This window comes from Gopherus flavomarginatus, chromosome 19 (assembly GCF_025201925.1).
Source record: "Gopherus flavomarginatus isolate rGopFla2 chromosome 19, rGopFla2.mat.asm, whole genome shotgun sequence".
In the NCBI taxonomy this organism is placed as follows: domain Eukaryota; kingdom Metazoa; phylum Chordata; order Testudines; family Testudinidae; genus Gopherus; species Gopherus flavomarginatus.
Genome location: NC_066635.1, coordinates 7,530,124 through 7,652,019, shown reverse-complemented (window position 1 = coordinate 7,652,019; position 121,896 = coordinate 7,530,124). Strand labels below are relative to the sequence as shown.

At 43.6% G+C, this 121,896-nt stretch overlaps 2 protein-coding genes across 3 annotated transcripts; one reads left to right on the top strand and one right to left on the bottom strand.

Annotated features, from left to right (window-relative positions):
* Positions 1–5,605: 5,605 nt before the first annotated feature.
* LOC127037669 (3 beta-hydroxysteroid dehydrogenase type 7-like) lies at positions 5,606–75,677 on the top strand. Its single transcript, XM_050929684.1, has 8 exons — positions 5,606–5,753; positions 9,459–9,614; positions 13,371–13,479; positions 17,403–17,502; positions 19,144–19,306; positions 20,570–20,685; positions 22,844–23,083; positions 75,438–75,677. Exons 1-8 carry the CDS (start codon positions 5,606–5,608, stop codon positions 75,675–75,677), a joined length of 1,272 nt encoding a protein of 423 aa, XP_050785641.1.
* Positions 75,678–88,345: 12,668 nt separating this feature from the next.
* Positions 88,346–114,556, bottom strand: MYL10 (myosin light chain 10). 2 transcript variants are annotated; one of them, XM_050929136.1, is made up of 8 exons: positions 114,478–114,556; positions 108,059–108,069; positions 106,959–107,036; positions 101,479–101,554; positions 99,755–99,859; positions 95,993–96,071; positions 90,713–90,761; positions 88,346–88,929 (listed from the first exon to the last, which is right to left on the bottom strand). In XM_050929136.1, exons 1-8 carry the CDS (start codon positions 114,527–114,529, stop codon positions 88,831–88,833), a joined length of 549 nt encoding a protein of 182 aa, XP_050785093.1. In that variant the 5' UTR covers positions 114,530–114,556; the 3' UTR covers positions 88,346–88,830. The 2 variants fall into 2 exon arrangements, with proteins under 2 accessions (XP_050785093.1, XP_050785092.1); XM_050929135.1 differs by lacking the exon at positions 108,059–108,069 and having other exon boundaries at positions 106,959–107,048.
* Between the last annotated feature and the right edge of the window lie 7,340 nt (positions 114,557–121,896).

Below are 121,896 nucleotides of genomic sequence, written 5' to 3'. Positions count from 1 at the left end.
GCTGTTGCATGTAATTTGGGAAGGGGGAGAGATATTATGCAGTGTTGGTCCAATTAGTAGTTCCTTGAGATTTTGGAGTCCCCCAAATGAGTTAAAGGGGACAGTTTTTGTTCCCACAACTTAGTATTTGGGAATTAAAAAACAATTGCATTCGCTTGATGAGTAATCCCTTTAGTTGGTTTGCATTTGACTAGTGTGCTGGGTTTTAATTAAATTATTCAGAACAACTTAGCAGTAAAATGAAAAAAAGTTAATTGAAATGGTGTGCAATTAATCCTAGCAGATTGATTGTCAGAAGGCAGGTTTAGGTTCAGATTGCAACATCATTTTAATTACCAACTTTCACAGATTTCTGTGAAGACCTATGTAATTCTTTGCTCCCAACACTCCTTGTTTTGCTAAGGACTTGTCTACGTTACCCGCCGCATCGGCGGGCAGTGATCGATCTGGGGGGGGGTTCGATTTATCGTGTCTAGTCTAGATGCGATAAGTCATCTCCCGAGTGCTCTCCTGTCCACTCCTGTACTCCAGCACCGTGAGAGGCTCAGGCAGAGTTGAAGGGGGAGCAGCAGCAGTCAACTCACCGCAGTGAAGACACCGCGGTCCTGTCCCCCCGCTCCCCCCCAGTGAAGACCAGGCTTTAAGCCACATCTATCTCTTAATGTGGTACTGTATCTTTAATCTGGGTAACGATAGGACCATATAGTGTGGACATTGTCACTGGACTAGAGTTTCATTCCTCACTAGTAAGTCAGTTAGACCACATTGTGTTGCAGTCTTAGTTAAAAAAAAAAAAAGAAAGTTATAAAGGTGAACATAACCTCATGTGTTGACATTAATGGTATTTGTGTCTAAATAAACCACTCCAACCACATTTTCCATCTTAGACCGGATACTAAGATTCATTTTAGCCTGGGCATATGCATTTTACCATCTCTGTGTAATTTAGGGGGTAGACATATTTCAAATGCGTGCTCATTTAGAAGTATACTTTAATTGAAATGTTAGTGCTTTATCTTACATACATACTGTGCAATACCATAGTGTGTTCTTTTGCCTTTGTTAAGAATTCTTTGGGATTTTTAAAGTACTTCTCTAAACGCCAATACTTTTCAACTTGGATTGGTTCTGTTAGTAGAAAAACAATTTTCCTTGCCTTGAGCTAACCAAAAGCAATGGCTGCATATTGCACAGTATAATACGTTATAGTTTATGCACCCCAACTTTCACTAGTGCTCTGGTATCCTCCTGAGAAATAGAGAATGTTTCACTCCAGAGTATCCAATATGCATTGGTTCTAAAGACTTGACAGCAATGCAGAAAAATAGGAATAAGTTAGAGATAAGGGTCATATCCTGCTTCCACTGATGTCCACAGGGCTCTTGACATTAATGGGAGCAAGAATAGACCACATGCTCAGATCCAGATCTTCAGTTAGTGTAAACTGGGACAGGTCCAGTGAAACTATCACTATTTACACTAGATCTGGCTCACAAACTTTGGCACTGAACCAAAATCCCAGATCCAATCTATAGAATAAACTTTATTAAAGCAGAAACCAATCCACCACACCTATGGCTTCAGGAAGACAGACAGACAAACTAATTCTATGATTACATGAAGGTAGGTTCTTGATTGACTAATTGGAAATCCCCTTTAGTCCACAATTATGACCTCTGTATTACTCAAGATTACATTCCATTCTGCTCCAGCACTGTGGGGGGCGGGGGGGAATTAAACTACTTATTCTGAAATCAAGTGAATCAAAGGTGCTATAAATGTCCATGAAACACATTCCCAATCATAGAAGAAAATGTTAACTTTTTTCACATTTTACACAGTATTTTTTTTTATTTATAGCCGTGTGTTGTGTGTGCATAAGGGGTCCCAGCTTCCCTAATTGTAATAAGTTCTACAATCATTTTATCTTTTAGAGTGAAGTTAGATACAGTATCTTGTAATTGTGTGTAATTTTTTAACAGAACAATAACAAATCTCCTCTGACATGATGAACTCATTCCTGACAGGCTCCAACATTTGTCATCAGACTTCACTAAAGGACAAAATAAAAAAAACCCCCAACCTGTTAGCTCCAGATCTTGCATGATTACGTCTCTGTCTTCATATTGCTATATTCTTGTTCATGGTATCTATTTCTCTGTATTTGGAATGTTTTGTATTCAGCATTTTTTTTTCTAAACAGAGCAGAGTGGGAACAGTATTCAAGAGCCCACAAATACCAAAGACCTTTCATGTAATGCACTGAGAAATAAACATACTGTAAGTGAACATGGCATGTTGTAGCCTGTATTTCGAGGTCTTTGGCTGATTCAGACAGATTCTCTTCCCGAAGGCCTAAATCTCTCTCTCTTGCCGCCTTCACTTTCTTTCACTGCCTTTAGTAGTATTGTACAAGGTTATAAGAACCTCTGTCTCCTTGTAACAGGGACATGAATGAGGGACTCAGCCCAGTTCTCAGTTTGACTGGGATCAAGATGACAAATTTGCAGATTCCACGTGTCACCTTTAGTAGCAGTGTCACAGTGTGGTTTTCATGGAGGCCCTTGGTAACTAAAGGCAGGTTGGAGTGATTTCTTTGCCTCAGACGCAGTTAACCCCCTCTCTGGATGATGCTAAATCATTCCAGTCAGATACAACATCCCTAGGGCTTGTACAAATAATGTTGGAGAGCAAAATGTTCTGTCTCCGGAAGGGAGCAGATTATGCCCATATCACAGCTATTGCAAAAAGAAAAAGTATTCTCACTCTCCCCTCTCTATTTGCAGCTCTGCTAACTGAACAGGGCTATGCTCTATTGTGTACTTCTCCAGCCAAGTCATTCATATAGACAGCACCCACTTCACCTGTGTAAACTTGACTTGCCCAAATCCCCTATTGACTATGGGCGCAAAGCAGCCCTAACCCCAGCACAGCCAGTGACCAGAGCACCCCGGTGTAGCAGAATCCTCCCGTGGTGTACAGGTGACACAGCTATTCCGACACCTCTTGCCCTCCCTGCTGCTGAAATACAGAGTGTGGCCAAGGGAAGCCACACAAACCCCACTGCTTCCTGGCTACGATATCAGCCTGTTGGAGACCTTGTGCCCAAGTGGCACTAGCACCCAGCTGACACCGGGATTTGGAGAGTGTAAAATTCTCCACGGTCTCTCTCCCTCTTGCTCTGCACTCTGTGGACTTTGGCTAGAGTGAAGTTCTGGGTCATTGATTTCAGTGGAGTTACTCCTCATTTATGCTAGTGGGAGCGGGGCTGGCCGTGTTTACATCTTGTTGTCCAGACACGGCTGCCAGTTTTGGTTGGCCGTATTCCTGGAGGATTCATCACATGACAATCTTTAATTCCTGGAGACTCCAGGACAATCCTGGAGGCTTGTCATCCCTCTCTCCAGACCATTCACCCACATTCAAAACAGCAAATCGGAGGGTTTCCTGGCCTCAGGCCGGCATGATTACGTTGCAGCTTTCGAGAGCCCTGTCCCGCAGCTAAGGCCGAGCACATCATGTAAACAAAGGAAAATGTCAAATGAACCCAAACTCAAGGCCTCCACCTCATCACATTCTTCATTGCAACACCAATAAGGACATGTTCAAGGCTGCCTGATGTAACAGCCCCTGCTCATGCAGCACTTATGTGGCTGTCTCACTTACTGTAGTAGCTAGTGTCACCAGGGTATGTCTACACTGCAATGTAACACAGCTGGCCTGGGTCAGCTGACTTGGGCTTGTGGGACTATCAAATTGCAGTGTAGACATTTGAGCTTGATCTGGAGCCTGGACTCTGGGACCCTCCTGCCTCACTGGGTGTTTTAATGCAGTGTAGACATATCCTTAGACTATTAATCCTTGCGACAGGCCTGTGAGGCAGCACAGTGCTATTATCATAGAATATCAGGGTTGGAAGGGACCTCAGGAGATCATCTAGTCCAACCCCCTGCTCAAAGCAGGACCAATCCCCAACTAAATCATCCCAGCCAGGGCTTTGTCAAGCCTGACCTTAAAAACCTCTAAGGATGGAGATTCCACCACCTCCCTAGGTAACCCATTCCAGTGCTTCACCACCCTCCTAGTGAAAAAGTTTTTCCCAATATCTAACCTAAACCTCCCCCACTGCAATTTGAGACCATTGTGCCTTGTTCTGTTATCTGCCACCACTGAGAACAGCGGAGCTCCATCCTTTTGTTACATGTTATCCCCATGTTACAGATGAGGAAGAGAAAGACTAAGGGTGATACTCACAAGAGGGACTTAGGCATTGCAATTCTCAGAATCTACCATCAGGTAGAGGGTCTCCTGCATCCTGGGTAAGTGCTGTAGCTCATAGACTCATAGACTCTAGGACTGGAAGGGACCTCGAGAGATCATCGAGTCCAGTCCCCTGCCATCATGGCAGGACCAAATACTGTCTAGACCATCCCTAATAGACATTTATCTAACCTACTCTTAAATATCTCCAGAGATGGAGATTCCACAACTTCCCTAGGCAATCTATTCCAGTGTTTAACTGCCCTGACAGTTAGGAACTTTTTCCTAATGTCCAACCTAAATCTCCCTTGCTGCAGTTTAAGCCCATTGCTTCTTGTTCTATCATTGGAGGCTAAGGTGAACAAGTTTTCTCCCTCCTCCTGATGACACCCTTTTAGATACCTGAAAACTGCTATCATGTCCCCTCTCAGTCTTCTCTTTTCCAAACTAAACAAACCCAATTCCTTCAGCCTTCCTTCATAGGTCATGTTCTCAAGACCTTTAATCATTCTTGTTGCTCTTCTCTGGACCCTCTCTAGTTTCTCCACATCTTTCTTGAAATGCGATGCCCAGAACTGGACACAATACTCCAGTTGAGGCCTAACCAGTGCAGAGTAAAGCGGAAGAATGACTTAGCTGCTGGGCTAAGAGTGATAAAGAGGTCCACTGGCACCACCATCATCTCCATTTTGTGCTAGGCCTGATCCAGTAGGTGTTCTATGAGCAGGCCAGATAAGCAAGGGAATGCCTAGTTTAAGGATCCCACTGGGACTTCACACATGTCCAGTGTGGCAGAAATTTAGGCACCTACAGGGTTAGGTGGCAGCTGGGGGAGGGGAGGCAGGGGAAGTTGAGGATCTAAAATTTTGGATTTAGGTGACTAATGTGGTAGTTACATGTTTAATTCCCTTTGTGGATCTAGTCCAAAGTGACTCAGAATCAGGCCTACAGGGCAGATCTGCCTCCAATGGAAAAGCCCGTGAAAGTGTTTAGAATTTAAGATCTTTCTGTGTGCAGAAAACCTGTTTCCTTCTGACACAAAGTGGGGAGACAGCACAGGAGCATATCTTGGGGTATCCCCATGAGAGGAACAGGCTGAGCCCTATGGCCCAGTGCTTGACTGGACACAATATTGCAGCATTTGGGCGGGGGGGCTCAGTGACTCTGTGCTGTAGTTCAAATTTTCATCTGCACACAACTTTGAGGTTAATGTTCAGCCCGACTCTAGATAATGATTAAACCTTAGACTTGTTCTCTAAAGCAAATTTGCCAAGAGGGAGAGCCCAGTCAGTGTTTGAGAGGATCCTGGAAGCACCTCTCTACCACAACCACTCCTCTCTCCAAGATGGGTGAAGCGCTGGTATACCTGGTGACAGGAGGATGTGGTTTCATTGGGGAGCACATTGTGGAGCTGCTGTGCAAGCAGGACTATGTCAGTGAAGTCCGAGTCTTTGACTCAGTGGCAGGCGAGGAAGTGAAGAAGTTTGCCACAGGTAAGGAAATATCACGTACGAGCAATAGCCTCTCCCTTTCAAGGAAGCAGTTGCTCCACTTATGCTGGACATAGCTTGGTGGTGGGCACAGTATAAGATACCATACCATAGTGACAGGCATGGTGTAAGAACCTGAACAGAATAGATTACAAATAGTAACTTCCCGCTAAGAAAAGGCTAGCACGGGACTGAAACTATACACAGAGAGGAACTGTATTGACTTATCTACTAGACATGCTGCCAGGGGACCAATAAAGTCCAGGATCAAGCATCAGTTATGATGATAAGTACGATTGCACTTCCTGAGCCCAGCCACCAGCTGGAGGACACAGCGCACTGGTTACCAGCTGGATCGCACAACGGCGAGACAAATCCAGCCTGTCAAACAGCTCCATCCCAAACAAGGTTCTATCCCAAGTATAAAAAATGGACAGGACTACAAATGAGAGCTCAGTTTCTGGTATGCAGAACGAAATAATTGGAAGGAACCTTCTATTAGGGTCCTGAGCTTTGCCTGAGGAACTAGAGATGTCTTTTAGTGAACAGGTGTATAATTAAACTAATCCACCCCGAGCATTGTTGCATAGCTGCCTTTTCTCTTTAACCAGAGTTTATTACCGTATGACGCATTGGAAAAACAGCACCTTTTACTGGAGTCATAAACATACATCCATGCAGAATAATATGCCCAGCAACCAGTGCTCTGTATCAGTCTGTATTGGGCGTAACCCTGGGAGTTTCTGAGCTCCACTCACTTTTTTCGGGGAGGGAGGAAAGTAGTCTTGTCATTTCATCTGGTTGACAGAATGAATGCTCAGAACAAGAGGAAATTCCAGGGGTTACTCAAGGGAAGGACTCCCATGCATGGCTTATGGGTGCTGGAGTATGAGTTTGTTAGTACCACATGGGCATTTGCTGGCTGACATGACTGCCGTGAAGCAGGGTTACTGGGACTACAGTGCAAATCCCCATGGAAGTAGGAGTCGATGGCCTGTCTACACTTAATATTTAGGTCGACATAGCTGTGGTGCTCAGAGGTGGGAAAAATCATCTGCCGATCTAACTCTGGGTGTAGATGCACGTAGGTCTATGGAAGAATGTTTCCAAGGACCTAGCTACCATCATTCAGGGAAGCAGAGTTCCTACAGCAAAAGAAAAATCCCTTCCGGTGCTGTGCACTATGGGATTACAACAGCGTAGCTATGCATCGTAGCTGTACTGCTGCAGTGGCTAGACTGTAGGCCTGGCCTAAGGCCATTAGACAACAGGAATCCAGGGAGTTGCATCTTGGTCTGAATTTGACTCCTTTTGTTTCAGACCAGATTTTCAGCTGTCACTAGTATGGTAACCAAAGTTGCTGACGGTGTCAGAGATCCCTTCCAGGCACTGAGTCCTGGTTCAGGGGATTCCTACGCTGCGTGAGAGATCTGACCAAAATAGACCAGAGAGAAGTAAGAGGGTTAGAAGTCATTCTGGAGCACTGAGAAAAATAAATCCCAAGAGCCCAGGCTTTCTAGCACAGCTGATTCCTTGACCCAACCTTTTAGAATTGCCTTACTTGGGGCCTGATCCTGACAGGGGTGAGCACCTACAATTCTGGTTGAGTCACTGGAGTTGTGGGTGTTCTGGACCTCTAAGGAGTGGGGCATTAGCGTCACAATCCGCTTATTTCTCCTGCAGCACTTGCCAACGCAAACACACATGTACATACGTACGTGTTTGCAGTGATAAGTGAAAGAATATAGTGGAGCTCTGCAGGCTTTAAAGACCACACTCCTCAGGCTGTACTAAATAGAGAGAAAAAAAGGTCCCTCCATTGGTGCAACGTAAGAGATTTGATCTCACTCCAGGGGGCCACTGAGATGGTAAGAGACACTAGCCACCTGGGCATTTCTGTGTCTCTCCTGCCCTGTTTGATTCTCAAACTCTTTGGCTGCTGCATTTGCAGGGAGATTGGCTTTCCTGTCCCTTGTTTGATTGCTGAAATATTCATTTTGATTAAGTAGGTCACAGCTGAGTCAGTGGGACTCCATAAAGCCTTGGAATTGGATCAAAACCATGGAGGACGGCAGTACCTAAACTCTTTCTTAGGGTGATCCATGTCTTAATAGAGGGAACATCTCAGGGTATTCCAACCGTGTGGTCCACCTACCCTCCCAGTCTCCTAACACCTTTGTGGCAAATACAGCATGTAACCCACTGGTGAGTGCGTCTGACAGGTCCCCTCTGCCCTTGACACACCCTCATCAGTGGGCTGTAATTGCTAACTGAGAAAAATGAGGGGAGGATTCAATGTTTTCCTAGCTTCCTTTAGTGCAAGTTAACTGCTTGAAACTAGTGGCGTGCCACCTTTCTAGGGGCATGTAGCAAGTGCCATGGGGAGCACCAGCAATCCACAGATTATAGCTTGGGAATGGCAGATGTAGAAGAACGCTGGTCTCCTCCTGGCTGAGTTTTACTGAAGGGACATTTATGGTGGTGTAGGAGTACAGTCCATAGGAGTAGCCTGTAACTGCAGGCCCTGAACTCTGCCCAGAGGCCAGGCCTAATCCAGATAGGAGCAGAGGCACTCGCCCACCAACTGTAATGGCCAGAAAGCTGTGGTCTTGGCCACCATTCTGTAGAGGCAGCCATTCCGCACTCTTGTCGTACCCTCTAAGCCCCATATCCCCGAGCTAAGGAGACAGCACTGCTCCATGCCAAACCAACCTGTATCACCTTTCACTCACATTAGAGAAAGTCCAGGAAATACAGTAAGCCAACCTCTAGCCAGGTATTCTGAACTACAGCGCAGGAGAATGGGCTAAATCCACCACAACACCCTGGTGAAGTAAGGAAATAACTAGTAATAGCTGCAGAAGTAGGGAGGTAGAGCGTAGCTGGGCCAACGAGAAGGGAGAGCCCAGAAGCAGGCCCTGGCCTGGTGGAAAAAAAAACCTTACGAAGGCAAGGAGAACTTCCCTAGCCATTTTTAAACCAACCTATAGTTCTCTATTTTATTGTGTGTGTTTTTAAGGAATTTGCAAAGAACCCTGTTTAATTTCTGCTGGACTCTCGCGGTTTCATCCCTGCTAAATTCTATAGGGCTTCTTCTGTAGTGAAGTTCTGCTCCCCCATCACCAGCAACTGGGCCAATTCTCTGCTCACTTGCATCTCTGTGGCCCTGTTGGCTTCAATTAATTAGTTCAGGTTTGCTCAGTACTATACTGCATATGAGTGCTAGGCATTTTTAATGACCGACCCTTGCCCCAATCCACAGCATGTCAGCCAGCATAGTTCCACTGGAGTGAAGGACGTACACCAGCTGAGGACCCAGGTCTCTGGGTGTAAAAGATACTGGGTCATAATCTGCCTTAATGCAATGGATTCAGTGGAGTGGTAAAGTAATACTGACAGACCCCGGTTGTCGGTTGGCGGGATTGAACCTGGGACCTCTGAAGCTAAATGAATGAGCCTCCACTGCATGAGCTAAAAGCCACATAGCCGTTAGCTAAGGCTGTAGAGCAGACTCATTAATCTCTCTCTAAGTGGTCTCGGTGCCACTAGATGGGACAGAACACCACACCCAGGAGATGTGTGGGTTACAGTGGCAAATTGCATTGGGTTTGAATTTGTCCCATGCAGAACAGGGTTTTATGTGCAGGATTCTCCTTCTGCAGGAAGAGGTTTTTATTTCTGCATCTGGTTTTAAACATTTTTTTCCAGCTACCACTTGTGTGACAGTGATGAAAGGAGACATCCGAGACTACGATCTGCTCCTCTCTGCCGTGCGGGGAGTCCATGTGGTTATTCACACAGCTGCTATTGTGGATTACACAGATACTGTACCCTTTCGGGAAATGAAGGCTGTCAATGTTGCTGGTAAGCACTTTAAAGCAAGGAATTAAGTACAGACTAATAGTCACACCTCATCTGTGTGTGGAGTTGTGTAAGAGAACATGACCCATATCCGCTTTGATGTCGTGCTTTTCTACTTCCTGTAGTTCAGAAGCACCACTCAGATGGTGGATTAGAAAAGTGACCTTTTCTTCATTAGCAAGAAAGTTTCTCTCTCGGCCCCCTGACCCTACTTGAGACCAGGCAATGACATTTGCTGCCAGTTCTACAAAGCTTTTATATGTGCAATGCCAAGTTACATGGAGAGATAGCAAAATACAGCCCTGGCAAAAAAAGGCCTGAGCTACACACAGATTTTGCACTGGGATAATTATGTTGGTTAGGGGAGAGATTTGCTTTATCAATATAGTTATAGGGGTATAAACCTCAGGTGCAGATGTAATTATACTCTCATGCATTATGATTTATTAGTTATACTGCAATAGCATCTAGAAGCCCACTCATCGACCAAGACAACATAGTGCTAGGTCCTGTACAAACACAGAACAAAAAGATGGTCCCTGCTCCAAGTAGCTTACAATTACAAGAATTAAGATGACAAGGGAATAAAGCTAATGCAATCCTTGGATGCATGACCAGGGGACTCTCAAAGAGAAGTAGAGAAGTTATTTTGCCTCTGTATTTGGCACTGTGCAACCCACTGCTGGAATACTGTGTCCAGTTCTGCTTTCCACAATTCAAGGATGACATTGATAAATTGGAGAGGGTTCAGAGAAGAGTCATGAGAATGATTAAAGGATTAGAAAACCTGCCTGATAGCGATAGATTCAAAGAGCTCAAACTATTTAGTTCAACAAAGAGAAGGTTAAGGGTGACTTGATCACAGTCCGTAAGTACCTACCTCTGGAATATACAGGGGTGTCTCTATCTTTTTTGCCAACTCAAGCATGGCAGTCAGGCTGCCTTCGGCGGCACACCTGCGGGCGGTCCTCTGGTCACGCAGATTTGGCATCGGTTCTGCGGGTGATCTGCCAGTCCCGCACCTTTGGCGTACCTGCTGCAGAATTACCGCCAAAGCCGCAGGACCGGCGGACCTCCCGCAGAAACGCCGCCGAAGGCTGCCTGACTGCCACCCTCACAGTGACCAGCAGCCTGGCCCCGCAGCTTGCCACCCCAGGCACGTGCTTGCTGCGATGGTGCCTGGAGCCGCCCCTGGGAGTATATATATTTCATAATGGACTCCTCAATCTAGCGGAGAAAGGTATAATACAATCCAATGGCTGGAAATTGAAGGTGGACAAATTCAGATTTTAAAAAATTATACCTTGTTTCCAAACAGTAATTAACCATTGGAACAAACTGTCCTGGAGGATTCTTCATCACTGACCATTTTTAAATCAAGACTGGATGTTTGTCTAACAGATCTGTTCTAGGTAGGAATTATTTTCGGGCAGTTCTTTGGCCTGTGTCATACATGAGGATCACAATGTCCCCTTCTGGCCTTGGAATGGATCGGGGGAAAAAAAGAAAGCTATACTGATAAGTACATTTATGCCAGTATAAGTGCATCCACACTGGTACCCCTTTAATTATACCAATCTAGTTAAAGCCATACCACTGTGTGTATGTAGACAAGGCCTTACATACATGCGAGGTTGTCCTCAGTGTTTTCTCCCTGTCACTACCTACACAGATTTCCTTTCCATCTTAGTTACAAATCTGCTTAAATAAAACTGGTTCATAAATCCAGTGAACGAGCACAGTTATAAAAAAAAATGAAATCCCCATTACAGCAAGAATTTCTAATGCACATTAGGCCACTGGCTGATATAATAGTTAACTGCAATGATGATCTTTATATTTTTCTTCCTACTTGGTTAATGCTTAAGGCACCTGCGAATTACTGGTGCATTCAAGGCCAACATCCATTTCTCTATTTTTCTTGTTTTCAAGACTGATGCTTAAAAAAAAAAAAAAGTGGCTATATTTTGTGAGTGCAGGTAATGTTCAGAGAGACCCCTCAGGGCTCTGTTTTCTAATGGCTTTGTGAGATCCTCTCTTCATTGTCTGTTTGAAATCAGCAGTTTATTAGAAAGGGACTTACAGATCTCTGTGAACTTGGAGGGCTTTCCAGTTGAACAGGGAGAGCCTCTGAAACTAGCCCAAAGAATTAGGTCTGGGCCAACATTTTCAGAAGTGACTTGTGATTGTGACTCTCTCTGCTTTTTGGGGAGTTCAATTTTCGATTTTTAAAACGTTCCTCATTTTCATAGGGTTGCTGCTCAGCACCTCTGAAAATCAGGCTCTGGTTAGATGAATACCAACTGAAGCCAAAGAATGCTCATCCCAAGCAAACAAACATATATAAAAATTAAATGCAACATGCATCCAAGCAGGATCTGCAAATTCAAGAGCAGAAGCTGAATATCAAGGTATTACAGATATTTTAGGGACCCAGACTTATGAGATGCTGAATTCCTTCAGCTTCCATTGACTTCGGTAGGAAGTCACTCCAGTTCTGGTATAGCCATACACATTTTCCTAGAAGAGCTCAAACTGAAGACCACCACAGTGAATGCAACTATCCTATCCAGAAGTGCCACAGAATCATAACAAATGCCACATCTTCAAAACTTGGTCAGAGCTGACATAGTACTGTCCACAGACAGCCCTGCCACAATAGTGGCTTAATTTAACCCACTATCTGTCCCAGGAAGATTGTAAGCAGTGCCTGTCACAGACTCCATAGGAGTCAACAGAAATGGAGCAATCCCCATTTTAATTATGGTTTGGGCCCTTTGTTGGTGATTTTGTGACAAATGAAAACCAATTGCTGTTCCCAGGGGCTGATAAAGACCTTTTTCTTTCTGTTCACCCTTTCTGAAAGCAGACTCCAGGCCTCGTCCGAATCACTACAAACTGACTACAAGGCCAGGTCTGACCATCCTTGCTCATGCTGCATCATCCCTTAACTCCATTGTGTAGGGTTACCCCTGGAACAGGGCAATGCTCAGTGCGAGATAAGGTGGCAAAATTTGGCCTTGTGCTTTGACCATTGGAATAAAATATTACTGTTGTGAGTTTTTTCTAATGCAAATAGCTCAGGACTCTTTGCATCAGGGCTAGAACCATGTGTGGAATTGCCACCTCTGAGCTATATAACTGCCCCCATGAGATCCAGAATGATCCTAAACCCATCAAACATGACAGCTGGCAGGGTGTACTGAGCATCATTACAGATTTCCTGGGACAGCTACCTCAAAAAAAGGATGACCTTGGGAAAACCTGAACAGGTGGCAATCCTAACCACCTGGGTATTTTTTTTTTTACCTGCACTGCCAGTGTACACAAAGTCAACCATAGTTTTTATTCAGTGTTGGCTTGCAAACTACTAAGGTGGTGGACACAAAATTTGAAAAACACAGTGTCTAATGAGAAGGTTTTTTGCTCTGTCTAGATATCTGCAAACCACCTGAGGCTGCTGTTTGAAGGTAAATTTTGAGCTTCTGAATAGTAGTCATGCGAGTCAAGTCGCATTAAATTTTCAAGGGTAACCACCAGTCCCATATCTGGTGAGCCACTGAGACTGAGCGATCTTGCCTAAACATCTGAACATGGTGAACCCAGACCTTGCTGTGGCTTTGCAATGAAATCTACCTGTGGGAAAACAGTCTTAGTTCAAATCCAAACCTTGACTCTGCAAATCTCTTTTTGCGAATACATCAGGAACCAAACCAATGAAGGTTATTAATCATTTTTCATTCCTGACATACTCCTCAGGTACTGACAATGTGCTGAAGGCCTGCTGCACCCTGAGCGTCCCATATGTTGTCTATACAAGCTCCATTGCTGCCGTGGGACCCAACACTCGACAAGAACCCATGCTGAGGTGAGCCCAAGCGGATCCGTTGCATCGGTCTGGTTTGTCTGATGATTGAAAGAAGAGCTTTGGAGCTGAAGCCAGCTTGGGGGGTTTTGCTTGGAGATGAGGGAAAGGCGTTTTTCCCTCCATAGTGATTCCCTTTTGTGCTGGTCCTTCCTTGCTACCATTCTCCTTGAGCAATTACAACCTCAAACATGGACTAAATGTGAACGCGCTAGTGGATAAAACTCCAGGATAAAAAGTTTACCAAGTGGCATATGACCCAGCTGCATATGACCTATGTATCAGTCAGATTATCAGCCCTTCCCATTGGCCACCTACCCCTGGCCTCAAGGCCCCGTTCACCTAGATCCCCTGACCATCCTGAGCAGGTGCTAAGGGCTTGATTCTGCTTCCATTGAAATCAACAGTCGTTTTGGATCAGAACCAAAGGGTAAAATGTTCAAATGTGCCAAAGTTACTGAAGAGCCTACGCCCCATTTTCAGCAGTGACCGGCACGTAGGTTCCTAAGTTCCACAGACTTTCAATGACATGAGCTAACAAGTTTCAAAAGTGCCCAAGTGACTTAGGAGCTCAAGTCCCATTCATTGACTTTCAGTAGGACTTGAGCGCTTTTGCAAATGTTACCCCAAATCTCCTCTAAGGGGAGTGGCCTAGTGGCATGTAACTATGCCCCAAATGGAACATAGCAACAGTCGATCTAGTCTGGTCTCCTGAGCGCTTGAAACAGTATTTGCCTCAAAATAAACACAGACTAAACACACAACCCAAAACAGGGTGGAAAAAGATCCCAGCAGCCAGAGACCCTAATTAATTTAACTTCATACCTGCTAGCTTGTGCACCAGGCAGTTAGGGCAAATAGGAAATTCTTTTGAAACCAGAGACCCGATTCCCCTGTATCTGGTTGAAATCCAGAGTAAGTCAATGGAAGCAAGGTGGTGTAAAGTGAGACAAGAACGAGGCCCATGATCTGAAAAATGCACCAATTGCCTCTTAATGCAGCCCAGCTGGGAGGACTGGCAAACTGCACAATATGGCCATGGTCACTACACTGAAAATACATGCAATGCAGATTCCCCCTGCTCTGTGCTTCTCTCTTACAGCTCCTGCGCCAGCTCTTCTTTCCTCTCCTCTGCCCTCCTCTCCCCATCATTCATTGTGTAATTATATTCAACTCACTTTTACATCCTGGTGAACTGACATAGACAAAGACTGATTAGTCTTTGGACAGGGTGATGGGTGCTGGGATAATGCTAACACCTCAGCATCCGACAATAATAGAAAATGCCTCTGTCAGTCTCAATCCCTCTGAGAGAACTACCGCTGAGATACCTTCTGACAATGCCGCTCCAGTCTCATTAGTGTTCAGTTATCTGTGATCATTTTGAAAAGCAAGAGCATTACGCTGAGCTCTTTGTTACGGGCAAGTTTTAAAGGGGGAGGATGAGAACTCCCAACAGCGCACTGCAGTCCAAGAATCACATGCATGTTAGTTACCCTTGGTGGAGCAGTTTCGTTTAAAGAGAAAAAGATCTGAAGATACAGAAAGAAAGTAATTAAAACTAGAACTTCTAGATAAATCTCCTAATTGTCTTGAGCCTCCAGAGGCTTCTAAGGGTGGAATGAACCATGGCCAACAAATCTTTTGTTCCATGTGTTTTCTAGTTTGTCTTATGCGTCATCCATGGGGAGTGGGGAGAATGGCCTTGTAATAAAAGCACAGGGCAGAGCAGAAGGAGAGTTCAGCTTTTAATTCCTGACTCTTACTATTTATTTGTATTACTGCAGCGTCGAGCGGTCCCCGTTTAAATTGGGGGCCCATTGCGCTAGTCAAAGGGTGGGAGAGAGGAAGTATTACTACTCCATTTTACAGGTGGAGATCTGAGGCACAAAAAGATCAAGTAACTTGCCCCAGGTCACACAGGGCATCTGTGGCCAAGCCACAAACTGAACCCAGCTCTCCTGAGGCCCAATCCAATGCCTTAATCAGATCATCCTTCCTATGGCCAGATATTTAGTGAGAGAACTTGTGGCAAGTCCTTAACCTCTTGGCCTCAATTTTCCCATCTGTGAATGGGGGACAATAATACTGTACCACAGAGGAATGTGATGACACTTCACTCATTATTAGGCTAATGTCCTCTAGTAGCTCATGCTTTTTGTTCTGGGCATCCCTAATTCAATCCCCACTGTTGTGGGCAAAATGGTGGCTGCCACCCATGAATAGGGTGACCAGATGTCCTGATTTTATAGGGACAGTCTCAATATTTGAGGCCTTTTCTTATATAGGCTCCTATTACCCTCCCAACACACACACACACCTCCTGTCCCGACTTTTCACATTTGCTATCTGGTCACTCTACCCGTAAACTTCAATATCTGCTTAACCTCCACTGGCTCAGAGAATGTTCATGCCAGCAAACTCATCCGCTAGAGTATCCATGGAGGGTGGAATTCACTGCTGTGCACAAGGGCAGTGCAAGACTTAAGGCCTTTAGAGGACTCAAAGTCCCCTGGAGCCACACATGGGTCTTCTGCTGGCAGGAGAGGGAAGGGGCGACTTTCACTCAGAGAGCAAAGCACAAAAGGGAAGTCATTTAAAACATGCAGGAAGTTACACTGACATTTTTTGCAGCATTTGCACACTGCTAAAGGGGATACAGACACACAGCAGGTAGGAAGATTGGAAGAACCAGAGCCTAGCTTCCTGGGAATTACAGGAAGTACAGTGTGTGTCCATATACACTTGATCCTAATGGATGATCCCTGCTTAGTGCTCCAGAGGAAAGCAGATTTTCCCTGCTCCCCCATCTCTCAAGATCTCTCCCCCTGCTGAAATTCCTTCCAGATTCCACACTGAGCTAGAACCCACATTGTTAGCATCTATGGTTTATTCACTAACCAAGCCAGGTAATTGTGGACAAAATTCCAGGGTACTGTCAAGAGGCAACCCTCTGTTATGCTTGCTCTGTCCTCCCTTTCTGTAGCTGATTATTGCAGGAGTCTGTGCTGCTGATTATTCTATAGCTCTTCCATCCCCCCATGCTGTGGGCCTCCCACTCCTTCACTCAGGAGTAAGTTAAGATCCACAGCTAGACTGGGGCATGGGCTGCTCCTTTTAGAACAGCAGCAAAGCGCTCCCCAGACTGCATCCATCTGGGCCTGCTCCCTGCAACTACAGAAAAGGTCCTTGCAATAGCCAGACAAGTGGAACTTCTTTGCCTGCCTCCCAAGAACAGGATTTGACCATGGCATGGCAAGTCAAAATATATAATATAATATAATATAATATAATATAATATAATATAATATAATATAATATAATATAATATAATATAATATAAACTAAACCAGCTGGTATTAACACTTCCATGCGATCACCTAATACTGTATACAGCCCTTTTATGTGTCTACTATGCTTGCAAATGCCTTATAGTCATTAGAATTGGAAAATTAAACAGCAACTGCTCCTTCTAATTTATGCCAGGTAATGGGCCTGTCTCTCTCTTTTAGCTGTGAGTGTTTTTATTCTTTCTACCCTTTATCTTCCTGGGCCACATTCAGCCATTTGTGGGTTGCTAGAAAAGCCGAGTCTATTGTTTTCAGAGGTGCCTACTTCTTTTGAAATATTATTTGCTTCAGTCATTGTATGTCGTGTGACAGTGAGTTACACAGGTTAATTAGATATAGGCAAAGCTCACCTAAACAAAAACGAGAACAAACCAGAAATAATACAGCCCAGTGACTATGTTTTGTTCATACTCTGGGCTGTTGAGACCTCAGACTCCCCCAGTAAGTATCAGGGCCTCGTTCTCCCGCATTCCCAAGACATGGAATTCGTAGGCAAAGGTGAGATGTTGCCTAGCAGCTTTGTGGAAGTCTCTTGTAGTACCTTGATCACTTACTGCTTCTTTTCATTTATCTCAGAGGAACAGAAGACACCAAGTACAGTGGGGAAGTGGAACTGCCTTACGGGAAGACTAAGGCCATGGCAGAAAAATTGGTACTTGAAGCCAATGGAAAAGAGGTACAAAAGTCAGACAGCAGCCTCAGTACCATAACATAAAATTTACAGAAGGCGAGAGCCCATGATTCTCTTAATACAATCCCGCCACTCAAAACTGATCAACTACAAACAGCTGCAGTTTTAATTTCACATAGAAAAGCCTTAAACTGATTTATGCTGGGTGTTCCCACGGCATCATAAAGCAAACCGTAACGCTCCAAGGCCCGGATTTGGCAAAGCGCTTTAAGCACATGCTTAAATTCCATTGTAGTGAATGCCACTTATGACTCTCAAAAACTTACACTTGGTCTGTGTTAAATTATGGCTGTGAAACATGGACATTCAAGCAATCAATTATAAAGAAACTACAACCCTTCGAATTCTGGTGTGTTAGAAGAATTCTGAAAATATCATGGATAGACCACGTATCCAGTGAAACTCAGAAAATGCTAGTTAAAGATCTTATGAAAAGAAAGATTTGATTTATAAGGTATATTTTAAGAGGTTTAGTGGGTATGTTTGTGGGCACTGGAAGGGAAAGTTGATGGCAGAAGAACACCAGAGAAAAAGATCTTGAATGGACAATGTGGTACCCTGGATGGATCAGCAGAACTATTTATTCACAAAGAAATAAGCAGAGGAGTGTATAGAATGGCCTACCAGGTTTGCAAACCTCCAGGAATGGAGATGCCCCATAGGAATAGAATATTACTTAAGCATGGGCTTAAGTGCTTTGCTGAATCACGGCCCAAGAGACCACATTTACCTTAATATCCCATGTAAGTGGATATTCAAAAGTGCCTAAGTGAAATAGGAGTCTAAGTCCCAATTTCAAAAGGGATGTCCACAGAGCATAGTACCCCCGAGCTCTGACTCAGGTTCAGGCTCAAGTCCCTCTTCTGTCCACGCAAATCAGTCTCACTCACGTCAGCAAGTACTCAGAGCCCAGGTTCTCAGACCCCACTAGGAGAGTTGGGTCAGAGCCAGAGTCCCACTGTGACTGGGGTCCAAGCCTTGTCATTTTGCAGTCTGGATGCAGCTCAAGTCACAGACCCAAGTCAGAAGGTTTTCCCAGTGCAGTATGGATGCACAGAATGGCTGAGAGGCCCAGGTGCAGCAATTGTAAATCCAGGTTTACAATGCATTGTGGACGCTCGAGCACAGGCTTGAAAACACTGAGTCCACAAGCCCAAGTGCCCTAGAACTGGGCTTAGTGTGCTGTGCAGACATTCCTTAGGCACTTGGGTTCCTAAGTCTAATTGATTTTCAAAGAGACTTGGGCATTTCAATGGGAGTCAGGTGCCTTGGCACTTTTGAAAATCCCACTAGGATGCAACCTTAGGCACCTGCATATCTTTGAAAATCTGGCCCCAAGTGCCTAAATCATTTCTGAAAACGGGACTTCACAGTGTTTTTTCAGAAGTGCCTAAGCAGTTTAGTAGTCTCTATTTCCACATCACATGCTTCTTATTTAACAAAACACCAAAATACTATGGAAGATCTCATCCCTGAATCCATAGCCTGCTAACATTCTGTGTGACCTGAAGAACAACCCTGTGTAAGCATGAAAGCTTGTCTCTCTCAGCAACAAAAGTTGGTCCAATAGAAGAAGATATTACCTCACCCACCTTGTCTGTCAAACATTCGGTTTTGATTTTACAGCTAAGCAATGGTGGCAAACTTGCAACATGCATCATCTGTCCAAACACAGTTTACGGGGAGAAGTATCTGGTTCTAAAGAACTTGCATACCTCAGCCAAAGCCAAAGGGGGTGTGCTGAACTACCTGGAACCCGAAAACACAGAACGTAATTACACGTACGTAGGTGAGTATGTTGCTTTGATTCCTTTACATGTTTTTACCAGATTATTTTTTAAAGGGTCAGTCTGCTTTTTGGCCAGGAGACTGTAATACACCCTGGATAATGTTCTGACAGTGAGTAAGGAGTGTAAAGAATGAACACAGCAATAATTTTATAAACTCTAAATAGGGCTGGCTGGAAAAAAAAATTAAAGGTTTTCAGGGGAAAAAAATTAAAAAACAAGATTTTGTTCTAATTTTTTGTATGGAATTTTACTCTTTTTTTAAAAAAATGAAAAATCTTTTAGAACATGGAAAAAAACTTGCAAGAGAAAAAAAAAGGTGTGTGTTGGGGGGGATGGTGGCAGAAATCTATTTTTTCTTCCAGGGATGTGGGGGGAGGGGAGGTGGGGAATATTCCGGGAAGGGAAAAAAGCAAACCCGACAGAATTTGAAAAAGTACTGGTTTTCAAAACAAAAATTTTCATCTCCTAGAAACAAAATATTTCAAACCAAATGAAATTTTTAATTTTGCTTGAAAAGTCCCGCCTCTTCTTTTTAAATCCTGCTGTTAGATTAGGGGTGGGGTGGGGACATGAAGGCGGAAAGAGACCAACCAGTTCCATTTGTAAAGTTTAGAAAATATTCCTTGAGGAAAGAAGAGAGCGACTGAATTTAATAGGGATTAAAGCAACAGGATTCTATGGAAACTTAAGATGATTCTGTACAAAAACCTATAGAATTTAACACAGAAGAGATCCTTTTATCGGTATGATGAACCGTACTGTAGCAGGGATAGAATTATTCAGTAAGTCTTCCAGATTTAAGAATAGAGAAATCTTTATGGAACCCTCTCACATACCTATAGGAATTTCCCGCCCCCCCATAAGGATGGAATTACTGGGGTTTGAAACACTGTTAGAGGAGAGTCAGGCCAAATAGGTTAAGTAACTTGTCCAAAGACATGCAGCAGAGCCAGGAATAAAACCATTGAGTCTAATCTGTCTCTGACTACGAAATATTGCCCCTTCATTTCCCATGAACCAAAGTCACAATGGACACTTCTGGGCCATCTCAAAAGGGGAACTATAGATTGAATGGACCTTGGATATTTTGGGTCCCTCCAGAATGAGGTTGGGTGACAAAGGTGACACAAGATGGAAAAAGATTCTCTACCTATGAAACATGCAGATGTGGGGCATGCATTCAATCTAGCGTAGAAAGCTCTTGTAATACATGGACCAAGCTGGCTCCTCCTCCATTCCTACTCTCCCTTCTCCTTCTCCAGGGAATGTTGCATGGATGCATGTACTTGCAGCCCGGAACCTGCAGCTGAAACCAGACATACTTGCTGGGCAGGTGTATTACTCCTACGATGACACCCCAACAAGGAAAGGCTTCCTAGTGAGATATCAGCTGTTGTCAGGGATGGACCCCTCAATCAGGCTGGGCTCACGCATACCTTACTGGAAGCTATGGTTACAAATATACTTTTATAGGATAATCAGGATCCTTTTGTACCCCTTTTGGAAACCACAGCCCTTCCTAAACTTGCCTCTGCTGAACACAGTAACCACTACCTTCTCTTATGAGACAGACAAAGCCTTCAGACATTTCGGGTACACTCCCCTCTACAGCTGGGGAGAGAGTAAACGTCGAACAACAGAGTGGTTAAAGGCAGCTACAGAGAACTCGAGATCCCATCAGCCCAACAGGAAGGAGACCTAGATGGCACTTTTAACACAAAGACGGTTTATTCCCTTCAGTGAATTCCATCCGAATTTGGTCATGTGCATAACTTTCCCACTAGGAACCAGGCAGAGATCATCAACTCATTACACCTAGACTAACCCAGAGCAATAACTTCCAGCTACTATTATGTATCACTTCTCCACTCCCCAGGAGCCATAAACTTAATATGCATTTTCCATGTGACAGCAGCAGACATACGGGAGGCCACGTCCCACAGCCATTACTCACTTCAGTAGCCCCATTGGCTTCGTGGCATTTCGTCGGAGCAAGGAATGCAGGGTCAGACCTGTGATTTGTGAGGCTGACTTGAATCTTTGTACAAAATTATTTTTGGTAACTAATTTAATTCCACATCCTGAATAAGCTACATCCTTTTCCAACAGCAGGACTGGCACTTTTAAAGTGATCTCAAATAGCCATTTTTTAGTTAGTGGACTGTCTTTATTTCACTCATAGACGCAAGAGGTCTTTAATAGATAATTCTTAGGGGGATGAGGAGAACTCAGGAAATCCCCTCTCAATTTTAGGGTTTTAGATATATATAGCTATAGGCTTTCACCACTATCCTTAGAAGCAGCTTTCACATCTACCTTTTTCCAAAATCCTTTCTGCCACTCAGCTTGTACAACATTTTACCTTTTAAAAAAAAAAACACAACCCCAGAACCTAACACTGTAACAAACAAAAATTACATTACAATATCTCTTGAGGTGACAACTTGTCAGTTTAGTTACATTCTTATTTATATGGTTTGATAATTGATGTCAGAGCTTACACACTGTGTTGGATGCATTTTGCAACTTGAATAAAAATTATACTGGATCTGATTCTCATTTGCACAGAGGTTATTTTTCACTGCTCTGGCAGCACAACACAACCTTCAAGTGGGTGCAAATGTCATTTAGTCCCACATTAAGCCAGAGTGGTGTAAAGGAGCCTTGGAGTAAGTGAGAATCAGGCCCTAAGGGTCTGCTTTACATTAAACAAAGCCCTTACAGTCTGAGCTTGGAGCGGGAGGGGGTCATTTTAACCCATCTCTCTGTGCTTGGCTATGCAGTACATATAGTAAAACAACACGAGGCACAACTTGGAAAATTTAGCAATAACTAGGGCACAAATGGGGCAGGCAGTCATATGAAATTTAGAGTTGAAACTGAACCTCTGTTCTGCTGTATGTTGGCTTACCAAACCCTCACCATATTTTGTGCATTACCTGAGTGAACAGCAGAAGTTTTTCCACCAATATTAAAGTACAAATTAATTTCTACTAGAATTAATCTACTTCACAACACTTCCGTGGGCTGCGAACTTTCAAGCTTTACTTTAGTGCAAGCATTCATAGAAGGCTAATTTTATTTTCAATCGCTCAAATATTCACAAAAAGCAAATTTTGTTGGTGCGGTATATTTGATCAGACTAGTGGTCAGTTACATCAATCATCCAGTCAGGAAACAGAAGCAATACTACGTGACTGACTTACATCAAGTTAGCAGGAATTTCCTCAATCACCTCTTTGCACAATGATCCGCCTAAGCAGAATTGTTTGCTAACGAAATATGTAAAGAATTTCACACAACAAATAGGTCTGGAAAAATTTGCAATCTGTTCACACAATATGCAAAGGTGAAATTCATTGAATAAATTATCAGTTGCAGATTTTTTTTCCTCACTCAGCTCTGCTGTGTCTTTAGCTTCTTTCATTTCATTATGTTACCCTTTTTACAGATATTGGGGTTTTTAACTCAGCAGCAGATGGCAGCTTGCTAGGATTTTCACAAATAAAAAATATACATTCTCGGAACATCTCTAGGTTCTAGCAAATATTATCCAGCAGTGGTTTTTAAAGCTTTGGAAATGCTTTAAAAAGATCATCCTCGTCGATGTGACGATCCCGTTCGAGAACAGGACCCTGGCCTTCCGCGAAGCCCGAGCCCGCAAACTTGAGAAATACGCTCCCTTGGCAGACACCCTGCGGACAAAGGGCTATGAGGTCTACACCGACGCTCTGATCGTTGGGGCCCTGGGTGCCTGGGACCCCTGTAATGAACGTGTACTTCGCACCTGTGGGGTGGGCCGTCGCTACGCGCGGCTCATGACACCCCTAATGGTCTCGGACACTATTCGATGGTCTAGAGACATTTACACAGAGCACATCACCGGCCACCGCCAATACCAAGTGTGAGCCGGCGTGACTTTGTGAATCCACGAGGGGGAGGAAACTTGTGGACCTCCCCTGCTGGACTTTATCCCCTGAGCCCTGAACCCACCCACCATGTGAGGGTCATCCTATGCTCATTACCCAGCCCGCTTATCTTTACCCAGGACTGTCTGTAACCTGTATGTATGAGCAATGTACCCCCACTGCTTCCTGACTGTATCTTGATCTCACCCACCGTACACCCCGCATCGGGAACATGGCAGACTGTATATGCTATGTGCCGTTCAATACCAAACTACTAGCATCCCTCTATACTCTGCATGCTACCCCCGATGATCAATAACTGACTTTTCAAACTCTCTGTATCGTTTATTTTTAAACATTTTCTAATAAACTTTTAATTCTGTTGCCACTGGGTGGAGCTACAAGTCCAGTTGTAAGGCACTTTTCCTTCTGATTTAAATGTGTGGTAACAACTTTTGCTTTAACTGGCTTCTAAAGGCAAAGTCTTTCCTTGCTGGTCAGGCGAATTGGTTTATGCTCCATCCAGGTTTTTAAGAGTCTTCAGCCCCTGGCATTCTGAATTTTTTTTTAAATCAATAAATTAACTAAGTGTTTCTATAGACTGCCTGGAGAATAAGGCACAATAAGTTCTCATTGACTTATAGTGATTTACTCAAAGCCACCTAAAGAGAGATTTTGAAACCCAAATTCCTATAAGAGAGTGGGAATTGGGTATTCAAATCCCATTGACAGCTTTGAAGATCTCAGCCTGGGTGCATATGCTAATGATTTCAGATGTGCCAAGCAGCCCTTGATACAGCTCACTGGGGGATTTTGAGCCATGTGAAGATACTAGTTGGGTGAAATGACATTGCTCTTGTCAGGCCACATGCAGAGCATGATTGATGCTGGGCAATTGTTTATCTGCTCTCTGATTTCCCTTGTGCAAAGATCCACTTGGTGATTTTCTGGCTCTCCTCCTGCTCAACATGCATGCAAGGCCACTGGGGAGATAGTGAGAGGATATGGGCTGCCATCAGCATGCAGATGATACGCAGCACCACGGACCAAGTTTTCAAAGGTATTTAGCTGCCTAAAGATGCAGATGGGGGACGAGTAGCGTTTTCTAAAGTTTCTCAACAGGGTAGGCGCCCAACTGCAGAAGAGTCACTAATTCAGAGTGATCCAGATGGCCTGATAATCTGATATCAAACAAACAATGTGTGTTCCTGTATGGCTACATGTAAATGTACACATCTAGGAACAAAGAATATAGGCCATATCTACATGATGGGGGGTGGGAGGGGCCCTATCCTAGGAAGCAGTAACTGAAAGAGATTTGATGGATAATCAGCTGAACACGAGCTCCCAATGTGATGCTATGGCCAAAAGAGCAAATATGATCCTGGGATGCATAAACAGGGGACTCTCGAGTAGGAGGAGAGAAGTTATTTTACTCTGTGTTTGGCAGGGGTGCGACTATTGTTGGAATCCTGTGTTCAGCTCTGGTGCCGACAATTCAAGAAGGATGAATTGGAGAGGGTTCAGAGAAGAGCCATGAGAATGATTAGAGGATTAGAAAACCTGCCTTATAGCGATAGACCCAAAGAGCTCATTTGATTTAGCTTAACAAAGAGAAGGAGAAGTGGTGACTTGATTACAGTTGGTCTCTACGTGGGGAACAATTATTTAATAATGGGCTCTTCTAACAAAGAAAGCTACAACATGATCCAATGGCTGGAAGTTGAAGCTAGACAAATTCAGAGCAGAAATAAGATGTACACTTTTGACTGTGAGAGAATTAACCATTGGAGTAGTTCATGGTGGTCTCTCCATCACTGACCATTTTTAAACTGAGATTGAATGTTTCCACTAAAAGCTCTGCTCTAGGATTTATTTTGGGCAAGTTCTCTGGCCTGTTGTACAGGAAGTCAGACTAGATGACCACAATGGTCCCTCCTGGCCTTGGAATCTATGCAGTTTACCTCCCCTCCTTGTACCTTTCCAGCTTTGACAAAAGGAAGGAGAGGATTCCCTTTCGCTGATCATGATATGGGAAAAAAAACACTCAGCAAAGTCTCATTGCTGTTTTCCAAAGGGATGAGTAAGCTTCCTTTGGCTGTGCTGCAAGCGATTTGCATTTTGGCTCCTCTGAGTCAATGCTACTGCAGATTTCCTGTTAGATATTTCATTTATCAGATTATAACTTGTTTTCTCTTGGCAATCCTTTAATTCCTTCCCTGCATTGGGCTTCATTCTCTTCTCCTTCCAGGGTCCCAACCCTATTATGTAACACACATTAAAAAAATGTCTGTTTCTCCTTCTGGAGAAGAGCCTTTGTGTGTAATTATTCATCCAAAAGATTCAGCAGGTATAACTGCTTCCCCTGGGGGCTCCATTGTATAATTGGATTTCATCCATACAAATTAAATCCGATCTTTACCCCTTAGTTAAGCCAAGCAGTAAGTATTTAATGCTAATATCCCTGACAACTATTGCAGAAAGAAAAGAAGAAGAAATATAGAAAGGAATACAAAGTGTTCTCCGCCAGAAAAATAAATGGCACAGTAAAAAGATATGCTGGCACAGGGAGAGTCGCCGTCTTTTTGCCATGGCAGCTGTCAAAGCTACCAATAAAAGCCTTTGGGGTATATTTGAGGAGTTAATTTATCTCCGGTCTTGATGTCCCATTCATTTCATTCTCTCTCTCTCTCCCCCATACTGTCACTTACACACTGAATACACTTCCCTGAGCTACCCTCATGCCTGCCCTCATTCAAGTTCCCATGGAAGACAGTCATCTTCAGCAATGCCTAAGAGAAGTGATCTAACCACATTAGTTATTCCCTCTTCTGCGTTTCCCAGTGCATTCTGTCTTTACTAGGTGGGCCTTTCTAGACAGGAAGCCCTCTGGGCAGGGACCATCTCCCTTTGCATCCTGTACATCAATCCCATTGTTATTGCATAATAATTAATAATAAAATATAAAAGCTCATCACCACATGACTGGAGTTAAACTGGCAAAGTTTGGAACAGTCTCATATTGACACTATTTAAGCCAGGATATACCGGAAAAGTATGGCATGAATCTGGTCCCCAGCCAACACAGATACCGGAGAAGCGCTTTATATACCTGGCTACACTACTCTTCTCAGCCACATCTATGGTCTATTTGACACTTTGCTTCACAAAAGGATTAGCCATCACCACAAAATTATTGAGAAGAATGATGCCTCCTCATTTTCCAGTCGTTTTTGTATTTCTCCCTGCTCCCCCGGGAATTCAGGAGTGAGGGTCTCATTGATTTTCAATAGGACGTGCACCCCTCAATCCTTCAGATGCTTTTGAAAGCCTCCCCTTAAAGCAGAGTGGTATCCAAGATGCAAATCTGAATCCCGATGCAGACTTCAAAGTCTACGTGTGTTCAGAGCTGGAGCAATGATTTATTCCATTAGAGAGAGAACCTATAGCCACAACGCTGTCATTTGGTGAGCACTTCAGCGGTTCCATTGCACTCAACGTGAACACTCTGCTCATAAATGCGACAAAGGTTTGCACCCTAGTCTAACTCGAAAGCATTTAACAAAGACAATAACTGGAGGGAAAGCACTTCCATATTAAATATCTATCTTAAAAGAATACAAGAAAGAGATGTAGGAAGAGATACTATAGTATAGCAGTGGTTATTTATATGGGGCAAATGCACCGAAATACCCATGTTCTGGAAGACAGTCATTGGAAGTTTTATATTGATTTCCTGCTGTTTTAGCAATTAATTGCCATTAACCAATTGAATGTGGAATGCTTCATTATAATTCATAAGTTTTGTGTATTATATAAATACAATTGCACATATGTTTTTGTGATTTTTCATTTAATTGAATTCAAAGGAGATTCATCTCCAATGTTATTAATATATCTTAAATGGCCTATAATACGCAATTGATACTTAATTAACCTGCACTAACTGCTTTGTAAAATGTAAATTAAATGCTTTTTTTTCCCCAGGAGTATAATGTTAAATGAAATGTAACACTTTATTTGCCAACAGAGCCACAATAAAAGATTCCAAACTACAAAATGACTTTAGTGGAAAACGGATTTGGCCAGAGATTAAGGGTGCAATTTTTCCCAAAGTGCTGAGCACTGACACCACTCTGCTCCCCATAGAAGTCCATGCCAGTTTTACCATTGACTTTAATAGGAGCAGAGATAGACCAATTCGGAAGACCTTTGAATATTCCACTCTAAATAGCCACTGTGTAAGGGACGTATAAACAACCTAGGTCCTCCTTGTCCACCACAAATATGCTGGCCTGGGGCTTAATCAGGTTTTAATCTTTACTAATGTGGACATTTTCTCTCTGGCCTACTCATTGCTCCCTGGTCCATAATTCACCTGTAAAATTATCTACCAACCCTTCATTCAGCCACATACAGCCCCTCTTATGCACACTTCCCTGGCTCCCTGTTGCCTCCCAGGTCTAATTCAATCTCCTTGCTCTTCCCTTCAGGTCCCTCCATTGCTTAGATCCTTCCTGAACTTGTCTCCTTTTACTCCCCACTATGTTCTATTCACTTAACCAAAGCAGTTCATCGGAATGGCTCCTTCATGTCCCTTTCCCACACCAACCTCTGCATGTTCATTCCTGCTGTGCCACATGCCCGGAACACCCCTCCTTTCCCCTATTTGCTCCTGCATGTCTCTCTTCAAATCCCATCTCAAAGCTCCTTTTCAACAAGGAAATTCATAGACTATAAATTACTGACATTTATATAGATTATAAATACAACACAGCCTCCCTACCTTCTGTATGTAACTGTCAAGGTGATAAATTCAGTGGGAATGAAGCCAGCTCGCCACCTGGCAAGGGCAAGTCCACAAAGAACAGATTTTAAAACACGCAAGCAACTAACAGAGGGTGCAGGGTCCTGTTCCCACTGATGCCACAAATGGAAATTTCCCATCGACTTGCACAGAGGCAGGATTGGGCCCGGAAAGAGAAGACATACCTAGTGTTCAGCAGCCACCTGACCAGACTTATTCAAGGGTTAGGGACGCTCAACAACACTGGGGCCCTGCCCTGTAGCCATGATGCTTACGAGATCTGCCTTGCTCAGAAACTATATCTGAATATAAGCTGCCAATAACCAGCCCAACCCATCACTGAGCATGTGCATATAATGCACTCAGAGTTGCATTTTCAGATTATGGATTCAATTTAAATAGCAAAGTACATTTGCACTGGCTGGCACAAACATGGAACACCATCCACTGCCTGCCTTGAAGAGTGAAAGGCTTCCAAAGCACCTCAAGGCAGGTAGGTGCCTCGTTCGCATTGAATTACAATAGGATTAGGGAGTCTCACTCCTTTGAAAACCCCAGCCACCCAACCTAAGAGAGACACACACAAGAGGACACTGAATATAATCGGTGGGTAAGGGAGGAAGTATCAATCTTTGACCACGAGGAGGAGGGTTTAAAGAGGGATTTGAAGGAGGAGAAAAGCACAGAGGGAGGCTGCTCCAGATTCTGGGAGTAGCATAATAGAAGGCTGGAAGCTAAAAGCAGAAGAGGAGTAAAGGGATCTGTAAGGAAAGTGCATAGGAAGAAGGAGAAAAGTATTTGTGTGTGAGGAAGAGGAGAACAGCTACAAGACATACAGGAAGCCAGTGAAAGGACTCAGAGAAGGGGTGAAGCAGCTGGAGGGATGGGAGGGGAAGAGACCCATCTGTAGGATTTTTGCCAGGCTGGAGGAGAAAGAGTGGCAAAGCCAGGCAAGAGGAAGTTACTGTAATCAGGGTAAGAGATAGACACCTTCTAGCCCCAGTACAGTAAGCCAAGGATAGATTTCAGTGATATTAACAAGTGACAGAACTTAGTGAGAGACTGGATGTAGGGAAGACAGGTGAGTAAAAGAAAAAAAATTGGGGAGACAATATATAAGGTACCATCCTTTAGAAAAGATCACTCGTTGCCATGTTACACACTGATGCTTCAGGTAAGCTAGTTGACTAGAAACAAAAAGTCTAAACCCAGCAAAGAAATGGGAGCTGCTGAGAAGGGACAACCAGACATGCAAGGTGCTCTCACTCTCTCCCCTAGCTGGTAACAGCCATTTGACAATACTGCGAGCAGCACTGAGCTGGAGGGAGTTCGTAGGGATTGTGAGTTAAGCAACTCAAGTCATCATGACATTTCCCCATGGACAGAAAATACAGGAAACTTCTATCAGTTCAAGGGAGAGGCTCAGAGAAAGCAGCTGAACTACAACCAGCAGACATCTAGGCACAGATTGCATGATCCAGCAGAGTTCAGAAAGGAGGAGGGATGGGGTGGACCAGAAAGTTAAGGGAGAGAAGGTCTTGGAAGAGAGATAGGTGAGTTTGGGCTTAAAGTTAAACCGGTGCAACTTTGTGTGTGGACGCTTATACTAACTCTAAAACTGATTTACAGCATTTTAGCTTGACCCTGTTAATGGATGCAACCAGGCATGCAGACCAAGCTGTTACTATGTTGGGAGATACTAATGAAGACAGACAATTAACTACTGCATGCTGATTTTCAGACAGATGAAAGTTGCACAAGTGCTGCTCTGAAGAGCAAAGCAGCGGAGGGGCTGCGGCTAATTTTAATAGCTGCCATAACAAAGTCAAGCCAAAAACTTGCATCCAAAAGATAACCAGAAGAAAGTATGTAAACCAATAGCAGTAACATTACTATTAGAACAATTAGCAGGTTAGTGACTCTAAAGCTACTGTCTCAGCCAAGGCACTTGCAAAGTACATGAAAACATGGCAAAGTCAGTGCAGGCCCAAGTTACCAGCCCAATTAATAACCTTTTATAATTGGCTTGTAAACTCACCATTCTTGTTAATCACATGCAAGCCACAAATTCATGTAAATAAGATGTACAAGTTCTTTAGCATCCCCATTAATGTCATTTTGGGCAGCACTGGTATACAAAGTGGGTAATACGGAAGGCTGGAACTTAGAAGACTGTGCCCTATTCTTGTCTCTGCCACTGAAATCACTGTGAGACTTGGGAAAGTCACCCAGCCTTTCTTTGCCTCCATTGCTCCATCTGTAAAATTAGGATAATGACTTTTACACACATAGCAACAATGTTATGAGGACTTAACTCATAATGTTTAACTGCTCTAAGCCATTCAGCAGAAGTGCACTATTGAAGCACACAGTATCATTTCAATTTTCTCAGAGCCTCAATGAATTATGATTTTAACTAAGTTTTTACTAGCTTCTTTCTACCACAAAATGTCGCACTTGAGATATGCGGAGAACCTGGAGGGGATGGTCAATCACCCTAAAGCCATACTTCTCCAGTTACATTGAAACCGTATAGCCAGTTACACTGAAACCTAAAATACTCCCCTCTATTTTGGACCAATGTCACATAACCTCATTTCCTCAGCTTACGAAAAAGCCTTGAATTTTGTGTGTTGCAATAAAATAAATGCCACCCCAGTTAGGTTTATAAACAGCACTAAATCAAAGCAGGCCTCAGTTCGTAGACTCTGTGAGCCATGTCAAAATACTAGGGAATGATGCAGCAGAATGGAGGTCAGCTTTGCAGAGCAACCATCTCGCAGAGGACCTCCCTATACTACAATACTTTAAATCTGGGCAGCAGCCTCTAAACCTGGGAGAACTAGCCAGGACTTTGGATTAATAAATACATGAGTTTATCCAGGGCTTCTGGGTGTCCTTGAGATCTTCCAAGAATCAGGATTACCTGCCTAAATATGAAGGCCATCATAAAGAAGAGACCATTTACCCTGTATTGGTATCTGGAACACTCCAGTGCTAGCCAAGGCACAGACAAATCAGCAATGGTGGAAGGAAATTTTCCATTTCTTTTGAAATTTTAAAATTTTTCAGTTTTCAAGGAAAATGAAACAAGTTTTCATATTTTCTTTGGGGAGGAAAAAAAACAAAAAAACAAAAAAACCAAAACAGAAAATGCCTGAAAAAAAGATGAACATGTTTTGTTTCTTCCATACGTTTTCATGGAAAAACACTTATTTTTCTCACCAGCTCTAATGATTAGTTAAGCCGTCGCTCCTAGAGGTAGTAGCTGAGATTCGATGTCCTGTTGGGTGAGATAACGTACAAACACACCATAAGAGACCATCCCTGCCGCAAATAATTTCAGGTGAAATCCTGGCCCCATTAAAGTCAATGGGAGCTTTGCTGTTTGCTTCAGTGGGAGCCAGGATTTCACCCCTATAATCTAAACAGACAAGGAACTGATGCACAGAGAGAAAGTGACTTGTTCATGATCACACAGCAGAGTTGAGAACTGATTTGAGTCCCAATCCATTGGTCTAACCATTAGGCCATCCTTCCTCTCAAGACACGCATATGAAGCATTTCAGAGAAACCACTGTAGATGTGCCATCCGGGAGGATGATGGACAAAGCGTTGCCTGTGAAGAAACTATAAAATATAATAAATTCTAAACTATGCCAATAGCAACTGTGGTACTATGACTGCAGTAATGTTTATGCGTGCATTTATGTGTTATGCGTGTCAGCACCTGTTAGTATTTATGTAATACATAAGTCGGCAAATCTGTATAGGTTTATGGATTTGCAACAGATCTACCTTAATATTGTTATCGCACATGTTCAAGCAAATTGCTACACTTATTTTTGGCTTCTCCCTGTACAAAATGTGCAGTGCTCCACAGTATTTTATGCCTATGTTGCAAATAATGGCTTTTTCGGTGCAAGTAGTAACAAGGTCAAGAGATCGGGGGTAGCAGAGGAAAAAGAAGAGACAAAAGGAGAAAGCGAAGGAGCTAAAGGAGTTTGATATCCAGAACAGGGAACTGGAGGAGGAGGAGATGGGCTGATGGCAAAGATTGACATGTCAAAAACCAGAGATGGAAAATGAGCCAAGTGAAAACCTCCCTCAAGCTGGAAGAGAGAGAATATATACAGCCCTCAGCAACAGTCCAGCAGATAGAAGGGGGAAATCATTTGGAAGCCAACAAATGGTCAGTTAGGGCCAAGGTTTCTCCTGAAAATGTGCTGTGGAGAATTAAATTACAATACAGCCAATTCGACTGACTTCACTTCATTGGGCTCCTTCCTGGCACTGTCCTCATTTGAAGCCCTACCCTTCAAATCTATGTCCACGCTTTCCTTCCCCCTCACTCCTCCTTCTCCCTAGCACTGAAAACAGTGGCTGGAGCTAAGGAGGTAAAAATATGTGATTAAGGGAATTGCCACTTGTTAAAGCTGGAGACGGTCTGGGGAAGAGAAAGGGTTTGTAGCTAAAGTGTGGGACCCAACCAATTGTTCCCAATGATTAGAGCCTGTTATCTCAGTACCACCCATGCAAAATTAGCTGGGCGGCAAGTTAGTTATTGCAAAAGGAATCTCGGCACAACCCCTCTCCCTCCTTGCGAGCAGATACGGGAGGACCCTGTTTGCAGGGCAATCTCTGTCACAGCTGGTTGAGAGGATGCAAGGAGGTTTCTATGTGTTTGTGCCTGATCTAGCCACTCTGTGTAGCCACCTGTCACTGGGAGACCTGAGCACCTTGTAAATACCAAGCAGGTGTTAAAGTAGGGCAAGAATGGGAGGCCACAGGAGCATTTATTATCCCTGTTGATGTTCCTTCAGTGCAGCTCCAAGACTCAGGGACTGGTCCTGCCTCTTGCCAACATTTCCCCCCAACTCTCCATGTGATTGTCTAGGGGCATTTGTAACAGGCGGTTCTCACAGCTGCCAACTCCTCTTGTACCCCCCCTCAGCGCGCTACGGTCTAGTCTCTGAAATATGAAGAGATGCAAAGTGTGTCCCCTCCGGCCGAGCTGACCCGATCACAGCTCCTCCTACCTTAGCCACAGGTTGTCGTCCTAGCAAACCATCTTCCTACCAGCATCACAACAGTTTAGGTTTCAAACCTCAGCTGCAGTAAAGGGCAGAACACAAATTCTAGCTGCTCAAGGCAAGACTCCACCATCTGATGCAGGCAGTGCTGGTGCCCGACATCTTTCTAGCTGAAAGAACAATGTCACACAGAGCTCTCAAGGTTTAGAGGCTGCCCCGATTACGATGACAAGTCATAAGGCCCACTGAAATTCCCTCAAACGGAGGGACAACGTACAGTGATAGCATATCAACATGTGTGCGGGCACACGTGTTCATCCCATTAGGCATGATTCACAGAAAGGAAAGAGCTAAGGGATTTAAATTTGATAATTTTCACTCTCAACCCACCAAAGATAAATATATAGGAATAGGACACACTAATGTAAGAGCATATAACTTTGACAAAGGCTATAAAAGAGTTGGGATGTTTGACATTGGTATTAATATGCTGGCTGATTAGCAGGCCATCAAACTTAGGACCCCTTTGAATAATAATAATAATAATAATATTTTAAAATGCAGTTCGTAGGACTAATAAGTTGCCATTCTGATCAAGTCAGAATTTCCAGCATGAGCCAATCCCTCCACGGCCACAGGTGCAGATGGCTGCTGCAGCTCAGACAAGCTGAAGTTGATCACATTTTCCATGTAAAAGGGCACAGTAATTACAACTGATGGAAAGAACTGGCGCCAAAATGCTGAGTGTTGGTAGGAAAAACAACCAGATTCAAAATCAAACAGGGGTAGCTGCTGCAGATGATTTAAGGTCCTAATTTAATAATGTTTAGCAGTAGCATGCTCTGCTCCTACAACAGCGGCTGGGTACCAGTGTGTCAGGAGATTGGTGAAACTCCTGGATATAGGGTACACTGTCACTATGCTGGAAATGGTATACAGTGGTATTCAGCTTGATATTTTATTAGGATCACTATTTTTAGCATGTGTGAAACATTCGTGCACGTTCTCTTTTGGATAGCAAGGCTCAGGGAATGTTATTGTGTCTCTAAGATGACGGGGGACAGAGGTTGTGATTTAATTAAACTTTAAGGACTGGAGTCAGTCTGTACTGGGATAGTAGCTGTAAATCTCTGCCCTGATTAGAGATAAGGTGTGCTTTCAAGATAGAAACTGCACTGCTTAGAACGTGTCTCTCTCTCTTTAAACAGAGGTGTAGTGATGAGGAGGCAAAGTCCCTATCCCTTTTAAGGATTGAAAGAATAGGTAAAGCGATGCCACGCAAGGGTCAGATTTTCAAAAGATCTCAGTATTTGGGTGCTGAGCACCTTTGAGCCTTTGGCTGGTTTTTTGGTGTCTGTTTGGGAGCTGGGTTCTTTGGAAAATGTGGTCCATAGAAGCCTCATGCCAACTATTTTGCCTTGTCTGGATACTCACTAAGGCATGAGCCGAGGGTCATTTGCTGTGTTCTCTGACAGGTTTGTTGGAGCAGGGCAGGGCCGGCTCCAGGCCACAGCGTGCCAAGTGCGTGCTTGGGGCGGCACGCCACAGGGGGCGCTCTGCCGGTTGCTGGGAGGGCGGCAGGCGGCTTTGGCGGAGCTGCCGCAGGCGTGGCTGCGGATGGTCCGCTAGTCCCGCGGCTCTGTTGGATGTCTCGCATACACACCTGCAGCAGCTCCACCAGAGCCACAGGACCATCCGACCCTCTGCAGAAACGCCGTGCTTGGGATGGCAAAATTGCTAGAGCTGGCCCTGGAGCAGGGCACATGGAGTAAGTTGTGGCTGACCAGGGCCGTGTGAGATAAGCTGACCTCTAGGATCAAGCTGGAGTTCGGCCAATTCAACAGAGGCTATTTTCATTTTGTTTTTAAGAAGAGAGGCTGAGGTTTTCAGTCCAGTTGGAAAAATCAGGAAAACAAAACCAAAAACCAAAGCCAAAATTCTTGGCTGCAATTGAGAAGCACACAGCATAACTCGGGAGGATGGCGGGCGGGGGGGGGTCATGCAAAGCCATCTCTGTGGATCCTCCCATGGCCACCTACCCTGGTTTTTAAGGCTGCATGGTGTTGGTGGTGCAATCTTAACATAGGAGAGAACCTGGGCCAAAACTCTCTTCCGCCGAGCCACTATGTCTGTCTAATTCCAGCTGGCAGTGGCTGACTATATTATTACCTTCTGTAATTCCCCAAGTTATTTAGGACTGTCTCCTTATTATCTTGATATCTTGGCTCCCATCATAATTACAGCCCCAGTTTTACAAGGGGAAATTATTTTTTCTTGTCTTATTTCCAGGGTTCTGTTCTTACATCTGAGCTGAACTAGTTTTTGTGTGTTCCTGAGAGACATCTGCATGCGCCTTCTGCAATTCCCCCAGCTCGTGGGAATGATCTAGGGCCAGACTTCAAGGAAACAAAGGACAATGCTATGAAAACTATGGGAAAGAGCTATTTTTAAAGGGACATCTTTCCACCGTATTTATATTCATGGCACAAAACCATAAGTGCCTTACAGTGTATGGTCCTTTACAACCCACCTTTTATCTGGTCAAACCCTTTGGCCAGCTGAGCAAGACCCTGTTAGTGGACACTAGCTGAGGGACAGGAGGCAACAAATAAGGAACACCCCCCAAAATGCAGATTGGGTGGTTAGTCTAGCACTGTGTCACTGTGATTTTGTATTCTGGCTTACCGATATCTCCCAGGTTTAGAGGAGACATTTCCCCACATTCAGTGCTCCAGTGATGCTTCAGAAATGAACCCTTGTGCCTGGAGGATTCTTTGCAAAACCTTTAACATTAACTTCTGCAATCCGCCATCACTAGCCTCTCATTACGCTCGTGCATTTCATCTTGCACATCTCTCTTCTAGACCAGAATTAGATGGGGGAAAACTGGTCTCCTTGAGGTCAGTGTTCCATGGTTGCATCAGAATTGAGGCCTAGTCCTCATTTTAGTTCCAAGAAACCCATGCAAACAGCACGAACTATCGGTCTTGCACCTTAGCTCATATCAATATCTCATCGTGCACAAGCCCTGTCAGTTCAGTCGATTGCCATTGAGAACGTCTGAACTTGCAAATCCGTGCACAGCAGGTGAGTCTCTCACATCCTTGCAAATCGCTTTTGAACTGAGCTTGGAAAAGTTTGCACTGCTCGAGAACAAACCTCTAAGCAAATACATGATTCAGGCATGTGTCCTTGCCTTTGTTTCACCACCTCTCACTCATGAGTGTCTTTATGCTGTGGTATAGTTTTAACCAGACTAGTTTCCATATCCAGACTGGCTCAAAGTAGGAGCTGCTAGCATTGCAAATAACCATTCTTTGTGTATCTGAGCTGCACCAATTCTACCTATGAAACCAGCATTGAAGTGAGATCACAGTAAAATATTAAGCTCTTGTAACAGACAGTGGGAAAGGAGTGACTGACTATGGAAAACACTTTTCAAAGCAACGTTCCCCAGAATCACCCAACAGTAAGAATATGATACTTTGAGTCCATTGCTCCTTAACTCTATCTGTCAGGAGATACAGCATTATGTGCTGAAAATACTATAGGGAACATTCCTTTATCTGCATGAGGATGACGAATAGGATGGCTGAACAGGTTTTTGCTATATCTAATTTCTGTAGCTCTAGGAATATTACTACTACTAATCATACATAGCACTTCTCATCCATCGATCTGAAAGCACTTTGCAAATGAAGGTCAGTGTAATGATCCTCATTATACATATGGGGAAACTGAGGCAGGGCAGATGAAGACACTTGCCTTCAGTTTGAGTTTGGAGTAAAGATTCAGGCTGGTTCTTATTTAATCAGAGACACTTTCCCAAATCTTAAGTTTCAGTCAATGCTTTGGCTGTCAGTGCCACAAGAGCTGTTCTGAATGCACTACGTTTGCACTCTGGGGAAGCAACAGCTCATGCCCTCACCTTGGGAGTTTGTTTGTTCTTGGCAAATTCACAGCATAATGCCTCTTAATGGTAACAAAAACAATAATTATTTTTATTACAGTCGTGGCTAGAGGCCTTACAGAGATTGGCATCCCATCGTGTTGAGTGCTGTACAACTACATAATGAGACAGCCCCTGCCCTGAAGAGCTACAGCAGGGGTGGGCAAACTACGGCCCACGGGACCCTCCTGCCCGGCCCCCGAGCTCCTGGCCCGGGATGCTCATCCTAGCCCCTCCCCTGCTGTTCCCCCTTCCCTGCAGCCTCAGCTCGCCCCACCACCAGCACAATGCTCTGGGCTGTGAGCTCCTGGGGCAGCACAGCTGCAGAGCCCGGCTTAACCCGGTGCTCTGTGCTGCATGGTGGCAGCATGGCCCAGCTCCAGCCGGGCACTGCAGCTGTAGCATCACCAGCCACTGGTGCTCCAGACAGCGTGGTAAGGGGCAGGGAGCAGGGATGGTTGGATAGAGGGCAGGGGAGTTCAGGGTGGTGGTCAGGGATGTGTGTGGATAGGGGTCAGGGCGGGAATAAGGGGTTGAATGGGGGAAGGAGTCCCAGGGGGCAGCCAGAGAACAGGGAGAAGGGGTGGTTGGATGGGGGGGCCATCACGAATGAGAGGAGGGGTTGGATGGGGTGGCGGGGTCTGGGGGCAGTCAGGGGATAGGGAGCAGGGGTGTGTGTGGATGGGGCAGGAGTCCTGCGGAAGAGGCAGATAGGTGGTGGGGGCCGGGCCACAACCCCCACCCCCAACCGGCCTGCCATACAATTTCTGAAACCCGAAGTGGCCCTCAGGCCAAAAAGTTTGCCCGTCCCTGAGCTCCAGTCTAGGTACACAAGACAAACAAAGGATGGGGAGCAGGTTTGGAGAGACAAAATAACGGGCTCAATGGCACAAGGCTGAAGAGTTGGGAATAGATAATTAGACTCACAGTCCAGTATCCTGGCCCCTAGACCACACTGGCCCCCACAAAATGCAGCGTGTACTAAAAAAGTGTTAGGAGTTCACGATCAGTCTTTTTTCTGGTACTTCCTTGGAAGTATGATTTTGGCCACTGCCAGGGACATGATATCGGACTTGCTGGACAAATAGAAACGTAGAAAGGTAGGGCTGGAAGGGACTTTGTTCCTATGTGTAAAAGACCCGGAGATGGGAGGGTCAGAATCTGTCAGGTAAATCACCCATTTGTTCCATAACCATACAAGAAAATACAATTAGAGATTAGTCTACTGAGTGCATAACTGGTGATGTATCATCTACAAATCATTTTAAAAGCATGTACTGACCTAAGCTCTTTAATTCCTTGAGTTGTTGATTCCAATTATCAAGCAGCCATGTAGCAAAAGGCTTTTTATCCCATAAGATTTCTTACATTTGGATACAATAAAAGTCAATTTATTCTGCAATCACAAGGACATGGACAGTTAATAGGTTGCACCATTTTTCTCTCCCCTCAAATGCTTCAGAGTGGATCTGTTAACATGTTTACATACTAGACTTAAACAATAGCAGTGCTTCCTCTTCTCTAGGGGTAACAAATTCAATCCATTTTTTGTACATGTCACTGGGAGGTTCTTTATTATTACAGCTCAAAAGGAATCTACATAATTGGTTATGAATAATTTGTAACTTGTCTCAAACCCTCCATGTAGCTATCTGATTTACTAAGTCTTCATACTCCAGGAGGAGAAGAAGATTTTAATACAGTTTTTAATTGCGAGATCATAATTTAAGCACATCACTCCTCTCCAATACAGCAGGTACTTTGGACAAAACTCCTCTCCAGAGTTGCTCCATGTACCTGTTACGGGCCTATGGGACAGTTAGCATGCTGGGGGATCACTGCAGTTGTGTTTCTCTGCAGGGGGATGCAGCAAGCAAAAGAGGTTAGACAACAGGAATTTCTGTACCTTGGTTTGTCTTTGAATCTGCATTCTACCTGACGAAACAGTGCTATTGTGGTTCCAGCACTGCACATGAAATTGGGAGATCCGAGTTCCATTTCCCTCTCCCAAAACCTCCTTCTATGACCCTGGCCAACTCACTAAATCTGAAAATGGGAATAATAATGTTTCCCCTACTATGCATGTCAGGATGCTACAAGAAGTTTAGTTACTATAGTGATCGGGTCTATCGGAATACAAAGCTCCCCTCATGCAAGAGAAAAAAGGGATGCCTGATGCAATATGGTTTTGGTCTTGAAAAAGCCACCTCTACTTGTGCACATACATCACACAACTACGGACATTCCTTGTGTATGCTCTCCCTTGGGTGCTGTGGTGAAAGCATCAGTCACTGGCATGCAGAGGGGAGTTTTCACACGAAATCTGTAAATGTTACCTCTCATGCATGTATGTGATGATTTGGGTAATAGTGCACAGAAAGCATGCATGAACAAGTGGAAGTCAGGCTGAACACCAGTTTTAAAAAAAAAACCCATTTCCTGTATTTTCATTTGATTGGAAGAATTATATCTTCAGGACAGTTTCTGCAATTAACTTCGTCCTATTTCTTGTATTTCAGCTTTTGCCTTATATAATGTTCCTATTTCAGCAACTACACAAGAAGTCTTCAGATTACCCTTTTACCTACATATTTCCAAGGGTGGGCTCTATTTCTAGAGGGCTCTCCGCATGAGTGAACACTACCATCTCTGCCTTTGACACCCAGATTCTTTCACCATCTCCGGCCCCAATTCAACAAAACATTGTCATGCGTAACTTTACACAAGGGCTTAAGTCCCACTGATCTCATTTCATATTAAAGCAAATAAAGCATGTGGTTACATGTGTAAGCAGAGTCAGGATAAGCTCTACCCTGACATCTGGTGGAAAGAATGTCAGAGAGTTTATTTGCATAGACACGCCTACCCTATCCCAGACTGCTGAGCGGTGGGACTGCTTGGTGACAAATGACTCACCCTCAGTTGGGTGGTACTTGCTAGACAAGGGTCATGGGTTCCAAAACCCAGTGAAGTAGAGAGGTTGGGGACAGGTATCTGTGCCTGGTGGTGCAGGCTCCTTGTGGAGCCAGAAGCACCAGTTGCACCCCCTCCTCTCTCCACTGTGGAATGTCAGAGTTGATTTTTTTATTCCCTCAAGAATCTAAATACAGGTTCCTGAGCTGAATTCACTTTGGACTAATGGTGCCCTAGCACTGGGGCTCCCCCACTAAGAGCTGAGATCACTAAGAGTTGAAATCACTAAAGAGCTGAAATGACTGAGCTGAGAGCACTGAGCATTGTGCTAGCTAGTGGGGGAGCCTGAAGATATGCTGTGGAACAGAGCAGCTGGCGGAGTGGAGCAGTTGCGGGGACGGCTGGAGCGGATCACGGGACAGCTGGGGGCAGCAGAGCGGCTGGCAGAGCGGAGTAGCTGTGGGACGGGTGGAGCGGCCCACAGAGTGAGCGGAGCCGAGCAGTTTTGCAGAGCAGCTGGTGGAGCGGAGCAGTTCCTAAGGACGGCTGGAGGAGCAGAGTGGAGCGGCTGGTGAAGCGGAGCAGTTCGTGGAGAAGGCGGAAGCAGAACCCACGGAGAGGCAGGGCAGTTGGCCCTGGACCACGTAAGGTGCCCCTTTCTACCCAGGCTGGGGGGAGGGACCTCTACAGATAGACTCTCGAACTCTGGGGTGGCATTGACCAGAGACTTTTCGGTTGTTGGACTTTGGGGTGATTGGACTTAAAACCCTAAGGGGAAAAAGGACAGTGCCAAACGTACTTGGAGGTGGGTTTTTGTTTATGGTTTGTGTTATAACCCTGTTTGTGGTGTTTCTCCAGTGGGATGCCGCATTGATTCCTTCCTTTATTAAAAAAGATTTTGCTACACTCAGACTCCGTGCTTGCGAGAGGGGAAGTATTGCCTCCTAGAGGCGCCCAGGGGGGTGTGGTATGTGAGTGTCCCAGGTCACTGGGTGGGGGCTCGAGCCGGTTATGCATTGTGTTATTGAAACGGAACCCCTGGATACTGAACCCGGCCCTTGTTGCTGCCAACTAGAGGGGCAGAAGGGTTACACATGCTTTCCAGAAGTTAAGCATATGCCTAAATCTATATATATATATATTTTTTTCCATGAAAGCATATGCTTAACTAAGACATGACTTCATTTGGACTTAATTATAAGCATATGCTTAAGTACTTGCTGAAAACAGATGGACTTAAGCATATGCTTAAATGCTTTCTCTGAATTGGGGCCTCTGTAATTAGTCTGTCTTTGCTGCACTTGGATCTTGTTAACGATGTAATGTCATTTGTTCTATTTTGTCTTCAATTAAATTTGCCTGAAAAAAACCTTATAACTTCAAAATGTTTAAAAGACCCTCTCTAAATCCTTTGACTCCCCTCCACCCCCAGCCCCCGAGTATCTGGAAAAAAAAGTTATTGTCTTGAAACCAAACCCAAAGCGGCCTGTCTGACAAAAATCTTTCTGTGGGGCAGCAACTAGCTGAATAATACATTTAGTATTAAATTACACAACTCTGTCATCAGCAGAACATTTTGAAAGGTAATTCATTAATAAAAAGGAAAAATAAAATGGCCCTTAATTATGTAAGACATTAAAAGGCTGAGTGTTTGGCTTCTGCAGCACATCCACTTTGTGAGAATAAATGTTTTAAGCCAGGGTGAGCATTTCTCTGCGGAAATCACAGCTTGAAGATGATTCCTTACACCTTCAAGTGCAGTTGATCATTTTGAGACTTGCCCTCATGCACTGTTCGACTTCTTGGTTCCAGCGCTACAGAGAGGGGTGGAGGCTTCCAGACTCTGTTTTGCATTCACCTTGGCTTTTGCTCTTTTGTTTACAGAGGTATTTCCAAAGAAGCCAGTGAGAGATCAGCATCCGAATCCCACTGATTTCCTATAGGAGAGGGCATCTAACTGCTATTTTGCTTGTGAAAACTACCCCGGTGTGCTTTCAAAATCTGAGCCTCTCAAGATAAAGTCAAAGGAAATGAAGGGTCTTAGGCAGCCTAATTCCATTCCAACCTTATTCTTTATAGGCCAAGTCCAGCCCTGATGTAACCAAACTTCAGAGACTGGAGCTACCCCAGGGAAGAATGAGTTCTTTTGCATTTATACGGGCTGCTCCTTTCCATCAGTTGGAGTTAAAAGCAGGCGCTCCTTGCAGTTCTAACTCCTATTGCAACTCCACAGTTTTAGATTTTTGTGTAATTTTGAGAGATTGGTCATTGCTGGCAAAAATGGCAATGTTTGGCAGACAGCTTTCCTTGGCCCGCGTTCACCTGCCTCAAACATCTGTCTCTTCTTGGATGAGGGGTGTCTCCCGGATCCTGTTTTTCCTCCATCTTGGCCAACATACCAGAAAGTGGAACAGGGATTTCCAGAACGAAAAGCAGGAGTTGCTATAGTTTGAACTGAAGCCGGTTTGCTGGGGCTATAACAGATTCACCCTTTGTGAATTGGGACAAAAGGAGACCTGTAACAAACACTCACCAGTGGCTTAAACTACCAGAAGCATCCACAAACCACTAGTATTTGTCAGGGCAGTGTGGTAAAGGGGCATGTGCAGAAGAGATGGTTAATAGGGACAGGGTTCTGATTCCAGTGCATGCTTTGTGGTGCAGAGAGGTAGTGGTAATGGAGAGGTATAACACATGGGTGGAGGAAAGGACATTGTTAGGTGGTGTAACTTTACATTACCCTGCTTTTGTGAGTCTGAGTCAGGTACATTGTGTACGCAGCAGTTAGTGCTGGTTGAAAATTTTCCAGCAAACGTATTTTTTGGGGGGAAATAGAGTTACAGGAAAAGAGTCTGCTTTCTATAGAGAATTTCAATTTCAATTTCAAATTCTGCCCAAACCTCAGAATTTTATGGTATCTGAATTTCTGCCCCACAATTGAAATTTTCCAGAAAATTTTTAGACAAAAACAATTTTGTTTTTGTTGAAATTTTCCACAGAAAAAAAGCATTTAAAAAAGAAACCCAGCTCTAGCAGTGATCCCACCTGCTTTACAACAAAGCTTTTAGCATTTTAGTTAGTATAAGGCTCACAAGACTTCTGTGAGGCTGATATCTCTTTTAATCAACTATTGAGTAGTTTGCCCCAAACCTCAGTGTTGGTGCCCATTCATTTAGAGTCCTGCATCATGTTTCCAAGCCACGAGAAGATCTTATCTGTAAAGATGATGCAGGATTTTAATCACATGGCACGTTCCAATTCAGCAATGTGCGTTCCAGCCCGTCAATTTTCCTTCTTTTATTTAAATGCCATTAGAACCCTTACATCACTTTAGGTCAATATGAGTCTAGTTCCCAAGCTGGAATACGATGAGACCCTTCGCTTGTAGAATAATACCTAAGTCCAGTTTGTATTTATGAGCAATGAACTCCCTGTAAACTGGTGGGGTGGGGCATTGCAGAGCCTCCTGTCAAGCTTCCATTGCAGACTGAAGGGGAAGTTGCACTAATCACAGTTTTCCTTGCCCTAATATACCATCTCTCTCTATCCAGCAAAATCACTCTGCCAGAGGATTATTTACCGCTGGGGCTAATAAAAAGCCTCTGAAGAACAACTCGCAGTATGCCAAGCAGTAGATATTTTACACACAGAGAGTGAGAAAAGATTGCTCAGGATGGGCTAGGAGGGTCCAGAACACTATGCAGTGGGTATTCCAACACCCTTCACACATGCCCATTCAGATGACACAACTAGAGTACAGGCCCGTACCATCAACATCTTGTGCACTCCGTTGAAGTCTCCACTCTGCTTCTCTCTGCAGTCTGCCTCCCACTCCTAGCATAGCCTATCATATCATATCCTATATACTTCAGGGTTTGGTTTTTTTGGGGGGGAGTCTCCCATTAAAGTAACAGCAGTGTTTCAGATTCACTCCCTTCCCCGACCCTCCATTGAAACAGTAACGTGATTCCCTTGCAGTGTCTATGATTTTTTTACGCAAGTCATATTCCAGTCTGTCTGGAGTTGCTGTCTGACAGTTTCCAAGTGATACTGGAATTATTGTAAATACATATATTTTTTGAAAAATGAGCAAAAGGGAGGTTTTTGCTGTTAGGCATGCTCTAATGGGGCGGGGGAGGAACTGGCGCCAGTGGTCATTATGAAGAGTAACAGGTTTTGAGCCTAGGGCTTTACTGTAAATCAGGCATCACAGAGAGATTGTCTCTACTGTGATGGAAATCAGGGCTTTGGAAACAGAGGAAATCATCTAGATCCTGACTGAGCACTGACACTGGACGCAGTCTGAATGGAGCTCTCGGGGCTGAACACTAATTGTACCACTGCCAGGGGAACAAGGAGTCTCCGTTACTACTTCGTCTGTAAAGCAACACGAGCCTGCACTAGTGCCAAGTGACCAATGGAGCATCACTACAGTTTCTCCGGCGAGTGGCTGATCCATGGAGTAGCACTCCAGTCTGTATCCCTGCCAGATGATTACTGGAGCAGCACTAGTCAGCGTTACTGCAAGCTGTTCACTGGAGCAGCACTGGTATTCATGTTGTTGCCACTACTTCAGTGGAGAAGCTCTGGCGTCTCTATCACTCTCAGCTGATCAATGGTGGAGAATAGAACAACAACAACAACAACATGGAGTTTTACAGCATATAGGCCTTGAATCAGAGGATCTCCAAACTCTTTACAGACTAGGGTGACCAGATGTCCCGATTTTATAGGGACAGTCTCGATATATGGGGCTTTTTCTTACATAGGCGCCTATTACTCCCCAACCCCGTCCCGATTTTTCACACTGTCTGGTCACCCTGTTACAGACATTAATTAAGCCACAAATCCCTCCTGTGAGGATTTTTACCATCCCTATTTTACAGGTGTATAAATGAAGAGAGGGAAGTTAAGAGCCCAATTTGACTTATATTGACTCCCGTGGAACATGCCGTAAGGACACAAGGGCTGAGCGCCCATTACCGGGGCCAGCTTTTCACGAGAGCTCAGCAAGCAACATGCACCCAGCAGGCTTGAGTGCTCTTGAAAATTTGGCCACAGGTATCAGAGCAGGAGCTCTTTGGAAAAACTGATCCCACAAGACTGGCTCAATGGCAGAACCTGGTGTGGAGCCCAGGAGTCTAAGTCTCCCTGGTGTTGGGAGCGAAGGCATATTTAAGCCTGATAGAAGCCTGCTGTGAATGTTAAGAGTCTGTCCTGATAACATTTAAAGAGCAGCAGCAGAACTGCACATGTGTAAGAAATGGCAGAGTAACCATGTTTATGAGAAAAAGTAGTAACTAATGAGCTAATAAAGTCTGTTTTGAACGAACGCTAAAACATGTACTGACAAGGGAGGAGAGTTAACATGGAAATGAGGGACTAATCTATACGTGTAAGGAAAAGATATTCACAAGTTTGTGTATCAAAGGGAGGGTGAAGCTGTGTTGTCTGGTGCTGGAAGTGACTGTGATGAGATTCCCACTCGTAACTCATCACCATTTGCCGAGTGCTTTACTTTAATAAAAATGTTAGACCCATCAGCTGAGTGAGTGAGTCTCTAGCCAGCCAGCAGGGTGAAATCCTGCTCCACTGATGTCAAGCAGAGTTTCTATGGGGCCAGGATTTCACCCCCATATCCTCTCTACCCCACCTCCAAAACACCCTCCCTCTCAGAGCTGGGATGAGAACCCAGAAGCCTTGATTCCCAGTCCCCTGCCCTAGCCCCCTAAACTAAAGTTACAGAGGCCAAGCCTGGCTAATCTTGTTTCATGCTTCATTTCCTAAATCCCTGAATAATTCTGGTTGCCCTGTGCCTCCTCACCTGCTCTCACATTTGCAGTATCTTTACTATGACAAAGTAACAAAAACCTCAGACAATATCCTGTAGGTTCTGTTTAGAGTTCCCCACTGATTCATGCTGAATGCCTCCATCCTGTACAACCACGTGCTTTACACTTCATGCTTCCACACATACAATGCAATAACTTTGTTGCTTTGATACTTTTGCAGATGGCTTTAAATGTATTATAGTCACCAACATTCCCTTTCCCCCACCCAACATGCACACCCATGGTCATTTTCTTGATCTTTATTTCACATGGTGCTTCCTTTCAAGGTATCTATATTTATTTTTGGTCCCTAGCCTCACAGTGTTAAAACACAATGAGCCAGATCCTCAGCTGGTGTAAATCAGCATAGCTCCATTTAAGGGTATGGCTACATTTACACCCTGCACCTGCGCTGCTATAGCGCTTCAGTGTAGACACTCCCTACAACAACAGGAGGGGTACTTCCATCAATGTAGTTAATCCACCTCCCTGAGAGGCAGTAGCTAGATTGACGGAAGAATTCTTCTGTTGATCATGCGCTGTCTACACCAGGGACTAGGTCAGTGTAACTATGTAGCTCGGGGGGCGGGGGGGTGGATTTTTCACACCCATGAGGGATGTAGTTGGGTTGAAGTAGCTTTTTAAAATAGACTTGGCCTATGTCAATGGAGCTACACCAATTCACATGAATTAAGGATATATCCCCATAAATCAGCAATTTAACGCAATACATTAAGGCCATCTATTTAAACTGCTTCTGCTTTGTTGTTACTTATTTACAGCATCCCTCAATATGTGCAAGAACGAGGGTCCCACCTCCACTAAGCCCATAAACTTGAGTGCTGACAGACAAGCAGACAGAGGCAAGGGAAAGAGGAACAACAGACAGTATATGTACCAGTCAACTCATTTCACCATTCTGCTTGCTCTCTTCTCATAGACATGAACGAGCCCCCTCTTATGTCCCATCTCGTCTCACTAGCAAATGTATTTCATCCCATCCTTTCCAAGGTCATTTTATATCTAAGGGAAACAAAAGTTTGGCTAAAACTGACCGTTGCTACACCTCTCCACCCTGAACAGTTTCCTCTCTGTGACATCCTCAATCTCTTGTCTCAAAGCCAGCTTTGAACTGGTCACTACCCTGCCTTGACAGATGAGTCTGTTTGGTACTCAATCTTTCCTGAACTTTTGATAGTCTAATTAAGCAACAGTCCAGAGGAAGATGTGCTCAACATACAGAGGCTGGAGGTGTGCAAGCACCAGAGAGAGGAATTATTTAGGATTTAACTAACGAGTATTACAAGGATGAGACGTATTAAGAAAAGGAAAATCTAGACTGTCCAGAAAAGTTTCCAGTCACTGAGATCTATTATTCTGTGGAATAATCTTCCAAGGAAAGTAAGTGATAGAATCATCTTCACCTGGCACATTTAAAACAAAGCAGGACAAAACACTAGTTAACATACAATCCCTTACTGGCAGGGAAAGAGTCTAGTTGAGGTAATAGTTCTTAACTATCTCCACATTCTAAGAAAAATCAGGTCAGATCTTTTGCTCTAGTCTAAAAACTGAAAAATGCACTTAATTCATGCAATTTTAATCAGCCAGAATCTCCCTTTTATGAATCCACATGGATTGCCCCTTATTAAATTAGATATTTCTAAAGTGTTTCTTTTTAATCATTTAATCTTTTAAATCCGAGGAGGCATTGCCTTGTGAATTGGGCATGGCACTGGGAGTTCCTAACTCCTTGAGCTCTGATCTTGGCTCTACAGACTCACTCCATACCGTTGGGCCACTGCCTTAGATCCATATTTTCAAATGCACCCACTAATTTTGGGAGCCTCATTTTTGAATGCCCAAATTGGGACAGCTTGGGCCTCATTTTCAGAGATACCAAGCACCCATAACTCTGACTGATGCCAATGGGGAAGTTTTTGAGGTCTTGGAAGCAGACAGTTGAAAGAGGAAGTAATTCTTATCAAGGTTACTCAATGGTTCTTGTGTCTACCTCTCAAATACTACAGCAATGGATGCAATATTCTGAACAGAATGGCCACAAGGCAGGCAGATTTAAATCAGCCCTCACATGGGCAAAGTTCTCACTGATAGCTATGCAGAGTTTTACCTACAAGAGGACTACTAACCAAATAAAGCTAATAAAAAGAGTAACACTTCGTAGTCAATAGCTGGGTTCATGTTACACGTTTCTGGTTTCAAAACCAACACAAGTAAGGGAGAATTGCTAAGGTCTTCCTTCTTGTGCTTCCATTCCAATCCAACATTACTCACCCAAACTAGTTCAGCTATACGTACTACTATGCAGCCACACATTTTATTAAGGCTGCGGGTGGCAACTTCCTGTTTCTCCGGAAGTCATGAGTAGCCCTTTCCTGGGGATTTTCTTGCGGTCGAGACACTGGACGGTGTCTCAGGAAATCAGCGTTCAATACTTGACCCTGCCACAGAGTCCCTAAGTGACCGGGGACAAGTCATTTCAGCTCTCTGTAAAATGGGAATAATAATTCCTACTGCAAAGATGTGTTGTAAGAATGGAGCCATAAATACTTGGGAGGTGCCCAGATCCTTTTTGTGGGGGCGAGGTGTGTGTGTGCATGTGTATGTATGGCTCCTAGCACAATGGGGTCCTGGTCTATGACCTGGGTTTCTATGCGCTATCACAATACAACTAATAAATAATATGCTAATGGGTGTGGGCCAACTGGTGGCCCACAGGCCAGATCTGTCTAGCCCCTGAATGCATCCATCCTCATGCCATTTTGCTCTACAAAATGGCATCCTCCATGTGGTATGACCTCACGTGCACAGTGTGTGTGAGGTCATGCTGTCCTGAGGACAGCATTCTGCTCTCAAAACGGCACCCTTCCCCCCACAGAATGCCCCTGTATCTGCAAGGTCACGCCGCATGAAGGATGTCAGTTTGTTTCTGTATGTTGCCACATAACTATGCATGCAGCCCACATCACTGAGAAGGTTGGACCATCCTTTTCTCCCCTAGGCACCTTTAAAAATCTTACCCTCCACAGGTAAAACTTCAGCTAGGAGGCTACTTGAGATTTCTTTTGACTGTTCCTTAGCATATTTAACTATTCCTCAAGCTCTTCAGATATAATTTTCTTTGTGACTCAACACTGCATGCAATAAAACGCAGTCAGAGGAGAGCAAAGAATAATAAATATGATACCGAGTAGCCACTTGACCAACCATAAATTTAGCCATATTTTCCTTTATTATGCCTTCAAATCAGATCTTATCTTCTGCAGGGGACTCATTTGTTTCTCTCACATCCCAAACGAACATCTATTGTTTTTTTCCCCCCGAGTGAAATGTCTGACAGCAGAACAGTGTGTCCTTAGCAGAATGCCCTCAGATGTCAGAGACTCATATAGAAAAATTCCATATTGGTGCTATGAAGGTCTACTCCATAGTATTTAGTCTTTCATTCCTACCTCAGATAACTACTTCATTCTCCATAAATCTGCCTTTGTCTTCTATTCAACCCATTGACATTTCTATACTTTTAGAAAGTAGATCTCTTTGTTCCGTTACGCCGATGTAAATCATTCTAACTAACTCCAGTGAAGTCAGTGGCATAACTCAGGATTTCCACTGGTATAACTGAGATCAGAGTCTGACTCATTAGACCTGATACATGAGGGGGATAAATGGGGGGATGCTTGTTAAAATTCTAAAAAAAACCCAAAAAATCAATCCAATTTTCAGTCATCATTTATTTACTTTGAATTGCTTGGTTACAATTTCAGTGACTAGCAAATTTGGATATCTATAAAGTACTCTAAAATTAAGCATATTATAAATTGAACATAGATTTTTTTAAAAATACCCAACCATATATAGGAATGTCACTCATTCATTCCATTCCTAATTGTTAATTTACTTCCATTCCTAACCAAATCTCTCTTAAACAAAAAAAAAAAAAAAAAAAAAAAAAAAAAAACCAAAAAAAAACCCCAAAAAACTTTTCTTACTGAGTTTTGCAAGTTTAACATAGCTGTTCCTATTTTCATATCACAAGCATTACACATTACGTTAAACAACGGAGTTTAACCCAATTTATTTATCCCCGAAGGGATACATATAGATCTTAAAGTTTTCTGCAAAGCCAAATGCCAGAGGGCTTCCTGAACTACTTGTTATCTGTTTGAAACATCTGGCTCGTGGTCAGCTGTTTCATATTATTAACTTCCACTTTTGTTTCTGAAGAAATTAACACTGTTTTCCTGAATTCAGAGAGCTGGCTGGTTCTGCAGTGGTTTTGGGTTTGACTGTAACTTCTTGTCATTCATCCTGAAATCAAAGTAATTTATGGAGCCTGCAGAATTTTAATATTCCTCAGACTCTAAAGTGTTTGTTTAATCAACAGCAGACAGGAGATGATTAAGAAAGACAGTCTACTCGTGCTTTAGTGGGACCAGATTTTCAAAAGAGCTCATCACCCAAAGTTCCCCTCCAGTGCGCTAACTTTTTTGGAAAGGCTGCTTACTTATTCTGGTGCCTACATGGGAATTTACTCTCATGAAAATCAACCTCAGTTGTGGGTGCGAGCTGAGCATGTTTGAAAAATCTGGCCAGAATGACTGACCTGGATAGTTAATAAGCACCCAACTTCTTTAGCTTATATTTTTGTCCGTAGGTTTTTTTATGCATGTGATTCAAACGAGGCTTTCATTTCTCACGGTGCCTCTATCAGTTCTATCAAGCACCAGAAAAGCATACACAGACCACTAGAGGTCTGTGAACCATAGTTTAATATCACTGCCCACTGCTATATCATATACTTACATGCAGAATAGAAACAGAGGATTGATGTTTATGCTTTGTTATGCTAGTTTCTATTACGTGTAGATTCACCGAACAGACACCGAGTGCGGAGGGGAAGTAAGAGGGATTGAATCTGTCCAATATTGATCTAGTGTACTCATTATGGCCATCCACTCTTCATTTTACACTGGCTGATGCTTCTAATTGGTTTTCAAAGATAACCCCATCCAGAGCTCACTGCAAGAACAGGAGGAGACAAACTTCACATTTCTAGGCTGAGATATTCAAAGCTGCCTACAGAATTGGATGCTCCATTCCCATTGGCTTTAAATGGGAATGGGCAGCCACATCTCTTAGGCCTGGTCTACACTGGGGGCTGGGCGGGGGGGGGGGCGTGGAAATCGATCTAAGATAAACAACTTCAGCTACAGAATAGTGTAGCTGAAGTAGATGTATCTTAGTTCGACTTACTTCATGTCCTCACGGCGCGGGGTCGATTGCTGCGGCTCCCCCATCGACTTTGCTTCTGCCTCTCGCCGAGCAGTCGACGGGAGAGCGATTGGGGATCGATTTATTGCGTCTACATGACACATGATAAATTGATTCCCCAATAGATAGATCACTACCCGCTGATCCGGTGGGTAGTGTAGTCGTACCCTTGGATGTGGTGTATTGAAAACTGCATTAAAATTGTAAGCTGTCACTTTAAATGTTAGCGTTTTTTCCCCTGGTTCTGCTTGCAAGCTAGGGAGCTCTGTAGAGAAACATGTAATCTGGGTCTAACAGCAGTCAGACAGCAGACAGCCCGGCTAGAGTAAGGTGGGGTGAACTGTGTCAAGCTGCTCTGTTTTAGGGAGCAGCCTGCTTTCTCTCTCTCTCTGTTTCTGGGTTCTTGTGTTTTATCATTCTGAACTTTAAGAAATAAAGTAGTGTTACACTGCAACCTTCCAGCAAAAATATCTAGGTTTTTATCTAGCTTCTCTATCCATATGCCATGATTATAAAACTTGAACATTCAGCCTCGATCACCAAAGCAACCTAGGATTCTATGAGCAAGGAGGGGTTGAGAAGTCCACTTAAATTAAGAACCTCATTGACAAAGGAATCAAACTCCCTGAAAAAAAAACAAACCCGCTCATTGCTTTCCCTAACCAATTAGCATCACCTCTGGAATGGCAGTAGGAGAGTAGACACATTGCTTCATCTACATATGAAGAAAAGGACACACACAAGTTCATGTCATCTGCACACTGATGACATCACTGCCCAGACTGCCTGTCTACTGCAGGTGACTCATATACACATTAGACAGGAAGAAGAGGCAGAACAGTACCTTGTCAGAGAGTCAGGTAGATGAGACATTACCCAGCACTACTCTTTGGAATCCCCTGGCTGAAATTCAGCCCTGTGCAGGCAGACAGCAGAAGGCATATGGACCAATTAAGTCCTACCTAAGCCCTGTTTTATGCACCACTTCTATCCCACTTAAAAGAGGGTGAGGGGTTGGAGAAGGTGGCTTAGACAGGGGACTTAATTTGTATACATGACTTGGGCTGGCTTTTTGCACAGGCATGAATTTCACCAGCAATGATTTTGATGCCACTTTTATCAGCTATAGCCTAGCACACCTGCACTGCATTCCTGGTGTTCCTCTGCACCACCACCACCACCACCAAAATCCCAGTCTTTTGTACACACAGTTTCAGTGAGGTCAGCAGGATTGCACGGGGGATAAAAAGGCAGAATTCGGCTCTTCTAAATCAGTATCCTCCCCTTTTAAAAAAAAAAAACCCTTCACACTCTACCCATTGCTAAATATTTTGCAGTGGCTACACTGAAGAGCTGCTCGGCTAATCCTCTGACTCCATGCCACGCTGACAGGTATAGCAAAGCCTAAGGCACAAGATAGAGCATCAAAAGGAAAATTAATGTCTTCGAACAGCAATTAGAAGAAATTATTGAGATATAAAACAAGATTTATATCTTCTCATACTTGTTTTTCAATCTTTCCCCTTTGATTTTTTTTCCTTTCAGGCTTTTCAGAAAGAAACATTTAAAATCTCTCCTGTAAACAACTGGCATAATTAGCTGCATGTTACACCTGGTATTTTACTCTTCTATAGAGTAATTCCTTTGAGCTCTCTTTTTCACTAAGCCCCTGAGGTCTCCAGAAACTGACTCTACTTGTTGTCTCAGCTGCATGCTGACAGAGATGACAGAGGAACCAAAACACACACACACACACACACACATACACACACACACGATTTAAGACCGCCCTCGTGCATTCTGACTGACCCACCCTCTTCTCTTCCTCTGGCTGCTGCAGCAAGAGACCCACTGTCCTGACGGAAAGCAGGTCTTCGATTTCCAAGTGAGCACACCTCATGTTCATCCACAGTTGGCCCAGATCACAAAGCAACGCACATTACCTAATTGTGCTCAGATAACATCAAACAAATTCTCTCTGATCCAGCATCTGGCAATCCTCCATCATATCTAGGGTCTGATCTGACAAGCTTGTTGATTGATCAAATAATTATCTAGTAGTTTAGGTGTATTGTCTAACAAGATCCAAGTTCCTTCAGTGCCCTCTTCCTTTTCCTTGCGAAAATATAAGATACCAACGTGGTATAGTATTGCTGACTATGATCGCCCCTTTTATGTGATGGTGAATAATCCACCATTGTACTATTGCTAACTCTGAGGAGGAAGTTTAACAGTGTACAGGAGCATTGCACTTCAGTTTGGGTCAAGAGTACAAGATGACCATATTCAATTGAAATTGCCGAGAGTAGGCAAAAATGTAAATACCCACAGTGGGGAATTTGATTAGAATACAAAAGTAGTAAGTGAAGAACGCCAGGGAAATTTTGGGAGTACATTTTCACTTGGGGTAAAGCCCTGAGTCCCATTTTGTGGGCAACTCTGCACCTTGCATTTTGCCACTAATGGACTAGACTAGCACTCACAGGTGAGTTTTTACACATCTACGTATCTGATTGGATTGTGCTATTCTGTACTGAGATCTGCACCTGCAAAAGAGCATAGATTCTACTGAACACACATTCCCCTTAGCAGCCACAAAGGCCACAACCTTGCTTTTATATCTCATTCAGAGTCATGGACTCTCAAATTTCACACAAATGATTTGGGGGTGAGTGGTTTCTTCTGAAGGTGGGTTGCTCAACTTTGGCCAACTGAAAAACCCAGTTTTGAGAAAACTTCTTTACAAGGTATCACTGGTACTAACCCAGATACGTAGATGTGTAAAAACTCAACTGTGAGTGCTAGTCTAGTCCATTAGTGGCAACACGTGCCAGGAGCTCAAGGGCTATACCCAAATTTTCCTAAACACAGTAGACTGAAAAAAAGAGCAGGAGTACTTGTGGCATCTTAGAGACTAACAAATTTATTTGAGCACAAGCTTTTGTGGGCTAGAGCCCACTTCATCGGATGCATAGAATGGAACATATAAGAAAAGTATATATATATATATACACACACACATACAGAGAAGATGCCATACCAGCTGTATGTATATATATATACACACACACTCTTCTTATATGTTTCATTCTATGCATCCGACGAAGTGGGCTCTAGCCCACGAAAGCTTATACTCAAATAAATTTGTTAGTCTGTAAGGTGCCACAAGTACTCATGTTCTTTTTACGGATACAGACTAACACGGCTGCTACTCTGAAACCTGCCACAGTAGACTTAAGCCACCTAAGTGTATATAGAGGCACAACCCACAGAGACTATACATCCCAGCATGCAGTGCTTCACCTGGATCAGAGCAAAAGGCATCTCAGAATAAGATGGAGTCTGGCATGTGGGATTTGAAGTCTCTGCAGTCCAGTCCTCAGCGACAAGGCTGGATGCCAGCTGCATTGCCAAACTCCGCAAGCCTCATTTGTCCTAGCGGTTGCACTTTGGTCATCCTTTTTCTAGCAGATCAACCCTATTTCTCAGTCCCAAAGGAGCGGAGAATAGATGTCTGAGGATAATTTTCATAGTAGCGCTCCTCCTGCTCCTTTGGAATCTTCAATCACTGGTCTAGAGAAAGGGGAGATAGAGTCCTCTCGTTTTACCACCACCAATTCAGGCCAGATATTCATTGGGCCACCTGGCCATAGGTGCTGGAACTAGGGGTGCTACCACAACTCCTGGCTTGAAGTGGTTTCCATTATATACAGGATTTACAGTTTGATTCAATGGCTCTCAGCACCCCCAATGCCCCGGCACCTGGTGCCACTTCCCTAGGTCCTATTTCAAAGTAAACCATCCAAGGTAATATGTTTGGTCATACACTTGGTTTTATCCACATAAATAGTTGAACAAAATCCATGGGGAACAGGCACTCCATTCTTATCATAATATGTAACTTAGACAGTCTCCAGGGAACTATGTACAGAACAGCTAATAAATGGTTCAAAAAACAAAACAAATAACCACCACCACCAACGCTGGGTCATTAAATCTTGTTTCATATCTTCTTGTTTCCATCAAAAGTATGCAGAAGTGGAAATTCTCTTTCTAAAACAGATTCCTACTTTTTGCAGCCAACTGGGAATGGAGCCAGTTGAAAAAGAGAGAACCCCACATACAGCACTGACAGCTGTGCGCAAAATTCATGAGCTCAGGAGACAGACTGCTGCAGAGACAGGTGTCCGAGATCTAAGTTTAGCTTGAAAGATTCAAATGGCATCTACAAAGAATGTATTTATTGTAATCCTCTCTGCACTAGAAACGACACATACATCACTGATGTGTATGTACTGGAAACATTTGAGATATGACTTTCTTCTGTCTTGTGTTGGATTTCATCCTATTGTATTCAGGGATAAAACAGGTTACAATGTTAAGACCACAAAAATGCATGAACACAGCTGAGAGGGATGATCCTGTTGTCAGAAGAAGAGTTTTAAGTGGTCAGAATCTGTTTATGGACTAGGCAGAATTTGGGTTTATTTTAGTAAGAGATGCTGCCCATGACAGAGGTTGCAACCCCACTCCAGACATTCTCAGAGCAATGAAGATGGCTTATGTAAATAGGAGCCGCAAGGCAACATTGGGTGTGGTTATTGTGAGACTAACGAACTCAGTAATTAGACTTGCACCACACACGATTCCAATTGTAGTGACACTGGTGTAAATCTAGAGTAATTCAGAGAGTGGGGTAGATTTCAGAGTGCTGTTGCTCTGAATTTACCCCAGCCACATGATCTTACCCTTTATGCTAAAATGATCCAAATAGAGGTCTATAAAATAAACTATTAGCTAGGTAAAGAGTCACATGAAGGAATGCAGTTGTGTGTAATCATCCATAGATAGAACCTTGTCATATATGAATGCTTATATAATAATTCTGTAGTCACGGGGCATCAGATTATGACCCAGATACCAAAGATGTCATAAGAACATAAGAAAAGCCATACTGTATCAGACCAATGGTCCATCTAGCTCCGTATCCTGTCTTCCAACAGCGGCCAGTGCCAGATGCATCAGAGGGAAATGAACAGAACAGAGCAATTTCAAACGATCCATATCCTGTTGCCCAGTCCCAGCTTCTGGCAGACAGAGGTTTATGGACATCTGTCATCATTTTTCCTGTTATCTCCTGTAATCACTTGAATCCTGGGCCCAATGGATCCTCCCCATAGGCTGGGGGGTGGCCCTTTAGCTGTGGGTGGACTTGCACCCACCCACTTCCCAGAACCCAATAGGAGCACCCTCTTGCAGCCATCCAGTCTGACTTTGTCACACCAGTTACACATTTGGCCTTCACTATGCGGGAGCAAGGAAGGGTATTGGGCATATCTGCAGCCAAGAGAGCTATCTGGCCAGCACAGAGCCTCTGTGTAACACCAACAGGCCCGGGATTGAACCTGGAACCTCTGGAGCTTAGTCCATGAGCCTCTATGGCATGAGCAAAAAGCCAACTGGCTCTTAGCTAAGGCTGTAGGGCAGACCCATTTTATCTCTCTCTAAGTGCTCTTGGTGCCACTAGGTGGGACAGAACACCACACCCAGGTGGTGTGTGGGTTACATGTGCACATAACCCTGAACATCCCTCAAGATCTGAGATTTAGAGTATAATCTCTGCCCACTGGGGAATAACCACTCACCCCTCCACCTTCTCTCCACCCCTCTAAATACTTCTGTGCCCCCGCCCCTAATCACTGTAGTGTCCAAGTGCCTCACGAACAGTTAATTTATCCTTGCAATACCGGTGCTGCTAAGGTCTCCCTGGCAGTACAAGCAGAGCTGGGAATTGAACTCAGATATAGTGTTGCTGCATCCCCCAGTGATTTAGCCACAGACCATCCTTTCACCCTATGTAATGGCTTGAGGGGAAACTCCAAGAACTGAATGTCAATGAGCGTTCCTTCCCCCGGGCCCTCCTCCAGTGGTTTTACTCACAACCAAGATTGTCCCCAAATTAGCAAGTCATTACAAAATGAAATATAAAGGTTATCCCAGTTCATTTCCCCTTCTCCACGGCTTTCCCTCCCCTTGCCTTTCTGTGTGGTCTCATTCAGGCTCCTTGGGACAGGGCCTTTGTTTTCTCAGATCTTAGCCTACACACACACAATCATAACCACTCCGAATAAGGCCAAAGAGATTAAATGAACCTGCCCCAGGTGACAGAGGAAGTCAGTAGCAGAGTCAGGGATAGGTACACATAGGGTGACCAGATGTCCCGATTCTATAAAGACATTCCCAATTTTTGGGTCTTTTTCTTATATAGGCTTCTATTACGCCCCATCCCCTGTCCCGATTTTTCACATTTGCTGTCTGGTCACCCTAGGCACACGTGATATAACTATATTTACAAGTACTGTACTCGGTGTGAAGTTTTTACATCATCATAGCATCATCGGTAGTTGTTGCAGGACTGCTTCACTATGTGTGCGGGTGAGAGAGTATATTCACTAAATAAGAGAGATTGTCATCTTTCTAGACAGAATAGCATAGTTTTAGCTCAACGGCCTTGTTCTTTGTCTTTGTTCCTAGCGAGTAATAAGTAGCTCATTGGCTAAAGGCCAGCAGTCTCCAGACTGCTCTTGGGACGGTCTAATCGGAGCTCTGATCTCTTCTGCACTCATTTGCTTAGCCACATTCCAATTTTTTTCCCTATTAGAATATGTGAATGTGTCATTTTCTAAGTGCAGTAGCTCACCTCAGGCTCTCCTGTTGTGTAAATGTAGAGGCAAAAGGCTGGTCATTGTGCCCGAGGGGGCAAATACCTCCCTGGCACAACTGTATGGGAATTAACGGAGTTGCACCAAAGAGCTGTATGTTTTGCCACATGCGTGTGCAGTGATTGCAGTTTTAAGCATTGTTCTTTGCCAAGTGACTGGCAGTTCAGTTGCGATCTTGAAACAAAACTGAGCCCCACGCACTAGGGGGGCTTTTTTGGAACAGATCTAAAAAACCAAGAAAGGCCCTTTCTGCTCTGCATGGAAACTGAAGACTCTCATGGCACTTTCTGTCAGGTTTTGCCCCACTCCACCTACCCACTTACTTCTGCACAGTGCAACAATCCTTCTGGCTGCTGCTTTCCATCTTCGAGTTGGGTGAACTTAGGTGATGCTTAGAGTGACCAGATGTCCCGATTTTATAGGGACAGTCCTGATTTTTGGGTCTTTTTCTTATATAGGCTCCTATTACCTTGCACCCCCATCTCGATTTTTCATATTTGCTGTCTGGTCACCCTAGTGGTGCTGTACATACACCGTACATACGCTGTTTGGATGTGAACCATTAAACATGGTTCTTCACAGGTACTCTGTATCCTCTGCTGCACAGAATATGTTCCATGCCAGTGCACACAACAGCATGTCCAAAGATGGATAAATTAAATGTTTTACTTTCTTTCCTGTGTACAGTTAAAACTCAGGGCCAACATTTGCTCCTCTTTGTGCCACAAGATCACAACTAAGTTGCTAGTCATCTGTGGTTACGCAACAGTCAGGTTTACAGTGAAGTTATACAAATTTTCTAGCACCACAAACACTTTAACTACCAGGATGCTTAAAGCTCAAGAGCCTTTGGAGAACAAGGAGGGTTATTCAAGTGCTGCACCACTTCAGCTGCATGTTTTCCAGGTGTATGATTTCACCACATGGAAAAACAGAGACGTGGCCAAACTGAACTCATAAAAACCTTTGATGAGTAAAGTTTGGATAAGCACAAATCATTTGAACCGACAGTTGGTCCAATTCTCAAAGGGGTTTGGCAGACGTAATATAATTCGTGGTTTCACACACACGCTTTTTTTTTTTTTTGCTAATCTTCACAATACGGAAGATGTTGTTCTGGAAGATGTGATGGGCTGGGTTTGTTGCTTTTTACCCCATAGGGTTAGGCACCGAACTACTGCACCTGAAAGTCATTCGGGGCTGCGAGCTAGACCAGCAAACAAGTTTTCCAGAACTGTGATTAGGTAGTTGTATGATCTGCCTAATGCACAAAAAAAAACTATTAAAACTTGGTTCTCTCACCACCCATTTGCTAGCAGGCAGGTAATATAAGGCAAATGCTTTAACATCTCTCCTTCTGACACATATGGACATGTTATTTCAGGGTAATAGCATCATTGTCGGCTCTGCCACGAGATAACACAACATTTATGTCTCCAAGCTGGGAGCAATACTGCTACAGCTTTTAGATAAGATTGAGAAAATATTTTGATGGATGATTTCTCAACAGATTTATCCAGCAAATTCATCACTGAGTTAATTCCAACAGGGACCTATCAGTAATAGAAATAATATTATTTAAAGAGCACCATCAACCTCTTCTTGATGCATGAACACAGGGTCCATCGACACTGCATTCCCGGGGTGTGACTGCAGCTCATGTAGGCATACCTGAACTAGCTGTAGTCAAACTAGTTTGGGTACTGGACCAGCACCGCTGCAGCAGCCTGGGTTTCAGCATGGGCTAGCCACACAAGTATTTATCCAGGGTCTCAGGTGGGCTCGTACAGCCTGCCCTCAAGCTGTGTTGCCGTGATTTCACCACTACCAGTCCCCAAGTCACCTAGATTAAAGCTAGCTCAGGTATATCTCCATGAGCTGAAGTCACTCCCTGTGATTGCAGGACACACATATGCACAGGTGAAGACAGACTCCTAGCTCAAGCGGATTATACTACCTCAGACACAGACAGTGAAGTTCAGATGTTTATTTTGGTGCTTGACTCTCATTTCATTTACACAAGGATAATTCAGGAGTAATTCCACTGAAGTCAACAGCGTTTCACCTGTGTGTAAATAAAATAAAGAAATGAAGCTTCTACCCCTTTAAATAGTAACTTGCACTTTCCAGGCAGTTAACCATCATTGAAATACACAATGTGAAACTTTTTTTGGACCATCAGGGCTCCTCCATCCTGTAATGGGTAGGGAGGAGTCTTTGAGCTCAGTTTCTAGAAAATGATGCACATAATTTCTAACAAACTTCACACTAGTGGCTGAACATTGTGATGGTGATCCCTTCCAGGTCCACCCATCGTTTGCCATTAAATCTGGGTGAGTAATTCATAGTAAACAATCAATTTTACCACTTTTTCTGTTTGCGATTTACTCTTGATATTCACTATTCAAAACTTCTTGCAAACTCATTTCAGTTATTTAATGTTTTGGTTTATATATTGACCATGAAATGGTCAAACGGTTTGAGAACAAAGTTTCAGTGGTCACATGATGCATTTCTGTTCACCAATTGGTTGAGTACCTTAGAATCACTTTCCATTAAATTTTCTGTAAGATTTGCTTAAAATTCTCTTTTTTGATGGACACACCTATCTGTACACTCACTGGAATATTCATGGAAAGCAAATATAAAGAGAGAGACAAACAAACAGTGAATCAGTTAAAATTTTCACAAGTTTTTTTCCTGGTGTTCACCCTGTTTGTCATAATTCTCTTCTGAATTACACAAGTAAGCACAATATTTACATTTCTTCTTGTTTACATCTGTATATGTAATAAGAATTGCATCAGCACAAGTCATAAGCAAAAAGAATCAAACTATGAGTGTTGGTAACAATCACGGAGTATTGGTCTGTCGTCATGTCTATTGTCAACTATGTCCAATTTTTTAAAAACAGCCAAAATAGTTTGTTTTGTTGCTTTGCTGATTTTAAATCAATTTTTTTCCTTAGGTCCATGGTGCAGAACGAGTTTATAGGCCTCAAGTTTGCTGCTTTGAAATTTGCGTTAGATCTTTGCTCCAAATTCTGCCATGATCTACACACCACATCCCCTCATTTAAGTTGATGAGGCTGTAACACATCTAGGCCTCCACCCTTTCCGTTGAGCCTCATTCCTACATACTCCTATTGATTTCAGTAGGCGCAGAATCAAGCCCTTCATCTGTGACCTGCTTCCACGTTCGGCGCTTCCCCTCTCGGTTTGTTTGTAAGTGCTCAAGCTCACACAAGCCTAACGATTCCCTTGAATTTTACAGGCATCTTCATGTTTGCTGTCAAACGCATGAGTTAGTTTTCTGGAGGCTATTGCAAGAGAGAAACCATTAATTACTGCAACTGCACAAAATGTCTCTTGTTTAGAGACATATTTCAAAATGTTTTCAGCTGTTACACTGTCGTTTTTGCAAGCAGGGAGTAGCTAGTATACCATTCAATACCTTGGATTTGCAAAAGGTTGGTGGTATTTAAATTTCCTGCAGGCTAATCCTCTCTGTGAACCACTTTTTACCCCTTTTTAGGATTCTGTGCCTTCAGGGGCTTAATGAGAAGATTTGCCCATACAAGGAACTGCCTTTATAGGATGGTAGAAATGCACATTGACTGATTTCTTAAGCTTCACAATACAATTTATTTTGATGCAGACAACCTCAAAAAGCATAGTTCCCAAGCAGCTCCTCTGGATAAAGGCCTTGGGAAAGATGCCCCCTCCTTTATGTATTCCGAATGATATCATGGATTCTTCAACATTTTACACTTCCAGGTGGATACCTTATGGGTGGAGTTTTCAGAAGTGCAGAGCACACACTGTTACAGCCAGATTTTCAAAAGTGCTTAGCCCCCAGCACCTCCTATTGCAACACCCAATGAGCTGAGCACTTTTGAAAATCTGATCTTCATTTAGGTGTCTAAGTGGTGGCCAAGCTCTTCTGAAAAATCTGACCCCGTGTCTAACCTCGGAAAGTCGTCCTTTTTATGGAATTGAGCAAATGAACATTTAGTTCCAAGTACTTCTGTCCCATTTTTATTGACTTAAATTTTTAGCACCAACAGAAACTCCCCCTCCAAACTCTGCTATGTAATGTTCTCTCTTCAGAATTGGGGCCCACACATTTACTCTTGCTAATGTATGCTACTGATATCAGCAAGTTTACTCAGATAAATTCTTACTAACATGGGCATGCCTTATTTACAGGATTAACCGATGAAGGACTCCAGAAGTCAAGATTCATAGGAGCCTCAGAAACAAAATAATAAATCACAGTATTTTGTAATATTAGTTGGCCAGATTGGCAGCAGTTGCCGAAAAGTGAGTGATCTTAAAACAAAACAAACCAAAACTTTGCCTCTCTCTGTGTTTTGATTATTCATGTTGGAAATATTGCCTCTTGCTTTTTGGGATGGAGGAGGAAATTAGTTATTGACACTACCAGTGAAAACTGAGACCTTCCAAGCATAGCTAAGTCCGTTCATAGAATGAAGGACGCCTTCACCTTAGCTACACAGGGTCAAAATATCTCTGGATTTTAAAAATGGCTATTAAAAAGTCAAGGCAGAGATTTTACCACTTTGTTTCAAAACTGGCAGTTCTCTGCCTTATTACTGCCCTGGCAATCTTCCAGAAGATGATTAGTACTTGCCACAACTAGTATCACTCTCATAGATGAGGTCATATTCTTAAAGGTCCCCACTTATCTCCACCACCAAAACAGACTTTGAGGAACATCTTTGGAAGTTCTGAACAGACAGCAAGAGAACAACCTAGAACTTGCAGCTTCAAAGTACCAGCTTTTCCAAACTTTGAAGTACTTGACTCAGACCATCTCACAATCAGAGATCCACAGAGACAAGAGAAATAAGGATGTCAACAGCGCATTAGATCCTTGGATTCTGAGGCCAGGAAGGACCACTGGGATCATCTAGTCTGATCTGTTGCGTAATCCACGCTAAAGACCTTCAGCAAAAGAATTCCTTTAGTATATTTTAAAATAGCCAGTAATGGAGAATCTACCACAACCCTTGGTAAATTGTTCCAATAGTAAATTGTGGTCCTCCATCCCCACCCTAGGCCAAGGGCTAGCCAGCCTCAGTCACCGTCCAGGAGTTTTGTTCCTTCCTAGCACTTGCTGGGTACTACTGCACATTCATACAGGGTTTGTGTACAAACATTCATGCTGCAAATGAAATGTCTAGTGTTATTTCACTGCGAGGCAAAGCATTAGAATGCTTGTTGGGGGCGGCAGGCAGGATCCCTCAGCTCAGGTTGCTCAGTGGGTTGTGCGGGGATTAGAAACAAAGAGATCTAGCTCTTATGTAGCGCTTTCCATCTGCAGATCTCCAAGTGTTGTACAACGTCAGTATCATTACCCAACGTATTGAAGGTGAAACAAGCAAAGAAAGGTGAAGTGACTTGCCTAAGGTCACCCAACAGGCCAGTGGCCAAGCTAGACATAGAACCCAGGTTTTCTGAGTCCCAGTTGAGTGCTCTGTTCACTAGGCTGCACTGCTCTAGACTAGACAAGCTAGAAGATAGTGATTGGATCTGTAGCTCTTGTGTGTGAGGGCCAGTTCACAGAGGACTATACTCATCTGTAGCATTATACAGCAGTTTATTCACTGGCAATGTCCCAGGGGCTAATTAGCCAGACCAGCAAATGAACTTTTTGCATTATGCGATCAGGCTTATGAATGCAAATTCACCTGGAGGTGCTAAAATAAGTAGCCGGGCACATGGACAATTCAGGATGCAGACCATAGACAGGGAACGTAAAACCACATCACATGCTCCTCAGAAAGCTCCCATCAGGCAGTTGACAACATTAGCTCTGCAGTGGGTAATTTAACTAGATTCGTGGGGAAGAAGGGAGGAGTTGTTGTTCCTGCATCTTTGCCAGGATGATCCAGAAATATAATTAAGGTTTCTTGCTCAGACTAGTCAGCTAATCAATATATGGCTTTTTCTTACTTAACACAAACAACACATCCCTCTTTTACTGGCTAACTCCCATGGGAGTGGCCTGAGGATATGGATTGCCCTAGTTTTATTTCCATCCTTAACAAGGATTTCAATATCTTTATGGCTTTTGCACTTCAAGGGGAGACTCCAAATAGACCTTTTTCTCTTTAGCCCCTTGGAAGTCATTATATGGCCTGCAGGCCACTTGCAATACTATGATTTACCTTCATGCCTGTGACCAAATGGCAGTTTTTCAGACCCTATATAGTGAAGTAGAGCTAAGGCTGCTGACTCACCTTGAGAATCATACCCATTTGTCTCATTAGCTACAATGGAGGCATCTCAGTCTCTCTCTAAAGCAAGAGAGAAACGGAAAACCCTGCAGGAGAAATCCTAGGAACAGAGAGCTCAGCAAAAGGTTCAATTTTATGCACACCGTTAAGAAAATTAAGAATAAAAGGAAAGCCCTAAAAAAAAATACATGTACATGGGCCCTATGCTCCATTTAGAGTACTCTGCTGCTATTCACAAACAGAGCAAGACTACATATATTAGCTTGTTTCACGCAGTTGCAATCTCACTGACACGTATTTCAGAAACACAAGCTGGGATGCTCATTATGTCTGCACGCACAGAGGATTGTCAAACCAATCAAAATAGCCACATGTTTCCAGTATAGGATGTCATTAACACATCCATTGAAACTGACCCCACAGCTGAAATTTTAATCCTCCAGTCCAACTGAATTATAATACTACTACCATCAACTTATTCTTACATAGCGTTTTTCATCCATAGATCTCAGTGGCCTCCTTTGTAAAGTGCTTTATCAATATCTCCATTTTATAGATGGACAAACTGAGGCACAGAGTGGGGAAGTGACTTGCCCAAGGTTGCCTAGCAGGCCAGTGGCCAAGTCAGGAATAGAACCCAGGCCTCCCAAGTTCCAGATCAGTGCTCCATCCACTAGGTCACATTGCTTCATTCCCATAAGGTTCACATGAGATTCTCCACCTTGAAAACTTTATACTCCCATCACAGGCGTCACTGTCGTCAGACTATTTGTCTTCTGGCAATTTAATGGACGACGAATGGTCCTTAGGCATGAGATGCCATCCAGACACATTGTGCTCGGCAAGGTGGCTGGGAATAGTAATAACAATGAACATTTATACAGCATTCTTCCTCTCCAAACATTCATTTCATTTACAATCCATGTACATGCAGCTTGGCTGAAAAGCGGCCACCCCTGCAGTGGAACTTGGAAGCCAGCTGGTACACAACGTACTGTGCAACAGAGGAGGGAAACTTTAATGAAGGACACCCTCCCATCCCCCAGGGCAAGTCTCATTCAAATTGCCATTTGCATTCTTAGCAGACAAGACCTCCCTTTTTAAAGAGAGAATCGTCTCTGAAAGGATGGCAGCTCTGGTCAAGGCATAACACAGTACCTTGGTTCAGACCCCTGGAGCACAACATGGGAACATTATGCAAATAGTCCCAGGAGCCCAAAGTGAACTAGGTTCAGGTGTTCCCTCTTTGTGCCAGTAGCCCAACAGCCTGTAGGCAGAGTTCCCTTGGTGTATGGTCCAGGCAGGCCCTTCAGTATTGGAGTCATGCTTGTAAGGAAGCCTGCTGGTGTTGATAACATCTCAACAGTGAGTTTTCAAACAGCTCCTCCAAGCAGAAACCGAGAGTCAGCAATTCCTCCTTACCACAGAGCTAGATTGTACCATGTAGAGACAGCAGCAGAGGGGCTGCTGTAGAGCAGTGATGCCCCAAGGGTCACCCTAGAAGTTGATGTATCTCAGCAGGAAAAACCACCACACCACACCCTGCAGCTCCCAGGGAGAACATATTTTCAGCCATCTTCTGGGATTCTTTAGCAAGGTCTCTCTCATCCAGACTTCCCATTCCTCCATGCCCCCTTTGGGGCGATTTGTGCCTTGCAGATTTCAAGGAGTACTTCACATAATCCCCCAAGCACAGGGGTTCTTGCCGGTGCTTGTGTGGTGTGCACAAGGGCAGTGGGAAAGGCGCCTGTCACTAGCTTCAGGAACAATATAGCCCCTGAAAAGTTTGTCAGTGTCAAACAGCCAGCCGAGCTGGGCTCCTGCTGAAGCCAGGAAGCAAAGGCATATCAGTGTGATAGATCATTACATGATAATAAAACCTGCTAAAGACTTCACTGCACAATGGCATCACCCTGGTTTAAAACTGGAGTAATATACTGAGGTGAATCAACCCCCCCACACACACACACTAAAATGTGCTACTTAAAGAACACACCTTCAGACATTGGAACTAATTTATATCTGATTAGTAAACTAAAACCAAGTCACCATTTTGCAAGATCAGTAGCACACCACACCCACAATCAGGAGGCAGCAATGGAGAGCTATGCAAATACTTTGCACTCTGCTCCTCGCATATAAAGGTGTATCTTTATGACGACATGCTGCAGCCTTTAGTGACCAATGAACCACGTTGCAGGCAGCACTGGCCGATTTGAGAAGTCAATAGATGGTGCTATAGAGCTGCTGCTCTGGTGTTCTCCAAGGTGCAGGGTGTTTTGGAAGGGTCTCTAGACTGTTACAAGCACAGCAGGAACCTGTTGCATGCATATCCTCATTTTACACATACACACACCTTTGAAAGGGCAGGTCCCCTGGAGCCACTGTCACCCAAGGGTCAGAAACTACTTTTAAAAAAAAAATCTGAAAGAGTAATGGCCTGTAATGATAGATACAGAGACCCTCTAGCAGGATGTCACAAAAATCAGAATAAACACTTTAAAAGGAGTTGTGAGAAGAGGAATCCCTTTTGTGATTCTTCTACTAGACTGCCGCTAATGGCAGCATAGAAGGATGCTAATGTGCTCAGAAGGCCTTGGGTAGGCAATGAAGATTTGTGGTGGGAAGTGAATACACCCTCTGTGAGGACTTGGTGAATGGATTAAATGCTTCTCCATGCACTCTCTATTGTGTTTCACACCTGGGCTGAGTCACTCAGCCACCACCAGTTGCTACTTCTTCCCATCCATTGGGTCATTTTGTTATGTCCCCTGAACCTCTCAAGCTTCATCATGGACCTCAGGTGAATCCCTTGCTCCTTGCATCCCATGATGGCAGCAAATGGCTGGCCAGCACCACTCAGCTATGCATTCCGGCTCCTGCTGCTCATTGGCTCACTACTGTTATGTCAGAGTCTCCTCAGACTGTGGGGTTTGGGCCCCTCTCCTCCTCTGTGCACCTACATAATCCTGGCACTGCTAGCTGGTAACCAGACATTAAAGCATCCTTCACCAACTGGCAGAGATCCCATGCAGTGACAAGGCCCACTGGGTGCGAGCCCTGTACACAGCCTCTCCACGAGGCTGGTTTCCTGATTACAGGCTGCAGCTCTGTCGTGCAAGTGCACATGAAGCTTTCCCCTCACGCCTACCCCCTCAATGACTGAACCAGAAGGAGCTGGTCTAATTTTGGCTTGGCCAATTCCCACTCTTGTATGCACAGCTGCGAGGGCCACATGCATGTATGAACAGTATTTGGTCTTTAGGGAGTCTGGAAGGAGAGGGAGGTTGGGATTCTTCTCAATCCATCTGCAATGTTCTGTAGAAGGGAGCAGGACCCTAATTGTCCAGAGAGGTGGAGGGGACATCGTGCAAGGGGCCTTTCTCCTTTTGCATACCTGCCACTACCTCCAGTAGAGCAGACAAGAGGGGGAATATTCAGCTTGCAGGAATCTAAGTGGCATGTTCCCCTTCTGCACTGCGCAGTGACTAATTTCAAATGAACAAATAAAGAGTTAATTAAAGTTGCCCAGAGTGGCATGAATTATCTCGTGCTCTGTGACCACAGGGGACGGCTCCCAAGGAACAGCTGCAGCCCAGGAGATGGTGCAACACAGCACCCAATCCAGCCGAGGTGCACTTATCTGGGTTTGACCCTGACAGGAGCCCAGCCAGATTTTCTGCATTTCCAGCAGAGTTTCCTGCACATCTCTGATCTACCTGGGCACACTAGGTCCTTATCCCTGCCAATCACCTCTCAAGTAAACCCCAAGGGGCAGGAGATGCATCTTTTTAATGTAGAAGGTAGCTCAGGGGCTAGTGTCACTCACCATCCCACCCCAATCATCATTATGGCCTGATCGTTATTCTAAACCCACTGCTAGCTTGCAAGGCTGCATTTCACTGTGCCTTGTTTGATCACAATATACTGTGACTGAGGGTTCAACAAAGCCCCATGACGTATAAATATTTTGAGCTCTCACTATGAGAGTGTTCTGAGAATTAAAACGTATAGCTTCACAAAATTAAAGTGAGCTGCTCTGCTCAGGACCACATCTACAGACACCTGAACCAAGGCACCTCATCACGACAAAGCCGGGCAGCAGGAAGACGACAACAATCTCTATCTCACTGAAGCCACAAGTCAGAGTTTAACCTGCATAACAAGCTCATCCGCCCTGCACTGACAACATAAATCTAATACCATCCCAGGAACCTGTACCCTCAAGACTATGATCTTTGGCCAATAGCAACTATTGCACGTCTCAGGTGAAACCAGAAATAGCTCTTTCAAAATTGATCTTGGCACAAGTATAGACGTTTAAAGTGGAGACTGGTAATTTATTTGGATAGTTTGGAAATCATACATTCAGGAACACCCATGACATAACAAAACTCACTTCAATGTATTCACAGGAGGATGAAGTCAAATCTCAGCTACACTGGTGTAAATACTGAATAGCTCCAGTGGAGTCACTCAAGATTCACACCAATGTAAATGTGAACAGGATTTAGCCAAGGGGCAGTAATAGCATTACTGCCATCGCTAGTGGTGCCCTGGACTCATGCTAGCCCTCAGTGCTGGGGTGAATTTCACCCACCATGCTTAGTTCTGAAGCTCTCCTTGCCCATTTCTTACTTAGGTAAAACTTCCATTAAACTCGAAGAGTTTTACTGGAGTAAGGAGCGAGTCAAGACTACATCCAGAATACACTGTTCTGTTCTTCAAAAAGATCACTCATTTTTTAAAAAACATTTGGAGCAAGCAAATCAATTGAAAAGAAACAAATTTTACAATGAGAAAAGGAAATGGTTTAAAATACAAAAGTATAGTTAACTTGTGGAACTCACTGCCACAAGATACCGAGGCCATGAGTTTAATGGAATTCAAAAACAAATTATCCCTATAAAAGTGTAGTGAGAATGCTCGCTGCTACATTATATTGGCTAAAAATGTATAAGGGGTATAAACTTCATGCTATTAGACATAAGCCAATATCTAACTGACTGAGATTACAAAGAAACCTCCTCCAATAGACAGTTATTGCCTTCCTGTTCATTACTGAGGGTTCTTTCATTTTCCTACGAACCATCAGTTTATTGGCTACATTGGAAACAGGTTAGTCTGATCACTATGGAGTTGTCTCTATGTTCTGCATTAGAACTGAATGGCCATGACATGGAAAGCAAAATAAAATAAGTGTCAAATCATCTTGAGTTTCTCCGGAATTCCGACACCCTGCAGTAGCACTTAGCCCTACTTATTGGTGTCATGTGACCTGAAAGGAAGCTTATAGTAAATTCCCATAAAGCACCACCCATAAATCGGTATACATTCCCAATAGATCTAGCATGGTGCAATACCCAGAAAGATGAGACTGGGCAAACATGAAACAGGTGACTGAAAAAGAAAAGTACTTCCAAATACACACAGGTAGTCATGCTATATAGACCCCTCTTTGGTGGAGCCTCACTAGTTCAATGGAGCAACTTAGACACTTCAGTGGAATTAATAAGTTAATAAACCAGGGATCCAGGCAGTATCTAGTGAGTTGGTCTGGCTCAAAGATTCCTGATGCATTGATAACCCAAAGCTAAACTAATTAATGTTACTGGTTAAAATGTTCATACTTACCACTTGGCTATGTCCCTCTTCACTAGCGAATCAAAAGCAGATGAGCTAGGACTATAAATACTGTTGGATTGAAAACTATATTGAACCAGGGTAGATTGCAAGAACAGACTTGCCCACAACCCAAAGGGCCCAGTTTACCTCTCTGGGGTAAATCAGGAGCCGCTCCAATGAAATCAGTAGTTACACCAGCAAGAAGACTGGGTGTAACTGAGAGGAGAACCAGGCCTGTAGAGTTTGGTTTTGCATGTCACCCATGTGAGTTTGGTGTGGCACCCTGCCTCCCTCGGTGGCGCCTGCACCACACAGAAGTTGATGAGCCTACTGCAGCTGTGGTTGGGAGAGGTGGGTCAGAGGTGTCTTTGGCACACAGGCAGTTGTGGGAATTAATACAATTAGTGTTTGTAAAGTACTCTGAGATCCTCAGGGAAAAAGAGCTGTCTGAATTCTTCCATTAACTAATAACAAAAGTCTATTAGATCTGATGACGACAGAGAAGAGACCCTTCTCCAACCCTTCCCCCCCTAACTTAGGAACGTTCAAACTCTAATTTCCAGTTTTGTAGCATGAGCTCATTTTAGACATATATGTACATTCATCTCTCAAAGGAAATTCACCCCTGTGCAGAGGGTCTACTTGAGGCCCGTGGGACTTAAATTATGCATAATCCTTTTACAAGCCCTCTGCACAGACCAGTAGGGAACAATCCTGCATTGGTGGGAAATGATATATGGGATGGTCTAGTTAGGAGATCTTCTCCATCTCCATCTCTAACTGTTTTTAGTTTTACACTAGCATTTAGGACCCCCATTGTGCCAGGTGCTGTCCATATGCACAGTAAGAGAGAGCCCCTTCCCAAAGACCTTACAATGTAAATAGACAAGACAGACAAGGAGGCAGAAAGGAAATGTTATCCCTTTACTTTTCTTTTGTAAAAAAATCTATTCCGGAAATTTTAACAGGCTATGAGATCATTGCCATGCAAGTTTCAGAGCCAAAATGAGAGTCACTTCAGCAGTGAGGATTTGCTTAGAGAAACATTACCCAGTACTACAATCATCAGATCTCTCTCTCTATCATGGTGTTACCATATTACAGAGTGCACAGAAGGGGAACACAAGCAGAGAGGTTAAAGGACCTGCCCATGGGGCAGAGTTGGGAATTCAACCCAGACCTCCTGAGTCCCAATCTAGTGCTTTAACCTCAATAACAGCCTTTTTTCCCTAGTACATGTAAATCATTATCATCACAGGGCCGTATTTCTCCACCCCCAGCTGCCCAGGCCTACATAAGATAGAGAGTGGCCCAACCATTAGTCAGTAGTGGCTACTGCAGCATTACAGACCCCTGAGCTTGAATTTCCTGACTTTTGTTAGTTGAAGTTAGGCAGGTCAAACCTGAAACATTATCTAAACAAAAGGTTTTTTTTTAAATGCTTTGATTGTAAAAATGTGTTGGCTCGGTTAGTCCATCCAAGACACACAGAGAGCAAAGTACAGTAGGTGATCTCTTATTTGATTAACTTCATACAGGAAAGCTTTTGAAATTTATACTTTCTTCATCAGGCTGGTGGATAAAGAGCTAAGCCAAGCAGCCGATACAGCACTTCAGAAATTTATTAAAATAACCAATTAAACCAAGGCAGTATACAACAAATATGGGCCAAAGCAAACAATGCTGGTGGACCTCATTCTTCAGTGCAGAGCTACAGTCAGTGCTGATAGTGCAGGGTCAGCATTTCCAGCTCCTACGCATGCAAAAAATAGATATATACTGTAATTCCAACCCACTGAATTCTGCCTTTCCAAGTGATTCACGAACATTCCCCAGAAAAGAGAGAGGAAACTGATTTTTCACTGGTTTTATCTGACATCTGGATCCAAAAGCAGGTTTGGCCAGGTGCCCTGGCTTGGCACATCACAGAACACAATGTGAGCCCGCCTCTCCAGCGCCCTGAGCCACCGGTTGTTATTCACATCAGTGCAAAGCAGGCGTCAAGTGTTAACAAATGGGAATGGTAACATTTTACATTTTCTCTGCCCTGGTGTCAAATGACTTAAGCAGGAGCAGGCTAACAAACCATGGAACTCTGCATCATCATAGGGGGCAGGTGTCAGGGTAAAGAGCCACTTCTGCTTGTATGCCACAGCACAAATACTTGTCTACTACTCTGTAGCTGTTCAGCGCCTAGGACGAGGGGGCCCTGTTCTTGGGTAGGGTTGTCACGTGTCTGGTTTTTGACAGGAATGCCCGGTCAAAAAGGGACCCTGGCAGCTCTGATCAGCACCGCTGACTGGGCCATTAAAAGTCTGGTTGGCGGTGCAGGTAGGCTCCTTACCCACCTCTGCGCTGCTCCCGGGAAGCTGCCGGCATCTCCCTCTGGCTCCTAGGTGGAGTGATGGCCATGGGGACTCTGTGCGCTGCCCCCGCCCCCAGCACCAGCTCAGGAGCTCCCATTGGCCAAGAAGCACAGCCAATGGGAGCTACAGGGGCAGCGCCTTCAGGCGCAGACAGTGCGCCGATCCACATGGTCGCGCCTCCACTTAGGAACTGGAGGAAGATCATAGAATATCAGGGTTGGAAGGGACCTCGGGAGGTCATCTAGTCCAACCCACTGCTCAGAGCAGGACCAATCCCCAGCTAAATCATCCCAGCCAGGGCTTTGTCAAGCCTGACCTTAAAAACCTCTAAGGAAGGAGATTCCACCACCTCCCTAGGTAACCCATTCCAGTGCTTCACCACTCTCTCAGTGAAAAAGTTTTTCCTAATATCCAACCTAAACCTCCCCCAATGCAACTTGAGACCATTACTTCTTGTTCTGTCATCTGGTACCACTGAGAACAGTCTAGATCCATCCTCTTTGGAACCCCTTTCAGGTAGTTGAAAGCAGCTATCAAATCCCCCCTCATTTTTCTCTTCTGCAGACTAAACAATCCCAGTTCCCTCAGCCTCTTCTCATAAGTCATGTGCTCCAGCCCGCTAATCATTTTTGTTGCCCTCCGCTGGACTCTTTCCAATTTTTCCACATCCTTCTTGTAGTGTGGGGCCCAAAACCGGACACAGTACTCCAGATGAGGCCTCACCAATGTCAAATAGAGGGGAATGATCACATCCCTCAATCTGCTGGCAATGCCCCTACTTATACAGCCCAAAATGCCGTTTGCCTTCTTGGCAACAAGGGCACACTGTTGACTCATATCCAGTTTCTCATCCGCTGTAACCCCTAGGCCCTTTTCTGCAGAACTGCTGTCTTGCCATTCAGTCGCTAGTCTGCAACAGTGAATGAGGTTCTTCCGTCCTAAGTGCAGGACTCTGCATTTGTCTTTGCTGAATCTCATCAGATTTCTTTTAGCCCAATCCTCTAATTTATCTAGGTCCATCTGTATCCTACCCCTACTCTCCAGCCTCGCTGCTTTCTGGGAGCCGCCTGATGTAAGCGCCACCGGAGTCTGCACCCCAAACCCCCTCCTGCATCCCAAACCCCAGCCCCAGCCCAGAATCCTCTCCTACACACCAAACCCATCATCCCCAGCCTTACCCCAGAGCCTGCACCCTCAACTGGAGCCCTTACTCCCTCCCGCACCCCAAACTCCTGCCCCAGCCTGAAGCCCCTTCCTGCACCCCAAACCCATCATCCCTGGCCCCACCCCAGAGCTGCATCCTCAGACAGAGCCCTCACCCACTCCTGTACCCCAACCCTCTGACCCAGCCTGGAGTTCCTCCCCACTCCCCCACACCCGAAACCCCTCATCCCCAGCCCCACCCCAGAGCCCACGGCTGGAGCCATCACCCCCTCTCTCACCCTGCCCCAGCCTGGTGAAAATGAGCCAGTAAGCGAGGGTGGCGGAGAGCAAGTGATGGAGGGAGGGGGGATGGAGGGAGTGGGGGCATGGCCTCGGAGAAGGGGCGGGGCAGGGGGCAGGGCAAGGGTGTTCTGTTTTCTACAAATAGAAAGTTTTCAACCCTAATCTTGGGCTGGTTCCCAGTCACTACCATAATACTACTAACGGCACATTCTTGTGGGCTGAAACCCAAGTTAATCAGCAGTGGAAGCTGTTTGGGAAAAGGACGCTCTCATTTATGTGGATGTACAGCGGTTACCACAAGGGGGCCCTGATCTCTATGCGCTACGGTAACACGCAAACAATACGACTCACCAAGACAGTGGAGCACTGTCCACACCACCAGTTCCATTCCACAGGACTTAAAATACGAGAAGTCGCAGAGCCTGTTGAGTGATCAAAGAAGAGCCAAAGCGAATGCAAGCAGTGAACACCGCCAAGCTTAGGGGGGTTGAAATCTGGGTTTGAATCCAAATTTTGCAGCTTAATTCTGTCTCTCTAATCAACCCTCTTGGGTGCTTTGGAAAGCCAGGATTCACTGGTTTTGCAATATGTGCAAAAACTTTTTCACACGGTTCCATAATAAGTCACTGGAAAAAAAAATAGGCACTGTTAATGGAAACGCTGACAACATTTACTGAAACAGCATGATCAGCAGTGACTATAATTCACCTTCAGAGAGTTACACCCACAACTGCTTTCCTTGGCCCATATTCACTGTATATTGCCTTGGTTTAATTGGTTTGTTTAATAAGCTTGAGGAGTGTCCAGTTGCCTGGGGAGGAATATGGCATGGTTTAAAAATGGGTATCCTGGTTTGTGCCCACAGATTGTTCTTTTGGAAGGTGTAGCACCACATTCTGGTCCTGCTCTGCCTGTGCTTGCTGCCACACAGCCTGTCTGAAGGGCTTATGAATTCAGCCCAGTTCCAGCAGGGCAATGCAGATGCACTGATCTAGATTTGAAAGGAGCTTTGCTAACAAAGGTTGAATTGCATTAGCTGAAGCCGTTTCATTTCCCAGCTCTGCGAAGGGCGCTTACAAGAGGCTGGGAGCTTACACAAAGTATCTCCGGAGGAAGACAATGGCACAGTGGGTCAGGCACTGGATTAGAGCTCATGAGACCTAGGTTAGAGGGCTGCTCAGGCCTAATTTTTGGATCCAACCCAGTTCCAAGTCCACCCAACCCGACATGAATGGAGAGGGTTGGTTGAATCGTTCACCACCATCTCCTGCCCAAAGAGGTCAGCTCTCCTCTCACTGCATGGCACAGTGGCAGCTGCATGCACTGCCCCCTGCCATCTGCTGCCCCCTGCTGGGCCGTGTGCAAGCTGCCTCTCCTCGGCGCACACATTACGTACCATGCAGTGCAGCAAGGTATGGAGGCAGCAGCAGGAGTCGGGCAAACAGTTACCTCTGTGCCAGCCCAACAGGCAGCAGAAGGAAATCTGACCTGACCCAAGCCCAAAGTTACTTTCCCATCCAACCCAACACTCACAGAATTTGGGTCGGGTTGCAAGGCTCTAACCTGGGCTCTGTTCCCAACTCTACCATATGACCTTGAACTAGTCACATTCCTCTCAGTACCTTTCTTCCTCTTCTTTTGCTTTATCTGTCTAATGGGACTAAGATCTTCAGAGTAATGGTGTCACTTTGCTTGTACAAACTATGCATTTGCGCCATGCTTAGCACAACGGGTCATTATTTCAGACAGGGCTTCCAGGTACCACTGCAATAAAAAATAAAATGATGGAAGAAAAATATTAGCAACTTAAAAGCCATTAAGATGCCCTATCACGGTCATTTCGTTACCAACATTTTTTGCTCTCACTTAAAAGTTGTTTTATTGAGAGAAATAGGGCTGGAGAATGGGTGTGAAGTGAAGGATTCTGCCAGGGCAATGTAAGCTTACATATTTTCTTGTTGATTTCACTACAGGTGCGCAGTACCCCAGGGGGCTCTCTGGTTGTGATGCAAGCCAAGACTGTGGAAATCTCACTAAAAACAGCTGATTCTGCAAGGTTGCCACCAATTCAACGGGGAAACAATCATACCAGAGCTAATAAGATTTCTGCCAGTCTGGGCTGCGGTCTTGCAAGATCGGTTCACGAGATGTTGGTGCCTTTGAACCAGAGTCTTATGGCCCAGCCTCAAACCCAGACACATAACCCTAAATAAAGATTCTGGGCCAAAAATTTCCACCTCCTAATGTTTACAGATGATCCCACCCAAAGGTTGCAAACAGCAGAAGAAAGGAGAGAGGGGACCAGCATGGATCAGACACAGGGGGACTGGGGAGAGAAGAAATGAAAACATGTAGTGAACAATCCTTCTAGTTACCCGTTTGCAGTTGATGTGTTCTGCCCAAAGAGCTGTCTCTCTCTCACACACACACACACACACACACAAATAAAAATGCTGCTGCTGTCTCAGCTGCCACAACAACAGGAGCTAAGTTAGAGCCTCTGATTCTGGCAGTAGCAGTGGCAATGCCCCAAAAACAATACTTCAGAGGAAGAGCAGGCACAGCTGCAGCATTCCCCTCAGGCTAGTCAAGGGCCAGGATCACTACTGTTTTCCTGGAGAATGTGCAGCAGCACCCAAGACTGCACCCGATAAGTTTAGTGGCTTAACCCATAGGAAGAAGGGGGGAGCAGCTGTAACTATGGTCTCGTTCCAAAGTGCTTCAGATACCATAATAGGAGAGGGGCAGAGAAGTGGCAGTACATGCTGATTCACAACAGGAAAGAAACAGCAGCAACACGCAGGTATCTTTTCTACGCCCAGTGCCACACCTGGGATTTTGGTATTATTCACCTGGATTGGTTATACTAATTGTGTTTGCACGGTCCAAACGATAATAGTAAACAAGCAAGCAAATGCTGTTAGTTGTATTATGGTGGCAACGAGAGGCCCCAGCTAAGAGCAGGGACCCAGAATGCTAGGTGCTGTACAGACACATAGTGAGAGAAGTTACAAGGAGAGAGGAAGGCGGGCAGCAAGGGGGAAATAAACACAAAACCAGTGGCAGAGCCAGGAACAGAACCTGGATCTCCTGATTCCCCATCCAGTGTCTTAGCCACTAGGCCAAACTACCTCCTGATTGGCAAATTATTTTACTTGTTTGGGTGGATCATACTAAGAGAAGTCCTAGTGCATTACCACTTGAACTTCCAAGATTTCTGGTCCCTTGTCTGCTACCAGACTGCATCATGCCTGGTACATGACAGTGCTCAACACAACTCCTGTTTGACGGCAACAGGAGTCTTTCCATTGATTTCAAACTGGCAAGGGGATTAGGTCCTTAGCATCCAAAGTTGTTACATTTCCTGGGATATGTGCAGGATTTCCCACTCTAAGCAAATGCAATAGCAGAACTCTGAAAACGAATTACACCCACTGTACAAGAGATATCAGTGGTCGCTGTGCAGCACTCAAGCTTTTCAAACACTCAGGTATGCACCTCGTAATCCCAACCATCTTCTCTCCCAATGATCTAGCAGAAAATGAGCAAGCTCTTCTTGGCTTCATTGTCTCATTCTTCTGCCATTTTGTAAAATTTAACAACATTCATTTTTTCAACAAAGCAAAGATGTTGGAAGGTGTAACCCCTCTTTCCCTTTAATGGGGCAGGATTAGGGAATTTGGACATAACTAGCAGGAATATCCGGTTGTTTGTGCTTTTATACAAAATTATTAGTTTCCCTAAAGTTTTTTTTTTTAAATAAAGCAAACCAAATGATGTCCTTATCCAGGCTACATTAGAGATGAAATGACTCATATCCCATGTTCACACTGAGCACAGAACTCTCTCAGCACAAGACAGAATCTTACTGACATTTTTGAAGATTTATGGCCAAACTCTCTGCCTATGGAAGAGGGCACAGCTCCACTGACTTCCATTTATATCAGCAGAAAATATGGCTCTTACTTAGCAGCTTTCAGTTACGGGGAGAACGCTGGGATTGGGAAGGCATGCTTCCAGACTGCTTTGGAAATGCCAAAGTCATTTTTGCAAGTTCATAATATAGAACAGCTGATCAATCTATAAACAAATCACTTTTGCTGTTTTGCAAGACAAATGCAAAACCTAATGCCTTTTGTTACCATATCCAGGGCAGCCTCAGCCAATTACAACACTGCAGTCAAAAAGGCACACAAGTCAGTCTAGAGACTCAAAGAAAGTATACAAGCTCAGCAAAACAATGTTGGCATTGCGCAATATACTCTTTACACACCTAATCCAGATACTATATGCATAACTCACCTCTAACACACATTAACTATTAACTTCATTGGAGTTAATTCCCGTTTACCCCCACCCCTGGGTAAGCAAGGCCCAGATCATACAAATATGCACTTGCTTAGCTTTACTGCACGAGTAGTGCCATTAAACTCAACGAGATTATTCACGGTGGTAAAGTTAAGCATGTATAAAACTGTTGGTTGGACTGGGGCCTAAGGCATTCTCTATATGGTTTATGTACTTGTATTTTCTGTTATGTTTTACCAACATAGTTAAAGTGGTGTAATTTCCTAATGTGGACATATCTTCCCAAGTGTGTAACTGCCATTGATCAGTGTGACTATTCCCCAATAACTATATTGGTATAATTGCATCCACATTATCGGGGCTGTACCACTTTAACAATGTTAGTGTCGTTAAAACAGTACCCCTTTGTGTTTAGACAAGCCTAACAAGGAGAATCAACCCACTGTCACCACTTTTAAGTTCCTGGGATATCATCAGTCCCAGAGAGGTACAGCAGAATATAGTCAAGATGAGTCTAGGTTCTAAGAACATTTGTTACTGGGAACATTTTGTTTCCCACCCGCCCCGAAATGAAAAAGCTTCAATACACAACATTTTCCAACCAGCTCTACTTGTGACAAGGAAAGGTAAAAGAGATCCAGATTATTCCCATGAGAAAAGAGAAAGATGATATCAGATACAAAGTAATTCCAAATTTCAGAATATGGTACTAGGGGGCAGGTAATTAAATGAGGAGTGTTCTGACTGGTAAGAGGTTCAAAAACATGTGGCAACTAAGGGTAAACAGGAAATTCAGATAAATCTATTTCACCCAGAGTAGGAGACATCTGGAATAAGTTGCCAACAATTTAAGACCATCAAAGCAAATGGTATTAATGAGTTTAAGAAACAGCTAGAGGGAGAACAGGCAGAGACTGAAGGATACAGTGACAAAGGAGGGAGGTGGGGCTGAAATTAACCCAAGGCGACAGACTTGTTAGCCTAAAAGGTTATTTTCCTGTCCAGTAATTCTGTATCTTCTCATTGCTCCAGGGGTTAACTGATTCCTTTTTCTGGTCTTTGGTTCACGGGAGGGGGGTTGTACTTTAGTTAAGTGATTCTCCACTGGAAAAATGACATGATACGCTACTGCCGAGCTCCCCATTGTAATCCAGGAAAGTGCATGAAAATTTAATATACTCCCTGACTCCCACAAACATTGCTTTTTGAAGTAGAGATTCCCCCTACTGCAAAAATTAAAACCTCCTCTTTTGCGTTTGCTCTGGAATGCCTGTCAGAAGAATAAAAACCTTGCCCCTCTCATCACAAGGGGTTAGTAAATATTTCCATGGTCTCCAAGAAATGGTTTTTAAAACCATTTGTTTTAAAGTAAATCCAAAACAGACTAAACAACACCTTTAAGGATGTCAAAAAACAGTAGGCATAAGTGAACAGGGAGGCTACAAAGGAAATGCTTAGCCTGAGTTACCCTTTAATATCCTGCTCTTCTCCAGAAGGGAGCCAGGATAATAAGAAAGCTCTGTTGATCTTTAGTCAAAAGAAGAGAATGATCTCCCATCTCCTTGCATAACTGTTAAAAACTAACTACGTTGGTTACATTCATAGGAATTAACACCCCTTAAAAGACAGTCTTGGAATTTCGTTTTCCACCTCCTATCATTGGGCAATGGAATATTCATAAAAATGGTACAAGGAAACAATTTTAATAACAAAAGGAAAAACAAAACATAATCCAAACTCTGAAGTTTTCTTCTCAACTAGTTAAATTAAATTGAACTGAGTATTCAATGTGAAATTGATCCAGGAATTGCAACACAGAAAAACTAAAAACCAATGCACTATGGGAGGATGCGGGAATAAAAAAAAAGCAGAATCAAGCCTGCCTCCGACTTTAGAAGTTATAGTGCATGCTACAGAAACTTTTAGGCCCTGATCCTGCAAACACTTATGCACATGCTTACTTCTTTATAATGAGTAGTCCCATCCAAATCAGTGGATCTACTCATGGTTGTTGGTTACAAAGTTAAGCATATGCATAATTGTTTGCAGGATTGGGGGAGGAGGGTGAAACTCACTCCTGGGTATGTGACCACTTAAGCACCCAGAGTAGACATTGTATTTGCCCTCATTACATCAAAATCTCAATCGAGCAGGTCACTGAGGGTAAGCCCCATCAATAACGTCCCATCTAGATACGTACCTCTGTGTTATACAGCAATTCCTTACGACAAATTGCATACTTGCTTTATATGCCATTTATACATACAGTGTACATTGGGTATGTGTCTACCTCTGTCTGTGTGCACAACCCACTGAGCATTCATATGGCTGGTAGTCTGAAAAGAGCCAGGGACTGACGAGCTAATAATGTTTTACTAGGAAAATGATCCATATAAAAGGAAAACAGAGCTTCTCCTTTAGCTATGTCCCCTTCATTTTCTGTCCTGATATACAGGGCCAGTCTGTGGCTGCCCCACCATAGATGTACCAGAGTGGAAAGGATGAAGGGAACTTAGTCACATGGAACACCACAAGTCATTCCCTCTTATCTATGAAAAGACATGCACATATAACAGGGGTTTACTTCTAATATAGGACAATGGAAATCTGTACCAATAGTTGTCAAGCATCATATATAAAAAAGAGTTGTGTTTGTACTCTGCTCTTTCTGGAATTGGCAGAACTCAGCGGTGGATGAGCTATAACACCCTGACTTTTGCATGGTCAGTGCTTTACCAACCAATCCATTAAAACCTAACTAGAGGGACCATCTGGGAAAGAACTGATTAAAAGTTCGATCCAACCAGCAAGGTATGCTGCTTCATAAGCCCCACCGGACCCTGTCTGTAAGAGCTGGCCAGCCAGGGCCTTGCCCATGTGGCTTGATCCCCTGTAGTTTAATTGACACAACACTAAGAGCAACGTGAATGTCTGAAACACAGGAGATCTTAAATACTGCAAATGTTTTTTCTGTGATTGAGGGCTGCTTTAATGAGTGTACTGAGGTGTAGTAGCTGGAAGAAGGTGATAAGCATTACATGTTCTATGGAAAGCCAGAGGGTTACTTTATATAATAAGATACAGCTGACTAAACAGGGCACTGAAAGTCATTCATGGTTAAAACAAACAAACTAACTAAACGCTTCACTGGATACATACCACAGGGTGATATAAGGGCCTGAATATTCTAATCAACATGCTACTGGGAAGAGAAAGACACTTGCCAACACTGGATTCATAAGGCCTCTTCCTCAGGTCTGACCAAGCCACTCTCAGTGCAGAACCAGATTTGGGGCAGGGGAAAACAGTTGCTGTATGCTACCTTCATGCTCCCCAAAATTGGCCCATTCAGCACTTAGTGAAAGTACAAGCAACCTCAGGATTACCCACTCGTACCCTGGCTAGCAGTGCCCCTCCCCACCCCCAAGGGACCACGCTGCAGGTGGGGATCGTCACAGCAGCAGCTCCCCACTCACCAGCAGCCTGGGCAGGAGGCTGTGCCAACTCTGCACCACCCCAGGGATGCACCACATATTTGAGATAAAGACCCAGCCCAAAACTTGCATAGAGCAGAATTCAGCCCCTGAAGTGAGGTAACCTGTAGCTTCTCACGAGGCAATTTACTTTCACCCAAGTGAAACCCAACAGATCAGGCCCTTTGGGGATGCTGAATATGACCCTTCAAGTAAGTTCACATGTAGACTGTGGGGTCAGTTGTGCTTGGCTGGCACAGCCCCTCACTTGGGATGCGCAGAGCTGTACTCTCCTAAAGTAGATGCCCTGGAGTCATTCTGTCAATGCCTTCCAAAGTGACTAGGGAGCACGGACACTGGCCCATCCTATTAGCGGGCACAGCATGCTTTCCAGGTAAACCAGGCTAGCTCTGCTGGGGGAATTTCAAAGCACAACCCTGCCTCCTCCCTTTGGGAGAGAGCCTAATGCCTAAGCAGCTCTATTTAATCAGCACAGCTGCTAATCAAAGGAAATTCAGCCCTCTATGGAAGCACCAAACTCAGCACACAGGTGAAGCCATTGCATAGCACTGCCTGCTCCTCACAGCTATGCTCCTGACCTGGAACAGAGTCTCAGAGTTAATGAAATAGAGGATTAAAAATACACAGCTCTGGCATTTTACCCAGCTTTGGGTAGAACACTTCCCTGTACACCTGTTTAACCCTACAACCATTACAAATATCCTCAAGCCACACATTGTATTTCAGCATTATCTAGTTACCATTTGTATCAACTGCACTGGGACTATAAGCAATACATTTCCTTTAGTTTAAAACTGCTACTAAATTTTAATGATAAACAAAAGAGTTATTTGCATTCTTTAGCATTTGATTCATACAGTAAGTATTCAAGTCAGCCACAGTTTGTCCACTTTGCAACCTTGCTACAAGTTGGTTCCCCAGAGCCTAACAAATTCAGTTTCACAGAGACCTACTTAAGCTTGATCACCTTTGCAAATGATCATAACAAACTCAAAAAGAGGTTACAGTACCTGCAAAATCAAGGGAGTCTCAACCCACAGTGGACATGTTCTAGGTAGCTCAAGCCCCTGCAGCAAAGCATTTCCTATCCACCACAGCTGTGCTGCTGACTGGGAGCAGAATCTCAGGTTTAAAGAGACAGGAGTAAAAATATAGTTATCTGGTAATTGACCCAGCTTTGAGTACCACAACCTCCTGGTAAAGAACATTGCAGTGTACACCACCACCACTTCAGAGTGCTATACTGATAACATTAGTGGGGTGGGCCAGGAACAGGCCCTGAAAACAGGGAAGGAGAACTTTACCCCATGGCATTTACTGTGTGTGGTTGGATATCTGCCTGTTACAGCCTTATACAATATGCCTGGATATTTCAGTGTTCTGTGCCCCTCCAAGTAGCCAAGCTTGTTTCCCAGAGATGTCTTTAGAGCTCTTCAGAAAGGAAAATAGAATCTGTGACACTTGTAGCAAATCTCTGCGAAGACCAGCTCCTAGACAGCAGAGAGCAGGTTAGGGAGTGGAGAACAGCCATTCAAGTGGCAGACTAAGGTCCTGAGCCTGCAAGCTCATATGTGTAGGTCAGGGGTAGGCAACCTATGGCAAACGTGCCAAAGGCGGCACGCAAGCTGATTCTCAGTGACACTCACACTGCCCAGGTCCTGGCCACCTGTCCTGGGGGCTCTGCATTTTAATTTAATTTTAAATGAAGCTTCTTAAACATTTAAAAAACTTTATTTGCTTTACATACAACAATAGTTTAGTTATATATTATAGACTTATAGAAAGAGACCTAAAAACATTAAAATGTATAACTGGCATGCAATATTGTACATTGCAGTGAATAAATGAAGATTTGGCACACCACTTCTGTAACGTCGCCGACCCCTGGCTTAGAGTCCGACAAGCACAGTTTATCCAGGATGCCACAATCACAGCAGGAAATCCATTTCACTAATTCATTTGATTTGGTAGTGGGTGTCTGAGACCTTTGTGAATTGTGAAAGTCAATCAAGGACCCTGTTACCTTGTGTGGTATTGGAAACTGTACTTCTAAGTGATTTAGCTTAGGAAGTCTGTGTACAGGGACTGCAGAAACCTGTGCTCTGCTATGCAGGGGCAGTTGGAACTGTGTCACTGACTATCCACCTTTCATGCAGCTTGGGCCCAGCATGATTACTCTACACTGCATCGTGTACCCATTCATAAGGCCTGGGACAGGTTTACCGGATGGAACTTCTTATTGTTCCTGAGGTGGGTTATGAATTCTGCAGTGTTTCTATCCATATCCAGTTCAAAAAGTAATCCTCTGAGAAAGGGACAGAGCTAAACAAGCAGCTACAAAAGACCAGGGTTCATGTGAGTTCATTTCCCACCTGACCATTTGATCAGGAGTCTTGTGGTACATCTAACTGAGAAAAACCAAACCCCAAGGTAGCAAGTCTCAGAGCCCAGGTCAACTTGGCCTCATGGGGCTTGTTTTACAGGGCTAAAACCAGCAGTGTAAACTTCCCTTATTGCCCTGAGGCCTGGGCTCTGAGACCCTCCCCACATGCATAGGTTAAATAAACCCTGTCTCTCTCATGGTGTTTATCCTAATATATCCAACATGCTCATTAACAGGTTGCCAATTACAGGATGTTCAGTGTATAAAAAGGCTTCCACAAAAATCATGCAGGACCTTCAGTAACAGTCCATGTTCACTCTTAAAGTGTCCTGCCTGCAAAGTCTCTGGTTGTTGGATCACGCAGGGTCAATTTCACCCCTGTGCAGAGGGACAACGATAGGCCTAGCACCATTTAAGATGCTCTTAAGCCCCATTCTGAAGTCTTAAGCAATGCATAGACCTGGGTCACTTCACAAGATGGGTTTTACCCGTAGGGAACACAGATTGGAGCTGTTTGGTCAAGCATCAGGTTTAATGGTCCTTCTGAAACTGACTGCACAAAAAGCAATCATAGAAGGTAGGACAAGAAGTTGCAATTTTGTCAGCCCCGTACAAAAGCCATTTCATTTGTCCAGTGACATATTAAAACAACGTAGTACTGATTTCAGCAATACACATCAATGGCATTAAGGACGTGTGGCTTCCGGGCATGAGAACAGTTCTGCTACCAAACACCACGTGCTGACACCCACAGGTCTTCCACAAAGATCGGGAAGAAAGTCTTCTGGCCCTGTTTTCCACCTGAGGTGCCTCCTGCACACAATGACATACCCGCAGTAGGGGTCTGGGAAAAGAACGTGCTGTGCTTGTCCTGTGGCATGAAACCTTTAAGTTTTTCATGAAGACCTGCTGGCAGTGTTGGGTTCAAACAGGAAGGAAAAGAAACAGAGAGACTAGCGGCATTCCCAAATCACTGTCGTGGAGAGAACATCCAGCTCAGTGCTTTCCCCCTTGCCATGGCGTACGAGACAGCAACACACCAGCTGCTGCCTCTTCAGTGCCAAGGTCTTCCCAGCTCCCTAAAAGGGACTCAGGAAAAGGGGGGATTATGATAATAGCCCTGGCAAACTACCCAGTTCCAACTCAGTGGATTAAATTACCATGAAAGCACAATGGATTTCGTATCCAATGGAATTGTATGGTGACTGCATGGCCTTTCCCCTCCTGGAGAACATTCAGTTCAAGAAAATCTCTTTCGCCCACGTGACTCTTGCCAGAGTCTGTTTCTTCATGCTTTTTAGCCTTTGCTCTTAACCATGGGCTCATGCTGCTGTATGTAGGCATCCTTCTCTCTTTCTTCACTCCCCGGGATCAGGCTTTGACTCACCCCTTCACAGCATTGACTGAGATAGCTGGTGACACCCCATGCTGTCTGAGAGCCTTCTTCTTCATTCTTTTCTGGGGTGGGTGACAGGACATCTAGAAGGAGGCCATACATCATAGATAGCAACTAGCTATGGCCTCTACTGTCACTGGTCAGAAAACAACCAATGGATCGATTGCTAGTGTAGGGCCCTGGCTTTGTTCAGGCGTGGTGACCCAGGCTATGAGTGAGCTATGGGCTGCACAACTGTTGGAATGAATGAGAGAAATGGCAACGCCCTTCGGGAGACCAGACAGGGGAAGCCAAACGGATGATTTCTACCCTTTTTGCTGGTGAGGCAGGATTTCCAAGAGGCAGAGCACAACCCAAGAGCAAATGCCCCTCCAATAATAGGCGAAGCAGAGACATAGGATGTACCCAGGGAAAAAGCAGCATGAGTAACAACAGAAGCAAGAGCAGCTTCCATCTAGGCACAGCCAGCTAGAAGGGCAGAAGCTAATCCCCCTGGCTACTGAACAGAAAGAGTCTTCTCATTCCAGTAACAGATCACCTGAGGAGGTGTTGCTTTTCTCTTGTTTGTCCAAGGGGCACGTGGCTGGGTGCAAGATGTGCATAGCTCACCAATAAAGTCAGTGATATTCCACAACTTCTGCTTATTTAGCTGGGGAGGCGGGGGGGCGGGAGGAGATCAAGAATCAGCTTCAACAACAGAGAGATGCAGAGAGAGTCTCTACTCCTGAACTCCGCCTGTCTTGCAAGACTAGGAAGTGTTGTTGGTGGCACAGGAACAGAATGGCATAGACCTGGAATTTGAAAAGCCCCAATGGCAAAGCCCAACAATGGTCAATTCGTGTTTATTATTTATGTTACCATAGAGCCAACGAGCCCTGGTGGCGGACCAGAATCCCGTTGTGCTAGGTGCTGTATACACAGAACAAAAACCTGGCCCCTGCCCCAGAGAGCTTACAAAAGGCCCTGCTGCAACGGTGGAAAGAGGATACTTACAGAAAAGCTGCCTGTATTTGCCTGGAATAGGTTTCTAAACATCCATATTAATTATTATTTGTTGTTGTTACGATTAAACTATGGTAGGATGTGGTGACATGGGCACCACTTCCACAATTCAAATCTCATTTATGTTCCTATTCATAGACAATGAGTGGAGCCTTTCCGCTCCCGACTAAGAGCCCCTGGCCAGAGAACAGATGGACAGAAGAGAGGCGTACCGTGTACCACGCAATAAGAGTGGACAGAAATCGGCTTTGACAGGGCCTCTGGCTGGACAATCTTGTGGTTAAAGCACTGCACTGGGGACCCAGGAGACCACAAATTTCCAGGCACATGGGGCCAAATCTTCAGTAGAACTTAAGATCCAGATTTTGCCAGTCCTTGGCGCCTACACGTAGACCCAGTTTTGAAAAGATCTCAGCAACCAGCAGCTCCCACGGTGACACGGATGGTCTTATTTTCAGAAGAACACAGTAAGTTGGGTGCTGAGCCCTGCTGAAAAGGTGGCCAGTTATTTTGGTGCCCAACTGGGTGTTGAGCCCTTTTGAAAACCTGGCCCCCATTTTGGATGCTGAGCTCTGTGGATAATTCTGGCCAAAATAGTGACCTGCCTCAGTCTCCCATTATAAGAATGGGATAATAAGTCTCTACTTCTTGGAGGGATTATTAGGCTTAACCCATTCAGGTTTGTGAGGGACTCAAATACTCTGGTGATGGGGGCTAGATAAATAGAAGCCAGCTCCAGAGCCGCAGGCTGCCACCACTGCCATATGAGAGCAACCATTGGGATTGCCTGAGAGCAGCTCCCAGAAAGGAATGTAGGGAGAGAGTGAGTCTGAGAGATGATGAGGTCATGGGACACATTCCTTGCTATGTAGCACCCTTGGATTGCTTTCCAAATACAATTCATCACTAAATTGGCCAGTTCTGAGTCTCTCACTAGCAGCAGCAAACTCCTTGCTGAGAAACGATGTCATTTGTTTCTCCAGCCTGGGAGCCCAAGGCTGACAACCACAAATCATTTTCACTCTGTGTCCCTGATCCATATGCAGACTCCTTATCTGCATGGTTCTCTGTCCCATAGTCTGCCCTCGACCCTTAAGCAGAGCTCCCTTTGGTGTGAACAGAAATACATGCCATGGAGAAGAGATCCACCATGCACACCAGAGGGAGGAACTGTGCTCATGTAACCCACACAGCTCTTGGGTATGGTGCTTTGTCCCCTCTAGTGGCACTGAGACCACTTAGAGATTAATGAATCTGCTACAGCTAGGTGCCATGTGGCTTTAAATCATGCAGTAGAGGCTCATGCACTAAGCTCCAGAGGTCCCAGGTTTGATCTCGCCTGCCAATGATCAGAGTCTGTTGGTGTTACAAGTTGGAGCTCATCTGGGATTTCAACTGGAAAGTCTCTGAAGCTTGGGACACACTTCCTCAGGTAGGGGAAGTATGTAACCCACACACCTCCGGGGTGTGGTGTTCTGTCCCATCTAGTGGCGCCGAGATCATTTAGAGATTAATGAGTCTCCTCTACTGCCTTAGCTAAGGGCCATGTGGCTTGAGGCTCATGTGTTTAGCTCTAGAGGTCCCAGGTTCAATCCTGTCCACCATCTGTCAGTGTTACACTCACATGGAAAAATCCTGCCCTCTTGCAGATGAACTGACGTGCAAGACGGAGACTCAGAGAGACTGTGGTAATGGAGCACACCTCCTGCCTGGGTGGAGCCCAACTGTTGTACCAGGGTGGTTTGGGCCCAAAAAAGACCACCGGTATATAGATCCTCCACCCCTTTTCCCCAGAGGTGGGCAAAGACCATGAGGCTATTCCAACTCTAGCAGAGGTAGTGGAGCAGCTCCACTTGTTCCTTGATCTGGACGAGGATTTCTACCAGCTTTCTTCCCCCTCAGAGTTCCTCAGTGCCTAATCAAGTTACACAGATTGGGTGGAGGTTTTGGGTCTGTACCATAAAGTGCCAAATTTTGCTCTCAGTTATGCCAAAGCAATCTCATTCACATATCTGGGGTTCTACCCCTAAACTCTCCTTATGGAAAGATTGTGATGGACCTAGAAACTGGTGAATAATTTATCTACTCTGATTGCTTGTATGATCGACCCAGGAACAATTTCCTCCCCCTACAGCAAAAGTGTTTCTAAGAGTGGAAGTTCATCCCTCAGTTGTTTCCAATAGTGTCTACTTAAAAGCGCTGCAATTCTGTTATTAATAAACTGAGATAATTCTACAATTTATATTTTCTTGCCCGAAGGCAAACAAGTCAAGTGATTTATGAAACTGACCACATCACTAAGAGAGAAGACAAAAATTTATTGTTTTTATTTACACTTTTATTGTAAAGGGCTGTGAAATGGAACAGAATTCTATTTACAAAATGCTCTTCCCAATGCAATAAGCTAGAGCATTTCTCAATGAATTTGTGGAGCTCATGTATAAAAGACAAAAGGTTAAGCAACACTGCACTGCCCAGTGGACCATCTGGTTAACATTAGAACTGTCAATAAATCATGAAAGTACCAGTTCATCAAGAAAATTCCACTTCAAACCACTGCTAGGAAAAAAAGGGGATGGGCAAAACTAAGAAAATTGGTATTTTCAGCTTTTCTAAAAACAGAAGCATTAAATAACCTTAATCTAATTTCAATTGTTTTATTGGTTCTGTTCTGATGAGCATATGGCTTCAGCACGTTGAATGCTTAGCTCTCTGTCCCCCATACAAAAACACAGGGAAATAACTCAGCATAAGATCTCTTCAGAGGAGAAGCTCATCCCCTCTTAGTCCTTCTCCTCACCATGGGTGATAACATAACAAAGGTTCTTATAGTCAAGATTACCGGAGACATCTGGAGGGAAAGCAGCAAACATCTGGCTGACCTGCAGAACAAACAGGAAATAAGCATTACAAATGCAGGACGGTAGGACAGGAACTTGTACTGATCTCTGTGACCCGGGGAACAATTTGTGCCAACTGGCAGAGGGCACAAAGGTGCATATGGGTTACAGGAATCCCTTGGGTCTGAGATCCCCATACGAGTTGGCCAAAATGGGCTATGTAAAGTCTCTGCTGAAAGCCTATGTCACACTGGTCGTCATAATCATTGTGAGATGTACATATGGCATATATGTGGAGAGTTGTGTGTATATACCTGTTCTTTGGGTCTAGGTGAGTTAGGGCAGAACACCAAAAGGTGATCTACAGACCTCTGTCAGGCAGGTGGCAAGACATGCTTCCCTCTCTCTGACTGGTCATGTGCATACTGAGCATTGTATAGTTCAAAATAGATGCCTGTTTACAGTCCAAGCAAATTGATTGGGGTGAGCTGGAGGGAAAAACAAAAGCAGCAAGGGTTCTTCTGTGTAGGAGAAAAACCGATGAACCTTTGGAACTCTAACTGGGGTGCAGATGAACCCCCAGTTATCTTCAGGAAAGGGAGACAAGTAGCCAGCAGGGGTGGACTCATGAAAGAAGAGTCTCCGTCATCCTGGTGGAAAAACGCTCTGGGAAGGACTTAGGAGAAAGCAGGACCATCTTCTGTGTCACCGTTTGTTTCCAATATTTCGGTTTGCTTCATATGAATCTCTGTTCTTTGCTAAATAAACTTATATTCGCTTTCTCTGTCAATAAATCTAAGGGCTGTGTGTTAAGTGAAGTTGTGTTCTAAGGTGTAACTAGTGAGCTGGGGTGAGCTATTCCTTTGGGAGGAGCCAAGTTTGGAGTTCTGTGACCCTTCAGTGGAATGGGGGCTGGGCACTTCAGAGGGACGCTTGGAGGAGTCAGAGATTGGTGTGTGTCTACTGCTAACCTGCATGAGGATCAGCGGTGCCTGCAAGGGCTGAAAGGGGAGCGCTTGTGTTGCCTTTGGCTAGGAGAAGAAGGGAGTTGACCCCTGGCAGGCATACACAGTGCTTTCTCATGCTATGGGCAGGTATATGCAAGGTGCTCGCAACCCAGGGTACACAATCTCCATATGAATTCCAACCCAGTTCAGCTCCTCTACAGCCTGGTCCATAGCCCACAATAGAAAATCCTCCATTGACTTCAATGGTATTGGAACAGGAATCACAACACAGCTGACCTAGCTAACCCTATCCCACAGGAACCCAGTACAGCCCCCTAATTAAAAGAAATCTCATCAGCATCCAAGCTAGCCCCTCACCCAGTAGAAGTCCATTCAGTATTCCAGTCTAGCCCCTCAATTAACAGACTGTAGTTTGAACCTTCTCTCAGAGCCCGGCCTCTCAGTCAGCAGAACCCAGGCTGAGTCCCACACAAAGCAGAACTTTTGATAGATTAGTTCAGGAATCCAAGAAAATTTCAAGAGAGATAATCCCACAGAAATGGAGCCCAGATCATTGTTCCAGCCCACACACAACAGAACTTCATTGCCTAGCTCACTGCAGAACAGAACAGCTGACTATAGGTCAGTCTTACACCTCCGTGGAAATTCGAGGAATGCTTTTTGTATGTGATGCTGATTTAGCCATGAAATAACTTAGGGGAGGTTTTTTGTATTGTTCCTAATCGCCAGAGCTAGCATGGATCTCTCAATCAGCCTTGACATGAACTGAATTCATTCAGCTGAAGAAGGGCAAATGCCCATTGCTGAGTAGCAGCTAGAGAGATATTCATATTTTTATAAAGGTAAAGGGTCCTTACCTCTTCTTGACTGAATCGGTCTGCTTGTGTCATAAGCATTTCTTTGATGCTGTTCAGAGAAAATGAAATTACGTGGTTAAAGGAGGATAACTGCACATCACGTCTCAGATTGCAAACTGCTTTCCGAAAATGTGTGTGACTGCATAAATTAGAGCTGCTAATCCTCGAACGATATGGTAAGAGATTTACTACGATATCTTGGCTCCAAGAGCCTTCCCCCATCAATGTCACCACATGGTTCTGCCAAGTTATTTTGCTCTGTAACATTTTAAGATTGTTTACAGTTATATTCGTAATATAGCCGTTTCCAATGCTTATCTTGTCCTAAGATGGTGGTTTTCATGCTAGCTGCTTAAAAATGTGTGTAACTTAGCAAAGCTGAAGAAGAGAGCATTTCTGTGACATCTAAGGATGAAAGAAACGGAGCATGAAATGAGAACAAGGACATAAGAAGGAAGACTTGAAAGAACTCCAACAGCTATTCCAAATCACCACATGAGTATCCTTTTTTTTTCCCCAAGCACTCATTCCCAGAGGAGATTGTGAACTGCTTGTATTTCAGGGTAAAGTATCTTGATCTGGAACTATTGAACTTTAACACAGATGTTATACCACACACAAACTCCCTCCTATGCAATGACATCAAAGAGAGAAAATACTCTGGGCCAGAAACTTTACTGGCCTGCGCATTGTTTCTGTACTAATATACCTGTCAAATAGGGGTGTGATTTTTTTTTTACTGAAATTCTCAGATTCATAGAGCTTTAAGGTCAGAAGAGACCTTAAAATCATCTAGTTTGACTTCTTGTGTATCACGGGCCATTAAATTTCACTTATTTACCCCTATATTAAGCCCAGTAGTTAAACCACTACAACCCCTAATGTAGATGCAGTTATATCAATATAACCATACCTTATACTGGTATAGCTTATTCCCCTCCAGTACAGAAATAGCTATACCAGTATAAAAAGCCTGCGTCCACTCTAGATGGGGTTGTACTGTTTTAAATATACTGGTGTAGTTAAAATGGTACAACGAAGCCCAGATAATTTTTACTTTCAACCTTTCCCCCATCCTTTATTCAATTATTAGAGCGCAAATTAAAGCTGTGTCTTTATTGTTCTTGTTACCAAAGGATACTTGTGCACTCTCAGAAAGTCCTAGAGGAAATAGATCTAGACCTAAATCTAGAGGAAATAGATTATAAATTGGTGACAGTGGGTTACAATTAGATATGTGCATAGAATTTGAAACAAGAATTGAAATCCAAAGATTTCCATTTCAGTTTTACATTTTTGAAACTGGAACTGACTTTGAAAAAACAGAAAAATAGCCCTGTGCTATGTCATGGATGCATCTTCTGAAAATAGATCACTTGTGAAATGAAAAGTGCCAATGAATACTACAAAAATCAGAATTTCTTTATGATAGAAGTCAATTTGTATAAAAAATATATGCTTCTGAATGTGCATAGTGTTGTTGGAAAGGGGCCATTTGGTGAGAAATGAAATTTCTGGATTACCAGTGGGGCCTGAGGAACAAAAGAGTGAAAATATTCACACAAAATTTCTGGAAAATATTTTCCACACTTTAACACAGCTCTGGTTACGTCACAGTAAATTTCCTGTATTCTTTTCCCGCCTTCTTTATTTAGCAAAGTTATATGAAGACTTTCCTTGTCACTAATAATTTTTGTCTTCTTAACCAGACCGTTTGTTACGTGACCATTGCTTTTGCAATGTAATTATCACATGATCTGCCTGTGATTAAAAGCTACCTGTAATTAAAAGCTAGCAAGATAGTTCTCATGGAAATACATTGATAATTGGACATTTTTTACCCTATAAAAAATAAAAGTAGAAAAACATAAATAGGAGCGCGCTGGATAGACCAAGCAGCTTGTTGAATGGGAAGAAGCACTTAAACTACTTCTTCTGTTTTAGGGATCCCAAATAAACTTCCATCTCATACAGGCTTGAATTAGGAAGAGAGCTGGGTGCGAAGCGTCCTCTGTTCACAGGCTTAGAGTGTTTTTGCAAAGAAAAAAAAAAGCTCAAATGTCTAATTATAATCTTCTGATGCATAGCCCAGCAGCCCTTGGCATTCTCACAAGTAAGGAGGACTGAGTTAAGGACCTATGCACATTTTCCATTATTTATTTTATAGGGAAACGAACACTCAGAATTTCCAAAACTAGAAGCTATGTACTTCTTTTTTGCATAGTATTTTTTTCTCAAAAAAAAATATCAAAGCCTTATGGTGACTTTACAGAAAACAGTCAGTGCCCGTTTGCCTTGATGTGGCACAAGAGATTATATCTGTTTTGGCTAATATCGACTGGTTCTAATATTTAAAATATTTTGGTTGCTCCTTTGATTTCCAAATAATTTTAGAAAATTACCATTGAAATCCATGAGGCAAGTTGCTTTTTATCGGGAAGAGCCCATCATGCAATGCAGTCTTGGAAAAAGCTCTCCGGGTTCGTGTAAACACTGGTCTAGCTCATGGGAGAATATCCCCAATTCGGTCCTATTCTGTCAACTTTCCAAAGGGCCAGGACACATTGAAACTCAAAGAGCTAGCTCCTCAGCTGGTGCAAATCAACACAGCTTCATTGACTTCATTATTAGCGGTGACTGATATTGACCAGACTCAGTTCAATTGATGGGAATTCGGACTGAGACATCAAACCTTTCCAAAAGCTACACCAGTTTACACCGGATGTGAATCTGGCCCAAAATAGTTTCTCTCTTTGACATCATTGTATAGGAGGGAGTTTGTGTGTGGTAAAACGACGTGGAGAAACAAAGTTCGTCATGGAAATTGGAAGTCTGTTACAAACTCCTGGAGCTTTTGGAAAAGTTAGAAAAGTCCATCCCAGTTGCCATCGGATGGACTGAGTGAGTCATTTCCAAACAAGAGGTGAAAACATGCGGCAGGAAGAGACATAAAATCTCCAGAAGGATGTTAACTATATCAATCTAAAAAATAAGTTCTGATTAAAAGATCAATGTGACTGAGTTTTGGGGAGCCGTCCCAATGGTTTTAATATGGAGGAATATTATTTATTAAGATATTAAACTGTCATATTGAAAGGGTTGGGTGAGCCACTGTAAAAATGATTGCAAAACCTTCAAATGTCTAAAATTTGGAAGCATATGAATAGAAGTTAAACCTCAAAGACATTTATGGAATTGATTTAATGGTTTGTTCTGTAATGATCAACATTGCCCTCGGGTCTAATAAGTAAACATTCTGCTCTGTTGTGGTGATGAACTAAAGCCATTGTCTAATGCTAGCTGTGCAGAGGAAGTGGGGAGGATGACCTTTTCCGTCAAGGAAAAAAAAAGTATCGTGCTCTCTTCTTCGCTTTTGGAGTCATTCCTAATTCCTAATTCGCCCCAGACTCTAAGAGGCTTCATTTGGACCTTGGCGTGTGCAAAGACTGCAGGATCAGGCAGAGGAAGGGAAGCGGTATATTTTGTATCCAATATGTTGCTAAAGATGGTGATGGGAAAATAATATTTCATGGCTCTGGTATCATCAGAAGAGCATATTTCATGGTTGTGATTTCACTACCACGTGATATGGCCTATTAGGCAATAGGATAAACTGTACTCTGGTATGTTGAGTCACTTCAGATGTCCCACTCCCACTGCCCAGCAAGGAGCTTTTCCCAAACTGTCTGGATAATATTAGCCTAAAAACAAACAGGAGGGCTCTTACCTCCAATTCCTTCCAATTGTTAGCTACACTCACTTGATTAAATTTGATTGTAGCCTCTTTAGGGAACGGGTTGTTTCTTCGGGTTTGTCTCCATGGACATTTAGTTCGTGGCAAGCTGTGGGTGCTAGCCTGCCATTGACTAACCATCAGTGTGGACTCCACTGATATGCACTAACAATTCATTTATGCATTTTGATCTAGTCCTCTTTGAAACCTCACTAGATCAAAACACATTAACAAACTGTCAATGTGCGTCAGCAGAGTGCATAGGGACAGTAGACTGTGGCAGTCAAGTATGGGGGAAAGTCACACCCCAGCTTGCTGCAAAACTAAATGTTTGTGTAGACAAGCTCTTACTCTTGGTTTGTGCAGTACGTAGCACAGTGAGGCTCTGATACTGACTGGGGACTCAAGTGTAAGAGAAATAAATAACACTAAATAAAGGCGACATTGTACATTCATTTATTTTTTTAATTTACTTGCATTCTCCATCAGTTACACCAAACGCAGTCCACATATACTCTGCTTCAGGCTACACACACACATCAGGGAGTCTGAAAGCAGCACAGACTGCTGGGGATTCACTCATGTTATCACAGTGTTGACAGAACCCCTTGATGTGTTATCACTTTATAACTCCTGGCTTCCTAATTAGTATCATTTACAAAAGGGACATTTTGAAAGACCCCAAAACTGGCTGCTGTAGCATAAGTAATTAGGTCCTTATTCACAAGGTATTTAAGCACATCTAACTTCAACCATGTGAGTAGTACCACTGAACTCATAGGTCAGAGTTCCTTAGCTATTTTCCCTCCTTCAAATAATTTATCTCATGGTCCTGATTCTCATTTATATTAAGGCCCCTTTATACCACTTAACACCCCCATTCTAGCTCCTTTACATTGCCAGATTGGTGTAGAGAGGCCTACTGTATGGGTCTCACATCTTTATATAAGCACAGTTGGGAAGCTGTGTTTAAAATAATAAATAATACTACCAGTAATAATCAATGGTGGGACTTCCACAAGGTCCACTGGTGATCTAGAAAGCTAGAGGAAATGATCATCTAGCAGTAGAGGGCTCAAATGGTAAACATTTAACAAGGGAAGATCCTCTCTGAAACCGTCTCCCTGTATTAATTAAGCTGATTGCTCTATTTTTAAAAGGAGACTAGCCTTCCCCTTCAAGTCAAGCTCTCTTTGAGAGTTCTGCAACAGACACTCATTTTAATTTTACATATGGAGTTGATCTATAAAGAGTGGGTCGTGTGTTGATTTATATCCAGACCTTGAAAAGAGGCTATCTAATGGCATGCATGTGATTACATTTCCGCTGCCTCTTGCAATGTCTAAAGACAATAACATATCTTTTTGAGGGGGTACAAGGACATTTATACAACAGTCTAGTCCTTTGAGTGTCTCTTACAAAGCTACATACTTTTCTGCCTGCCAGCTCTTCTGCCTCTTAGAATACTGTAGAATATACATCCTTTAAACTGCCTCTTTAAGCAGAGCACTTATTTTTATTTTTTTAAGGATTATAAATAAACTTACTAGTCTGCCTTTATGTGACCTTTTCCTTCTGGGTCGAAAATCTTAAAAGCATTCAGAATGGTCTCTTCTGGGTCCGTGCCTAAAAGAAAATGAAATATAATGTAGATGTCTCTGTGTGTATGTTTGTATGCCTGTCTAATATTTGCTAAATAATTGCATTCATCTGAGAAAGGAGCAAAATGGAGACGCTGTAGTTGTGGGTTTGAAGACAAAGGTTTCTTAAGTCTGCAGCATTTGTCATGTCAGATAAACAATAAAGGTGAATAGTTCAGTGTTCAGAAGCTTAAAAATAATAACTCATATCTATTCTGTGTCTGCAAGAGAGAAAACTTCCAGGAACTGGTCTCCAATATCAGTACCCAGAGGATTAGCAGCTTTCAGAAATGAAAATATAACAAACTGTTTCCCCGGCTGGCTTCCTTTAATCTTGTACTCTACGTTCCTTGTAAAAACACTTTTTGATGTTACTTGTTCTCCACTATATAGAGGAGAGGTTATTTCCCTCGCCAAAGGAAATGGAGCTCGTCACCAGAACGAAGTGTCAATGAAATGCAATGGAAACAGGATGATCAATGTACAATAGTGAATTGTCCTTATGTTCTGTATTGTGTTTCCATCTGAGGATCTCAAAGCACCATATAACCCTCACTGACATGCCTGGGAAGCAGACAAGTATTAGTTGGAGGAAAAAGATGGTCTTTTGGTTAAGACACTAGATTGGAAGTGAGTAGCTGCTCTCAGCTCAGCCACAGACTTTCTGCTTGACCTTGGGGCAGGTCATTCAAACTCGCTGTGTCCATAAAACAGAAATAATAATCCTTCTGTTCTCCCACCCTGGGTCTGTCTCTTCTATTTAGACTGTAAGCTCTTGGGCACAGGGATTCTCTTACTATGTGTCTCTACAGCTCTGAGCACAATCTTGGTTTGGGCTTGTGGGTGGTACCATAATAGAAATAACCATTAACAACAAAGTACAAAATCCAATTTACAAACAAGTAAACTGAGCCGCACAGATCATTTAAATTAACTGGAATAGGGAGTCTTTGAAGTGTAATTATAATAGGAAAATGTGCTCTCAGAACAGCAATGCCATTATGTCACACAGTGTAACAGAGACAAAACCCAGCAGCTCCGGCTCCCAGTTCTTTGCTCTATCAATCCACATTCCCTGACCACTCCCAAAGAAGTTTCTTGCTAAGGTTTCACAAGGATATTTAGCACATGGCTGTGCAGTATCTGAACTGACAGAGCGGCCCATAACAGCGTGGTCAATGATCCATAAACTAGGACCTAGGCCTTTGCACCACCGGCCATGAGTATTCGTCTGCAAAATTCTGGACACTCATTTCAAACTGCAGTGGCTTTGCATTCAATACAGTGAGTGTTGGTATTTAATGTTTTGATTGTCTCATGCAGTGTAACTTAACCCAGCTCAGAGGAGGGGGTTGCATTTTAAGCAGTCACCTCTGCATGGGGGATTTTTTTTCCCCTTAGTGCGTTTTACATTTTCTACTCTGCCATATCCCTGGACTTCAGCTTTGAAGAGAAGCAATGCAGCAGGCATTCTTTATTGATTAGCTAGTAAATAAAGTGGTTTCTTTGATGTGAGGCATCTCTGTTTTCTGTACAAATTGCATTATTCCAGCTCCCTGTAGAAACAGCTCCATGTGGCTGGCATTAACATAAACTGCGTTTTGTTAGCTGTTCATCTGGCATCATAATATCAATATACAAAGCTAAAGCTTGTCTCAAAAATCCCAGCTTCCCTTTTATGACAGAAATCAATTACAGCACAACAAATTTCACTTAGAAAGCATCTTTCACCAAACTCTCTGAGTGGTACTTAGCTAATAAAAAGTGTTGCAAAATTGCCATATCCACTTCCTCCAGCCCATTCTCCCTTTATAATTGTACTACAAAGACTCTTCATCCCAATTAGTTTTGATTGGGAATGTGCAGTCTTTTGGCTCTGCTTATTTTGCATGACAAACCCAACCAGAAGGGCATGACAAGCACAGCTGTGATTTTCCCTCTGACAAATGGAAAGAAGAAGAAGAAGAAGATAAAAAAAGCTCTCCTGCTAATAGCCAACAGGAAACCTGTGGACAAGAAGGGTACACTTCACCCATTTACCTTCCTGTGCTGGCTCTGTTTTCATGCCACGCAGTTGGCACGGCTGGAATCTCACCAGGCTTCAGCAATTGTGAGAGGCAAAGGACAGAAAGGAAAAGAGGCACTTTGCCAAGGGCTGTGTGATCATGGACATTATGAATTGGCAGGAGTCTGCACTAGTGCAGTCCAGAAGGGTGAATCAAGATATCCAGCAGATCCCAGCTAGAGTACTGTGAAGGAGGCTGAGTGTTACCTTCTGAGGGTATGCCCTCATTGTAATCACGGCGTGCAAGCACAACATACCTGAACTAGCTTTAATCTAGCTAGCTGTGACAGTTCGGTGCAGGCCAGCCCCTCAAGTAATTCTCCAGGATACCAGACTTGTACAGCTGTGGCTTCACTGCTCCAGTACCCAAACTAGGCAGATTAAAACTAGCTAGGGTATGTCTACATGAGTTGCAATCATATCCTGTGATTGGAGGGCTGACACACGCTAAGGATCTAAAGGCTTGTCTTAAATAAATAAAGATGCACATACCGCTGTGATGGGCAGATAAGAGAGATTAGATAAACTTCAAGAGATATTACTGGTTCTGCTGACCTACCCCAGATTAAGTTTAAGTCCACCTCAAACCTTACCACTTTCTGTTCCAAAAGCAAGGAGCACTTCTTTGACCTTGACTTCAGTAATGTAGACATAGCACAGCAAATATTAAATAATTAAAAATATATTTTTAAAATCCCAACATCATGTTCCCCCTTGAGAGGAAATGGGAGGAAAGAGAAAGACAGCAAACACTAGCTATAACACTTAATGGACTTTGAACGGTGTTCAGATTGTAAGGGGATTGAGAAGATGACTGGAAGTGCATTTTAGCTACTGGGATCTCTCCTGCAATTCTTGGCCATGTACAATGCAAAAATTTGAACTAATTTACTGGCTTCCAGTTAGAATCTAGTACCTGTGGCTGAAATCCCTGTATTTTCAGAGAATATCAGGGTTGGAAGGGACCTCTGGAGGTCATCTAGTCTAACCCCCTGCTCAAAGCAGGGCCAATCCCCAGAAACACTTTTGCCCCAAATCCCTAAATGGCCCCCTCAAAGATTGAACTCACAATGCTAGGTTTAATAGGCCAATGCTCAAACCACTGAGCTATCCCTCCCCCCCAAAGAAAAGTAATTTTAAATTAAATCCCCAAATTTCCCCCTCAGTGATTGAACTCACAACCCTGGTTTTAACAGGCTAATGCTCAAACCATTGAACTATCTCTCCCTCGCATTTTATATAGGATTGGGCCAAATTCCCCTCTGTTGTAACTCTAGTGAAGTCAACTGAGATTAAATCAGCCCACTTTGCCCTCTAATCAGCAGTGTCTGGGCCAAAACTTGGTCACACTGAAGTCAATAGGAAAACTCCCATTGATATGAATCACACGAAGGCTGGGTCATCTGTCTCCAACCTGTAGGAAAAATGAAGAATGGCCATGTGGATAAGGCATTCTACCAAGAGTCAGTTCTCAGCTCTGCCACAGATTTTTGTGTGTCCTAGGGCATGTCACTTAGTCTCTCTGTGCCCTAATTCATATTATAACAAAGAGGTCCATATAAGTACACTGATAGATACCTCTCTAACCCAACAATGGTACATACCTTTCAGTTTTTCACCAAACATAGACAGGAAAATAGTGAAGTTAATGGCACCTGGAGCTTCCTGCACCATCGCTTCTAGCTCTTCATTCTTGACATTCAAGCGACCTGTAGTAGCAGAGATCATTTTTCATAATAAATAATCATTTTATTTCAAGAAGTGATTCCCCACTACCCCCTTCCCACTGTGGTGGTCTGGGCTCAGCAGAACAGTGTTAATGATGTGGTAAGATGTAAGAACATAAAAACAGCCAGACTGGGTCAGACCAATGGTCCATTTAGCCCAGTATCCTATCTTCCGACAGTGGCCAATGCCAGGTGCCCCAGAGGGAATGAACAGAGAAGGTAATCATCCAGTGATCCATCTCTGGTCACCCATTCCCAACTTCAGGTAGACGTAATTCAAAAAGTCACTGTCATAAAACAAACGGAAGGAGTTGGCTGCAGGATAAAAGGACAAAAGAAGGAATGGAAAGGGAAAGTAATAAATGTGGGGGCAATAATAGCTAACATGGGGATGCATTTGTGAAGAAACTGATTATCTTTCACCACGGGTGAAATCCAGAATTTCATCCTATTACACAATCACCCATGAGATGGTTTTGTGATTATGCAATCATAATAAGAATGGACAGATTACTTGGGTAATCCTGTTTGTTCCTTTCCATCTTGCAGGACTTTGACTAGAGTTGAGATTCTGATAGCCCTACTCAAATGGAGTCGTACCTTGCTAGGTGTGCAGTCCCATTGATTTCAGTGGACCTAGCTGAAGGGTGAGGTGCTATTCGACATGAATTAAGGGTATCAGAAACTGGCCCTAGGAAATGAACATTCCAGAGTAACAGAGGTTACAGGTGGAAATTTCCTCACTATCGCTACAAAGATATAGGGAGCTGCAGCTCTTTTCATGGACTCTGCTGAAGTCTGATTCCACCACAGGGAGCACTACGGATTTTAATCATTAACTCCTCTTGATAATATACAGATGGTAAAAGCCCAGACACCTACATCACAGTTCAAGCCTCAACTACTGCAAAAGGGATGTAGCTCCAGGTTTGGGTTTATGAGCCTTTTGACCTTCCATTGCATGGGAAGGCCTGATGTTGTAAGGCATTAAATACGCTCTAGACTTATGGCTTGAAAAAGACCTTCCTTAACCTCATGACACGCACATTCCAATCTAGGCACAGAGGAACAGACCTTCACATGAAGTTCCCACGTTGGTGTGGGAAGGATGGCGGCTGGTCCATGACAGAAGCATTAATTGGTAGATATTTACATGACTCTTAGATGAAAAAGGTGCAGCTCAAGAAGCCCGGATAAAAAGGCAAATCAGAAATGTCTGGCACGGACCCCTACTTGGGTGGGCTAATTATGAAAGGGTTGATGGGGGGGGGGATCAGTCTCTTAGGAGAGGATGTCAGCTGCATCACTCTCTATCACCCGCCAACGGAAGTCGGAATGGCTCTCATTTAGCCTTTGAAAGGGGCTGCTCAGTAAGCTAGAGATAGACAGCCAAGATAGCAGCTACCAGCCATAGAGGAGGAGGATCAAATTGAGCAGGTTTGGCAGGTTTTCCCTTTGGCTCTCTGAGCTTCATGCGTATCTTATGACTCATCCGGCTCTAATTTTAATATAATTCTTTCATATGCGCTTGAAATTTAAATTGCATTTAGAGTACTTTTATTTATTTATTTGTTTGTTTGTTTGTTTGTTTGTTTACTCACCCAATGCAGCAAATGTATCTCTCAGGTCTGCTTTGTCAATGAAGCCGTCTCTATTCTGATCCATGATGGTAAAAGCCTATTAAGAGAAAAGGGGCATTATGTTACCATTGCCTCTTGATGTCCCACTGTAAATCCTGATACTCATCAATGTGGTATTATATCTATGTTAGAGAGGGGAACATTTATCTTTCCTTTATTAATCTACAACATACAGCATTATTTTGCATTACTTACTTTCAACACATTAATGTTTCTTGGCAAGAGATTTAATTAAACCCACCCAAACTTCTTCTTACTAAATTAACACTAGGCGCAGCATGGAGTTGGGTCTATGCCAGTGCTGTCAGATCCAGCCATTCAGGCTTTAACCCGTGAAAGCTTGAATTAGGGAAGCTCTAGTCACAGCTGCCATGGAGGCTGTTACATGGGTTGTGTACCCCTGCCTATATCACATTGTCCTGTGCAGCTAGAACAAGCCGTAAGACAATTAACGAGAGTGACCATCACAAACTCAACAAGGAGTCCGGTGGCACCTGAAAGACTAACAGATTTATTTGGGCATAAGCTTTCGTGGGTAAAAACCCCACTTCTTCAGATGCAGCTGTAGAAGTGAGGATTTTTATCCACAAAAGCTTATGCCCAAATAAATCTGTTAATCTTTAAGATACCACCAGGCTCCTTGTTGTATTTGTGGAAACAGACTAACATGACTGCCCTCTGATACTCAACATCACAAACTGGTGCTGAGTTAAAATCAAAGTTCTGTGGAGGATAACAGGGAAGCCTCAAAATCTCATAGAGGAAATAAAAATACAAAAGTGAAGTAAGAAAACTCAGAAATCTCTACTTTGATGTGTTATTTATTCAACCCAGGCTTGTTGCCCTTTCCATCACACTGTGTCCTTCAGGCTGTGGTCTAATTTTTCTCTGAGTGACCTCAGTATATTGACCTTAAAATATCTCCTGTCAGGCAATTCTCAACAGTTTGCAGAAAAATACACTTGTTGTTTTGTAGTTTTTAGCCAACCCACAATTTTGGAACTTTAACCTCTTCCCCATTCATCATTAAATATGCCTATCTATCTACCTACCTACCTACATACATACAATGGTCATAATTTAAAATTTTCTTACACTTTGAAAGATTTTAATGATTTGAGAGATATTTTCCTGAGCTTACAATGGGAATGTTGGAAGAACCAATAATATCTCTGAAAGTAGTATCTATCTACCTACCTATCTATCTATCCCAGGGACCTTCTACATGCTTCCCAAAGATACACAATCAACGGAACTCAGGCAGATTCATAATATCTGGCTACAGCACTCTTACTGGAGGAATCTCTGTACTCATAGAAATCATCCTCAGATCACTCCGCACACAATAGGCCAGCTTTCCCCAAGACACTACCAACTTCCTCCAGAAACGCCACAACATTAACAGCCTTCTCAAGAACACCATCCTTGCCACCATTGGTGTCATCTGCTTCTACACCTACATCCCTTACCATTATGTCATTGCTACCTGCCTCAAATGCTTACAGGATAATGTACAACACTTACATATCCCTCTAAATGTATCACCAAACTCATTGATTTCATCTTCGCTCACAACAGCTTCACACTTAAGAACAAACACATTGTACAAGCTATGGGAACAGCCATGGATACTAAGATGGCTCCTCAATATGCCAACCTCTTCATGGGCCACCTCAAAGAAGACTTTCTGGAAAAATGCACCGCAAAACCAATGATATGCATGACATACATCAAGGATATTTTCATCTCCACCATAACTTCAACCACCACCACCCATCCATCAAACTCATTCTAGAACACTTCCACACCAATAACCTCCTGGACATCATGACTAGCTTCAGCAATGGAATCCTACAAAAGACTATATACAAGAAACCCACAGATCACCACACTTACCTCCACAAATGCACCCCAGACACACAAAACAATCTGTTGTCCGTACCCAGGCATTCGGATACCACAGAATTTGCTCTGAAGAGGAAGTCTGGGATTCACAACTAAACACACTTAAAACAGCCTTCACTAAACAAGGACACTCTGCCAGTGAAGTAGATCACACAATGGAAAGGGACACTCAAATACCCTGGGAGAACATGTTTCAATCCAAGAAAAAAAACGTTGACTGCACACCTCTAGTTGTCACTTACCACCGCAGACTGGAACATATATTGTGTAATATCAAACAATTACAACCCATGTTGGATGAGGCTCACATCTTGAAATAAATGTTTCCCAAACCCATTCTTCTGGCCTTCAAATGATGCCCCAGTCTCACCAAGCTGATCATCATAAGCAAGCTCCCCACAGACCAGGACCCACCAACTCAAAGTGGTACCAGACCCTGCCAGAACAACAGATGCAAAATCTGCAGACATATCTCCATGCTACAATGATCAACATCTCCTCAAACACACCTTTCAAGGTTCATGTGTTCTACATGCCTATGTAGGCATGAATATGAGATGTACCTCATCCAGGGCATCAAATGCCCCAATAATGACTATGTGGGTAAAACCAGACAATCACTACACTCTCAGATGAACTCACACATTAAAATGATAAAAGACAAAAACACCATTTCATCCATGGGTGAACACTTTTTATGAAGCAATCGCTTCCGATCTGACCTTTTGGTACTCATCCTCAAAGGAAACCTGCACAGCCCTTCAAAAAGTAAGCCTGGGAGCTTAAATTCATAACTCTGCCAGACACTCAAAACCATAGACTCAGACACACTGGTTTTAAGGCTCATTACAATTTGTAACATCCCTTTGCCTGCTTACCCTGAATTCCCCACTTCATTATAAGTAGTCTCCTACAACATATGTAAACCCTTATGCTTAATACTCTTACCTTGAATTGTCAACTTCATTTTAAGTGGTCTCCCACCACATGTTATCTCCTTATCCTTAACAATTTGTCCCAGCTTGTATTTAGCTCTGGTTTCCTTCCCCAGACCTGCAGAGAGCTCTGTGAAGCTCAAAAGCTTGTCCCTTCCACCAGCAAAAGTAGGTTCAATAAAAGATATTTGCCTCACTGGCCTTGCCTCTATCTCTCCACCTATCTTTGTGTCCATTTCTATGGTACTGTATCTTGAACCATCTCTAATGTCACCTTGTTTATTGATACACATTGACCATAATGAGTGGTAACATCCATAGGTTCATATAGCAGCTCACTGTATCTGCCTACCATAATTTGTATACATTTGTAGTCTACAGCTCTGTGAGGTGCAGCCCCTTCCATGATACTGTTTTATCGTCATATCTTCATGCAATCTCACCTCCATTTCTCATAAAACCTCAGTATTCAAGCTCCAGTATGACTCTGTGATCATTTACAGTAGTGTATATTCACAATAATTGATTCCTATGCCATATACCCATCTAATGATAAGTTTAAATCTATTCGCCATAAGTTATTTTCACTCCTCCTGCAGGACTGACTGCATAGAACAAGTAGAAGAGAAGAAATGTGAATAGAATAGTTTTACATACATACACACAGAAGAGAGGCAATATATGATATAAATACTATGTTTGCTTCTTGACAAATGGCGTTTAAAGTAACATAATCATTGTGATGGTGAACAATCCTTCCATACCTGGAAATAGGTGCACAAATAAGGCAATTCTCACACACTAACAGAACAATAATGTGTTTTGGATTTTAACTCTGCAAAGAATGATTATATTTATAAAAAACCCTGGATTTTGTTACTGATTTTTAAAAAATCATGTTTCCACTTTTAAACTATGGTATTAGGCCCAATTCTGCAAGTGCTGTCAAGAGTCTACCTCCAGGGCTTCACATTGGCTTCAATAGTGCACTGTGGCCGCAGCAGAACTAACTCATAGTGGTCTGTACTAAACTCAGTTCTAGTCCCTAATTCAGCAAAGTCATTGAGAATGTGCCCAATCTGAAGCATGTGAATAGTCCCACAGAGTAATCTTCAGAGCCGATTACAGTCAACAGGACTCATTCCGCTGATTTTAATGGGATTCGAATCAGGCTGTAAGTGCATAGCATTGGCTTCAATTTGTGAGGGTGAACCTCCTTTTGGTGAAAAATGGCTTTAATTTTTAATTTTAGTCAAACCTCTCCAGTTTTTCAACCAGAAACTGAAAACTTACCAAAAACGGTTTAAGGTTTTGAGTTTTGTGTAAGGAAAAATAAAACAAAACTTCTGCAAGAAATACTTTTAAACCATCATTTAAAATACTTCACCAAAAATTTGGCATTTTTGACCAGCTCTAGTTTATGCAGTTTGGTTTTAGATGGCAACACTTTAAGAAAGAAAAATGGGCATTGCTTATCATGCTGATAAAAGCTGGTTAAGCAGAGTTGAACACTTACTATTAATTCCACAGAAAAGGTCAACAGTTCCAATGAATTTTCTTTGGTCATGTTCACAATCTCTTGTGTGGGTTCTAATGGTCGTTCATAACACTGAGCTTCAATAATGTGAAACCTCATGGAAAGTGAATGTTAAAGCCACGTATATGAAAATGAATTGTATATATTCACACCCTGGAAGTGCTTTTGTTCAGTCAGGGAACAAAAATGATAGGATACATCTTATCTGACCATCCAGAGCTACTCAACACAGCTCAAAGAATGAACTTTCAAAACAACTTGTAGTCAATACACAAAGTTAAGGGAAGTCGTGGAAGGACAGGGAAAGCAATGAATAATTTAAAATGACAAATCTGAGGAAACTGTGATGTGCTCATGGACATTCCAGAAGCAGAAAAATAGCCTAAATACATCAAGCAAATTATCCATCATTCATTATTAATTCAGCTCTTATGCCCGAGTCATTAGTTTTGATTCTGCACAGGTAACTGATCAAGGAATCAACAATACATAGTTAACCCCAGACTCTCCTTGATCTGCAGGAGCCTGAATTAGTCAACCTTATGTGCACCACTGTAAAGTCCTTATTTTTGTGGGCATTTGGGAAGAGGTAGGTTGAGGGTTTTGTGGGGTTTGGTTTCTGGTTTGGAAGTTAGGTTGTTAGAAAAAGGTGGGTATTATGGAACTATCCATTAATTAAAGCCCAAGTTAAGGAAAGTATCCCAGCATTGAAATACATGCTTAAAGTTAAGCATATGCTTAAATGATGTCTTGAATGTGAATAGCCATAAGCATGTGCTCAAATGCTTTTCTGAGTGAATTATATAGTAATTTTTTTTGTATTGAGCTTTGTAGGGTTTTAAATAATGTGTAACATCTAGATTTTGAAGAAAAAGAAAGAAAGAAAGAAAGATTCATAAAAGTGCACAAGCAAAATGTTATCAGCGAAAACCACTAAGATGATTCAGAAAACAACTGTATTGTGTATTTTATTAAAGCAGATGAACAAAGTAACGATTGCAAAACAATCCTAAGTGATGGGAGAATGTATAACCCAGCAGTACGGGATAACAAAGTTGGCCCACCTCTTTAAACTCCTGAATCTGGGTTTGATCGAACATGGAGAATACATTGGAACCACCTCCTTCTGTCTTCTTCTTTGCCTTTTTTGGAGACTATAAAAGAAAAAAAGATCCAGTAGGTAATAAATAATACTTGGAATACCAGATAAGACAACCACATTTATAATGGAAGGTAATATGCTTGCACAAGTAGCATGATAGGGTTGTATTCGGTTATATTTTCTCCCACGTTTGATTCAATACTTTGTTGTGCAACAAATATATAAACACAGAAAAATGCTGCTTGGTTACAAAAAAATGGGGTGCATTTTTACCAAGGAGTTTTGTTGCCAATGGCTTTCTATGGATTGGATTGTAACCTGATAATCCAACCTGAGTAAGAGGCAGTACGTGGTTATGTTGCCCCAGAAGCAGCTCAGGAAACCAGACTTGGAGAGTCCAAGTTGGTCTTTGCTTTCTCCTTGCTTCTTGGGGGCAGTGGTCCATGACAGCCCATTTGCTAGTGCTGATTACTTTCCTCTCAGTGATGGCTCTGTTATGCTGGCTGGCTGGTTGGGGGTGGAAGAAGCTAAGACTCTGACTTCTCCCCACAACGTGCAAACCTGTGTGAGAATAGCACCCCCACCAGCTTCCTCCCCCTTCCTTGCCGGCTCTGGCAATGCAAATAGCCTGCACGGGGAATTGAGGAAGCTCCTTGTTCTACTTTACTCCTCTGCATGGCCAGGCAGCCAGGCTCAAAATTAGGTCCTGTATGGGTCTGTCTACACTGCAGCTGGTAGCGAGCCTCTGGGTAGACAGACTTTCACTAGCGAGGCTCGAGTGAACAAGCTAAAAGTAAACACGTGGACATTGCGGCATGGGCTGGAGCTCAGGCTTTCAAGCCTGGCTAACCCCCAGCTGCAGTGTAGACAGACTCTATAAGGCCTCTAGTATGGAGCTGTGAAGTGAAAACATCTCCATTATTGCTGCCGTAGCGATCCAGTACTGAGTGGACAGATCCTTCCAAGGTCTAAACACTGTCTACGTTTGGAGGAAAGCACATGCCTTGAGTTCTGGTCTAGCAAAAGAGAGCCCACTGATGTGTAATCAGACATTACATTCACTCTCTTCAGTACTTGCATGGCCCCACGACTGCAGTCTCTGTGCACCTCACAATCTTTAATGCATTTGTCCTCCCAACATCTCAGTGAGGCAGGTCAGTGCTATTATCCCCATTTTACAGATGGAGTCAAAGGCCCAAATCCTCAAAGATATTTAGGTGCCTAACTTCCGTTGATTTCAATACCTAAATACGTTTGCGGATCTGGGCCTATATGTCTTGCCCAAGGTTGAGGGTATGTCTACTAGGGCCAGCTCCAGGCACTAGCCCAGCAAGCAGCTGCTTGGGGCGGACGATGGTGAGGGGCGGCACGTCTGGGTCTTAAGGGGCAATTTGGCGGCGGGTCTCTCAGTCCCTCTTGGAGCGAAAGACCAGCTGCCGAATTGTGGCCAAAGATTGAAGTGGTGGCGGTAGAGCTGAAGATCATGACCGTGGGTTCTTTTTGTTTTTTTTTGTGTGTTTTGGGGGGTTTTTTTTGTTTTTTTTGCTGCTTGGGGCGGCAAAAACCCTGGAGCCAGCCCTGATGTCTACACAGGGAAAAAACCTACATCAGTGAGTCCTAGAGTCCAGGTTGGCAGACTCAAGCTAAAAATAGCCCTGTAGATGCTCAGGTTCTGAAGCCCAGGAGCTTCAAAGCCCAACTTAGAACACCTACTTTTAGCACATGCCCAAATCTGTGGACCCATGCTTTGAGACTCACCTCTGTAGGGTTTTTTGCTGTGTAGACAGACCCACAGGGAATCTGTGGCAAAGCAGGGAGCTGAACTTAGGCCTCCTGAGGACTAGGTTAGTACTAACCACTGGACCATCCTTATCCCCATTTGTACTACAGTCCTGTCTGCCCCTTATGTAATAGAAAATGAAAAATTCTGTTCTCTACAGAACAGAAGGCAACTTTCTCCTCTCCCCAAAATCTGCCAAGATTCAAATGAAATCCTGGGAATGAGAACTGGTCAAAGACGTTTTTCCATCTAGCACTGCTGGAAATATATAGCATCTGGTCAACTTAACTTGCCATGCAGATTTCAGCATTCAGCCATCCTGGTGAGGATCTCATATTATGATATATACCCCACACATGTACACACATTGTACTTATCTTCTGGAACACAAACTCCTGTACTGTGGGAAATGCATGAGAGAATGTATTTGCTGGGAAGAAAAACAAAGACAAAATGCCACCCAAGACGTGGAAAGATATGTGAACAATTGGAATGTTTAATTAGTGTAGAAATATTGATTTTGGAAAATAAACAGATTCCCTCCTCCTCCTCACACGGAATGAGTGTTGTTTTGAGCCAAAATGGACAGAATTTCATGCAATGTGAGGTGCCTGGTGGACATTTTCAGATTTTCTAGTTAAAATGGAAATCTAGGGACAACCCCACTTATTAACAGTGTATTCATTCCCCAAGGTAATAAGAGAATAGATGTTAGCCCGTTGAGTACACTGACAGTTCTTTAGGGGCTAATGACTTCCCAATGTAAGCAGTACTTGCAGGGCTGGCCTTAGATTTTGGGGGAGGGCCAGGAGGGTGATTTCATAAGGGATCCTCAAATTTAGCTGATCCATCTGAAGGGGCAATTTTTGAGCTACCACTAGCTTATAAGGGAAGCCCTGTTGCTCAGTCCATGTATGATTTTTTTATTCACCCTGATAAATTGCTTTCCTAATAATCAATTTATTTTCTGAGGTTAATACCACAATGAAAGGGCTAGAATCCTAATCCTACTCCTCCCAGGGCAAGGCCTGATTACACCAAGCATCAGGTACTCCCTGGTTGATTTTGGTGAGTTGTCTATATAGACAGCTCAGAGTGCATACACAGTAGGGACTTTAAGCAGGAGTTGTAGTTGTATGAAATTATGTGGTAAAACCCAGAGATGTGGCACATTGTCAATACAAAAAAAAATCAGCTCACTTTTTTTTAAAAAGGAGTGTTAAAGCCCATAGAGACTGAAGGATATTTATCCACAGAACAAGTACAGCACTGGGAAAATTCAAACCCTTAACCCCACCACCTCAATGATTTGTTAGTAGGCTTCAATCCTGACCCCTAGGAATCACCTCCATGGTTCACTGCCAATAATGACCATTCTGTCTTTAATTTTTCTGCTGAAAGTCCAAGTATGGGTCCCAGTTAGCACCATTTACAATGCGGTTACCTGCGGAATCGGACTGAGACCGCCAAATCATTTCACAGAGGCCACCGAGCAGCTGTCAGATGGCAGTGCCTTTCCATCACTGGGTCCAAATTCAAACTGTTGGATCTAGGGCTCAAAGGATTATCATCAGTCTGCTGGGCTATCCAGCCTCCCAAATCCCCACTTATGGACGGTGTGTGTGGGAGCATGTCTCACTTGAATTGCCAGGAGATCCATATTCACAGAGTGGAATCCCAGGCTTAACTCAGAATCTTGGGAGAATGGGAACATGAGGCAGGCCAAGGGGCTATCTGCCAGAGATGAGATTTCACCTTTTTGGCGATGTAAGTCAAACCCAAAAGGCAGCTAAAAGAGAGCATAAATAAGCTGCCAAGTTTGCACTTGGATCGAAAACTCCCCACAGTTCTGCAGTGATTAAACCAGGATTTCATCTGAGGCTTATCTCTCCAAAATAATCTAATATCTTTGTTTTACCTCACAGAACAGTGAGCAGGGCAGCAGATGGGGAAGCAGAACACCTCATTTTTAGTCTTGGATATATCCATGGTTTACTGCATGGCCTTTAGCAAATCACTTGGCCAGTCTGTGCCTCAGTTTCCCCATCTGTACAATGTGGCTAATAATAACTTTGCTAAGTGTTTTGAGATCTACTGCTGAAAAGTGTTAGATAAGAATGTTAAGAGTTATGATGAGGTGCAGGTTCCCCAAACTGAGAGTCCAAAGCCTCTGACAGAAAAAAGTCTGGAATACTGTTGGGATGTCTGATACAATTCCAGCCTGGTTGTATTTATCACCCCACTGAGAAGAAGACAACAGTTCTTTTTCAAAGGGAACCTCAGAGCCATCATGCGTCACTGGATTATATCACCAGTGCTAGTGCTCTCTCAGCTGGCTTGGGTTTCTAAGGATCTTTTTGCTAATTTTTAGGTGCTTTAAATAAAACCCAGATATGGAAAACCCTGACCCTGAGACAGCTCAGGCTAGCCCAGCACTTGCTGTGTTCTGGGTTTCCTTCACTGAGATTCTTTACATTTCTCCTGTCTGGTAGGGACTGGGAGTGGGCGAGAACAAGGCTAGTGCACTGACAAAGATAGATAGAAACAATGAGTCAGCATCGCCTCCACCTCTCTGGGTGCAAAGTAAGAACAGGGATCTGAGGGCAGGCGGGTTAGAGAGGGGGAGTGTTTGTGTCTACAGGTGAAGAATTTCTTCTGCTGCTTTAAAGGTGACCTACACAAACAACCAACTTCACTGTGGTGGCTATATGCCAATGTAAGTTAGGTCAACGTAATTTTGTAGTGTAGACCTGGCCTGTCTGTTTCACAACATTTGGATCCTTTCGGTGGCAGGTGAGCCGCATACAACCCATCAAAACGCAGGGCTTGCAAGGAATTATCTATTCTAGAGGAGTAAGCAGCATAAACTGCTTTGAGAATCACAATCGGCATTTCAAGCAGGCAACACAACAGGCTTTGAGAACTCAAATAAAAACCTGAGCTGTCAGAGCAGAGAAACACAGGATCTTTTTATTACCCTTTCTATGCTCACAAACAAATCCCTCCTCTCACATCCCCACACGCCATCTTACACACATTTCCTGATTCCCTCCCTTCCCTCTCTCACGATCCCTTTAACTCCATCCCCCACACATCACACCAACAAACAATCTCTCCTGTTCCCTACCAAATCCCTCATCCCAGCCATCTCTCTCTCTTTCATAAACACACACACAGAGTCCACTGGCTTCCGTCACTCACACACACACATCACGGTTCCCACGACAGCCTGTTCAAATCCTGTGCCCCCAAATCTCCTCTGCAATCACCTTGCACTACACAAGCACTCAATACCTTTTCTCCACTGGCAAGTATACACAGGCCCCCTCTCATGCACACAGAAATGAACAGCTTACCCCCTCCATCACAAAGTCCCCTATTCACACACACACACTTCCATAGGAAAGCCACGGGACAGAACTCCAGCTGGTGTAACTCGACCTGGCTCTATTGTGGTCAATATTTTTTAGTACAGGTGGTACATTCCAGACAGTCAAGCAAGCTGCAAAACACATTTCATCAGAGTGCGATCTATTTTTGGATACATGATTCCCTTCAGCACACACAATTCACTACAAAGTGTCACCGAGCTGAATGAATGCAGGAATATTGTTGGAGCATGTAAAAGGTCTCTCTCTCTCTCTCTCTCTCTCTCTCTTTCTCACACACACACACACACACACACACACACACACACACACACACACACACACACACACACACACACACACACACACACACGGAGACATCACAGACCCAACTTTATTGAAAATTCCCTGGTATTAACTGGGACCTATAGACACACAGTTCTCAGATTCCATCCTGTAACACTTCTGTGGTCTGTTTCTTGTTAGAAAAATTATCTCCCTGAACCCTGCCATTCTCATTCTCTTCAATCCTGTATGTCAGAACCAAGTAGCACTGGCTGACTTCTAATTATTTTTTACTGCGGTGCTTTGTCTGCACTAATCCTTTGAAAGTAGCTTTACTGAACATCTGAAATATTATGATGCTATAAAACCTCTGTAATATTTATAAATCCCTTAAGACATCATAAAGGGGGAAAAACCCTCCACCCAGAGTTCATCTTGCATAATTACATATACATTTCCCTCTGATTAATAAAAAATGATCTCTTTCTTATGTAAAGATATTCTCAGCTTTCTTTCATTAAGACAATTTTTTCTTTCCATTTTAAATCTGTTTCATGTGTCCGTGAATTGTAAGGTGCTTCAGAAGATGATTTCCCAGGGCAAAAGGCACAGTGAAAAGAAACATCATGGACAGTCTTCAGTAGCAATGAGGCTTTGGGGACATGTTTTGCCACATTCTGAGATCCATAGCACTGGCCAGTTTGGCTGCAGATAGTCTTGGAATAATTATTCCAAAAAGCAGAAAGCATTGTGAGAAAGGAGTCAGTTCACCAGAATGAGAGGAGGGAAAGACACGTAAAGGGGTGAAAAAGAAGAAGTCAAGACCCAATACATGCCACCAGATAAATGGTTGGCTTAGGTTCTAGAGAAATCCATTAAAGTGTAGCCTATATATCTGAGGTCCCAGTTGGAAAATCGTGACAAATACACTCTCCTCTAAGCCAGTGGTGAACATGGTTTGGTTGCTGGCATATACAGGGACAAACCATTTTCACCATGCGCAAGCTGATGTTACAACCTGGTCTTGAGCATGGTTTTTAGAAATTGTTTTGATTGTGGTTTGATCCTGTTCAGAACAGTGGTTGGGCAACATTCATCTCCTGTTTCAAGGGAGCCAGGTTTGAACAACGCTTCAACAAGGGTTTTCAAACACAGGTCTCTGGTGTCAATAGGCTCCAAATAGCAGCCACAGGTCCCAGTGGGAAATCCTACACTGAGGGAGCCTGAAAGGAGGCAAGAGATGGAGGAAAATAAAGAAAACGAGCTGAAAGCAAATAATTAAAGACACAATATTCCTTTTCCTCCCTGTTAAGATAGAAAAACGTCCAGCGCTCCAGCCCTTGTTGAATGATGTTTTAGTCATTCCAGTGAAAATGCAGAAGACAAACACAGAGCCAGATACACAGATGTTGTCTTGGGCTGAAAATCTGCCCTTGCTATTTGGAACCACATACACTGGGACAATAGTGCAGAGGTAGCCATGCAGCAGGTCCTGGAGCCATCCTGCCAGCACAGGGCAGCATGCCCAGTGAGGCCAGGAGGGCAAGGAGTTGGCTATGGAGACTACAATCTCTGTAGTGCTCCTTGCCTCTTCTTCCATGTGCCAGTGACAACATAGTCACAAAGCTGCCTCGGCCGCAACAAAAGACTATTAATCTTCGGGCTATTCAGCACTGCTAGCTGCATTAGTTGCTGCCCCAAGGTGAGACTAGGTTGGAAAGAGACTCTCAGCAAGATATTTCCCCTAGCTGGTGAATCCATGCAATATGGGCAAGATTTTGCTCTGACTGTCTCCAGACCTAGCACATTTATTAATAGAGTGCAAAAGGGTGCTCTGAAATTCACAGCTCATCCAGTGTCCCTGGTGCTGGCTATCTCCTCAGTCTGAATGTGATTCTGTTTAAGGATGAGATCTGACATTGTTATTATCATTGCTCCTGTTAAAGTAGCTTTGGGACAGAAAGAAAGAAAGAAAGAAAGAAAGAAAGAAAGAAAGAAAGAAAGAAAGAAAGAAAGAAAGAAAGAAAGAAAGAAAGAGTAACTCCTACCATGGTGTTGCTGTTCCTTCTGCCCCTTCTGTGCCAACCAGCCAGCCAGCATACACAATGCCAATTGTTCCTTTTTATAGTGTCACCGAGGAGTAAAAATATGCCTGCTCCAAGTTTAGACAATAGATGTAAGATTGGAAAAGTGCAGTCATTGGATCCCAATACCATTCCAAGCATCTGTTCCACACAGGGCTTTTGCTTTCACATAAATACTGCAGCAGATAAGTAGATAGGCAGTTGGGATACAATTGTACAGTCGTCACAATGAGCCAGAGCTGAAGGGGCTTTCCTGTGTGCTTCTAAACAATGAATACCAGCACTCACTAAGAAGGATTGTAAATTGTCAAGGCCTCCTGGAAAGGCAGATAGAGGGAAGCACTGAGACACCTTGAGAAAGTGCAGAAGAAACTAGCAGTGATTTGTGGCCATCAAGACTGCTCAGACCTAGAGTGGGGCTGCAACTGAACCATCAGCGCCCTCCCGAATGATACCTACATGGAGGCAAAGAACACCAGCCACAGCCCAACTGTGTCATCAACCCGAACACCATTGTGGCAGTTACCTGATGCTCTGTGTCTGGTCCATTTGAGCGCAGGAAAGTAACCAGTCTGTAGGAAACTCACCCTTTGCATGACATGGACGACCCTGTATAGTTAAACCCCATTATTAATCATTATTTATTTTTAATTTACATTTGTTTAAATTTAGACCTCATTCCTGCCACGTGTAGCACATGGCAGGCTGCTGCCCCTGCCCAGACTGCCAGTAAGGTCAATGAGGCTCCCTGCAGGTACAGCAGTAATAGGGGTAAACACCTGAAGATCATTGTACTGAAGGATGGCAACTGGTGTGATTTTCCTATTACTTCCACCAGTGAAAATAAAGGCGTCTATGGACTTCAAAGCATGGAACACTAGGCACAGGTAGCAGGCTAAATATAGTGTTGTGCAAGGACTTCCCTGGTTTATCGCAGGGGCCTTGTTGTAGATTCATTGCTCTGTTTAACTGAAATGCACAAAGTGTTAGAAAGCAGGAAACAAAAGTACAAAATCGATCTCATGTTTTGCACAGTGCCTGGCACACTGGGGCCCCAATCCATGACTGGGTGCCTATAGGTGCTGCTACATCACAAATAAATAAATTAAATACAATCAAATAATAATGGAATAATTTTAAGGGAAGAAATGATCTTCTGGCTATGGAAGGTTGCTGTAAATGCAGTAAGGCTAGACATTCTGAAAATACATAGAGCCAAATTCTGCTTTCTTTTATACTCATGAAAATCCAGAGTAAATCAAAGGATTTCAATGGAGTTACTCTGGATTTACATCAAGGTAATGGAGAGCAGAATCTGACACATTAGCTACAATTTTCATTCATGGAAAATGACACTAGCTATTTCACAGAGATTTCCATTATCATTTCCATATAGATCCCCTCCAAAAAAACTATTTTTATTATTAATTGTTCTCTTTATTTATTGTAGTGCTTAGGAGCCCCAGTCATGGTACATCGGGCTAGCTGCTATACAGACACTAAACAAAGAGCTTACATGTAGTATCTAGAAATATCTGTCTAAACAAATCCAGAGATATATCACTTTCATTAGAGGTGACATATATGTATCTGTAAATGCCAAAAGCCTAGTGTCAAACTATGATTGAGTACATCTCGTCAATTATCTCTGACTCTGTTGAAATGGGTCAGATCCTCAGTTCGTGTAAATTGGTGTAATTTTATTCAAGTCAATGAGTACAACAATTTACACTACCCGAAAATCTGGTATGTATATATGAAAATACTTCCTGTTTCCCATTCTGTATTAGAGCAGAACCTAGACTAAAGAGCAGTGAAATATACAAAGAATGGGGGCAAATTCACTGCTGTGATCCATTTAACAATGATTCCTATGCTTGCAACCTACTTCTTGATCCTATCTGCTATAATCTCCCCTCCTTTACATCTCTTCTCACAACTCACTTCTTCAAGAAGGTTTACATAGCGCAGCTTCATATAGGAGCTCAGAAGCCGCGATAATGGAAACGGTATAAACGCTTACGATAACGCAGAAAATGCATTTTAAAAAAACATGCTTTTTAGTCATATGCGTTAGTCTCCCAAGTAGTCATATATTGCAATCACAGTGGCCCTGATTCAGCAAAGTGTTTAAGCAAACTGAAGTCAGACAAACCTAAAGTTAGGTGTGTACTTATGCACTTCACTGAATCAGGCCCTTTGTTCTTCCCAGTGTCCAACCCTTCTCTGCGTGATCCACCTGCTGTTCGTAGCTTAACTTTGATGGCAAGCTCCTCAGCTGTTGTGTTTAAAGCACTGTGAACAGCTACGGTGATAACTGAGCAACAGCAACAAACAATAAAAGTATTGAATAAATAAAAACATAATAAATAAGTGTAATTCCATTGGCTTTAGTGAAATTGTCCTGGTTGCAAGTCTGAATTTAGGAGAGCATTCATTACCCTGACTTGAGTGGAGTTACATCAGTGTAAACCCAGACCCATGCAGTCCATTCCCCTGCAGCTGCTTGGCGGACAGCAGCCCGGTGTCTGTATTGCAGACTGAGTCCATTCAACCAAAAATTCAGAATAAGGCATTTGAGGATAAACCAATAGGATTTCAAAAGTTTACTGTGGTTGATGAGATAAAGGCTCTTTTTATTCAGCATACTGATTGAGGCCCCCATCCGGCCAAGCAGTTAACCATGTGCTTAACAGAGTGAGCAGTCCTACTGAAGTCAGTGTAATTGCTCTTGTACTTAAGTTAACCACATGCATAACTGCTTTGCCAGGCCTGAGCTTGGCCTTAATCCTAACAATAATGAGGCAGTTTTGCCCTTGACTTCAGTAGAGTTAGGATTTCACCCTGCCTATTTTGATTTCTTTTGCAGGAATATTTGCCTTTGCCATTTAACCATTGTGTACAGGGCCGGCACTTCCATTTAGGCGACCTAGGTGGTCGCCTAGGGCGCTAGGATTTGGGGGGTTGGCATTTTGCCACCCTAGGTGGCAATTCGGCGGCGGGGGGTTCCTTCCGCACTATGGGTCTTCGGCGGCAATTCTGCCGCAGGTCCTTCACTCGCTCCGGGACCTGCCGCCAAAGTTCCCTGAAGACCAGGAGCGCAGAAGGCCCCCCCCCCCACCACAGAATTGCCGCCAACGACCAGGAGCGTGGAAGGACTCCCGCCTAGGGCACCAGAAACCCTGGCGCTGCTCCTGATTATGTATACCTGTCTTAGCACTTGCATTACTAGAATTGTTTGTATTTTATTTTATTGTGATTTTTAGAGTCTTATGGTATATTATTATTTATTTACTAACATCATCATCATCAATTTGTGACATTGCTTACTATGTGGATTTTCAGGTTTCTATGTTGCTTATTTTTCCTGCATTGATCTTTGGTTTTTCATGAGCGTTTCCACATTTAATTAATTCTTTCAAGCCAGTTTTTCAGGGTTTTTTTAAAATAAAAAGACATGTTAGACTAAAACCCGTCCTGCATTATGTTTGCTACATGTGTGTAATGAGAGCACAAGCTCACCAGGTCCCTCTCTGCTTAGTCTATAAAATAAATCCACAGAGGAATTCAGAGAGACATACATCTTGGCTTTAAAGGTTTGCTTGCCTCTTGCAACTGCCTCCAAATTAAAAAAAGGCTCCAGACTGGAAAGGGGAGGGAGAAGAGGGGGATAACATGAGGTCTGAAAAAGGAAGGCTTGAATTTAATTGCCCTAAAAATTTCAATCATTCAATCTGGTAATTAGAGAGCTGGCTGATTCAGAAGGCAATTTCCTTTGGAAAACCCCCCACAGATAATTGATGCTAAGTGAGTATTGTACCTGAAATATTAAATACCAAACTTAAGTCTGTCTCTAGGGCCCTTTGTATTGCCCTTTTTTGATCTGTCTTTCTCCTTCTTTGTATTTTTCCCCTCATGTGGCTCATCAGAACAGGACACTCCTTTAGAGGGCAAGTTTGATTTATTAGAAAATAAAAGAATAACAGGAGGTCTCTGGTGATCCACTCTGGCTTAAATTTTTCTGTTGTAAAGTCCCCATTGTCTCCTTGTCCTTAAGAATGGTTTGATGTTCTACCAAGGGTAATGATTTTCCTTACAATCTTCAAAATTCTTGCCAGAATGTCTCATGTTTAATTACACAGCCTCTGATGCTCCAAGATGATCCTTCGTGTAGGTAGACCCTTGCATGCAAGTGACTGCTTGGATCTGTGTGCAGGATAGGGGTCTCAGCGGGTTTCCTGGTCACAGTTCAAAAACTGTAACTGTTTAGCTCTTCAGTGCTCTAACACTCAACAGTATCATAAATCAGAATCCACAGCACGTCATACCCGCCCTCTAAGGGAAAACACCCTGGAAAGAAGGAAGTTTAATTTCTACTCAATTTACAAATGCAGAAATTAATACAGAGGGAAGTCAGGTGACTTCTCCAAAGACATCTGATGAGTCAGTGGCAAAATTCAGGAGTTCTGATGCAGTGTCGTCTCTACATAGGTGCTGGAACTAGGGATGTGGGGTGTGCTGTCACACCCCTGGCTTGAAGGGGTTTCCATTACATACAGGGTTTACAGCTTGGTTCAATGGCTCTCAGAACTCCCCACTCTACAAATTGTTCCAGCTCCCCACCTCTCTAACCACTAGATAATGCTTCCTCTTTCCACAAAATCATCCCCCTTATCTGAAATGTGGTCATGCTCTTAAAAATATCCTTTAAAATGGGCTTCCATGTTCATTCCCTCTGAGCGAGACCATATCAAATATCTTTGGCTTACAATGCCACTCTGTCAGCTCAGCACTAGAATCTCATAACCTTGTCCTTTTTTGCTTCTGATACCGTCACCACCCGCACAGATCAAGTAACTAGAAGTTAGTCAGAAATCCTTTCTGTTGATCTGGGAGGCAGAATGGAAGCCAGAGCCCTTTCCTAGTTCTCTGGGTCCTCAGAATGAATAGAAATAACACCAAAGCTATATGTGCTGTATAGAAAAATACATGCACATGAAAGAAATTTTGAGATTAACAAATCTGAAAACTGAAACCTTTCCTCCTTGATCTATAGAACCCAAGGCACATTCAGTGATGTGGGTTTCCTCACAGTATTTTGCCCTTCTAATGTGCCTCAACCGGTAGGACCACCTCTAGCAAGACAGAATTTCAGTCTTCATGCACCAGTCAGAACTTGGCCCCTGTGGGGGAAATTTAGCCTTGTACAGAAAGGCCTATACATCACCTCAAGTCAAATGGGCTGTATGTTGATTCTCTGAAGAGGAGTGAGTTACTGCCATTATCTGGTGCGATGATCTTTCTATCTTGGGTAACTATATAGTAGTTACTATAGTATAGGTATATAGTACCCATTGCTATAGTATCTGAGCACCTCACAATACACTTTGTGAGGTATCCCCAGTTTACAAATGGGAAACTGAGGCACAAGGCTGCTATATGCTTTGCCCTAAGTCACACAGGATGTCTGTGACAGAGCAAGGAATTGAACCCAAGTTTTCTATGTCCCAGGCTAGTGTGCTAACAACTGTACCATCTTTAATCTCCTTTCCAGGAGGAACCAGACTGAGGGCTTGTCTATATGGAGAGCTGGGATGCGCCACAAGCTGCGGTGTAAATGTGCAATACCCTAGTGTGCCACGTGCTAACTCACCATATGGACCCTGCTACTGTGCACTAAAGGGTTAAAGGTCAAAGAGCACCATGGAACGTTTAGCGTGAGGTAGCAGCGTCCACAAGATAACTTAGTGCACAGCATGCCAGAGTGCTGTACATTTACACTGTGCACTATCCCTTTGTACAACCACGCCCAGAGAACACTGACTCATTTCACTGAGGCCAAAGGTTGCTAACTCCTTAGTCACCACAGCCAACCAGAGTCAGAATTTCAAACAAGAAGTGAAAGACATTGCCTTCCCCTGAGCCATCTACTCTTCCTCAATTAGCTTAAATTAATTAGGGTCTGTCTTTCCTTTCAGAGACAAGATGACCCCCTTTTCCTCCTCCTCCTCCTTCAGCAGTTGGCAGCTGATTAAACCTCTGCTAAAAAGGACCCGTTACACACTGAAGCTCAGAAAGCCCATTGGTGACTCTTGATCTGATTACTAAATTTCAAAGACTAGCAATGGGATCAGGGAGTCTCAGTGATGTTAGTCTTACATGTACTGTAACTGGGACTGCCGACACCAAACAAAGAGCTATTACAGATACCATTGTGAGCTTTTTTAATAAATTAAACAACTATGAGTCCCACTGAGAATCTGCTTCTCTTCTTCTATTGAGCAGGGACATGTAGACCTATTTGGAAACGGTCAGGGCAGCTGGGTTTCTGCAGTTTTAATTTAAGTTCTGTGCAGTTGTTGTTCAGTACAATGAAGTGGACCTCTCCCTCTCTCTCTGAGAATTTATAGCCACTATCCAATCTGACAAAAACTGTGCTCTTTTTTATACTTGGAGGTCGTTTTCTGTTACTTACAGTGTGTTGCACTGTGTCAAGTGGCATAACATAACATAATGAAAAGCAGACGAATGTAACTCAACGTGACAAGAGTGACATGCTGTGATGTGGCCATAGAAGAATGCACTGTTGTCATTGTTTTGTATTTTATCTGACACTCACCTACACGTCAGACACTGGGCTTTTGTGTGGAATTCTGATGGATAGTTTGTAGACTGGAAGTCTGGTTCCTTTCTTGCTCACACCAGTTTCCTATTGATGTAACTCCCCTGAGCTCACTGGGTTACTTGGGATTTCTATTAGGGAGAATCAGGCCCTAAATATTTATTCCTTACAAATAAAACTACTTTAAAAGAACATGGGAGCTGGAAAGTGAAGTATTTAAAAGTCGTGAAATGACAATAGTACTGTAGCTTGTGCACTCTTAACTCTGCCTGGTTGGGGGCATGCTTTACAGTGGGTTTTTTTCTGCAGGACCCAGCCTCATTCAGTGCACAGGATAGATGGTGCTCAGCAAATGAAGCAACTGTCCATTATTTCTTTTTATAATCAATGTCTAGTGTATGGTTCCATGCCTCATTTACGGTACACTATCCAAATCATTGTTTGAGTAAGGGTTTTCTCCTGCCCCTCATATCTTTATAGGCTTTTATGTTGCACTAATTTCCATAGTATCTGAGCTGTTCAAGAACAATAATGAAGTTATCTTCACAACACACCTATGAGGTCAAGGAGCATTGCTATTCCCATGTTATAGATGGGGAACTCAGGCACAGAAGAAGTGTCTTGCTGAAGGTCACAAAGGAACTCTGGGACAGAGGCAGGAATAGGTCCCACCTTAGTGCCATAACCCCCCAAAACATTCTTCCTCTCCCACAGACCTGTCCCTACACCACATGCCATCCAACCTCCACAGTGAATGAAAA

What these genes read in the sequence shown, in the direction of transcription:
- LOC127037669 (XM_050929684.1), top strand. Translation starts at nt 5,606, where the DNA reads ATGGGTGAAGCGCTGGTATACCTGGTGACAGGAGGATGTGGTTTCATT. An exon ending in ACGTAATTACACGTACGTAG is followed by an intron (nt 19,307 to 20,569) that starts GTGAGTATGTTG and finishes CTCCTTCTCCAG; the next exon opens with GGAATGTTGCATGGATGCAT. An exon ending in GGGACCCCTGTAATGAACGT is followed by an intron (nt 23,084 to 75,437) that starts GTACTTCGCACC and finishes ATTTCACTACAG; the next exon opens with GTGCGCAGTACCCCAGGGGG.
- MYL10 (XM_050929136.1), bottom strand. Translation starts at nt 114,529, where the DNA reads ATGCTGGCTGGCTGGTTGGCACAGAAGGGGCAGAAGGAACAGCAACAC. An exon ending in AGATTCAGGAGTTTAAAGAG is followed by an intron (nt 101,555 to 106,958) that starts GTGGGCCAACTT and finishes TTCTCTTAATAG; the next exon opens with GCTTTTACCATCATGGATCA. An exon ending in ACCGATTCAGTCAAGAAGAG is followed by an intron (nt 88,930 to 90,712) that starts GTAAGGACCCTT and finishes TTTGTTCTGCAG; the next exon opens with GTCAGCCAGATGTTTGCTGC.